This window comes from Pleurodeles waltl, chromosome 8 (genome assembly GCF_031143425.1).
Source record: "Pleurodeles waltl isolate 20211129_DDA chromosome 8, aPleWal1.hap1.20221129, whole genome shotgun sequence".
Classification (NCBI taxonomy): Eukaryota; Metazoa; Chordata; class Amphibia; order Caudata; family Salamandridae; genus Pleurodeles; species Pleurodeles waltl.
In genome coordinates this window covers 18,588,850-18,733,028 of record NC_090447.1, presented here as the reverse complement: position 1 = coordinate 18,733,028, position 144,179 = coordinate 18,588,850, and the positions used below count along the sequence as shown (strand labels likewise).

Sequence of the window (144,179 nt, the reverse complement as noted above, 5' to 3'; positions counted from 1 at the left end):
CTGTGGCCCTCTGAGGAGATGTCCCACCAGAAACCAGGTACTCTGTGCTTGAAAGACACTTTATAGCTTTTTAAAGACTTAAAGACACTTAATATCACTTTTCAGTGATATCTTTACAAATTCGTATTGCAACTTTGATCGTTTTGACCTGAAGATACCCAGATAAATATTATATATTTTTCTAAATACTGTGTGGTGTATTTTTGTGGTGTTATGCTATGGTGTGGTATGATTTATTGCACAAATGCTTTACACATTGCCTTCTAAGTTAAGCCTGACTGCTCATGCCAAGCTACCGGAGGGTGAGCACAGGCTGATTTTGGATTGTGTGTGACTTACCCTGACTAGAGTGAGGGTTCTTGCTTGGACAGAGGGCAACCTAACTGCCAACCAAAAACCCCATTTCTAACAGTAACCCTCACTTGGTGAAGGTTAGGTGCAATGTTACTAAGTGTGAGGGCACCCTGGCACTAGCCAAGGTGCCCCCACATTGTTCAGGGCAATTTCCCCGGACTTTGTGAGTGCGGGGACACCATTACACGCGTGCAGTACATATAGGTCAATACCTATATGTAGCTTCACAATGGTAACTTCGAACATGGCCATGTAGCATGTCTAAGATCATGGAATTGTCCCCCCATGCCAAATCTGGTATTGGGGTGCCAATCCCATGCATCCCAGGGACTCCAGCATGGACACCGGGTACTGCAAAAATAGCTCTCTCGGGTTTTCTCTGCAGCTACCGCTGCTGCCAACCCTCAGACAGGTTTCTGCCCTCCTGGGGTCTGGGCAGCCCAATCCCAGGAAGGCAGAACTAAGGATTTCCTCTGTGAGAGGGTGTTACACCCTCTCCCTTTGGAAATAGGTGTTAAGGGCTGGGGAGAAGTAGCCTCCCGCAGCCTCTGGAAATGCTTTGAAGGGCACAGATGGTGCCCTCCTTGCATAAGCCAGTCTACACCAGTTCAGGGATCCCCCAGCCCCTGTTCTGGCACTAAACTGGACAATGGAAAGGCGAGTGACAACTCCCCTGCCCATCACCACCCCAGCAGTGGTGCCCAGAGCTCCTCCAGTGTGTCCCAGACATCTGCCATCTTGAATGCAGAGGTGTGAGGGCACAGTGGAGGCCTCTGAGTGGCCAGTGCCAGCAGGTGATGTCAGAGACCCCTCCTGATAGGTGCTTATCTGGTTAGGTGGCCAATCCTCCTCTGAGGGCTATTTAGGATCTTTCCTGTGGGTTTCTCTTCAGATAACAAATGCAAGATCTCACCAGAGTTCCTCTACATCTCTCTCTTCAACGTCTGCCAAGGATTGACCGATGACTGCTCCAGGACGCCTGCAAAACCGCACCAAAGTAGCAAGACGACTACCAGCAACATTGTAGCGCCTCATCCTGCCGGCTTTCTCATCTGTTTCCTGGTGGTGCATGCTCTGAGGGCTGTCTGCCTTCACCCTGCACTGGAAGCCAAGAAGAAATCTCCCGTGGGTCAACGGAATCTTCCTCCTGCTAACGCAGGCACCAAACTTCTGCATCACCGGTCCTCTGGGTCTCCTCTCATCTTGACGAGCCTGGTCCCTGGAACACAGGAGCTGGATCCACGTGACCCCAACAGTCCAGTGGTCCTTCTGTCTAAATTTGGTGGAGGTAAATCCTTGCCTCCCCACGCCAGACAGTAAACCTGTGTACTGCGTGATCTGCAGCTGCTAAGGCTTCTGTGCACTTTTGCAAGACTTCCTTCGTGCACAGCACAGCCCAGGTCCCCAGCACTCTGTCCTGCATTGCTCAACTCGCTGAGTTGACCTCTGGCTTCGTTGGACCCTTTTTTGTTGTGTTGAGACGACCGCCGTGCTCAGATTTCTTGAACGCCTGTTCAAGTGCTTCTGCAGGTACTGCCTGCTTCTGCATGGGCTCTCTCCCCAACCTGGTCACTTGCGTGACTCTTGGACTTGGTCCCCTTCCTTTGCAGGTCCTCAGGTCCAGGAATCCATCTTCAGTGCTTTGCAGTCAGTTGTTGTCTTTGCAGAATCTCCTATCTTGACTTTACTGTCATTCTGGGGTAGTAGGGTAGCTTTACTCCTACTTTTCAGGGTCTTGGAGTGGGATATCTTGGACACCCTTAGTGTTTTCTTACACTCCCAGCGACCCTCTACACACTACACTAGGCCTGGGGTCCATTCGTGGTTCGCATTCTACTTTTGGAGTATATGGTTTGTGTTGCCACTAGGCCTATTGTCTCCTATTGCATTCTATTATGTTCTACAGTGTTTGCACTACTTTTCTAACTGTTTACTTACCTGATTTTGGTTTGTGTGTATATTTTGTGTATATTACTTACCTCCTAAAGGAGTATATCCTCTGAGATACTTTTGGCATATTGTCACTAAAATAAAGTACCTTTATTTTTAATAACTGAGTATTGTGTTTCTTGTGATATAGTGCTAGATGATATAAGTGGTGTAGTAGGAGCTTTGAATGTCTCCTAGTTCAGCCTAAGCTGTTCTACTATAGCTACCTCTAGTAGCCTAAGCTAAGAGAACACTACTAATCTACTTGTTAGACTTTTCATCCTTGGCGTGGTCTCCCTTAACTTTTTGCCTCTGTTCCCCAGGTTGTTGATGTGTGCTGGACTCTGATTTTGCTGTTTTTGTTACTCAGGGCACTTTACCGCTGCTAACCAGTGCTAAAGTGCAAGTGCTCCTTTACAAAATGTTTATGTAATTGGCTTATCCATGATTGCCATATTTGGTTTGCTAGTAAGTCCTTAGTAAAATGCGCTAGAGGTGCCATGGCCTGTAAATCAAATGCTACTAGTGGGCCTGCATCACTGGTTGTGCCACTCATGTGAGTAGCTCTGTAATCATGTCTCATACCTGCCACTGCAGTGTCTGTGTGTGCAGCCTTAACTGTAAATTCTACTTGGCAAGTGTACCCACTTGCCAGGCCTAAACCTTCCCTTTTCTTACATGTAAGGCACCCCTAAGGTAGGCCCTAGGTAGCCCCAAGGTCAGGGTGCAGTGTATGGTTAAGGTAGGACATATAGTAATGTGTTTTATCTGTCCTGACAGTGAAATATTGCTAAATTCGTTTTTCACTGTTGCAAGGCCTGTCCCTCTCATAGGTTAACATGGGGGCTACCTTTAAATCTGATTAAAGTGTAGATTCCCTTTGGGAGCGGATGGACATGTGGAGTTTGGGGTCTCTGAGCTCACAATTTAAAAATACATCTTTTAGTAAAGTTGAATTTAAGATTGTGTGTTTGAAAATGCCACTTTTAGAAAGTGAGCATACTCTTGCTTATACCATTTCTGTGACTCTGCCTGTTTGTGGATTCCCTGTCTGGGTCAGTTTGACAGTTGGGCTGGTTGCACCTCACACTAGACCGTGAAACCAAGGGAGCTGGGGTGTAGTCTGCATTTCCTGATGAGCCATCTGTGCTAGGAGGGAGGTGAGGAGTGGTCACTTACACCTGAAAGGGCTGTGCCTATCCTCACACAATGCAGTCTCCGACCACCTGGTGAGTGTCTGGGGCCAGGTCTGGTGAGCTCTTTCACATTCAAAAGAGACTTTACTTTGAAGTAGGCCTACTTCAAAGGGGAAATTGGGTATAAGAAGGGCATCCAAAACCACAGACTTGAGATCACTTCTGGACATCAAGAGGAACCTCTGCCTGGAGAAGAGCTGAAGAGCTAAGATGTGCTGTCCTGTCTGTGACTGTGCTTTGTGGAGCTATCCTGCAGTTGCTGCTTCTGCCAGAGTAAGAGGGCAAAGACTGGACTTTGTCCCTCATTACAACACTGGCGGTCGGTGGTAAAGCGGCGGTAAAACCGCCAACAGGCCGGCGGAAAAAAAATGTAATTATGTCCATGGCGGAAACCGCCAACATAGACAGCCACTTTAACACTCCGACCGCCACGGCGGTACAAACAAACAGCATGGCGATCACCGCCAATAGACAGGCGGAAGACAATATACCGCCCACACTATTATGACAGGGCAATTCGCCACCTTTTTCAGGGTGGATTCAACGCAAACAAAAACACGGCGGAAACAGGACTTGAAAGGGAAAACACTCACCTCTACACACCCCACGAGGAACCAGGACGCCATGGAGCCTGAACTCCAAATACTCCCTGCGATTGTCTTCCTGCTCCTCTACCAGGAGCACGACCGACGGCGGCGACGACCACGGTGAGTACTGCACCTACAACACAGGGGAGGGGGGAGGGAAAAGAGAGTGACACACACACGCTACATGCAACACCCCCACCCCCACCCACAACACCATACACACAAAAATACATGCTGCAACATTACATTTACACCCCGCAACCCCACCTTGAATAACGCAAGGACAAAAAGAAATAATTGAAACCTTTGTAATCAAGAAAAATCTATTAGCCAAAAATATATATACACTATAAACAAATATGTACACCAAGAATTCAAGTCCAGGTATTGCACCTACTATAGTCCGTGGACCACTGGGCTCAAAATGCATGGGCGAGGCCCACATTCGATACCCGATGGAAATGGAGAGAACACTGCAGGGGCATCAGATAGAAATAAAACAGGCACCTCAGGGGTGCACGTCAGCTGGATGAGTGCATGACGCCAGCTCCACGAGGGGGCTCCATGCCCATTGATGCATCCTGGGGAGTGGAAAGCCACAGTCTCTCAAGTCTCTCCAGTGGGTGGTTTGCCCACTGCTTTATCCTGGGGAGAGCAAAGCCACAGTCTCTCAAGTGTCTCCAGTGGGTGGCTTGCCCACTGCTTTATCCTGGGGAGTGCAAAGCCACAGTCTCTCAAGTCTCTCCAGTGGGTGGCTTGCCCACTGCTTTATCCTGGGGAGTGCAAAGCTACAGTCTTTCAAGTCTCTCCAGTGGGTGATTTGCCCACTGCTTTATCCTGGGGAATACAAATCCACAGTCTCTCAAGTCTCTCCAGTGGGTGGTTTGCCCACTGCTTTATCCTGGGGAGTGCAAATCCACAGTCTCTCAAGTGGATAACAGTGTCCACTGGTTCTGGAGGGGGCTTTGTGCCCAGAGTGCTTCATCCTGCCAAGGACAGAGATAGTGGATGTCTTTCTCCACTGGTTCTGGAGGGGGCTTTGTGTCCAGAGTGCTTCATCCTGCCAAGGACAGAGGTAGTGGATGTCTTTCTCCACTGGTTCTGGAGGGGGCTTTGTGCCCAGAGTGCTTCATCCTGCCAAGGACTGAGGTAGTGGATGTGACACTCCACTGATGGTGGGGCAACATGGAAGCAGCCCAGGCCCCTGGAACTGACCACCAGCCTCGTATGAATGACCACTGGGGATGGCAGCCATGTCTGCGGTGGTGCCACTGCTCAGGATGTCGCTAGCCGCTGGCGGTGCTGGCGGCGGGGTCAGTAGCGCAGGTGCTTGCGGCAGTCATTGTGGCAGCAGTGCTGGTGGCTGCCTCACTGACTGCGGTGCAGGTGGCTGGCTCACTGACTGCGGTGCTGGTGGCTGGCTCACTGACTGCGGTGCTGGCATCGGTGTCAGTAGCGGCGGTGCTGGTGGCGGGCTCACTGACCGCGGTGCTGGAGGGGGTGTCAGTAGCGGCGGTGCTGGTGGCGGGCTCACTGACCGCGGTGCTGGTGGCGGTGTCAGTAGCGGTGGTGTTGGTGGCGGGCTCACTGACTGCGGTGCTGTTAAAGGGCACAGTGTCTGCGGTGCTGGTGAAGGGCTCAGTTTCTGGGGTGCTGGTGGCAGTGTCAGTGGCGGCAGTGCATGTGGGGGTGCCTTTGGCAGTCTTGTCCGCCGTGCAGGTTGACGGTGACGTTGACTTGCCTTTCATTTTCAGGCCCTTCCCTACCTTGGATGGTGGCGCAGCTGTCTTGCCACTTCCAACAAGTGTCTTGCCTGAGCCCTTGGTTGCAGGTGTTTTGGCCTTCTCCCTCCGGGATATGGGCAACTCCTTCTGTTTTGGAGGTGCGGGAATGTCCTTGGCCTCGCTCCTTCGGACACTGGCAACCCTGTTGCTTGGCGCACTCTAAAATCCGGCTATTGCTGGCACCACTGTGCCCGGTGATGTGGTGGCTGAGATGCTGGGTTGGGACCTGGAAAGGCGGGCCCTAGGGGACGGCCGGGGTGGGGGAGGTGTAGGGAAGAGGTCAACATTTGATAGGAAAAGTTTTTTAGACACACTGGGACGGGTAGATGGAGGGGATTTGGGAGTGGAGGAAGAGGTAGTGGTTGTAGGAGGTGTTCGTTTGCTGACTTTGGGTGAAGGTGCATGGGCTGGAGGCTGTCGTGAGGTGGATGGCTGTTGGGTGGGTGTGTGACTGCGTTTGTGTACTTTGGGAGGAGGGCTCACAGACACACTGGGAGACGACACTGGGGATGTGTGTTTGGTAGTGGGGGTGGTGAGTGCATGTGAGCGATGTGTGGTGATGGGCATGCTGGCGATGGAGGTAGTGGCTGAAGATGTAGTGCATTCAGGTGTGAGTGGAGACGTGACAGGGAGGGAGGAGGGAGACGTGGAGGAGGGGGACACAGTGGAGGCAGTGGATGTTGGTATGTGTGCATGGGTGTGATGCTTGTGTGAGTGCCTGTGGGATGTGTGGTGCTTATGTTTGCCAGAGCCACCCTTGTGTGTTGATGTGTGTGCATGCTGGTCTGATGGTGTGCTTGGGATAGTCTGAGGTACTGGGGATTGGGTCTGGGTGGAGGATGTTGGAGGGGGGAGGCTGGACACAGGGACAATGGGTGCCATCAGTGCTGAGGCCAGAGCCTTAAATGCTCGCTGTTGGTCTGCCTGGCCAGAATGAATGCCCTCCAGGTATGCATTTGTCTGTTGCAACTGCCTCTATACACCCTGGATGGCATTCAGAATGGTAGACTGCCCAACAGTGAGGGATCTCAGGAGGTCAATAGCCTCCTCACTGAGGGCAGCAGGGCTGACTGGGGCAGGGCCTGAGGTGCCTGGGGCGAAGGAGATGCCCACCCTCCTGGGTGAGCAGCCACGGGACACACGCTGAGGGGCAGCTGGGAGGGCGGTGCTGGTAGGGGTGTGGCGGCTGTACCTGTAGATGTGGTGGGCACAGAGGGGCCGGCCACCACAAGGGAGCTCCCATCAGAGGAAGAGTTGGTGTCGCTGGTCTCAGCTCCTGTCCCCGCTGTGGAGCTCCCCTCGCCCTCCATCCCACTGGTGACTTCAGACTCTGTTGTCTCACCCTCCAGGGCCATGTGGGATGCAGCTCCCTCCTGTTCCGGTGGCACAGCTCCTTCGCCTGATGATGCTAATGCACACAAGAACAGGGAGACCACAAAAAGGGGGGGAGAAAGAAGAAAGACATGTTCAGCGCATGCAATACCGCTACCGTTGGCGGACACTACAGACACAGCAGCCCTCTGCACTACGCCATGCACTTAGAGTTCCCTAATTAATCACAGGGACATGGGGTACATGGCCTATGCCCGATTGCTGTACACATGGAAGTCACAGGAGCCTGACTAGATGTAGATGGCTCTAACCACTGATGGGGTTGGGGTGCCACTTAGCCTGCCTCACAAAGGGTCCTTGCCTACAAAGCTCGCCCTAGCCTAGGGGAACCCACTGCCCAGCTCCCCCATCCAGACACCTCCAATGCGCGCAGAGTCAGATGGATGTGACAGTACTCACCCCCTTGTGGCTGCTGTGATGCCCTCAAGCGCCCACCCAACTCCGGATACGCCACCGCCAGGATCCGGAACATCAGGGGTCATGGTGCGACGGCATCCCTCCCCAGCTGGGCCTCCGCCGTCTTCTTGCTCCAGCGGTGAATATCCTCCCATCTTTTCCGGCAGTGGGTGCTCCGTCTGTGGTGGGCCCCCAGGTTCCGGACATCCTTGGTGATGGCACGCCAAATATCCTTCTTCTGGTGGGCGCTGACCTAGAGGAATAGTACAGGGGAAAATGAAAAACTTTAACCGTCCGGACCGTCACAGTCATTGGCCCACGTTCCCAACCTTGCCCTCAAGCACATACACTCACCGTCCGATCATGCAGGCCTCATCCCCCCCATATCTTCCATCCACACCACTCCAAACAAGCATAGCCCACACAGCATGCTCACAGTGTACTCACCTGTTTGTCTGGAGGACCGTAGAGTTGCATGTACTGAGGGAGGACCCCATCCACTAGTTTATCCAACTCCTCCGATGTGAAGGCAGGGGCCCTTTCCCCAGACACATGAGCCATCGTCGCTTCCAGACTGAGGTCACAGCAGCACTTGTAGTGTAGGTCCTCTCCTGTCGAAGATCAGGTATCAAGTGAGTGAACAGATAGAAAATGGCGGTCACGTCCGCGGCGGTGCGTACCGTCACCACCGGCGTACATCGTCATTGACTCCTGGGACCCATAGGGCCCAATGTTAACCAATGCAGTATTGCGCAGCGGTCTTCGACCGCCTACCGCAACGGTGTACAACGCCAGCGCAGTTACCTCATATCCCCATCTCGCACATTACAGGTCAGGCAGCCGGCATTTCAGGGGGGCACATGGCATTACTTTTAAATGTGTCACACATATATAGGCCTTGCATATACACAGAGACACGCACATAGCGTTTTGTCAAATGTGTGCAATACAATTTTTTTTTACTACCTCAGTGTTGGCTGACTCTGTGCTCGCTGTTCTCATCCATAGGGCACGTCCGCTGGGGCAGGTGAGGAGATGGCGGCATCCTCCGGTGTACAGACCGCTGGTGGACCTGTTGACAATGGAAGAGAGACATGTAATAGTCACCTACAGACTTGATAGTGCCACAATCCAGGAACTGTGCGGCCAGTTGGAGCAAGACCTGACGTCAGATATCCACCATCCCACAGGAATCCCCCCTCTAGTGCAGGTCCTGTCAGTACTCCATTTCTGGCAAGTGGGTCTTTTCAAACAACAGTGGCCATTGCATCAGGGATGTCCCAGCCTATGTTCTCAAACGTGTTGTCCAGAGTGTTGTCTGCCCTGCTGAAACACACGCGCAGCTACATCGTGTTCCCTCAGGTGGAGCATTTGCCCACAGTGAAAGGTGACTTCTATGCCCTGGGACATATCCCCAACATTATAGGTGCCATTGATGGGACACATGTGGCCTTGGGGAGTGAACAGGTGTACAGAAACTGGAAGAGCTACCATTCAATGAATGTGCAGATGGTGTGTTTGGCCAACCAGTACATCTCCCATGTGAACGCGAAGTGTCCAGGCTCAGTGCATGACGCTTACATTCTGAGGAATAGCAGCATCCCTTATGTGATGGGGCAAGTCCAGAGGCACCGTGTGTGGCTAATAGGTGAGGAAAAGGACCCTATACTCTGTGAATAGTTGTCTGGGGCTGGGGCTGTCCCTACGGGTTACTGTGTGTCTATCAGTTGTCCCTCGACATTTGCAGGTGACTCTGGTTACCCCAACCTGTCATGGCTACTGACCCCAGTGAGAAATAACAGGACAAGGGCAGAGGAAAGCTACAATGAGGCACATGGGTGAACTAGGAGAGTGATAGAAAGGATCTTCGGACTCCTGAAGGCCAGGTTCCGGTGCCTCCATATGACAGGTGGTTCCCTATACTACTCACCAAAGAAGGTGTGCCAGATCATCGTGGCCTGCTGTATGCTGCACAACTTGGCTTTGCGACGACAGGTGCCTTTTCTCCAGGAGGATGGTCTAGAAGGTGGTCTTGTGGCAGCTGTGGAGCCTGTTGATAGTGAAGAAGAGGAGGCAGAAGAAGAGGACATAGACAACAGAAACAACGTGATCCAGCAATACTTCCAGTGAGACACAGGTAAAAAGACATCACTGCCTCCTACATCTGATAAAATTGTTAGACCTATCATCTGTCTGTCACTTTCATCCAGTGTCTGGACCCTGACTTGTCACTTTGCCTTTACATTTCACAGATGTGGGTCCCACTGTGTGACCTCTGCTATGTTACCTCATGGACTAGAGCTGTGTGACATAGGTATGTTGACAATACAATGAACATTGCTATTTTCCTCAGTTATTGCAAATACACATTTGTGAAAGCACAGACTGACTCCAGATTGTTTGGTGATTCAAGGGTGTTTATTTAAGTGCTAAACAGTGGAGGGGGTTGTAAAATGGTCAGGGGTGATTGATAGTATAGGAATGTCCAAGGCAGAGTCCAGTTATTTGTCTCACAGGTGCATTGTCCAAAGGGGCATAGGAAGTGGAGCTAGGGCAGATTAAGAATGGACAGGGTGACAGAGTGGGACAGAAGGATGACATTTAGGGTGGTCTAATTTCTTGGCAGGGGTCTTGGCATTGTTCTATGTCTGTGTCCTGGATCTCAGGGACCACTTGCGGGGTGGTTCTCCATCTGCAGGGGGTGGGGTGCTGGTTTCGTGGTCCTGTGGCGGTGCCTCCTCTTAACTAGCGCCGGTGGAGGTGGTGGGCAGGTTATCATCCAGGCTAGTGTCAGGGGCCCCTTGTGCCACAGTGTCCCTACCGGTGTTCACAAGGTCCTTCAGCACCCCTACAATGGTGCCCAGGGTGGTGTTGATGGATTTGAGTTCCTCCCTGAACCCCAAATACTGTTCCTCCTGGAGCCGCTGGGTCTCCTGAAACCTGGTCAGTACCGTTGCCATCGTCTCCTGAGAATGATGGTACGCTCCCATGATGTTGGAGAGGGCCTCGTGGAGAGTGGGTTCCCTGGGCCTGTCCTCCCCCTGTCGCACAGAAGACCTCCCAGTTCCCCAGTTTTCTGGGCCTCTGTCCCCTGAACCGTGTGCCCACTGCCACTGCCCCCAGGTCCCTGCTGTTCTTGGGGTGGTGGGTTTGCCTGGGTTCCCTGTAGTGGTGGACACACTGCTGCTTGATGTGTCCTGGGGACAGAGGTATGGGCCCGCTGGGTGGGTGCTGTGCTGGTGTTTCCTGAGGGGGGGAGGCTCTGTGGTGTCCTGTGACTGTGCCAGGGAACCGACTGTCCCGAGGTCCCAGATGGTCCGGGCTGGTCATCTAGATCCAGTTGGACATAGCTGCTGTCATCACTGTGGGCCTCTTCTGTTGGGGGGTGAACATGTCTGGAACCTCCTATCCGGTGACGTTGGGTAGGGGTCCTGCAGGGGTGTGAAGGCATGATTATTGCATCTGTGTGTGCCATGGTGTGCAATGGGTGGGTGACCCTGTACCCCAGTGCTTACATTCTTGTGTAGGACCTTGTGTGATAATTGTTGTGGGGTCTGTGTGGGTATCTGCAGTGGCCATGCTTTGGTGATGGGTGTCCATGCTTTGTTGTTGCATGCAGGGCTTGGTGTTGTGGTGTGTGGTTTGTGATAATGGGACATATGTGAGGAGTTGGAGTGATGGGGGTGGGGTGGGGGTATATGATAGCATGCATGTGGGGGGGATATGGTAGTTAAAGATTTGATTTACCAGAGTCCATTCCTCCTGCTACTCCTGCGACGCCCTCAGGATGCAGTATAGCCAAGACCTGCTCCTCCCATGTTGTTAGTTTTGGGGGAGGAGGTGGGGTCCGCCGCCAGTCCTCTGAACTGCAATGTGGTGTCTTGAGAACACAGAACGCACCTTTCCCCGTAGGTCGTGCCACTTCTTCCTGATGTCATCCCGTGTTCTTGGATGCTGTCTCACTGCGTTGACCCTGCCCACGATTCTGCGCCATAGCTCCATCTTCCTAGCTATGGAGGTGTGCTGCACCTTTGATCTGAATAGCTGTGGCTCTACCCGGATGATTTCCTCCACCATGACCCTGAGCTCCTCCTCAGAAAACCTGGGGTGTCTTTGCGGTGCCATGGGGTGGTATGGGTGATGTGTGAGGTGGTGTGTGTTGTGATGTGTGAGGGGATGTGTTTGTGTGTGTTGTGTGAGGTGCATGGATGTTGTGTGAGTGATGGTGTTGAGTGCCTGTGGATGCTAGTTTGTTGATGGTGGTGTCTCTCTCTGGCCTTCTGTCGCAATTCTGGTCATACGGGTTTGTGGGTGATGTGTGTGTGTGTTTTATATTATATTGAGTGTGTGGGAGTGGTGTGTGTATGTGTATCAGGTGTGTGTATTTCGATTTGTCCAATGTGGTTGTGTTTTGTAAATGTGTGTGTATTTTGAGCGCGGCGATGTGTACCGTCAATGGAATACCGCGGTAGAAAGACCGCCACTTGAATTTGTGGGTCGTGATAGTGTGGGAGTATTCCTGTTGGCGTGACAGTGGAGGTTTTGTTATCGCCAGTTTATCACTGACCTTTGGTGTGCCGGACTTGTGTGGGTGTCTAGATTTTGGTGGATTCCGAGCTGCGGGTCATAATAGCTGTAGCGGAATTCCGCGGCAGTGTGTTGGTGGTCTTTTGCACAGCGGTAAGCGGGATTTACTGCCAATGTTGCAATGAGGGCCTTTGTGTGCCTTCCATCTTGTGAAGAAATCTCAAAGGGCTTGATTTAGAGCATGGATACTCAAAGTACGGCCCGCAGTGCTCATGCGGCCCCTCTGACCTTTACATGCGGCCCCTTGGGCAACAGGAGCACTGGCAGCTGTTTGCTCAACTCTGCACTAACAATAAAAAATTTAAATATACACACAATCGTTTATTTCAAACTTAATTGGTGTTAAAGAAAGGAAGAAAGTAGGGACTCCTGCACTTAACTTTAGAAACGCCTTCATTTTTAAAGACATCTTGCAGCACAAGTGTAAAACTAAGACAGTCTCTTTAAAATTAAAAACGTGTATTTACTTAACATGCAGAACCTCTTTGCCTTAGTACAATTTATTTTATCAGTGCACTGAGATGTATTCCTTTAAAAGTGATAGTTTTCAAACATACATTTGGAAACATAAAATGTGAAACATTAATTATTTCCCTTATCCTGAGAACACAACCAATAGTAAATTGAAGAGTCCGGTCACTTTATCGGTGGCCTGGTTTCCCATCATACATTAACAACATTATAGTTTAGTAAATCAAACATAGAGGCAGGTTTTGTGCAGCGCACACCATGAAACATGTATTTCAAGGTCATCTTAAATGTGATAATGCAGAAAAAGGAGTGAAGTGAGACTAAACAATTGCCTAGGATCACACAATTTGGAAAAGTGGGTAAGCCGGGATTCATTCCAGGTTTTCTGGTTTTCCTTTGTTTATTTCAGCCACTAGATGTATATCATTTGCTTCTCCTACACCTACCTGGCCACCAATCCCCCCAGCCACCCCACTTGACCGCCACAGCCCTGGCATCAAAGAGGCCCCCCAGGTGCGTCACAGACCAAACTTTTTGGCCCCTGGGAAAATGTTTGCGAGTACCCATGATTTAGAGCTTGCCTCCTGTTGTTTGAAGTCTCAGGGACAGCAAAGACTTCTCCCTGCCAGCACCTGGAGTCTCTGCAGAGACTTCTGCTCTGACAAGTGGTGCCCTATCCAGTCCCTGGGCCCTTGAAAGGAAAGCTGGTGGACATTCAAGGAAATCGACTTCGGACGACTTCGGACTGACGCCGCTGCTGAATCTGGTGACGCCGCCTGCAACCGACTCCGTGATCTTTGCTGGAACGCGACAACCTTTGCAGGCCCGATGCCGCTGCAGCCCCGCTGAAGTCCGTGACTCCGTAGAAGTCGCTGCACCACGTCGTGACTGACACCGCTCGAAGTGCACAGATTCTACGTTTCGCACAGACGCAGCGATCCCCGACTTCGCGCATCAACTTGTTTTCACTCTTCACCAAAGGTACTGTACTTGGGGGTCTACGCGACTCCGTGTCCGGTGCCGCTGGTGTTGGCTTGTTGGGAACGACTCCGTCACAATGCTGTGTTAACCCCTAATCAAAGCATTTTGTGTTTCTAAGCGCTATTTTTGAGTTTAATCTTTAAAAATTCATAACTTGACTTGTGTATGTCGGATTTTGGTTGTTTTGGTCTTGTTTTGTTTAGATAAATATTTCCTATTTATCTAAACTGGTGTTGTGTAATTTTCTAGTGATTTCATTAAGTTACTGTGTGTGTTGGTACACATACTTTAAACCTAGCACTCTGAAGTTAAGCCTACTTCACTGCCAAGCTACCAAGGGGGTAAGCAGGGGTTAGCTGAGGGTGATTCTCTTTTACCCTGACTAGAGTGAGGGTCCTTGCTTGAACAGGGGGTAACCTGACTGTCAACCAAAGACCCCATTTCTAACACTACTAATAAGGGATAACTGGACCTGGCACAAGGTGTAAGTACCATCAGGTACCCACTATAAGCCAGGCCAGCCTCCTACACTCTGGCACATACCTTTGGGGTTTCCTAGTTCCTCCAGCTCCCTTCTACTGATTCCACTTCCTCGAGTGGGGACCCAGCATTCGCATTCCACTTTCTTAGTATATGATTTTGTCCCCTCAGCCCTTCATTATTTCCTATTGCATTTCACTGTTTTCTATTGCTTTTTATGCCTATTTCTGATTACTACTGTGCATACAATAGTGTGTTTACTTACCTCCCATTGTAGCATAGCCTAGCTAGTAATTTAGTGTTTGTGTCACTAAAATAAAGTACCTTTATTTTCGTAACACTGTGTAGTTCTTTCATGTGTGTTAGTGCTGTGTGACTACAGTGGTATTGCATGACCTTTGCATGTACCCTAGATAAGCCTTGGCTGCTCATCCACAGCTCCCTCTAGAGAACCTGGCTTCTAGACACTGCCTACACTTCACTAATAAGGGGTACCGAGACCTGGTATAAGGTGATAACACCATAGGTACTCACCTCACACCAGGCCAGCCTCCTACACCAATGTTTTTTTTCTGTAAATGAGGTCCTGAGTGATGATGGCTAACTCGACTGATCCCCAACGCCATGCTCTGTGTGAAATAGGTGAAGTTTTTCTTTGTAATAAAAAAAAAAGTTCTATGATGCAGCCATGTCTGGCCGCATATTGTAGTGCTTGTTTAAAATTTTCTGGTGGGATGGCAGAAGGCATCTCGGGCAGTTGGGGGAGGGCAGAATGCGCAATATGGAGGGTTTAGGTGCCCCCTTCCTTAATTAAAAAAAAAGATGATAAAACGCAGCGAGCGTTGGCTGCATCATAGCGCATAAATAAATCAGACATGCTGCTTTGCAACATGGCAAAAATATTGGCACAGGCCACAGCTGGCATAGGCACGACCTGTTGGCTTTGCCAGTGCTTGTTTTCTTCTGTCATGCGCACTACAGAGGTACTTTTTGTCGTTGTCACACGGTTTCACAAGCACTGGGTGGATGGATCGATGGGCTCAGCCTGCTTCACTTGAAAGGATGCCACGAGCGTGCACCGTGACGTCATAGGGTGTGACTAGGCCCCAATGTGGTCCGCCAGTGCGTGCTTTCTCACATCTGGGGGTGCCTTGTTTCTACAGAGAGGGCATTGGCTCAGTTTGGATGTTTCTTGTCCTGGAAACATAAACAGGAATGCTTACTTTGTGCCAGAAAAGCTCCCAGCAGAGTGAGCTGTGTTTATTGGGAAGACTAGTGGGGTACGGGTTAAAGGGCGGTGACATCATCTCGGGGGACCTCGCCCCTGAACCGGTGCCTTACAGAAGTGCAGCTTTCTGTTCATGACTCGTCTTAAGACAGGTTTTAGGGGCTTCTCTCGAGATAATCTGGTGGGGATCATTCCAAAGCGAGGACCGCTTAGGTGCCAGCGGTTGCAGCATCCCCTGGACAATGCACAGTCTCATTCTCCTTACTCATCAGTGCAACCTACATCCCTATCACCGTGGGAGTCCTCAAGCGAGCACTCTTCTCACTATACATAGCTGGCAGGCTTTCTGCTCGCACGCGCAGGACCTTTACTTGAATCCAGTGCTCTCATACGCAATATTTCCATGTTTTCAGTGTACTTATGTGTGGCTGTGAGAAAGTAGCCTCTTTCTAGCATGGTTACCCCCACTTTCAGCCTGTTTGTGAGTGTTTGTCAGTGTGTTTTTACTGTGTCACTGGGATCCTGCTAGCCAGGACCCCAGTGCTTATTATCTCTCTGGTTACAAATTTATACTTACATACCGGTAACCCAGTATTACACTCCAAATTGTCACACTGAACCCCTTATCAGTCCCTAGTATATGGTACCTATGTACCCAGGGCATTGGGGTTCCTGGAGATCCTTATGGAGTGCAGCATTTATTTTGCCACCCATAAAGAGTTCATGCAAATAATTCTTCAGGACTGCCATTGCAGCCTGAGTGAAATAGTGTAAGCACTATTTCACAGTCTTTTTCACTGCACCAGGTCACTTATAAGTCACTTATGTGTCTAACCTTCAGACCCTGAAGGCTAGGGGCATAGTACTAGTGTGTGAGGGCACCCTTGCACTAGCAGACGTGCCCCCATGTCATCCAGGCCTATTTTCCCCGACTTCGTGAGTGCGGGGATGCCTTTATAAGTGTGCATTATATATAGGTCAATACCTATACATATCTTCACAATGATAACTACGAATATAGCCATGTAAGGTGTCTAGCAACTGGGAATTGTACCCCAATATTGATTCCAGTATTAGTTTCACAATTTCATGCACTCTGGGAGCTCCACTGTAGACCCCCAGTACTGCCATACCAGCCTTCTGAGGTTTTCACTGCAGCCCCAGCTGCTGCCACCTCACAGACAGGCTTCTGCCCTCCTGGGGCATGAGCACCTCAATCCCAGGAAGGCAGAACAATGCATTTCCTTAAGGACAGGGATGCCATCCCCCTGCCTATGGAAATAGGTGTTGCAGGCATAGGAGGGGTATCCTCCCAGAGCCTCTGGAAATGATTTGAAGGGCCCAAATGGTGCCCTCCTTGCATAATCCAGTCCATACCAGTTCAGGGACCCCCTTTCCCTACTCTGGGGCAAAAAAGGACAAAGGAAACGGGAGTGACCACTCCCCTGTCCATCACCACCTCAGGGGTGGTGCCCAGAGTTCCTCCAGAGTGTACCTGGGTTTTGCCACCTTGGATTCCAAGGTGGTGTGGCACTCTGGGAGCATCTGAGTGGCCAGTGCCAACAGGTGATGTCAGAGACCCCTCCTGATAGGTCCATACCTGGTTATGTGACCTCCTAAAGCTCTGAGGGCTATTTAGGGTCTCTCCTGTGGGTGTTTCCTCGGATTTGGATTGCAAGACTCCAGCAGGATTCCTTTGCATCCTTTACTTCAACTTTAGCCCTCGGATCAACAGCAGAACTGCTCCAGGAACTCTACAACTAGCAACAAAGTAACCAAGAGGACTTCTGCAACTCCGTAACTCCAGCTCCTGCCAGCAACTGCAACAGTTTCCAGGTTGTGCATCTAGGGAGGACTGCCTGTCTTCAGCCTGCACCAGAAGAGTCAAAGGAATCTACTGTGGAGTGACAGAGTCACTTCCCTGCTTCAGCAGGCACCTTGCTGCAGCAATAACTGGTATTCTGAGTCCCCTCTCCTGATAACAAGCGTGGATCCTGGAACACAGGTGGTGGACTAAAGTGACCCTAACTGGCCAAAGGTCCAGCTATCCACATTTAGTGGAGGTAAGAGCTTGCCTCCCTGTACCAGACAGTATCCCTGTGCACTGCTTGTTTTGCAGCTCCTAGGGCTTCTGTGTGCTTTTCCAAGAATTCCTTTGTGCACAGCCTAGCCCAGGTCCCCAGCACTCTATCCTGTGACGCTCAGCTCCCTAAGTTGTTCTCCGGCGGTGTGGAATCCCTTTGTGTAGTGCTGCGACGACCGCCATTTGCAACTCTTTTGTCCCCATGTTGTGGGACTCCTGTGGGTGCTGCCCGGTCTTCTGAGGGCTCTCTGAAGTGCATTTTTTACTTACCTTAGCTGCCAGATAGGGTCATATTTCTGCGATTTGTTCTCCATTTTTCATTACACAAATAGTGAATGGTGTTATTCACTATTTGTGTGATAAAAACATTACCAGAGAACCAGGAAAGTGGAGCCCCAACCGACTTCACTGGGACAAGCTGCCCATGTATTACTGGTGCTGATTTTGCCACTTGTAAGGCCAAGGGTGGCAAAGGCAGTGCCAGGGGCCTCAAGAGGCAAGCTGGGGGGTCGCAGCTGCCACCCCTGGCGACCACTAAATTACATCTATGGCTGCATTATATATGTCATTATTAGCGTCTCCCTTAATGATGTTCGACTACATCCCATATTCTTTAAACTGCTGCTCCCACCTGGCAGAGGTGAAACTGTAAAGCAAATGGTTGAACCACACAGTTCTTCCGCCGCTATGTTAAGATGCAGGGATCTAACATATCTAGAGCCTCGAAGGTTAAGACACGTGCTGAGAGCACTAGATGGTTGTGCTGTAGACAGTCTAGTTCTCCCCGCTCTTTCACTCCCCTCACCCACATTATTCACTCACCTAAACACACTTTTCTTGGTTGTCCCTCCATTCATCTTTCTTGCATTTCTGTTAATCTCGACTTTCCCTCTTTCCCATGTATTCTCTGCCCTCTACTCTTCCTTCACCTGTCTCCTCTCTGTGCACTTTCCTCCTCCTCATCCAGTGCTTAATTTGTAAAAAAAAATAAGTGCCAGGGCCCTCACCAGGAGGCCACCGCAGCTTGCGCCACATATTGTCACTGTCACCGCTGCCAGTGCCTGTGCCTACACAGCTCCTAACCATCACACTGCTACATGTGTGACAGTTCATACTGTTCGAGGCCCCCAAAGCTACCAGAAAGCCTTGGGTGGCAGGTATTAGTTGTATTTTGAATTAGTAAACAACTGTTGTTCTGTTCATCATTAAATTATAAAAAACAGCACCACTATGTGGCAGCTGTGAAGTGCCAGTGTTGGCAATTAAGTGCTGGTGCGGAGCAACGAAAATCACCAGCTCAAATTAAGCACGTCCTCATCACATATCCTCCTGTCACTTGATTGTCCCGCTTTCTGCATCAGAGACGTTTTAAGGTATGGGCAAGGTGGGCTCTGGCCCAGGGCCCCAGATCTTCATGGGGTCTTCTGATAGATCAGGCTGTCTTCTCCACACAGCCCTGCCCTGATCACGGTGAATGATTCTTACAGATGGATTGTTTTAAATAGTATTTTCCTTCAATTTATATTTAATGCGAGTTGTGTGTGGGAGTCTGTTAAAGACATTTTGCAGAGAAATGTTTGTTTTTCAACACCATGCAACATCCATAAAAAGTTAGGCCCATATTTATGGACTTTTATAATCGCTTTAGCGCCATTTATTATGGCGCTAAAACGGCACTAACCTAACTCCATATTTATATTTTGATGCTAGACCCGTCTAGCGTCAAGTATTAGAGTTAGCCAAATGTTTAGGATGCGCGAACCCACCTTGCATCAATGAGATGGAAGGTTGGCGTTCCTGTTCTATACACAACGCTAACCCCCTAGCGCCATATTTACCTCCAGGCGCAGAAACAACGCGCCAGGAGGAGACGGACCTAAACAATAGCGCTAAGCCCGCTTAGCACCATTATTTAATGCCTGCGTCAGACCAGATGTTAGAGTGCAGGTAGGCCCATTTCCATAGGGAAGCACCATGGAATGGCCACAAAGATGCCCACCCCAACCCCCAGCAACACCACTACCCACTCTACAGGGACACTAAAGGAGGAGGGAGCCCATCTCAGATAAGTTGCAGGTAAGTGTTTGTGTATGTGTGTGGTGTGCCATTGGGAGCCCCTTACATGGGGCCCCCTGCCTGGCACTGGGTATTTTGGGCATGCCCAGGGGACATTGGTCCCCTGTGGTGGGCATAGGGGTGGTGGGCATGACTCCTGTCTCAACTTAGACAGGAAGAATTTTTTAACTTCTTGTGCGTTAGAAAATGATGCTAGGCTGATTAGGGGTAGAAATTTTGAAGCTAACCAGCATAACGTCATTTGTGACCCAATAGCGCCATTCCCCCAAACGCCACCCCCCACCGGCTAGCTTTTTTTTTTTTTATGCTAGCCATTCCTTAGCACCATCGTGCGTCATTACTTATATACGGTGCACCGATGGCCCTGTGGAATGGTGTTATCTCGTGCTAAAAAAAATGACGCACAACTGCATTAGCAGTTGTGCGCCATTTTTCATAATATGGGCCTTCATTTTAGATCAAAACAGGCTCTCACATATCAGAAATGGCAGTCGGTTGTGGAGCTTATTTGCATTAATATTAGTGAGCTGATGTTATGCTACAGTGTTGAAAACACACATCACTGTCCCTTAATATTAGTTGGGAGCACATTGAAATTTGGACCAGTGTTCCTGGGCACTGTAAGTGACCTGGCCAAAGAGGGCATGAGAAAGCTAAAGTTGGATCTTAAACCCAAAGCTGTTCCCAACAGGGGGCCCCAAAATACGTTTGGACCAGGGCCCCCAAATCCTTAAACTTAAAAAGCCCCTGTTCAGTTGGCTTCATGACTAAACTTTGCTACTCTCTGCTACCCCCGCCTTCCTTACTTTCCTTTCTCTATTACTTTACCTGTTGTTCCTCATTTATTCCTTGTTCTATCCTCTCCGCCATTTTGCATCCTTTTCCCTTCCTCACTTCCTGTTCTCTAGATCTGCAGTAGTAAAGGTGTTTGCTCACTATTATCAAGGGTGGACCCAGGACTTTGGTTCATGCACCACAGAAACAAACTGCCAAGCAGTGGCGTAACAAAACTTGCCCCGCTGCACAGTAAATCGAGCACCCCCCTCCGCACTCACTCAGGAGCTGTCAGGCAGAGTTCTGTGTTGGGCGAGCCCCTGGAGCTCAGGCCCACCCTCACCATAGGGACTGCGGGGCCCTTTTAACACCACTGCTTCCAAGGCACGGGGAATGAAAAAAAATCACAGGAAATCACTGATATTTGATTAAAAAACAGACAAAAATAAGTGAAACCTACCACAAACTAAAATTATTACTTTGAATCTCCTACTCCACAAGCCAAAAGGCAACAGTTCTCTGTACTTGAAGACACTTACAAACCTAGGACCAGATTTATCAAAGGGGACACATGGCGACACAAAACTAGAATGAGATTACCAGGCCCTGCGTGGCTTGGTAAATCTGGAGTAATGCAAGACAGCACAAGTCACTGCCTTGCATTACTCAGCCCCAGGGAGGTGTTCCATGGGTGGACCCTGGGTATTCCCATGCATCCACCCAGGTATTTTGGTGCATTCCTGGATTTACCATGAGTGATAGACCTGGGAATGCATCTAAATGCTGTGCTTTCCCAGGGGAGCCATAATGAGTAGAAATAGGTTTATTTCTCCTTGTTTCCTCCTTCTAATTGTGCTGAATTCAGCAGCATACATCAAAAGAGGAAAAAGCCTAAAAGGATTGTTTATGTGCAGTAAGGTGCCCTTTTCCTGCACAAAAACAATCCTGCCTGCAATGCAGGCAGCCATGCACAATGGTGTCACCCACTTTAGTTCTTTTTAGTGGCATGCTTCTTCATCAAGTCCTCATCCAGATACAAGAAGGTATCTGGGTGGGCCCAATCTTGAATGCTCAGGAGAGCTCTTAATGCTATTTTGAGGGATCTATATCTAAAACTGCCTAGAGGTGTCCCAAAATGTATCTCATTTACTGACTAGCCATCTGGCTTGATTACAAGCAAGGTGAAATGTTATTGGAGCAGGTTATATACTTTTAAATCTAAGGTCTACATGTTGTAGCCTAGATATGCCATGAATGATCAGTTGGCTTTCACCAGAACTGATTTTTGAAGATCACTATTTGTGATCTTATTTGGAATTTCTATGGTTTGTGCACCCTAGTCAGTGACAATCTTTCACTCATCCTAGCATGCCACACTTTTCCTTTAGCAATCCTCCTTAGGTACATCCTACAGTTTTAATTAATTCCTCCTGTCCTAAGGTAACTATAACACGCACCCTCGGCGTGCACTGCTAATTACCCCACAAATGACAGCACTCATGGCATTTCTGATAACATCATTGATAATGTCACGAACATCTGCAGTAATAAAATTGATCAGATAACTGTGCATGGTGGTGCATGAGTTATAGTTACCTTAGGACACAAATTATAGTTACTTGAGATAACTTTAACTATAACAATATCTATGGTTTGGTAAGGTTAAAATGTGAGCCTAACTATAACGTCCCCGCAACCTTTGTTTTTTTAAGTGAATGTTATATATTATATTATAAATTATTATTTATTTATTTTCACAGTCAAGCACTGATAACCACCCAAACTAGTGCCGCGCACAGCCTCTGGTCGTGTGCTGCAGGGGTTGGCCACAGGGACTGGCATGCAGCCAGCCCCTGCCGTCAACCCCCATAACCACATAACCGTGCACCATGCACAGCTGAACAGTCTGTCTCTCTTCATGTGCGAATAGGCATGAGAGGGTGTCTGTGGCTGTGAGAGTGTCTGTCTGAGTGTGTGAGGGTCTGAGTGGGTTTGTGAGTTGGTGCATGAGGGTCTGACTGGGTCTGTGAGTGGGTGCGTGAGTGTCCGAGTGGGTCTGTGAGTGGGTGCGTGAGGGTCTGAGTGGGTTTTTAAGTGGGTGCGTCAGTGTCTGAGTGGGTCTGTAAGTGCAGTGAGTGTCTGAGTGAATCTGTGAGTGGGTGCATGAGGGTCTGAGTGGGTCTGTGAGTGGGCGTGTAAGTGTCTGAGTGGGTCTATGATTGGGTGCATGAAGGTCTGAGTGGGTTTGAGTGGGTGCATGAGTGTCAGAGTAGGTCTGTGAGTGGGTGCGTGAGGGTCTGAGTGGGTCTGTGAGTGGGTTCATCAGTGTCTAAGTGGATTTGTGAGTGGGTGCATGAGGGTCTGATTGGGTCAGTGAGTGGGTGCGTCAATGTGGGTCTGTGAGTAGGTGAGTCAATTTCTGAGTGTGTCTCTGAGTGGGTGAGTGACAGTCTGAGTGGGGCTGTGAGAGGGTGTAGGAGTCTATGAGTGGGTCTGAGTGGGTGCATGAGTGTCTGAGTGGGTGTGTGAGTGAGCACATGAGTCTCTGAGTGCATGTATGAATGCATGAATTCGTGTATGAATGAGTCTGTGAATTTATTTTTGTTTATTCATGATTAATCTTCATTAATCGCATATATCCTGCATGGTGAAGGAAAGTAATTTTAAATCGATACCTGGACCCTCAAACACCGCTATATCACACTCTTAGGGTCAGGGTACCTCCAACGTGACCTCTTATGCTACTTTTCATTTTGTTTTTTATCCCCAGTGCGGTCAGTGGCGACACGCTTCATAGCTGGTGCAGGTGCCAGGAGGTAGACTGCTCTCCTCAAATCAATGACAATTCAAACAGTAATTCACACCACATGCCATGAACTTTTTAAATCCTTTTTCTTTATTGCGAACAGCAGATAGCAACTGCACCTACGCGTTTCAACCTGGCGTTCTTTCTCACGGTTGGCGAGTCCTTCCAGTATGTTTCCCTTATATACTAACATTCCACACTACCCATTATGAGGCATCCTCGAACCTGAAGTCATTGCTTTAAAAACACAGGGGCAGATTTAAGAAAAGTGGCACTGCACCCAATGCAGCACCACTTTTCCTGCGCTACCACTTACACACGCTATTGCTACCATGTGTGCACCATGTTTAAAATACGGCGAATCATGGCCCAGGGTAGGGAGCAATAACATCAGGATTTTTGAGGTTATTCATGTAGTCTACAGGAGTAGTGCCAACATTTTGGTGCTAACAGTGAATAGTACATAGGAACCCATTATAAATAATGGTGTGCCCCCATTTTAACGCCTGCTTTGAGCAGGCATAAAAAATGCTGAAAAGAATGCCATTTTCTTCACCCCCCTAACCGGGGAGTGCCCCCCTTGCATACATTATGCCTAGCGCAGGCATAATGTGGCACAAGGGGTTACAAAGAGGTGCAATGCATGCATTGCATCATTTTGTAAATCTGGAGTGGCGATTTATGCCTCATTGAGCTACATTAGTGCCAAAAAACAAATGACACTAATGTGGTGCAAGGAGGCGCTAGGGACTCTTAAATATGCCCCACAGTTTTATAAACAAAAATTAAAATAAAACTGAACAGGACATCTTAGTCGGATTCTAATAAGTTGTGTCAATACAGTCCATCAGAGTTATTCCCAAATCACTTGAAACAATATTTTGTATAATTTTATGTTTGACCTAATGCATTATCATGTTAGTTATGAGCACAATAATTATTGTTTTAGCTGTTAGGGTATAGTACCTTCTGGAGTTGATTACACTTACCCCCAGAATGAACACGATATGCACTGTTAACCACAATTCTGTCATTTGTGAACCCCTTTTGATTGATCAGATCAAGTATCATATCCTTATTAATTCTCAACACCTCACATTGGTTTAAAAAAGAGAGAGTGTTTCAAGATGTCCTTATTGCCAATAAATCAAAAGCTCAGAAATATTGTTCTTAGATGATAACTATCATTTCCCTAATGCGACAAAACAAAAGCTAAACCTTAAATTTACAGATGAATATAAAGCTCTTCATCATAGTTCAAACCAAAAGGAGTCTTAGTTCGCAGTTGAATAATGTATCTCAATTCAAGCTGCTGCAGTCTTTGTGTTCTGTTGACACCCCTCTTATGTTCTGGCACATGGTCAATACCATAGTATCTTAACCTTTCTAGTCACTAGTTTGATGTAGCAGCAAGGGCTTGGCCACTGCATAAGTCTGATCCTCATGTGTGATCGCTCTAATGTGTTCCAGCATTCTTTTCCTCAATATGCATGTGGTACTTACTATTTACCCTAAATCACAATGACATTCAATGATCTATATTGTGAATTTTGACTCAGGTGTAATCCTAGATTTCCACATTGTTTCTATTCGTGAACACATTCGCTGTTCGTCCACCTTTGCATGCTTTGCAGTCATTATATTTAACAAAGCCTTGTTGTTGCTGCATTAAGAAATTGCTTGCTGGTTTTTGGGAGAAGTGGCTCTTGGCCAAATTATCTTTTAGGGATGGAAGTTTTTGATATATGAGTAAAGGTTTGTCACCTACTCTGGGCCAATGTCAGGGTCCTTGGCTATCAAATTCCAATGCTTATGTAAGATCTTCTGTATTGCCTCACTTTCCTTACTGTAGGTTGTGACCATCCTCAAGGAAATCTCTGTTTTTTGCTGTTCTTGACTTTTGGAAATTAAAACTCATTTTGAGTCTTGGTTCCAATTCTCTCCATACTTTTATTAAAAATACTCTGTTTGCAGCCTCTGGCTTTACATCTTTGCATTGGATCTCTGTATTTAACTTGTACATCCGCATCATTGGAGCAATTCCTAGTTTTACGTATCAGTTCTCTGTATGGTATGCTGGTCACCAATGCTTTTGGATGAAAATATGGCCTTGCAGTACACTATTTGTAGCTTTTTTCCTTGCAGTAAAGAGTTGCCTCTATTTGACTATTTTTCACTTAAACTGTGAGGTCAAGAAAGTAGATTTGTTCATGACTCAAATAACATGTAATCTTCAATCCCAAATGATTTGAGTTGAGGATGAAACAATATGCCATGAACTTCTCTTTTGTGCCATGCCAAATAACAAAAACGTTGCCTATGTATCTTACCCATAACACTATTTTATTCAGGTAAGCATCATTGTCTTGGCTCCAAGCTACTTCCTTCTCCCAACAACCTTTTGCAAAATTTACATAATTTACTGACAGAGAAATCCCCATAGCTGTTCTGCCTAACTGATGATAAATCTCATTGTTGAAGAGGAAGATGTTATTTTTTAAGCAGAGCTCAATCATTGACTAAAGCATTATTGTGTGCTCCAGTTCTCCAAAGTTGCATTGTCTCAAAAATATTCTCAAGCTGTCAACCCCACTTCATGAGTTATTGATGTGTATAGTGAAACCACAACGATGGATGCCAATAACTACTCCTCACTCCAGTATTGGCCAGGATTCTTAGGAGATGACCGGAGTCTTTAATATAAGAGCTGAGTGTTTTGACAATTGGTGACAGATAGTAATAAACATAATCTAATATTTTCTCAAAAAGTGCATGCACCCTTTCACTATAGGTCACTGTACCAGGTCACTATAAGTCACCCCGATGGAAGGTCCTCCTAGCCCAGAGGGCAGGGTACAGGGACCTGTGTGTGAGGGCACCCCTGCATGAGCAGAGGTGCCCCTATGAACTCCAGATCTATTACACTGGACTTCGCAAGTGCTGGGAAGCCATTTTACCCCTGTACTGGACACAGGACCTGTGTCCAACTACATAATGGTAACTCCGAACCTGAGCATGTTTGGTTTCAAATATGTCGGAAACATAGCCCAATACTTTTGCCATTATTGGTTGTATGATTCCATGCACTCTGGGGGCTCCTTAGAGGATCCCCAGCATGGCTCCTACCAGTCTTCTGGGGTTTTCCAGACAGCCCATGCTGCTGCCACCACTCAGACAGGTTTCTGCACTCCTGCTGCTTCACCAGCTCAGGCAGAGGAAGGCAGAACAAAGGGATTCCTGTGGGAGAGGGAGGTAACCTTGGAAATAGGTGTTACATGGCTTGGGAGGAGTAGCCTCCCAACACCACCTGGTGAGCTTTGAAGGGCACATTTGGTGCCCTCCTTGCATAAACCGGTTTGCACCAGTCCACAGACCCCCAGTCCCTGCTCTGGCACAAAACTGGACAATGTAAAGGGGAGTGACCACTTCCCTGTCCATCACCACCCCAGGGGTGGTGTCCAGAGCTTCTCCAGGTGGCCACTTTATTCTGCTATTTTGAATCCAAGGTGGGCAGAGGCCCCAGGGGAGCATGTGAGTGGCCAGGTCAGGCAGGTGACCTCACAGTCCCCTCCTGATAGATGGTCACCCTGCAACGTGACCAATCACCCTTCCTTGGGTATTTAGGGTCTCCCTCTCCGGTGGGTCCTCAGATTCGACATGCAAGATTCCAGCAGGACTCTTCTGCACAATTTACTTAATCTTCTGGCCACCGGGACTGCAACTGGACCCTCCAGGAACCAACAATCTGCAACTCCAGAGATGGCTACGCTTTGCAACATTATTTCTCCGGCTCCTTCCAGCAACTGCAACATTTCCCTGGCTGTGTGTCCTCCGAGGGCAGTGAGTCTTCAGTGTGCACAAGAAGTAAGAAGGAATCTCCCTTGGAGTGAAGGAGTCACTCCCCTGCATCCGCAGGCACCAACTGCAATGAAGACTGGCTACATGAATCCTCTCTCCTCCACAACTGTAGGCATCCTGCCTCAAAGGTGATGGTCTGTAGTGGTCCCTTTGGTCCTCTCTACCAGCTGTCCAACTTGAGAGACAGTGAGCCCTTGCCTCGCCTTGCAGGACAGTACCCGTGTGCATCGCGACTCTTGTAGCTATCAAGGCTTGTTTGCTCCTCCTCCAAGGAATCTTAAGGCTCCATCCCCCAGCACTCCTTCCAGTCTCTGTCTGCTGTTCCAGTGACGTTGGACTTCTCTTCAGGTGTGCTGAGTAGGCCTCACTGCGACTCCTGTGCCTGCTGCCTGTGGGTTCCCGGTGGGGGCTGCCTCCTCTTCATGTGACTGTCTCAGCCGTTGAGAGTCACCTCGGACTCCCATCCTTAGGTCGAGTCCTCTGGACGTTATTGGTCCTCTTCAGCCTTGCAAAACCTTCATCTCTGACTCTTCCAAGGTTTGTTGGTGGTTTTCCAGCACCACTGACTGACTGCTTCAGGACCGCTGATGTGGGACATCACTTGCATCACTTCTAGAACTACTCTTCTGCACTTGTGCTGCACTGCTGACTTTCTTCATCCATTTTCGACCTGGTCCTGCATCCACAAAAGGGTGGTAGTGGCTACTGCCACAGCGGGGCACTCCACCTTAAACTACACCTGGTCCCCTTCTTTTGCAGGTCCTCTTCTGCCAGTATCCTCCTCTGGGTTCTTCCACTCTTAGTTGGGTCTTGCATAATCCTTTTCCAAAGTCCTCCTGTTGGTTTTTGGGGAAAACCAGGTACTTACCTCTTCTTTCTGGGTCTCTGCGGGCACCCTGGTACTTACCTTTTGGGGTTCCTAGTTCCTCCAGCTCCCCTTTACTGATTCCACTTCCTTGGGTGGGGGACATTCTTTCACATTCGACTTTTTTAGTATATGGTTTGGCCCTCCCCTAGAGCCCTCACTGTTTGCTATCGCTTTTACCATTACCTATAGCTTTCTATGCTATTTTCTGATTGCTAATGTGCATATATTAGCTTGTTTACTTGCCTCCAGTTGGGGTGTTGCCTGTGAAGCGTACCCAAACTGCTCATCCACATCTACGTCTAGGGAGCCCTGGCTTCCTAGACACTAGCTTAACTTCACTAATAGGGGATACCTGGACCTGGTATAAGGTGATAACACCACAGGTGCTCACCACACACCAGGCCAGCTTCCTACAATCAAAATGTAAGAGCTCACAATGCCAATTCTGGAGCTTTGAGTCCACAGACAAGATTATTTGATTAATTGGACTCTTCATCAGCTTCCTATGGTTATTTTCATCATTCATTTGCCTATAGGCTTCTTTCAAGTAGTCCTGCGTGTTAAGGATCACTATGTTCTCACCTTTGTCAGCCAGTTTGATGATTATTTTGTCATTATCTGCCAAATGTTTTAATGCCTGATGTTCGTCCCAAGTCAAGTTTTCTTTTTTTCCCTGATGTCTGTGTTTCTTGACTTTCTCTAAATCCTCAAGAACTGCAGAAACATCGATTTTATTAGGCGGTGATAATACCGGGCACATTTTAAATTTTTCTTTAAAATTGCTGAACTTGGGTACATTTGTCTCAATCCATAACTCTTCGAGAACTTCTGATTCTTCTAGATTTTCATCCTGTAAATCATGAGTCGGATCGAACAATGTTTTAATGTCTAAATTTTGGTGAAATCACAGGTCCATGTATTCAATTTGATTTCCATTCACATTTCTAGTACTTGGATCTCGTGGTTGTGTTGCATAAAATGTAGACAATTTCAATTTCCTTGCAAACTTATACACACCAATTTGAGTCTCAACATAGTTGAAATGAGATTTTGAGCAGAATGAGAGTCCTTTGTTGAGGGCTTTTTGTTCAGCTGATTTGAGGATATGATTGGACAGATTTACCACTAAGTTTTACTCCATAGTTTCTATTTTTTCTTTAGGCTCCTCAGAGGGTATTGTCTTTTTTCTTTTTGCTCTTCTCATTCTTCTCTTGTTCCTAGTACCTGCTCTCTTCCTTGACCCCGGCCTTGACCCTGGCCCCTTTATTTTCCTCTCATTAGTTTTTGATCCAGGATGAGTGGCTTCATTTCCTCTAAAAAAGTTACCCTAGTGGCAGACCTAAACATAGATGGCCATTCTCCTTCACTCAAATCTGCATCCAATTCACTAAGTGTATCCAAGGAGCTAGGTTGATAGCTACCTTTATTCAAATGTTGATACATCTTAAAATTGTCCAATCTTTTAGCAAAAGTAAATATCCTGCCTTGTTCATAATCTCTTTCATCTCACTGAAAAGTTCTCTTTTTCTGACCCTTTATCTCTTCCTCATATTTGTCTAGATGCCCTTCCATGTCCTTCCTCATAGCTATTTGTTCATTAGTATTTGGGTGAGCCTTTAATTTGTCTTCCATTTCCTTAATCATGTTATTTGCTTCCTCTAAATCCAATTTAGAGTGTTTATGAGTATCCACATCATATTTGATGAGCACTGCATTTTGTTATCATCCTATTCCCTCCCTGGGCCCCGGGGACTGCCACTTCCCCAGGGCTAAGTTTCTATTATATTCAAAGGGCCACGCCACTCCTGCTCATCTGGGACCACCTCCTTGGGCTGAAATAAAATAATGAATGGGGTCCCCCATGGACTCCTGGGCCCCAGGGAACACCACCTCCCGGGGCTAAATTAAACATAGGAGTGGGGTCGTGCAGTCCACTTGCGGAGCCATACATGGCCCTGGGGACCGCCAACCCCCAGGGCTGACTCCTGCTATGTCCCAGAGTGCCCACCCCCGGGGCATAGCTGTTTGCCCTGACTTGGTGCGAGCTTTGATAGCTCCCTCCAAGTCAGAGCAAACACTCCATTTCTAGTGGGTGAGAGCAGTCAAAGTGTTCTCGCCCACTGGAAACAGAGGTTTCATCTCCTTCCCTCCCTGGAGAGATGCAGGCAGGGAAAGAGATTAAACGATTGCTCTTGCACACAGTATGCAATTGCAATGCCCGCTCCGTCAGGAGGCAGAGAGCTGGCTGGGACTGCAGGGACCTTGAGGCTACCCATGGTCCCATTGCATACTGGGTGTGATAGGGGGCACCCAGGAGACATGGCCGTGCCCTGGAGGATGGGGTCCCCAGGGTCTCCCCCCTCCCTCTTGAATGAAGGCCTGGGGAATGGGATCCCCGAGGCCGAGATCAGCCCAGGGAGGGGGGCCATGCGACTCTCCCCTATTCTATTAAGTGTGTTTACTCTGTGATTCCATATTTAAAAAAATCTGAAATCCTCCATGGTGGTACATGCATAATTGATCCTTTGAAGCACAATCTGTATGTCACTGTGATGAGTGGGTTCTTTCTTCTCCTTTTCTGGTGAGAGCAGAGTCCCTGGTTCTCCCTTTAAATTGCTGTGCGTATGCAAATGTACAAATCACCTGAAAGCTCCACCTGCTTGTCCCTGCACTGTCCATCTTAGTAGTATGCAAAGGTTTTCCAACCATCTGCCAGGATGATGGAGAGCTTACCGAAGGCCCCCAATGCATTTGCCACCAATTTTGGCAGCACGTTCTTGATGCCGAGGCATATGAGGACATCTCCACAAAACAAAGAAGCAGTTATGTCATACTTGAAAGGACCCTGGTTTGATGGAGTTTAACATTGTTGTAGTCTTGTTTGCACCTCCATAGGAGGATTGATGTTATCACATATTTCTAGATAAAGACGCAGCAGGACAAATCATCCTGCAAAAACGCTCACAAGGTCACTGGTGACATTTCCTTGTGCTCCATTACGCAGCTGTAGTGTAGAATACGTACTGGACATTTACCCAAGGAGACAAAAAGAACTCCATTTGGGTAGATATTTTGTCCAAAACTGTTGACTACAGTTGGATAAAAGGCTAGGTGAGATTCCTTTGTGGCTAAATTACTCACATAGCAACGGACACACCCACACAGACACTCACACACCCACTCACAGATATACTCAGACACTCATGCACCCACTCACAGACCCACTCAAACATTCAAGCACCCACTCACAGACCACCTAAGAGATTCGTGCACCCACTCACAGAGCTCTTAGACACTGATAGCCCCACTCACAGACCTACTCAGACACTCAAGCACCCACTCACAGACCCACTCAGAGACTCAGGCACTCAGTCAAAGGCCCACTCAGAAACTCATTTACTCACTCACAGTACACTCAGAGACTCATGTACCGACTCACAGACCTACTCAGACACTCACACATCCACTCACAAGCCCATTTAGACACTCACACACCCACTCACAGACTCACTCAGAGACTCATACATCCACTCACAGACCCACTCAGAGACTCATGCACTCATTTACAGACTCACTCAGACACTCACTCATCCACTCACAGACCCACTCAGAGACTCACGCACTCACTTACAGACCTACTTTGACACTCATGCACCTACTCACACACCCACACAGACACTAATACATCCACTCACAGAGACACTCTCACACCCACTCTCAAACCCAGAGACACCCTCTCACACCTACGCTTGCACCGAAATACTCTCATACCCACTCTCACACCAACATAGACCCTCTCACATCCACTCTCACACCCAGACAGACACTCTCACACTTAGAGATACCCTCTCACACCTATTCTCACACCCAGAGAGACAGGCCATGTGGCCAACCCCCACCAAAGGCTGTGTGGAATGTGGGGCTGGGTGGTTATAGAGGTTGGCGGCAGGGCCATGGGTGGCAGTGGTTGGATTAACGTATAGTAATTAAAATTAGTTTACACTAAAAATCCAGAGAAATTCACTGAAAAAACACAAAGGTTACAGGGATGTTAGAGTCAGGAAACAGAATTAAAAGAAACAGACTTGCCACTCGAAAACCTGCTTCAAAAGTGTTAAAATGAGCATTCACTACAGAAAGAGCCACTCCTCACCTAGGCTGTAGGTAGGGCATGAAGCATGGTGCTATGTGATTAAAAGGTGAGACATGTCCTTCAGAGTTTCACTGAGTTAGATGGGCACTGGCTAACCCTCATGCCCAGTTATATATGAAGAGTTCCACCCATACTGCAACTCACATACCTACTTATAAGAGGCAGGGACATTATAGTTATGAAATAGAATAAATAAACATAGAAATTCACTTAAAAAAACAAAGGTTACAGGAACGATATAGTTAGGCTCACATTTTAAACATACAAAACCATAGAAATTCACCTGTTATAGAGTTATTTCCAGCAGCTGTAATTTGTGCCCTAAGGTAAATATAACTCGCACACTTGCCATAAACTGCTAATTACCCCAGATATTACAGCACTCATGGCATCTTTTATAACATAATTGATAATATCACTGTAACATTTGTTGTAAAATTATTTATAAAAGAATTGTGCATGACAACGGTGTGAGTTAAAGTTACCTTAGGACAAGAGTGCAGCTGAGGTCAGAGAAAAAGGCTCAGGTGTGGTAGAATGCTTGCAATGGGCTTGCAAACTCAACACTCCTGATAGAAAACATTATCTAGTGAGTGGCTTGCAAACAACAGGTAACCTAATCAAATGTGGAATCTTTACTACAAAATGACACACACACTTTAAATTTACACTTCCCAGCGTGAGTTTTTCCTCTAAAATCTACAACTTCCAGTACATGCTAATAGCACAGGGGCGATCACACCAGTAAGATATTTGCACTTGGTGCAATAATATCTTTAAAAGTAAATATCAAATGTACTACACACATGGCTTGAGCATCAAACTGCATGTCTGCTTTTGCATCCCATAAATAAGACTAGAAAAATACTTATTTTCTACAGAGAGTGGTACTGACCCACACCTTAAGTGTCCATAAGTAAAGTTGTTACGGATGTGTCTGAAGTTTACTATATTTAGACACTGTCATATCTGGACCCATCCTTACACAAACATACAATGACTGTGTGTGTGATAACAGGATGCTATTACAGAGCAATTAGTCAGTTTTGCATATTGATTTCCTTCAGAGGGGCCTTTGGAATTTAAGACATGCAGCCGCCCTCACAGGGAGCGGTGGCCCCAGGGTTACCAGCATAAGATCTATCTGAGCAATCAGTGATAGGCAGGACGTCATCCAAACCATAGAGGTGGGTGAGCCAGCAAATTAGCAAGGAGAGAGCTGAACCAGTGGGGTCAGTCTGGGCTTTAAGAGCTGATGCACGAGCCGAGTATTTGGGAAGTAAATCATGCAACAGATATTATGTATATACAGAACAAGCAAGTTTCACACTTCTAAAAGGTTTTCCTTCTAACATGGGTGCATTTCACTTTAGTGCATTAGTTGATATCGTTGAACTGAGATTCATTCGCTAGAAGTGGTAATTTCTTAAGATGAACTTAGAAACATTCATGGCACCGCCCTCCCTCACGATGATGCCAGTTATGAACCAAGTGACACGTCAGGTGCCATCTGACTCCTATAGGAAGCTCACCTACAAGAGAAGATCTTATACAGCGCGTGTCCTAGACTGATGTAGTTCAAGGCGCTGTTAAATCTCTCATGATGGGGAAGGGCGACAGTTGAACAACTTCATTGACGGGATCACACTGCTTGTTCAACTGAGGCAAGAAAAGAAAATGACTCACAGTCAGTGGCTGAGGCAACACAGAAAACTGCAGCTATCACTGTCCCCTGTTATCATAGCAGAAGAAGAAAAATAAGTAGTCACACAAAATGAGAGCGTGAACGAGTATGTGAGACGAGTCACTGCATACTCCCTAACAGGAAATCAATTCCTGATACCAAGATCCAATGCAATATTACTCAGCTCTCAAATCAAAGTGTTTCCAATATATATAGTGATAATCTGAAACAGCTATAAAACACATGATGAGTGGTATCCAACATTAATCCTTAAATAGAAAAGAAGCAACATTTTCCCAAATGTGACTCATAATCCATTCTTTATTTTTCAATCTTCTCATTGAAGTTTCAAATTCATCTTTAGCCAAAGACAACACATTTTATTCACTCTGGACTTCTTCAGGGCTGCATAAATATGCATAAGTGAACATTTAATATATTTATACAATTAAAAACAATATATACACAAATTAAAATCAGCAATATCTTAATACCGGTAAAGGAGACAAGGTTTTATCAAGCACTACCGCCTTTCCACATGTAAGTTTATAAACTATGATAGCTATTCCTTATAAATTGACATTCTTCTTGATGCAATTCATTGCTTACAATACAATCGGAATAACCGTCTGATATTAGCCTAATATTACTAAAACACAACCCTAACTCAAGGCAATCCTATTGTTGATTTCACATTTTAAGCGTTCATTATATCCACACTGAAATATTCATCATACATCACATATATTCATAGATATAAAATATTTCAAATCTTATACCTCACAAAATACAGGTTCAAAAATAGAGCACTGCCTATATATACATATAATATATATATATATATATATATATATATATATATATATATATATATATATATATATATGTATGTATATAGTCTCCCGGTATAATAACAAGACTGCTGGATTTGGGCAGCAACACCACCATACACATGGAACTAAGTTTGATCCTGAGCCATGCCACATAACAGCTGTCGGCCTAACCCTGCCGGCGAACTAGCAGCACCTCACCAGTACCCAACAATAAAGGTGATTGTGGCAGCCCTTCACATGACATCTAGATTACTCAGGTAAAACCGTGGTGGAACAGATCTTACCCCTTTCTCTCAGTCACAAATGTCCCACACATTCAAAGACAAGCAGAAGCAGGACTAGGTTCAATAGGTTTTATTGAATCAACTACATTCTATGTAAAAAGACATGTACTGCAATTATAAGGATGATAAAACACAATAAAAGCAAAGCAGTGACAAGGATAGTGAAACATAGCAAAAGTCCCATCATACTGTCACAATAATTGTTCTAGAATCCCTACCTGCACTATTAATATTCTAAACAAGAGCATGGCAGTGTAAGCTCTAATCTGCCCATCAGGTCCCCCAGAATGAACTTATCCCCTATACCTGTGTTTGTAGGCAAAGAAGAGGTCTATTGATCTACCGAGAGTCCTCCAACATGGAGGCAGAGAAGGTGTCAGGCCTCATCAGAAACTACAAGGACGATGAGCAGCATGGAATGGCAACTAGATGGAATTCCTCTCTATTGTATAAGGGGCAGTGAGGTATTTTAAAATGAGACATCTGGCATTCTGAGAAAACTGCCCTGACGTAACAACACATACATTTCTGTGTATAAGAGTTGGGGACATAATGAACGCTTTGTGCCGCCAATAACTTGTAAACTTATCATGTTCAGCCTTGAGTGAAGCGCAGAGCAAAAATGTCATGCAGAGAAATGAAACACAGAATTTTGCATGAAAGGACAACCGATAAAATATTAAAAAGATCTCCACTAAAATGAAGCTTTTGTTGAAATAATCAAATAAATAAAATGCCAGGTATCTAAATGAAAGGGTACAAGGTGTACGGCTAAAGCTAAAATACATCCCATTTCATTTTTAACCTTACCCTTTCAATATGTCTCTTTAAGTCCATCGTCTTGTATAGTGATAGGTTAGGTAGCATACTATCGATGTTTTGTTAGTACGCCACATTGTGACTATTATAAATGGTAAAGATGTTGACTGCCATCTACAACAAACATAATGAAGGAACTTTCTATAAATTATAATCTGATTGTCATACTACTGTCCACAACAAAAAAACAAAGAAGGGACTTTCTTAATGGAGAGACAGCCACCATATTTACACAAAAAGTGACAAATCAATAAACTCAAAGCACTTTACACTTAAGGACCTTACTGCCTTAGCAAATCTCTTTCAGTACCTTGGTTTACTGTACTTCACCAATATGTACAGTAAGTATATATTGGTAATCATAACATCATTGAATAAAAAGGTGAAGAAATAAAAAATAGAAAATAATAGAAAGAGGACTTATGATGGTGAAAAGGGGTGGCACCATGATTGTAAACTGATGAGATTTCTTTACCACGCGCACCTCATCATAAAGCAAAAGGCCTATCCTCTTATATATCTTGAATAATGTAAAATTCCACCCTATAGAATTTATATATCACACAATTTAGTTGGGAAATCTATTATATAAGGGACATATGTTATGTCATGCTATGTTATGTTTTGTTATTGCCACAAACATAAAAACGCCCTTCAGCTTCTCAGGAATCAAATTACTGTCCATGTGACCCAATCCAACCTTTCTCTCATAGCTTGGACATAACTAATCTCTTGATGTGGCTTCCCTCCGACATATAGCTTTAGGCTTACAGGATATGATTCCATTGGGCATTGTTAGACCATTAAGGATATGCTAATGTTTTCTCAGTGCATTGTAAATGTGGCTACTGTGCATATTGTACTTAGTTAAAAAGGCAACTTCACCACCACCTCCTCTATCCACCTTCCTTATACCTTGTGTCAAAGTTTGTTTCCTCCGTAATTTCAAGGCTCTATTTTCTGCTTGATCCAAGCATTTCTCATCATAGCCTCGATCCTGAAAATTTGATTCAATTTCAAAGATCCTTTTCCTGAAGGTTGTTTCCTCACTACAATTTGTTCATGCTCACTCCATTTCCCCATAAAGGACTAACTGGATTGTTGCCCTGGGATGTTAGCTGGAAGCATGTAGCACACTATTGCATGCAGTTTCCTTTTTTTAAACTATCCCAGAATGCAGCACGCTTCTGGCTAATAAATGCAGTCCTGACTGGCAGTGCTGCATGGTTGAGTGACTTAGCAGCTATACAGGACAGCAGCTTGCCTGTTGTGTTATGATTTGAGCCTGATTGGGGTGCGGGTGGGACATGGTGCAGGAGCCTGGGAGAGGAAACTTTGTAGCCGTATGAAGCTTACTATAAGGCTTATCTTCTCATCAATGTGGAAGAAAGAAATGCTGCCAGGGGCCTGGAGGGAGCATTGACAGGATAGGAGACCTGACAGGTTGCACCAAAGTTAACTGCTCTTTGCTGAGTTGCTTATGGGGCAATTTTTATGCTGGACAAACTCCAGCCAATTTTGAAGGTTAAGGTTCTGATATGTGCCTGTGGTGTAAGTAAAGTCAGCACCAACCTGCTGTGGTTTAACCAGGTGAGCTGCGGTACTATAACCCATACCACCTGAGCCATAGCCATGGGCGAGGGAGTGGGCGAGAGGGGTTTAGGGGGTATTCGTTTAACAGTGTACTATTTAGCTCCTGGAGAACTAAATCAGAAATACTGTCCTCTCAAATGTACAATATAAAATGCAAAAGCAATCCTGCGGCTAAATTGCACAATGTGTAACTAGGAAAACTGAGGTTCAAATCCCCGTTCCTAGCCTTGACTAAATGTCAGATTTTAGTCAAATTACAAATTAGTGACCAGCACTGGCAGTGTCACTATGCATGCCTGTCATGCCAGTGATGCTACTTCTAATGCACACATTACTAAAGCCTTGCGCTGGGTTTACGTCATTTTTGTAGTAATTTACTTTCCAGCACAAATCAAGACTTGCATTAGCATCCGAAAGTAACACAAAGTTGTGCTATGTGCAGCTTTCCATTACTTTGCATCAAGAGGTAATTGCATGGGTTTTGCATGGGAACACCATGGGATTTGTTGCAAATCACCAGCTATAGACAGTGGTAGACAAGGATTTCAGGCAAAATATGTCCCCTGGAGTCAGGTGTTACAAGGAGAAATTAAAACATTTCTCCCTGTTTTTCCAGCTTTGTATGTGTGCTGCATTGTACAGCACAAATACAAAGTGGATGAAGCTTTAAAGCATAGTTTTTTTCTGGCATGGATACCATCCAACACAAACATATGCTTCCAAGAACGTACACTCCTTTGCACAAGGGCACCAGGGTATGCGCATTAAAGCTGCTAAAACTGCACCAGTGTTTGGGGAAAGAAAACAATATGGCACATTTGATCTCTTTCTCTTTGATGCAGGGCAGTGCAGCAACTGTGATGCAGTGTTGCATCGCTATCTTACGTCAGACAATGGTAAATCTATGCATCACAATGTTTTATGTCTTCATCATAGTTTTACACGTTTCTTCTGTAAATTACATGCCGGATACATTGATTGTTCAGCTAATGCTTTAGCACTTAAGGAAAAACCAGACCCTTGGAGTCGCTCTTTCTTAGCTGTTCCTACTAATTTTCAGTCTTCCGTATGCTTACTTCTATTCCGGACTCCATCCAGCCTTACGTTCACACTGTATGCAAGATGGCAATACTGTATTACTTTTAGAATCATAAATATATGGTATGCAGAAATGAAACTGAGGAACATTTACTTGTACAATAACTTAGAAATTCAGCAGACTTATGTCAAGTAACTATAATTTACCCACTATGCACAGGTTTTCTTCATTAATTAGACTGTTGATGCTTCATTTATATTTTTAGTAACGTTATAGAAGTTGTCATGAGTGCTGTAATATCTGGGGTATTTAGCAGTGCAAGGCGAGGGAGCGAGTTATAGTTACCTTAGTTATATTTACTTGAAATGACTATAACTACAACTGCTGAATTTCTAAGGTTTTGTACGAGTAAATTCAGAACCAAACTATAACCTCCCTGTAACCTTTGCTTTTTTCAGTGAATTTCTATGTTTTGTTTAAATTCTATTGCCTAATAATAACGTCCCTTTAATCTTTGTTTTTTCTCTGAAATTCTATGTTTTTTTAATGAAAAGTAATTTTCATTACTATACGTTAATCCAACTACCATCTCACACAGCCTTTGGCCGTGCACAGCGGGGGTTGGCCACAGGGCCAGGCCCTGCAGTTAAACCTTATAACAACCCAACCATGCACAGCGGGGTTGGCCACAGGCCCTGTCTCTCTGGGTGTGAGAAAAGGTTTGAGAGTGTGTCTCTGAGTGTGACAGTGGGTATGACAGTGTCTGTCTGGGTGTTAGAGTGGGTGTGAGAAGGTCTATGTGGTTGTTAGAGTGGGTGGAAAGTGTCTGTCTGGTTGTGAGAGTAAGTGTGAGAGGGAGTCTCTGTGTGTGAGAGTGTCTCTGTGAGTGTCTGTGTGGATCTGTGAGTGGGTGTGTGAATGTCTGAGTAGATCAATGAATGGGTGCATGAGTATCTAAGTGCGTCTGTGGGTATGTGCATGAGTCTCTGAGTGGGTCTGTGAGTGGGTGCATGAGCGTCTGAGTGGGTCTGTGAGTGGCTGCGTGAGTCTCTAAGTGGGTCTGTGAGTGGGTGCGTGAGTCTCTGAGTGGGTCTGTGAGTGGGTCTGTGAATCTCTGGGTGGGTCTGTGAGTGGGTGTGTGAATGTCTGAGAGGGTCAGTAAGTGAGTGTGTGACTATCTGAATAGATCCGTGAGTGAAGATATGAGTCTCTAAGTGGATCTGTCATTGGGTCTGTGAGTATCTGAGTGTGCCTGTGAGTGGGTGCATGAATCTCTGCGTGGCTCTGAGAGTAGGTGCATGAGTGTCTGAGTGAGTGTCTGAGTGCATCTTTGAGTGGGTGTGTGAATGTCTGTGTGGGTATATCAGTATCTGTGTGAGTGACTTGGCACCAAGGAACTTCACCTGCCCTTTTATCCAACAAGAGTCCACAGCTATGCACAAAATATCTACCCAAGTGGAACTCTTTCGGCCTCCTTGGGTAAATGTCCAGCATGTATTCTACACTACAGCTGTGTAATGAAGCACAAGGAAATGTCACCAGTGACCTTGTTAGTGTCCCATAATGGGATGAAATAGAGAGAGAGAGAGAGAGAGAGAGAGAGAGAGAGAGATAGTCATTGTAATGGTCTCCCCATGCAATAACTAAAAAGTACAGTAGAGAGTCACCTGTGGCAAAATGGTTATGGTCACAGACCCTCACACTGAAAGTTGAGGTTTCTACTCCAGGTGTTAAGGTTCATAATGAAAGGTGATCTCACTCTTTTTCATTAACCAATACATTTCTTTTTCAATTTGTCCAGAAATATCTCATTCTAAGCTGATCATTCACCAAAGCCTAAAAAACTCTATCTCTATCTCTCTCCCTCTCACTCTCTTTCTCTCCCTTAATTTCTCTTTTTCAATCTCTTTCACCCACTCACACACCCACTCAGACCCGTACGCACTCACTACCAGACCCACTCAGACCCTAATGGACCCACTTACAGACCCACTCAGATACTCACACACCTACTCACAGATCCACTCAGACTCTCACGCACCTATTCAAAGACCCACTGAAACCTCACGCACCCACTCACAGACCCACACAGAAACAGATGCATCTACTAAGACACTGATGCACCTACTCTCACACCCAGACAGACACTCTCACAGCCACTCTCACCCCCAGATAAACCCTCTCAGACATATTCTCATACCCAGAGACACAGGCAGCGGCCAACTCCCGCTGTGCACGGCCAAAGGGCTGTCTGCAGCATGGAGTTGGGTCGATAGAGGGTAGGCTGCAGGGTCTGGCCAGGCCCCGTGGCCAACTGCTGCCTCATATGGCCAAAGGCCGTGCACAGCAGTGGTTGGATTAACAGTAAAGTAATGAAAATTACTTTGTGTTAAAAAAACATTGAAATTCACTGAGAAAAAAAAACAACGGTAACAGGAACGTAACAGTTAGGAAACAGAGTTAAAAAAACATAGAAATTAACTTTAAAACCCAAAGGTTACTGGGAGGTTATAGTTAGGTTCATATTTTAAACGTACCAAACCATAGAAATTCACCTGTCATAGTTAGAGTTATCTCAAGTAACTATAAATTGTGCCCTGAAGTAACTATAATTCACACTCTCGCCATGCACAGTTTTCTCCTCAGTAACTTTATTGCAGATATTACATTGATAGTATTAATGATGTTATCAAAGATGTCATGAGTGATGTAATATGTGGGTAATTAGCCTGGGCATCTGTGAGCAAAATAAGGTTAGGAGCTTCACAGATGGGGTCTACAGGTGAGGAGGAGGATTATCCATGGGTCGGTGCAGTGACGCAGGAGAGTGCTGACAGAGGGAACCAGCTGAGTTCAGAAGGACATAGAACTAACAAGTGCCACTGCAAAAGAGACCTATTGTCCATGTGCTATCACCTAAGCGGGAATCCCAACAATGTCTTGATAAGTCTATCCTGACTCTTTGCTAAAGGGGTGTCATGTTGGACTTGGCCCTCTCCAAACTGTCACTCACAAACTTTTTGCCATTGACACTTCCTGTTTTCTGAAGCTCACAGCTAACCAATGCTAAAGTGTTTGTGCTCTTCCCGTAAAGTATTGTCCAATCTGCTTACACCTGATTAGTTCATTTAACTTACTTGTAAGACCCCCATATATGGTACCACATGTACCTAGGGCTTCTCAATTAAATGCTAATTGTGGACAGCAGCATTCATTGTGCCACCCACTAACAGTAGTCTTATAAAATATGCTTTGAACCCGCATTGTGGCCTGTAGTGCAGGATTAAACTGACAGTCGGACCTAGCAAAGTAAACCCTTTGCCAGTCCTAAATCATACAGAAACCACACCTAAATTAGGCCCTAAACAGCTCATGGGAGAGGGTGCATTGTATGTAAAAAGCAGCCCATGTGTTGTTAAGTTTTACATCACCTGATAGTGAAAAACCCCTAAATTAATTGTTCAGTACTGTAAGGCCTACTTCTTCCATAGATCACATTACGCTTCCTTATTAAATCTAATAAGTGATAACTGTTAAGTGAGAACAGTTTGAAATATCATGTTTTTACTCAAATTGTAATTGAAAATCCTCTTTATTTGTAAAGTCAGATTTCAGATTACAACTTTGAAAATGCCACTTTTAGAAAGTTGGCATGTTCATGTCTCAACTTTTCTGAAGTCTTCTAGGAGTTTCCAGCGACCTGGGCCTGTTAGTTGCTCTCTCATCAGGAATGCATATTTGACCCAGAAAATAAACAACTTGATCCACTTACATTTCAACGGGGCTACCCCCAGCTCATTCACAAAGAACTTCATACCAGCTTATTGTCACCCAGACCCACTGGAGCTGGGCAGGGAGAGGGGGGACATTTCCTGAACCAGATATAGAAAGGCCTAGAAGTGTCTCCCACTTCAAAGGGTGGACTTTCAGACCAACTCCTCAGGACACTTCTGGGCCTGTGGACATTACAGAAGAAGGCCTGCCTTGTTCCCCAGAGGACTGTTTTGATGGTTGAGTCCTGCCTTGTTCATCAGAGGCCTGCCCTGCTGCTACCGGAAGACTGCTTTGCTGCTTGAAGCCTGCCATGCTCCCCAGAGAATTTCACTGATGCTTGAGTCCTGCCATGTTCTTCAGAGGCCTGCTCCCATAGGACTGATTGCTGCTTGAGACCTGTCTTCTTCCCCAGAGGACTGCCCTATTGTTTTAGGCCTGCTCTGCTCTTTAAGAAGGAAGAGTGGACCTGATTCCTTCCACTCCAGGCTAATCAGTGACTCCAAGGGTCAGTTGGCTGATGTTCTTTTCTGGCTACAGAGACAAACAAGCTCCAGATGCATCCTTGCAACTGCCCAGCTGAGCTGCTGCAACTGGCCCTTCATGGACCTGCAACAGGACCTGGCTGGACCTGCAACTGGACCTACCTGAGCCCTGCTGGGGTGACTTTCTGATACCAGAGAGGTGCCTCCTCAGATCCTGGACCCTTGACTGGCATCAGTTCAGCTCCTCCTGTGAAATCCTGAAGTTTTTAAATCTGCCCGCAAGACTTTGAGAACTTAACTTCTTCTGCAGGACTAACCTTGTCCCTGTATTTTGCCCGCATTCCATTGTGGTCAGCCTGAACTTGTGACTTTGTCTCCATCTTGTGCAACCAGATCCTCACAGTTAGTGATATCTGCTTTGTGGCACTATTTTTACTTACTTTTATTTAATTGATTTTCTCAGGTTCTACTGCTGGGATTTTTGCTGTTTTGGTCTTATTTTATTTATGAAAGTGTGGGATAGCTCTTGTGTTGTGTTTTCATTTTATCACTGTTTGTGTGCTGCATAAATACTTAACACAGTAAATCAGTGTTAAGCCTGACTGTTTTTGTGCCAAGCTACCAGATAATTAGGCACAGGTTCATTAAGCAACGTTTGTGGTTCACCCTGACAAGGGTTGTTGTTGTTGTAACCTGAGTGGGGTTTCCACCCCTCTAAATCAATAACCCGATTTATTACACAAGGTAAGAGAAATAGTGTGATAATTCTCTAGTAGAGTAATGTGAAAGTCAAAAGCAATGCTCTTTTCCCCGATGCACCATGTAATACACTTTGTATAATAATGAGAATAAATGCATCAGCTATTGTTGAACAATTTGAATGACCTAAGCAAATGAGCAAATGTATGAAATAGGGGGCTAATAAGTGAGATATGATGCAAAATATATGAGCCTCCGAAATGCATTTTGGCTGATTGTTGGCCTAAACAGACTGGCAGATGACTCCACAATTGTGGGCCTACCAAAAAGAAGACACACCACAAAGTGTGGCTTTTTAAAACAAGGGAACGCCATGAGTGTGAACACTTGTTGAGATGTATTGGATAATCATTATGTAAAGACTTAGGGGGCCAGAAGCATAATGGGTGTGATGGACCAAACGTATAGCCTCAAACTAGAACCATTGCATGACCTCATATAATTGAAGGTTGTGATGTGCATCAGGATATGATCATGTTTCCTTTCTATAAATCTACAGTAAGACTCACTGCCATATTCAGGAAATGCATTCGTTGGCATGGTTACCCCCTAACATTTTGCCTTTTGCTGATGCCAGTTATGATTGAAAGTGTGCTGGGACCCTGCTAACCAGGCCCCAACACCAGTGTCCTTTCCCTAAACTGCACTTTTGTTCCCACAATAGGCACAGCCCTGACACACAGATAAGTCCCTTGTAAATGGTACCACTGGTACCAAGGGCCCTGTGGCCAGGGAAGGTCTCTGAGGGCTGAATCGTGTATTATGCCACCCTGGGGACCCCTCACTCAGCACATGCACACTGCCTCACAGGTAGTGTGTGATGGTGGGGAGAAAATGACTATGTCAACATGGCACTCCCCTCAGGGTGCCATGCCCACCTCTCCCTGCCTATGGAATAGGTAAGTCACCCCTCTAGCAGGCCTTACAGCCCTAAGGCAGGGTGCACTATACCACAGGTGAGGGCATTTGGGAGTCTGTCAGTTATGAACTCCACAGTTCCATAATGGCTACACTGAAATCTGGGAAGTTTGGTATAAAAATTCTCAGCACAATAAATGCACACTGATGCCAGTGTGGGATTTATTGTAAAATATACCCAGAGGGCATCTTTGGGATGCTCCCTAAATATCAGTCCGACTCCTAGTGCTTGGCTGACCAGTTTCTGCCAGCCTGCCACAGCCAGATGAGTTTCTGGCCACTTGGGGTGAGTGCCTTTTTCACTCTGTGGTCAGGAACAAAGCCGTGGGTCCCTTGCTCACTGTGCCACTGGATTCAAGCTAGCCTGGCTGATGAAGGGTGAAACCCTGAAACTGGTCCCAGGATGCTTGTTTCCGGTCCAGAGAGGACCTGGCTTGGCAGTTCGGGCTGGACTGTTCCCATAAGGGAACAGGGTCAAGACTGATTTGCATATGGCTGGGTCCAAACTCGGGTGGCATGGTGAGCAAAAGAACTATGGATTACACCCAGATCTGTGACTGGGGGTGAGTGTTTGCATTGTTCAGCACTCCGTCCATCATCCTTTTGTGTTGTTAAAGTTGCATTAAATGGGAAGGGTATGCCCAGACGTGGGTCCCTTGCTCACTGTGCCACTGGTTTCAAGCTAGCCTGGCTGATGAAGGGTGAAACCCTGAAACCGGTCCCAGGATGCTTGTTTCCGGTCCAGGGAGGACCTGGCTTGGCAGTTCAGGCTAGACTGTTCCCATGAGGGAACAGGGTCAAGACTGATTTGCATATTGCTGGGTCCAAACTGGGGTGGCATGGTGAGAAAAAGAATGATGGATTAAACCCAGATCTGTGACTGGGGGTGAGTGTTTGGATTGTTCAGCACTCTGTCCATCATCCTTTTGTGTTGTTAAAGTTGCCCTAAATGGGAAGGGTATGCCCAGACGTGGGTCCCTTGCTCACTGTGCCACTGGATTCAAGCTAGCCTGGCTGATGAAGGGTGAAACCCTGAAACCGGTCCCAGGATGCTTGTTTTCGGTCCAGGGAGGACCTGGCTTGGCAGTTCGGGCTGGACTGTTCCCATGAGGGAACAAGGTCAAGATTGATTTGCCTGTGGCTGGGTTCAAACTGGGGTGGCATGGTGAGCAAAAGAACTTTGGATTAAACCCAGATCTGTGACTGGGGGTGAGTGTTTGCATTGTTCAGCACTCCATCCATCATCCTTATGTGATGTTAAAGTTGCCCTAAATGGGAAGGGTATGCCCAGACGTGGGCCCCTTGCTCACTGTGCCACTGGATTCAAGCTAGCCTGGCTGATGAAGGGTGAAACCCTGAAACCGGTCCCAGGATGCTTGTTTCCGGTCCAGGGAGGACCTGGCTTGGCAGTTCGGGCTGGACTGTTCCATGAGGGAACAAGGTCAAGACTGATTTGCATATGGCTGGGTCCAAACTGGGATGGCATGGTGAGCAAAAGAACGATGGATTAAACCCAGATCTGTGACTGGGGGTGAGTGTTTGCATTGTTCAGCCCTCCACCCATCATCCTTTTGTGTTGTTAAAGTTGCCCTAAATGGGAAGGGTATGCCCAGACGTGGGTCCCTTGCTCACTGTGCCACTGGATTCAAGCTAGCCTGGCTGATGAAGGGTGAAACCCTGAAACCGGTCTCAGGATGCTTGTTTCCAGTCCAGGGAGGACCTGGCTTGGCAGTTCGGGCTGGACTGTTCCCATGAGGGAACAAGGTCAAGACTGATTTGCATATGGCTGGGTCCAAACTGGGATGGCATGGTGAGCAAAAGAACGATGGATTAAACCCAGATCTATGACTTGGGGTGAGTGTTTGCATTGTTCAGCACTCCGTCCATCATTCTTTTGTGTTGTTTAAGTGCTTTACTCACCTGAGGAACTAACCAATACTTACCTCCCCGAGGAACTGTTGATTTTTGCACAAATAGCTACTTGCCATTTTAACCAAAACTGTGTGTACTTCTGTTTTAAATCAAAGTTCTATACTTACCGATGTGAAGTACCTTGCATTTTACATACTTACCTCAAATTTGAATCTTGTGGTTCTAAAAATACATTAAGAAAATATATTTTTCTATATAAAAACCTATTGGCCTGGAGTAAGTCTTTGAGTGTGTGTTTCTCATTTATTGCCTTTGTGTGGATAACAAATGCTTAACACTTCCCTCTGATAAGCCTACTGCTCGATCAGACTACCACAAAATAGAGCATTAGTATTATCTATTTTTACCTCTATCAACCTCTAAGGGGAACCCTTGGACTCTGTGCACACTATCTCTCACTTTGAGATAGTATATATAGGGCCAACTTCCTACATTGGTGGCAGCGGTGGGATCTAAGACTTTGTATTTGCTGGACTACTCAGCCAATAGCTGATCACACAACTAATTCCAAAAATTGTCATTAGAAAATTGATTTTTGAAATTTGACTATTTTTCTAATTTTTTAAAAGTCCTGCTAGGGCCTTGTGTAAGCCCCTGTTCGCATTTCTTTTAGAGTTTACAAGTTTGTAAATGTTTGCATTTAAGTTCTAGAAGTAGTTTTTAGATTCTTAAAAAGTAATCCCAACTTTTAGAGTGATAATGTCTAGCACAGATGGGATGGCAGTGGAACTCAACCTCACCCCTTACCTGCATCTAGGGGTATCAGAGTTAAGGTCTCTCTGTAAGCTAAAAAAGATACAACCCTACCAAAGTAAAGGTCCAGGAGCTTTTGGTAGAATTCACAAGGGACCACCCCTCTGAGGATACTCCTTCAGATGGGGAAGTTAGTGACCAGGAGGAAGAACACCCCCCTTCTGTCCTAACTAGGGAGAACAGGGTTCCCAAAACCCTGACTCCACAAATAAAAGTCAGAGAACCTGATTCTTCCACAGGGGAGACCAGCAACTCTGGAAGCATTGAGGACATCCTCAATGAAGAGGACCTCCTGTTAGCCAGGATGACCAAAAGATTGGCTTTGGAGAAGCAGCTGCTAGATATAGAAAGGGAAAGACAAGAGATGGGTTTAACTCCCATCAGTGGTGGCAGCAGCATAAATAGGGTCAGAGAGAATACTGACATCCTAAAGATCCCCAAAGAGATTGTAACTAAATATGAAGATGGTGATGACATCACCAAATGTTTCACAGCTTTTGAGAGGGCTTGTGCCACCAGATAAGTAAACAGATCTCCCTGGGGTGCTCTCCTTTGGGAAATGTTCACTGGGAAGTGTAGGGATAGACTCCTCACACTCTCTGGTAAAGATGCAGAATCTTATGACCTCATGAAGGCTACCCTGATTGAGGACTTTGGATTCTCAACTGAGGAGTACAGGATTAGGTTCAGGTGGACTGAAAAATCCTCGAGCCAGACCTGGGTTGATTTTGTTGACTTCTCAGTCAAAACACTAGATGGTTGGATAACTGGCAGTGGTGTAAGTGATTATGATGGGCCATATAACTTGCTTATGAAAGAACATCTGTTGAGCAATTGCTTCAATGATAAACTGCATCAGCATCTGGTAGACCTAGGTCCAATTTCTCCACAAGAGTTTGGAAAGAAGGCAGAGCATTGGGTCAAGACTAGGGAGACCAAGACTTCCACAGGGGGTGACCAAAAGAAAAGGGTCACAAAGCCTCCCCCGGGGAAGAGTGGTGAGACATCCAAGGGCAAAGGTAAAGAGTCTTCTATAGGGCCCCAAACACCTACTCAGGATTGTGGGCCCAGAGCCTCTTCACAGTCCACAAATGGGTATAAGGGTAAAAACTCCAGTAGAATGTCTGCTAGGGAATGATCTGTAGTCCTCAGCATGGGCTGAGGTAGAGCTCAAGACCCATGCAGCCATGCTAGGTATCCTTGAACTGGTGTGTGTCAAGACAAGGGCACAGAGCAGGGCTCAGCGTGAAAAGGAAGTGTTGGAGTCTGGAATAATGGCCCAACCTTCCAAGAGAAAAGGAAAGAAGACTGGGGAACCAGCTTCAACACAGCAAAAGAAGCAGAACCTCTCTTCCGAGGAAGATGTTCTATCCCCTGAGGGAACTGAGTCCATGGAGCTGGAGCCTTACCAGGTTGAGCTCTTGGGCCCAGGGGGACCCTCAAGGGAACAACTGTGTAAGGGGCAAAAAGCAGCAAGCAGCTAAACAAGAAAAAGGAATTGTCAGTGGAACCCACAGGGTCTATTGGAAGATGGACTCCTTTACACTGAGGCAAGAGATCCCAAACCTGGTGCCACTAGGAGAGTGGTAGTGCCTCAGGAGCTTAGGGAGTTCATTCTGACCTTAGCCCATGACATTCCCCTTGCTGGGTATTTGGAACAAACCAAGACTTGGGAGAGATTAGTCAACCATTTCTATTGGCCCAATATGTCCCAGAAGGTGAAGGAGTTTTACACCTCCTGTGTCACCTGTCAAGCCAGTGGTAAGACAGATAGCCATCCAGAGCCCCCCCCCCCCAATTCCCCTCCAGTAGTGGGGGTCCCCTTTGAAAGAGTGGAAGTGGACATAGTGGGTCCACTTTAGCCTCCCACAGCATCAGGGAGCCAGTATATCCTGGTAGTAGTGGATCATGCTACCAGGTACCCTGAAGCGATTCCCCTTAGGTCCATTACTGCTCCTGAAGTAGCTAAAGCACTCATTGGTATTTCTACCAGAGTGGGATTTCCTAAGGAGGTGGTTTCTGACACAGGTACCAACTTTATGTCAGCGTACCTGAAACACATGTGGAATGAGTGTGGGGTGACTTATAAATTCATCACACCATACCATCCACAAACCAGTGGTCTTGTGGAGAGATTTAACAAGACATTGAAGGGCATGATCATGGGGCTCCCTGAAAAACTCAAAAGGAGATGGGATCTCCTCTTGCCATGCCTGCTTTTCACGTACAGAGAGGTGCCACAGAAGGGAGTAGGGTTTTCCCCCTTTGAGCTTCTGTTTCGCCATCCTGTTAGGGGACCACTGATATTTGTAAAAGAAGGCTGGGAGAGACCTCTCCATGAGCCTAAACAAGATGTGGTGGACTATGTACTAGGCCTGCGTTCAAGGATGGCAGAGTACATGGAAAAAGCAAGCAAAAACCTTGAGGCCAGCCAATAACTCCAGAGGTTGTGGTACGACCAAAAGGCTGCTATGGTTGAGTTTCAGCCAGGGCAGAAAGTCTGGGTTCTAGAGCCTATGGCTCCCAGGGCACTTCAGGACAAATGGAGTGGCCCTTACCCAGTACTAGAGAAAAAGAGTCTGGTGGACTTGGGCACTGGCAGGACCCCCAAGAGGTTGATCCATGATAACCGCCTTAAACTCTATCATGACAGGGCAGATGTAAACATGTTAATGGTTACAGATGAGGACCAGGAAGCAGAGACTGAACCTCTCTCTGATCTCCTCTCAACTGATCCAAAGGATGGCTCAGTGGATGGAGTTGTCTATTCAGACACCCTCTCTAGCCAATAGCAAGCTGACTGCAAGAAGGTCCTCCAGCAGTTTGCCGAGCTCTTTTCCTTGACCCCTGGTCAGACCCACCTATGTGGACACAGGAGACAGTCTACCTGTCAAGAATAAGATATTCAGACAGTCTGACCAAGTCAAAGAAAGCATCAAAGTGGAAGTCGACAAGATGCTGGAATTGGGAGTGATAGAGAACTCTGACAGTCCCTGGGCTAGGGACAGTCCCTTGGACTCTGTGCACACTATCTCTCACTTTGAGATGCTATATACAGAGCCAGCTTCCTACAAGAGGCGTTCCTTAATCATCCTTTCTGGGAACCCTAGACAAGAGATATCCTCACAGTGTAATCTGGACTGCTTGCTGGCTTCAATTATTGGGTCCCAAAACTGCTGATGAGGAGCGGGTGGATCTGATTTGGCAGCAGAATCAGTAGGATACCACAGCAGTTATCTGAAGCATCAGCAACAAATCCTTAGGTTGATGGAGTCAGCCCCATCAGAAGGTGAGCAGAGTCCATCTGTAGAGGACAAAAAGCTCTTGCCTTCAGGTGATCCTTTTAAAATAGTACCACCTCAGTCTTACTGGCACCTAGCTTGCTAGACTTCATCATTAGCCGTGGAGCAGGACCAGAGAGTCAACCTCTGACCAGTTACTTTTGCCAGAAAGACAAGGGTCAGTGATGTTGTGTGGGGGGCGGTCATTCAAGTGGGGTGGGAGGCAGGTGCAACCCAATCAATCAATCAATCAGTCAATCAAATTTCTTAAGCGTGCTACTCACCCATTAGGGTCTCATGGCACTGGGGGTGGGGAGGGGTGTTACTGCTTGAAGAGCCAGGTTTTGAGGTGGTATCTGCAGCATTGAGGAGGATGCTTGATTTTCTTCCTTACTTACTTCAGAGAGATTCATGGAGTGCTTTTGTGTTCTTTGGGCAATACCAAATGCAATGTATCTAACTCACCCCTAATACCTTGATCTTAGCTTCATATCTGCTCATGCAGGGGGTGTTTTCTTACACCTAGAGGTATATGTGGGTCAGGCATCAGTAGATGCTGCTGAGGTTATCTCTTCTGCCAGCCAGAACTGGATCTGGGAGTCACCGGCAAATACTTAAAAGTTCCACTAGCATGGCTGGAGCAGCTGCACTGCAGGGGGCCACAAAGATGTCTAGGGCAGGCAAGAAAGGGGTGAAGAGGTCATAAACCCTATCCCCCTCAAGGACCGGTGGACTTTCCACTATATTTAGAGATTCCTCTTCCTGAAGGAAGACTCTGTACCAGGGGCAGGGAATATCGGTGACAATAGTTCCCCCTCAATAGTCATCACTGTGTCTTAGCCGTCCTGTGGCGGGCCTGTGACATTAACCCAGTGTTCCCCCACCTCTAAATAAAGTGGGGCACTGCAAGTTTGGCTGGGTGGCAAAAAGGATTCCTTTCACTTTTCTAAACCGCAAAGAAGTCCCATAATTGAAATAATCTGAGTTGTGCTTGTCTTTTTCCTATGAGGGTTGAATGGAAGTCTTTGCTTTGTCAAGTTTAGGTTACCTGCTAAGCCTGGGTAATTCTATTCAGCTGAAATCCAAACTATCTAAATTCTACCTCTTGTGGGGTTCTTCAAACCTATCAAAGTTTAAGGAGGTGAACAAAGGAGTTTGCACAGGTGTATTCAATGGGCTATGAGACACGTCAGCCACTCCAACATATCAGTAGTCCTGGGGATGTGTCCAGACAGAGAGTAAGGGGATGGTGGTTATTTTAGGTCTGATGATAAGACAAGACTTTTTACTTTTACAAAATATATATATATATATATTATGTTTACTTGCTGGGGCTTTCATCCAGCCCTCTTCATCCACCTGTCTGTTGTTGTGTCTGCCATATTTTTCCTCCACCCTCTACAGCTTAGGGCATAGGGCACTCGGTAAAACCTCTTCAGCCATTGGCTAATTTCAGTTTGAGTATTCTGCCCTTTCACAAGGAGCACATATACACAAAATGTAGTTTACATCAGTGCCAGCGGCTACTATGGTAATGTGTGCTTTTTGAGAACAAAAAGATTTTTGCTTTTGAGCATTTTTTTAATTGGCAAGGCCCGGTAACTCCCCCAGCAATCAAGTTTACAAAAGCCATACCAAAACGAAGCAAGCAGTGGTGGCAGCGTATTGTGGTTAAAAACATAAATACTGGGACCAGACGTGTTTTTCGGAGTCACTGGAGTAGAAGCGGACTGGCCCAATTGTGAAAGTTCTGCTTTTATACACTTACCAGGTCCATAACAATAACATCCCAAGTGCATCTTAAGCTTGATGATGTGTGTAGCCTGGTGGCACATGCATGCTGCTTGTGAGTGAGCAGAGGGGCTGGAAACCAGAGGAATCCATTCTGCATACTCCTGGTCTGATCTAGTACAAAACAGAGGTGGAGGACTGTTCTTTCAGATAGTGGAAGTGTATTTCTTACATTACTGCAGCTGGGGGAGGAAACCCAGACACTGAAGTGAGGGAAGTCGAGTCACGGCTCCTTTAGATATTTTATGAAACCTTTTGATTAGCACTGACATTCTGATTAGTCTTCTTGGGAACTACTATTTGGTGGATGGCAGGGTGAGGAGTGGGACTGCAGACTCTGTTGGGAAAGGAGAGGAAATATGTTGGTGACGCCTGCCTTTTTGTCATTTCGTAATTTATTTTCAGCAGGGCTGATGTGCAGAAAGTCTACTCTTCTGTGTGCCTCTTTTTCGGGTTCTCCGTACTGGAGACGTCCATGTTGTGAGGAGCATCACTCTGTACAAAGGCTGTAGTGAGAAGAAACTTCTGGAATTTTCCCCCACAGATGGTCAGGCTAGGTGCACAGGTGAATGGATGGATAGGTGAAAGGGTAAATGGATGGCTGAGAGAAAGGATGAATGGATGAGTGAGTGAAAGGGTAAATGGATGGATAGATGAGTGATGGATGGGTGGAAGGGTGACTGAGTGTAAGGATGGATGGAGCGAATGGGTGGATGGATTAAGTGACAGAGTGGATGATGAGCAAAAGGATTAATGGATGTGTAACGGCTGGATGGAAGAGTGAAGGGTGGATGGAGGGATGTAAGAGTAAAAAGGTGAATAGATAATAGATAAATAGGTTTGATGGACAGGTTTGAGATGGATGGATAGGTTTGGATATGGATGGACAGACAGTTGGAATGATGAAAGATTGAATGATGGATTGATGGATGAAAGAATGAATGGAATACAGAATGTAAAGGTGAAAGTGGATATCAGAGGGTGGATGGGTGGATGAATGGATAAATGCATGGATGGAAGAGACAAGAGTGCTCTTCTGGTAAGGGTAGCAATAACATTTTTTACTTGCCCGGTGCCATAAGAGCTTTGGTTGAAAGTGAGGGTATTTTAATTTTCTGGCTACTCCCTGGCTCTGCAGAGTATTCACAGGGGTGCTGTGCAACCAAGGCTAATGTCTGCCAGCCTCCCATATGTGAAGGAGCATACCCTGAAGCCTGAATCTCTTGCTAGAGGAGCTGTGTGCCTGCCTTGAAGAGCCTAGAAGCTGGTCTGGCTACTGAGAGTGGGAAGGAGCCTGTCTGGCCCTGCAGAAGGAGTGTTCAGGAAAAGACAAAGTCCAGCACATCCACGGTGGTTATGGGATGCCCAGGAAGAAGCAGACTCCCTGAGACGGATTCTGGAAAGCCCGGGTGCCTGTACCTCTCCTCCAGAATCTCCGGGCCTGATTCACAAAGGTAAACTTAGAGCAAAGTCTAAGTGTAGACCACAAGTCTAAGTTTAGACCCAAAGTCTAACTTTACTCATAGTAAACACTCGCATAATTGCAGTCCAACAGGGCCTTCAGCAATCATGCAATCACAGTATTGCAGTTCCTGTCAGGAACCAGATGATGGGCTTGATTCACAAAGGTAAACTCAGACCAAAAGTACTTTGGGCTTCATTTACAAGGCCCTAGCAGCACACTGAGCCACCAGAGCATCCTTTTTTTTATGCTCTGGTGGTGCAGTGTGCCAGCCCATATTTACAAGGGCATGCAAAGCCACCTCTTGTGGCTTTTCATGGACCTGTAAATATTGACCCCTTTCACGCATAACACTGCGTGAAAGGGGCATTGCATGGGTGTTGTTTTGGGTGTTCCCACACAACACCCATGGAACCCGAAGGAATCTGACACATTCCCAGATTTGCAAGTCTGGAATGTGTCAGATTGCTACGCCACCTCAGGAGTGGCGTAAGAGGGACACAACGGGGGGAAATATAGTGATCTCTCCCTGTTTTTTCCTCTTTCTATGTGTGCTGCATTTTGTTTGCAGAGTCACAGTATGACGTTCCTGGGACATCTGCGGCAAACAATCTCAACTCACATGATTGAGGTCCAGTAGACATTGCCTGCCCTGTAGTCCCAGAAAGGGTTTCTGATGCAGAGTCTTGCTTCTCTCAGTGGGAGGGACAGCCCTGCTCTGAGTGAAAGAGATAGGCCCTTGCTCCATTGAGTCCAGAGTAAGAGAGCTCTTCTGGAACAGGAGAGCCATAGAACCTCTCTGTAATTTCACATTCCTAGAAAAATGTTCAAACAACATGGCCATTAAAGTTTCAGATGAAACACTAACCTTTTCTAACTGCTCTATTTATTTGTAAATTAGATTTTCCATTTGGTATACCCAGCTAGGTGTTACATTGGCAACAATACATCAAACTGTTTGGAATAACCACAGGGGAGGATAACCGTGTCACAGGCTGAAAGGGAATGTAGCTCAAAAAAGGTACAACTCATGACCATGCAAGTCAATCAATTAATTCTTTATTTTATATGTTAAGATCCATTAAGCACCCATAGAACATCTACATCATCTTGTGTGCCCCAGTTCCCTGTGCATGTCATCTGGTATCTGGAATGGTGACAGAGAATGATAATGTGATTGAATGATGCTGCGTGTCTGCAAGGTAGAAGCTTGGGGAGGGGGACTGCTGGAGGGAGGATGAAGCTCTGATAGGAGGTATAGATATGAAGCTGCGCCTAAGGACCAAACATGTACTAAAGAAGGTACGTCCCTCTAGCTCAGGGTCTTACGTCTCCTCTGTAAAGGACCTCCCTCTAAACCTGGCAATATGAATTTAGCAATATTACACATTCATAAACAATACATCAGCTATGAAATGACAACCTAGGATACAAATAATTCTTAAACTCTAAATGCATTGTTAGCCACACAGTAAATATAAATTCAACTATAGCCAAAACGCCAGAACAAAATAGAAATCCAATGGCACACTTCGTGTACGATATGTACTGTACAACCCATATCAATATATGAGAAGTCCTACAAGGAAGAACAGCTTTATATATGCACCAGATATATACTACACGCAGTCTAGACCACGTCACGGGAATAACACCTGTATGTATGGATATACCTATTATACACTATGTGCTGCTTAGTACGCTTCGTGATGTGAGCAACACAAGAGGGAAGTGCAGATATATATATGTCTGTACCCACCATAAATTACATGTCACCTAGTAAACGTCACAGCATGATCAACATTAGGAGGCAAGAACAGCTCTATGGATATATGTTCTCACTATACACTATTTGTTGCCTCTGCCGCTGGGGGGAATTATGACAGCCTGTTGGGTCATGTACTTGAAGAGACTTGGAATGTCTCTTGGTGCCTTTTTCCCGAAAGAGAATGTTAATGAGATTATCACAGAAGATTGGATACTGGACTGTCACTCTTCTTTCCAGTTTGGGGGGGAGGGGTGGCTTGTGGTGTTAAAGAGTGATTATAGATTTTGAATTCTAATTCTTAGGGCATGAACAATAGTTATTCTTCTAGGTTGCTCTGTGTCTCCCACAGAGTCTTGTACAAGCAACACAGGTTTTCAGTGGAGAGGAATATTAACCTTGTGTTAGTTGTAAACCTTGGAGGCTTGTTCTAGATCTGTTGAGATATCTTTTGGCCCATGAAGCAAACTAGTGCACACAAAGGAATTACATTGAGCTAGCACTGTGCATACGAAGACTGCATCTATCATATGGTGGCCTCCACACTTTGAAGACCTGGTTACAAACATAGTAGATATTTACTTGGACACTCCTGTCTCAAGCACCCATGATAAAGATCGTATTTCACAAAACAGATATAACAGTACACATCCACACGATCAGAATTGATGCAATCAAGCTGATTATGATTCATACTTTGGAGAAGATGTGAGAAAAACATGTTCACATGTTGCATATTGTGAGGATGGCCCAGGTTTCCATAATCGCCGACCTCACACAAAGTTCTTCATTGGGTTCTCCTTCCACTCAGGCAGTGAAGACAGTTTTTTGGTGGTACTATCTTCGATCGGCCAGCCCCACATCTTAAAGAACGGCACCAAATTTGTCTTTACTTGTTTCGAGAACAATTCTGCCCAGAGGTTCATCTTGTAGGTGTTTTCGTTTACGATGTTAGTGATTTTCTGGTAGTCAGAGAAGAGCTGGATGAAGGGTTCCCAGCCAAAGCATTCTTGCAGCTGGAAGAGAAGAGAAATGCAGTGTGTGAATCTGAATGCCCTAACTCTTCACTCAGTGCTGTGTGTATCTGAGGTAGTTCTAGAACTTAAACCTAGATGAAAAGCAGCAGAAAGCTATGTAGAGTTGGGTGATGCAAAGGCAAATTGTCAATTTAACATGTGTAAAGGGGTGAAAAGAAACAGAGAGTATCTGCATGAAACATAGAGGATAAGAGGGAACGTCCAGATAGGAAGGTATTTGGTGACGTGGCCCAACAGCTGTAAGTTTACAGCAGATTATGCTGTCAAGCCTCTTCAGCCTCACCTAGAGTGATACATTGTTCTTGCCATAGCACTCGGATCTTGGACTAATGAATAACTTGAGCTGGCATATGTACATTATAAACTCGTGAATGATGGCTCACATAACAATGCCCCATTGGGCAAGAACCTTTCCAGAACACCGTGAATATCTTTCCTTCTGGGGCCATATTATGTATTGGCACACTGTTCATGATTGCACCAAGGTGTACCTTTAAACAGAAGCACCTGGCACAATCCCCTCTTGACCTACTGCTGGCACTACAGTGCTATCAGTATTACAGAAGGAACCACATAAGCGGCCCCCTCTATAATACTAAAGTTCCCTGGAAGTGCACGAAGCGGATACACACACCAGTTACGCTCACAGGGCACATTGTGTGATATTTCCACTGGTGTCCTAAAGAACTTTCCAGCTCTTTCTGTACTCCTTGACATACGCAAAGATTGCATGTAGTAGTACACCAATTTTAAGAGTATGGAAGGGGACTCAGTTAGATCTGGCAGTGGTTAAAACAATATCTGCCCCTTCTGCTGATTTCAAAATACTAAGTCAACTGTAGGAACCACTGGTCACAAAATATTGGCTGCCAATTGCAACCCGTATTTTTGAGAAAAGTGTACAAATAGGTCAGGTTACCTAATTTAGAATCATAGTGGGTCGCAGTCCAACCTACCTCATCAATATTCATGAGCGATGTCATTGGTGGCCATCAAAGGGATCTGACTGCGATTCATGAGACTAAGTCAGAAGGTAAAACCTCTGACCGGAACAAACCTGGCCCCTCCATCCAACCCACACTCCATCAAGGTTAACCTTAGCTTTCACCCTTGCTCCGGTCAAGCACAACCAGATGACCACGGTTGGCACTAAATGCTTTATGGAGCTATTTTTATCTTCAAAACGTTTTAACTCTGGTTCTACTGACTGGATATTTGTCATCTTGATTTAATTTTATATATTAAATGTTCTCCTTTTTTTTTTTAATTGGTTTGCGATTTTTCTTGTGTTGTGTTTTGACTTTGCTACTGTTTTGGTACTACATAAATACTTTACACTTTGCCTCCAAGTTAAGCCTATCTGCTCTGTGCCACAGCTGCCTGGGGGTCGAGCTCAGGTATCTTTAAGATTTTAGTGGTTCACCTTGACAAGGATTGTGAATATTTTTTGAGGTGGGTTCCTACCCTTCTCAACTAATAATCCAATATAATATAGTCTGGCTTTGTGTAGTCTGTTGGAAATCCAGGACCAGTAGTGTAACACATTAAAACAGGTGATTTTGAGACTCTCCTCCCTCAATGCTCTGTTGGGTGTCTCTTATAGCAGTGCCCAGTCCTACAATTCTCTTCCACATGCTCCACCATCAACTGTACCTTTCAATAAAGTCTGAAGTCACAAGCGGATGGTCAAGGGTACATGGGGAAAGAGCATACTTTATAAATCCAACACCACCCTCCTGTCTTTGTCCCACTCATTCAAGGATGTCAATATAGGGGGCTTCTGGAAGTGGGAGAGGACCAGCAGCAATTCTGCTTCTGATGCAGAGCAATATTTCTTTGTGCCTCCATTTCTGAACCACAAACAACCCAAATTCACCATGAAAAGCACTAAAGCGCTTTGGTGTATCTACACCCACCAGAATCACAACTATATTTATCCAATCAGATGACAACACAGCACAATATAGAGAAGTACCACCTATACTTATATCAGAATTATTCCAGAGTGATTCACCAACATCTACATTTTTGCATGTCTTTAATTTCCTGTGAGCTACTGCCCATGACTCCCTCATGACCCTGAGTGTTCAAGGTAAGTTGAAATAACTATTTGAAGCTTGTGTATATCGTGTGACATAGCATGACAAGTCTTCAACATATTTCTGTTCAATTCTACCCCACATCAGAGAATTACGATAAACAAGGGTACTGGAGTAATTTTGCTAGCTGATGTAATAGATGGAATACACACAAGTCAGATCAGATCAGAGGTGTCTTGATGGGATGGCAGAATGCAACTTGGGGATTTTGAGTCTGGGCCTCATGTCCTGTACAAACACTCTTATTCCCTTGTTCATGCTCAACAGACAGATATGTTTTGCTGCCTCTACAAGTTTAATTACTTGGACTCAACCCACTAGGAATAATTACAGTGAAGGCAACTTGGCATAGTCATTCTCGGTCTGGGTTATAAGAGGTTTCATGTTGTCTGTCACCATTCCATCTATGCCCTTATTCACTGGGAGTATTTTAGCTTCATGATAAGCAACAAAAGTCCTAGCCTTCTACTGTCACTTTCATTGTACCTCTGGATAGGAGTAGGAAATCATTATTTTCCCAATTTATTTCATATCCAGAAAATAAGGAAAATTTGGGAATCAGGGAAAGTAGTGATGACCCAGATTTTCCCGGGGCAAGCAAAATATCATCTGTTTAAGGTAAATGTTTAGAACATCCTGCTGTTGTATTGACTCTTTGCTCCCTGCATGTAACTATTATGTCTAATGGCTGTCACCATAGGTTTGAGTGCTAGGAAGAATGAGGAAGAGGTGAGTGGGTATCTTTCCCTCATCCAATGGTATTAGAGAATGAGTTTGGATGCTATCCCCCCGTTCTGCTTGAATATCTGGTAGTGAAATGGTGCTTTTTGGGACTTGTTGATTCTATAAAATTCTCCAGGAAGTCTTTGCCTAGGTTCAGGCCTTCTGACATTGGTCCAGGTGGTCTGTTGCTGTCAAAAGAATCCAATCTCATTCAGAAGCATGCAGGATCTGCTCTTAATGACCTCTGTTTGGTTGCTGTGGATGCTGTCTCTTTAACGATAGAACCCATAATGGTCTTGATAGATGTAGGTTCCTTCAGTAACATTTCAAATGTAATCTCAGGGTTGCTACCAGAGGTGGCATCTGTAGTAAGCATGGGTGTCATACTGGCGACTGCATCCTCAAATAGGAGATGACAGGACTTATTTGGTTTGGACATGAGGCAAGGACTCCATAACCGCATAAAGTGATAGTCTATTCTGAAAATGATAAATATGCAGCAGAATGCCTGTAATCAATCAAAGGGTGCATCTGTGCCACGCAAGTCAACACTATACAGTCAATGAACAGGAAGGGACCAGAAGCACAGTCGCAGTTCTCAATTACTAATTTCTTAGTGACACACATCTAGGAAGGACCGTAGATGAATAGTTTTCCTCCGTCTCTCTTGTATGAGCATGAGCTATCTATCATGCCATGCTATATTGTAGGATTTCTTGCATTTGTCATGAAAAGAACCCTTCTATAATCTTACTAAGAAAGGGAGTGGGGATTAAAGACAGGTCTGTAAATTGCTGGATCCATTGGGTTCGCTTATATTTTTTTCAGTAACAGAGTCATCTTCAGGTCAAGCACGGAAAAGTGAACCTTTACTCTGTTGGCTGTACAATACCTGGTTAAGATGTTTGTGGCTCCTAGTAGGACAGCAGCTCTACTAGGTTGTTCTGGGCTTAAAATTGCAAAATATAGTAAAGATAGGATCTGAGAAGAATCTACCCAAGTAAAAGATGGTAATTTCATATTATCTGATATCACTACTCAGACCTTAAGAATATTATTCATAAAGAAGGGCATCAAATTTTCACAATACTGATCTGAGACAATTGGGTCATTCTATACTATCTCTTCTCATAAAATGTTGAATAAGTTCTTTGTTTAGTTCATTCCCTGAGTGATCTGTTCAATTTCTGAGGGGAAGAACTGTGTCTGTGTGTTTAGGATCGAAGATCATATTTGGCACAGGTCAAGGATTAAAGTAGCCTTTTTTAGATGATGAACTATGGTTGAGGTGGCAGTGTGAGGAATGTTATGAATGTATAAGTTCACCAAGAAGAAGACTTGATGATATATAACTATGTTAATTCTGCACTTTACAGGCATGCCAACAGACTACTGTCACCATACTATGCCTCCTATTTCTCCCCAAAGCTCACCTGCAGATACGTCTCCAGAGCCGTGAAGACAGTCCAGTCCTCCAGCTTGGCACCATTCTTGATGTACTTCTTGATGGCTTCCTTTCGGATTTCTGGGTGAAGGGACTCGTGAGCTTTGCTCCTTGGGACCCCCAACACCTTTTCACTCATGTAGACAGACCAGAGATTGCAAGTGGCCTCTGAAGCATTAGGTGTGATATTCCAGCCCCAGCGTTGCTGATTGTGCCCAAACTCATGGAGGGGACCCCATGTTCCAAAACTTTTAATGTGCTCCAGGTCTATGAGGTCTTTTACTGATTGCACATGGCACATAACAGGATATCCAGCGTGAAACCAGCCTGCAATGAGAAGACAGGGGAATCAAAGGCCATACAAACACTGTGCATGAACAACAGCTTCTTTTTAGCTTGTACAATAGTCTGAGACTGCTGTGTTTTTTCGAAGAGTCTGCAGAGAGACCAGATTTTGCTGTCAGAAGTGAGAGATGATACCTGAAGTCCCACCTTCCCATCACTTTCTCCTGCTTTAACAGTATAAGGCATGTTTGGGCTTATTGGGCTCAGTGTGATCTCTTTGATACAGTAGCTGTAGCTGAACACAAACATGATGGTGGAGGGTGCACACATTGTAACAAATGTGACTAACCTAATGACTGACCACCCTCAAAGTAAACACTGTAAAATCACACAGACTGTAGGGCTGCATTGAGGTTTGGCAGACAGACTTGTAACAAAGCAGGTAAATAATGTGGAATAAACAGTGGAATCAGGCAGAAGGGTTTTTTCACCTGACCAGCAGGAGGAGGGGGCTGTCAATGTGCAATATTTCTACCTGGGTAATCCATAACAGTCATAGTTGTAATGCCTTTGGCACCAAGGTAATATTATTAATATTTCACTCTAATGACACATGATTTATCATTGATATATAATCTTTAAATATATTTTGGAAAATCAAACATCAGCTAAAGAGTTCTGAGAATGCACATGTTTTCATCTCCAATGCACTGCTTTTAATTTTAGTATACTTATATGAATTCAACCAACCAAAGGTTTTAGCAGGCCAGTCTGCACATAAGAGAGCTACTTATAGGCTGCTCGAGACCTACCAGTAGCCCATGAGCTAGTCATTGGAAAAGCCTGGTCTACACCATGTCAACAACAGAGCAACAGGTGGTCATACTGAGAACTGGCTGCACCGCAGTCTTGGGTGAGCCTGAGGAAGAACCTATTCTACAGAGACCGGTCATGCATATACAGTTCAGCTCAAAGAAGTTTCTTTTGGGTCATAGAGGCTAAAGCAAACAATCACAGATTGAAGATTGTACATGCAAACAGCATTTGGAAAGAAGGTTAGAGAAATGGTCCTTGGTCAGATGTTTGCACAAACAGCGCAGCACAAAAAAGAAACCCAGGACACCAGATAACTCAGGACAATACGGCCTCAGAGGAAAATAAATTACTTTTCATTCCTTGCTATAATTCAAAGGGGGCTTTTGACATTCTAAATAGAGGCACCATATGTTAATAAATGCGATTTTGCCCCTGGCTCACATTTCAACGACAGAATTGATGACTGTGGAGTTCACTCCACATCCAAACAATAAAGATAAAGAGGCAAAGCTGACATCCTGGGCCACGTCCGCCATTATTGACCAAATTCTAGCACATCAAAATAAGTTTAGCGTATGGGACATCGTCCTGCAAAAATTAGAACCATCCAGATATCCTAACCTTCTGGTACCACAACAAAAGAAGGGCGGCTCAATCTTAAATCTTAAAAGGGGCTGTGGGAGTAGAAACCTCCCTAAGCAGTTGGGACCACATTACAATTGTAAAGCACCAAAGCACGTTCCATCCTGGCATGCACCAACAGATCTTCATTGGTACTCCCTCAACAGTCAAACAGGCTGGAAGGCAAAATTTAAATGACAACAATTACAAATGGTCCTGACGAAAACCCAGAATATATCCATATTTGCTCCTGGAAAACTCACGGTTTAAAAAATCTCGTTACCGACAGGGCGGCTCTGACTTTCCTTCAGCAGTTTGAAATCATCATGTTGCAGGAAACATGGTGCATGGAGCCGATACAAATTTCGGGTTATTCTGGGATAGACGTCTCTGCAAAACAACCTCAAAAACATGGATAACCCAAGGGGGGCCTCACAACGTATTGCTCCACAAAAATCAACTGGGTGATCAAACAGATCGACCTGGGAATTGACTGGCTGCTACCAATAAAACTGGAACATCAGGTGCCATTAGGCAACAACAGAACTTTACTATTAATCAACGTATTCGTACACCCTAACAAATTCCAAAACAGTGGAAACATTGAAACATTGACCAGTATTCTAAAAATGCTGCAGAAACAAAATAAGGACGCAATACTCATTTTGTCTGGCGATTTCAACCTTGATTTGAGAAAAGGTAGCACAAAACACCCTAACAGAACATGCACATATATAAAGCTTGAAATCCTGGGTTTGCGCTGCCTGTCGCCTCTCCTTGAGGACACCTCATCCGCACAAGTAACCTTTTCAAGTGGCACAAAAAAATCTAACATCGACTTTACATTAATAAACTAAACTGCACTGCCACTGGTTTCAGCATATAGGATCCAACAATGCACAGAGAGCGATCACTTTCCACAACTTATTAAGATCCGGAATGAATGAAATCGGCTCCCATTGCCAATATCATAATTTCAGCCCCAGTGACTTATGATACAAAAACACTGAAATGGAAGGGGCCGGGCCTCGACAAAGTAATCGAAGAAGTGTACCACAGTGCAAGAACAACTAAAGAGCTCAAAGAATCACTAAGAACGCAGGAACTAGAAGACCACACCCAAGGAGAACGAGTGGTCGCTTGGACGAACTTGTGATTCTTTAATAAATACATTTTCCATCAAAAAAGTCTCCCAATTTCGGTCATAGAGTCAAAAAACTAAGTCAAGAGTCGCAAAGATGAAAAGCCATGGTTCAACAGGACATTGAGCAATCTGAAAAATCAAGTCTATAGAGAATCAAAAAAAGTCCTAAAGGACGTACACTGGGGGAGGAAATCTGATGACACAAGGCTTTCTGAATTAAGAGCCAAATATAAGAAAAACTGCTGGATGGCAAAACAGAGTTATCACGATGATCTGTGGACCAAGCTGCTCATGTCCAACAAACAGAAAAATAACAAAAAGTTCTGGGAACTAATAAATGGACTAACTAAGCGACAAAATTGACACACAAATGCAGGTATCGCTGCAGCCATATGGGAAGCCTACGTACAGACAATGTTCTCACCCCCACAGTACCACGTGAAGGAGGTGGCCTCACCGATAGCCAATGACTTAAGCAAGATTAATTTTGGCTTCAGAGTGACAACGCAAACAGACTTAACTCTAAACGGAAATGAAGGAAAGGATGCACTAATGACCATTGACATATAAATGCTGACAAGCCTTATCAAGAAACTAAAAATGGAAGGGGCAGCTGGTCAGAACGTTATTTCCAAATGTCATGTTTAGAGGAGACCCTTCATTCTGGGCGTTATATTTGGTGCTGCTTTTTAACGAGCTCTGAGGCACTACGGGTATCACAGATGCATGGAAAGGCAGTATTATTCACCCTATATACAAAGCAGGTAACCCCACAAATCCCTCAAACTACAGGCTAATAGCATTGATAGACGTGGAAGCAAAACTCTACGCATCCTGCCTACTGCAACAACTAGCAGAATGGATTCATGACAGACAGTTAATTCCACAATGCCAGACAGGTTTCAGAGCTGGAATGGGTGCTTCCACCAACCTGGCAACCCTCGCCCTGCTGGGAAACAAAGCCAGGCTTAAGAAAAAAGGCTACTTGCATGCTTTATTGATCTAAAGGCAGCTTTTGATTGCATACCAAGAACCCTCCTATGGGAGAAACTGAAAGGGTGGGGCTTACCATGCAGCCTTCTTAGCGCAATGATGGACCTGTACACAGGTACTTGGGTGCAAGTAAAAATTGAAGAGGGCAGCCACCTCACCAACAGAATATTAACAGCAAAAGGACTTAAACAAGGATGTGTATTGGCTCCCACGCTGTTCAACTTATATCTTGCAGACCTAGTCGAGGCTCTAACTCCCGTAAATAGCCACCCGCCAGTATTGGCCAAGAAAGGAATTGCATGGCTACAGTACGCAGACAACATAGTTCTACTCAGCCAAACACCTCTTGGGCTACTGCATAGCATAGATGCATTTTATACATACATAACAATGCAAGGCCTAGAATTGAATTTGAGCAAAACTAAGGTTTTCCGCCTAGTTGACAGGCAGTTTAAATCGGCTTCATGGTTCATAAACGGAGCCCGGGTGGAGGTTGCACCCACATATAAGTACTTGGGATTCACTATGGACCGCCTCTTGACTTTCAAGCCGCAGCTTGCTGTCGCTCAAGAAAAAGCCCTCTCATTGACCTATGGTTTTAAAGTTCTAAAACAAAAACTGAGCTGCCCTTCATACACTCACGAAGGCCTACAAAACAGTTTTTCGGATCCCACGACCAGCATCTCCAGCTCAGGTTCATTTAGAATTGGGTCTGAAAAACTATGAATTTCAGAGTAGATGTGCCTTCATTAAACTATGCTGGAGGTTGCGTGCAGCTGAGACTGGTACACTAAACAACCTATGTTGGATGGAAATTGAGGAGCAACAGCGACACAATGATAAAAGCACCTGGGGTCATAACTTAAATAACTGCGTTAAAGCACTAGGTTTGCTAGAAGCCTGGGACCAGAACCCGGACAAAAAGGAGTTTTTTCGGAAGGCAAACTCTGTCACTAAGAAGAAATCTTTAAAGTCTGATAAACAAAAACTGGCAAGCAGACAGCACGCCTGGACTACAATAACATCATACAAAACTTTACAGGCACAGGAATACCTAGCAGCAACCTTCAACCAGTCGCTGAAACATCGGTTCATGCTTTTCCACTTTGGGTTGATGGAAACGAAGGACATGGTCCCTTCATGGAGACAGCAGGATCTGACACATTCCTGTCGACTGTGTGGGTACAGACAAGAGTCATTAGAACACATTTTTTGTGTGTGCCCGGCTTTGCTAGGCCTTAGGACATTATGGCCCTCATTCTGACCTTGGCGGTCGGCGGAGAGGCGGCGGTCGGACCGCGAACAGGCCGGCGGTATTAAAAATGGCATTCTGACCCTGGCGGGAACCGCCAACACAGCCCGCCAACTTAACACTCCGACCGCCACAGCGGTACAAACAAACAGCGCGGCGGTTCCCGCCAACAGCCCGGCGGCAGACAAAGTACCGCCCACCCTATTACGACCCACCAATCTGCCACCTTTTCCGGGGCGGGAGCACCGCCGATAAGAACACGGCGGAAACAGACTACGAACGGGAAAACGCTCACCTCTACGCACTCCACGCGAGATTCCGGCAGTATGGAGCCAGAGTTACAGGTCATCCCCGCACTCCTATTCCTCCTCATATACCAGGAGCACGCCCTCGCCTCACCGGACTACATCCTCCTCGGCGACCTGAACTTCCATCTGGAACAAAACAACGACCCCAACACCACCACCCTGCTCGACAACCTCGCCAACCTCGGCCTCAAACAACTGGTGAACACTGCCACCCACATCGCCGGACACACACTCGACCCTATCTTCTCCGCCAGCAAACACGTCTTCTTCAGCCACGCCTCCGCCCTTCATTGGACCGACCACAGCTGCGTCCACTTCACATTCCGACGCGAGACCCGCCACCTCCGCACTCAACCCATCCCTCGCCGACAGTGGAACAAGATCCCTGAAGAGCAACTCTTCGCCGCACTCGCCACCAACCAACCCACCCTCACCACCGACCCCAACGTCGCAGCCCTCAACCTCACAAACTGGATCTCCAACTGCGCAGACAACCTTGTTCCCCTCAAACGCTCGCAGCGACAGAACAACACCAAGAAACCCCTCTGGTTCTCTGACACCCTCAAAGAATCAAAGAAAACTTGTCGCGCACTTGAGAAAGCCTGGCGCAAGGACCGCACCGCTGACAACATGACCGCCCTCAAGAACGCTACCCGCAAACACCACCACCTGATCCGCACTGCCAAAAGGAATTTTTTCACCGACAGACTGGACAAAAACAGCCACAACAGCAGAGAACTCTTCAGCATCGTCAAGGAGTTCTCCAACCCCAGCGCCAACGCCAACGCCGTCACGCCCTCACAGGATCTATGCGAATCCCTCGCCACTTTCTTCCATCGCAAGATCAGCGACCTCCACGACAGCTTCGGACACCAGACCCAACCTAACACCACCGAACCCACATCCCCGACCATCACCCTCAACAACTGGACCCACATCAGCACGGAAGAAACCAAATCCATCATGAACTCTATCCACTCCGGCGCCCCTTCGGACCCCTGCCCGCACTTCATCTTTAACAAAGCCGACAACATCATCGCCCCGCACCTCCAGACCGTCATCAACTCTTCTTTTTCTTCTGCTACCTTCCCCGAATGCTGGAAACACGCCGAAGTCAACGCCCTACTAAAGAAACCTACGGCTGACCCGAGCGACCTGAAAAACTTCCGCCCCATCTCCCTTCTGCCTTTCCCAGCCAAAGTATTAGAGAAGACCGTCAACAAACAGCTGACCACCTTCCTGGAAGACAACAACCTGCTCGACCCCTCACAGACCGGATTCCGAACCAACCACAGCACTGAAACCGCCCTCATCTCAGTCACAGACGACATCAGAACCCTGATGGACAACGGTGAAACAGTCGCCCTCATTCTTCTTGACCTCTCGGCTGCCTTTGACACCGTCTGTCACCGTACCCTAATCACCCGCCTCCGCTCCACCGGGATCCAAGACCAGGCCCTGGACTGGATCGCCTCCTTCCTCGTAAACCGCTCCCAAAGAGTCTACCTCCCTCCGTTTCGCTCAGAACCCACTGAGATCATCTGCGGCGTACCTCAAGGCTCATCACTCAGCCCGACACTCTTCAATGTCTACATGAGCCCCCTCGCTAACATCGTACGCAAGCACGACATCATCATCACCTCCTACGCCGACGACACCCAACTTATACTCTCCCTCACCAAGGACCCCGCCAGCGCCAAGACCAACCTACAAGAGGGTATGAAGGACGTCGCAGATTGGATGAGGCTCAGCCGCCTAAAGCTGAACTCTGAAAAAACTGAAGTCCTCATCCTCGGCAACACCCCGTCCGCCTGGGACGACTCCTGGTGGCCCACGGCCCTCGGCACCGCACCGACCCCCGCAGACCACGCCCGCAACCTCGGCTTCATCTTGGACCCCCTTCTCACCATGACCAAGCAAGTCAACGCCGTGTCCTCCGCCTGCTTCCTCACCCTCTGCATGCTCCGCAAGATCTTCCGCTGGATCCCCGCCGACACCAGAAAAACCGTGACCCACGCCCTCGTCACGAGCCGCCTGGACTACGGCAACACCCTCTACGCTGGGACCACCGCCAAACTCCAAAATCGCCTGCAACGCATTCAAAACGCCTCAGCCCGCCTCATCCTCGACGTACCCCGCAACAGCCACATCTCCGCACACCTGAGACACCTGCATTGGCTCCCAGTCAGCAAAAGGATCACCTTCCGACTTCTCACCCACGCACACAAAGCCCTCCACGACAAGGGACCGGAATACCTCAACAGACGGCTCAACTTCTACGTCCCCACCCGCCCCCTCCGATCCTCTGGCCTCGCACTCGCCGCCGTCCCTCGCATCCGACGCTCTACGGCGGGTGGGAGATCTTTCTCCTTCCTGGCGGCCAAGACCTGGAACTCCCTCCCCACCAGCCTCAGGACCACCCAGGACCACTCCGCTTTCCGGAGACTCCTAAAGACCTGGCTGTTCGAGCAGCGATAACCACCCCCTTTGTCCCTAGCGCCTTGAGACCCGCACGGGTGAGTAGCGCGCTTTATAAATGCTAATGATTTGATTTGATTTGATTTAGTCGTCGGCCTGTGGCCCTTTCCTCCCTTTGGAGCTGTGGCAGGTGACTGTCTCTGGGTGGTGTCCGGGGGGGATGTAGAAGGCGGGCTCCTGCGGCGCCCCTTCCGCCTTCTGCTCCTCTTCCCAGGGGGTGGGCTGGCTGTCCCCTTGCTGCTGGGCGAAGATCCAGACATGCGGGCTGGCGGGCTCCAATACCCCTGCACCCTTGTCAAGGGGGCTGCAGGGCTGGTGGTGGCTGAGGTGCTCTTCTTACCCCGACGAGAAGGAGGGGGGGGCTCAGGGTCAGGAAAGAAGTTAGTAGTGGCGAGGAAGAGCTTCTTGGGACAATGGAGAGTGGTAGGTACAGTGGGAATGGGAGTGGAGGGAGAGGATGTGGTTGTAGGTGAGTCACGTTTGCTGTCTTTGGGTGCAGGTGCAGGAGGGATAGGCTGTCGTGAGGTGGATGGCTGTTGGGTGGGTGGGTGGCTGCGTTTGTGTGGTGTGGAAGAGGGGGTGACAGACACAGTGGGAGAGGACACAGGGGACGTGTAAATGGCAGTGGGGATGGTGACTGCACGTGTGCGGACTGGAGTGGAGGGTGTGCTGGTGATGGAAACACTGGCTGATGGTGAGGTGAATGGAGGTGTGAGTGTAGACGTCACAGGGAGGGAGGAGGGAGACGAGGAGGTGGGGGTCACAGAGGTGGTAGTGACTGTTGGCATGTCTGCATCGGAATGTTGCGTGTGTGAATGTCTGGGTGATCTGTGGTGCTTATGTTTGGATGAGCTTCTCTTGGGTGTTGAGGTGTGTGCAGGCTGGTCTGATGGTGTGGGTGGGACAGGCAGAGGAACAGGAGACTGGGAGGAGGGAGTTAGTAGAGGCAGGCAGGAGACAGGGACAATGGCTGCCGTCAGTGCTGAGGCCAGAGCCTGGAACGATCGCTGATGGGCAGCCTGACCCGAATGAATGCCCTCCAGGTACGCATTGCTGCGATGAACCTCCCTCTCCACCCCCTGGATGGCATTCAAAAGGGTAGTCTGCCCAACAATGAGCGTTCGGAGGAGGTCAATGACCTCCTCACTGAGGGCAGCGGGGGTAACAGGGGCAGGGCCTGAGGTGCCTGGGGCAAAGGAGATGCCCGGCTTCCTGGCAGAGCGGGCACGGGGCGAACGTGGAGGGGCTGCTGGGAGGGCGGAGATGGTGCGCTGGGTGGCGGCTGTACCTGTAATGGCGGGGGGCACGGATGGTGCCACCCCCGCAAGGGAGCCCCCTTCCGAGGACGTGTCCGTGTCGCTGCAGGCTCCAGTCGTCCCCGTCGTGGAGCTCCCCTCGCCCTCCGTCTCACTGGTCCAGTCTGACTCTGTGGCATGGCCCTCCTGGGCCATGTGAGATGCAGCTCCCTCCTGCCCCGATGCCACTTCTCCTCCGCCTGATGATGCTGATGCACACAAGCACAGAAAGACAAACAAAAAGGGTGGGGGAGAGAGAAATAAAGGGATATTGAGTACATGGATCTCCGGTACAGTTAGCGGACATGACAGACACAGATGCCCCCTGCACTAAGTTGCGCACTTGGGGTCCGCTACGCATTCCGTGGAACATGCCCTACACGCCTAGAGTTGTCAACTGCACCCATGGATGACACGGCCCAGGGATGGCTGTACTGACACACTACTGAGGGTGGTGGCTGGGGACACAGGGGCTTACGGGGGTGCCCAGCCTACAGATATCGCCCTGGCCTAGGGGGACCCACAGCCCTCCTCCCCCACCCAGACACCTCCACTGCACCACAACAGAGTAGATGATGCTTGTACTCACCCCCTTGTGTCTGCTGTGCTGCCCTCACGCGCCCATCCAAATCAGGGTAGGCCACCACCAGGATCCGGAACATCAGGGGGCTCAGTTGACGGCAGGCACCCCGCCTACGTTGGGAGGCCATCCCCAGCAGAGACTCGGCGGTCTTCTTGGTCCCGCGGCGGATGTCCTCCCACCTCTTGCGGCAGTGGGTGCCCCGTCGATGGTGGACCCCCAGGCCCCGGACTTCCTTGGCGATGGCACGCCAAATCCCGATCTTCTCATGGGCGCGGACCTATGTGACACGTACAGGGAGGGAGAAATACCACGTTCAAGTTACTCAGCATTTTCCTTTCCAGTGGCCCAACGCCCCCCATCCCCGCCAGGCCCCCCGCCAGGCCCCCCGCCATGCCCAACATGCCCCCCATCCCCGCCAGGCCCCCCGCCAGGCCCCCCGCCATGCCCAACATGCACCCCATCCCCGCCAGGCCCCCCGCCAGGCCCCCCGCCATGCCCAACATGCACCCCATCCCTGCCAGGCCCCCCGCCATGCCCAACATGCACCCCATCCCCGCCAGGCCCCCCGCCAGCCCCAACATGCACCCCATCCCCGCCAGGCCCCCCGCCAGGCCCCCCGCCATGCCCAACATGCCCCCCATCCCCACCAGGCCCCCCGCCAGGCCCCCCGCCAGCCCCAACATGCCCCCCATCCCCGCCAGGCCCCCCGCCAGGCCCCCCGCCATGCCCAACATGCACCCCATCCCCGCCAGGCCCCCCGCCAGCCCCAACATGCACCCCATCCCTGCCAGGCCCCCCGCCAGGCCCCCCGCCATGCCCAACATGCCCCCCATCCCCGCCAGGCCCCCCGCCAGGCCCCCCGCCAGCCCCAACATGCCCCCCATCCCCGCCAGGCCCCCCGCCATGCCCAACATGCACCCCATCCCCGCCAGGCCCCCCGCCAGCCCCAACATGCCCCCCATCCCCGCCAGGCCCCCAAGCCAGCCAGTGGCCCCAAATCCAGATAGAATTAAACTCACTTGTTGGTCTGGAGGACCGTAGAGTAGCGCATACTGGGGGAGGACCCCATCCACAAGTTTCTCCAACTCCTCTCCAGTGAAGGCAGGGGCCCTTTCCCCAGTCGCAGCAGCCATTGTCCCTTCCAGACCGAGGTCACAGCAACACTTGCAGTATAGGTCCTCTCCTGTGAAAGTTCAAGTCGCAAGTGGATAAGTAGATAGAAAATGGCGGTCACGTCCGCGGCGGTGCGTACCGCGGCGGTGCGTCCCGCCACCGCCGGCGCCCTTCGCCATTGGCTCCTGAAACCCATAGGCTTCAATGTTAACCAATGCGGCTTCGCGCCGCGGTCTTGGCCCGCCGCCCGCCGCGGTGTGCCACGCCAGCGCATTGACCTCACATCCCATTGTCACACTTCACAGGTCAGGCAGCCGCCATTTCCAGGGCCCACATGGCTCAATTTCAACTGCGTCACACAGGCCTAGGCCTTGCATAGCCACTCATACACGCCATTCACTGCATAGAGAATCGTATACTGTGCTAGCTGTGAGTACGTACCTGTGGGTTGCCTGACTGTGTGCTCCATGTTGTCCTTCCTAGGCACCGTCCGCTGGGTTGGGCGAGGAGACGGATGAATCCTCCCGTGTACCGACCGCTGGTGGACCTGTCGACAATGGAAGAACGCCACATTATCCTGACCTACCGTCTTAACCGTGCCACTATCCATGAACTGTGTGCCCGGCTGGAGCCCGACCTGATGTCCCCCATCCGCCAACCCACAGGGATTCCCCCTCTGGTGCAGGTCATGTCAGTACTCCATTTCTTGGCAAGTGGGTCATTTCAGACAACCGTGGGAATTGCTTCTGGGATGTCTCAGCCCATGTTTTCAAAGGTGTTATCCAGAGTGTTGTCTGCCCTGATGAAATCCGTGAGGAACTACATCATTTTCCCTGAGGTGGGCGAACTGGCTACAGTGAAGGGTGATTTCTACGCCCTTGGACATATTCCCAACGTAATTGGTGCCATTGATGGGACCCATGTGGCTTTGGTTCCCCCAAGAGACAGGGAGCAGGTGTACAGGAACAGAAAAAGTTACCATTCAATGAACATCCAGGTGGTGTGTTTGGCTGACCAGTACATCTCGCATGTAAATGCCAAATTCCTAGGGTCAGTGCATGACGCCTACATCCTCAGGAATAGCAGCATCCCTTACGTGATGGAACAGCTACAGAGACACCGTGTATGGCTAGTGGGGGACTCTGGGTACCCCAACCTGTCGTGGCTACTGACCCCAGTAAGGAATCCCCGGACCAGGGCAGAGGAACGGTACAATGAGGCCCATGGGCGTACTAGGAGGGTGATCGAACGCACCTTTGGCCTCCTAAAGGCCAGGTTTCGCTGCCTGCATATGACCGGTGGATCCCTAATGTACTCACCTAAGAAGGTGTGTCACATCATCGTGGCCTGCTGCATGCTTCACAACCTGGCTTTGCGCCGCCAGGTGCCTTTCCTGCAGGAGGATGGTCGAGACGGTGGTGTTGTGGCAGCGGTGGAACCTGAGGAGAGTGACGAGGAGGAAGACGACGGGGCTGAAACAGACAACAGGGACAGAATCATTGAACAGTACTTCCAATAGGACACAGGTAACATTTCAAAGATAATTTAGTAAAAGTTAACTACTCTGCAGCATCTCTGCTGCCTGTCTATTTGCCCCAGTGTATGATGACTGAGTTTTGGCTTTTCCCTCCCTATTTCAGATCTGGGGTCCCCACTACGAGTCCTGTGCTTCGTTTCCCCATGGACTACAGCTTTGTGGCAGCTGTTTGTTGACTTCACCATGTACAAGGACATATTTGCACTGTCATGTCAATTACAATCTATTGAAATCACAGCCAGACTCCTGATATTTTGGTGCAAAATAGGTGTTTATTGAAGTGCTCAAAATGGGATGGGTGGTTTCAAGTGGGTGGGGGCTATGGTGAAGGAATGTCCATGGCAGAGTCCAGAGTAACAGTCACACAGGTGCATTGTCCAGAGGCCTGTGGAGAGATGGAGCATGGGCAGTTCGAGGATGGACAGGGTGACAATGTGGGACAGTGGGATGACATCAGGTGGTATCCATTGCTGGCGGGGGTCTTGACATCCTACTCTGTCTTGCGAGATCTCAGGGCCCTCTTGCGGGGTGGTTCTTCTCCTGCAGGAGGTGGGGGTCTGGTGGGCTGCTGCTGTGCGGGGGCCTCCTGTCCACTAGCGCCGGCGGAGGTGGATGGCTGTTCTTGGTCCCGGCTAGTGGCAGGGGCCCTTGGGTGTTGTTCAGTGTCCGCCCTGCTGTTTACGAGGTCCTGCAGCAGCCCTACCATGGTAACCAGGGTGGTGTTGATGGCTCTGATGTCCTCCCTGTACCCCCGATAGTGTTCCTCCTGCAGCACCTGGATCTCCTGGAACCGGGCCAGTACCGTCGCCATCGTCTCCTGGGAGCGGTTGTATGCTCCCATGATGGTGGTGAGGACCTCGTGGAGAGTGGGTTCCCTGGGCCTCTCCTCCCCCCCCTGTCGCACAGCTGCCCGCCGAGTTGCCCTGTTTCCCTGGGCCTCTGCCCCCTGGCCGGTGTGCCCACTACCACTGCCCCCAGGTCCCTGTTGTTGTTGGGGTGGTGGGTTATCCTGGGTGCCCTGTAGTGGTAGACACACCGCAGATTGACGCGCCCTGGAGACAGAGGCATGGGCCCGCTGGGTGGGAGCTGTGCTGGTGTTCCCAGAGGGGTTAGGGTCTATAGTGGCCTGTGCCTGTGTGAGGGGAACCGACTGTCCAGAGGTCCCCGATGGTCCGGGCTGGTCATCGGTGTCCAGATCGACAGAGCTGCTGTCATCGCTGACGGCCTCTTGGGTGGGGGGTGTGGATAATTCTGGCCCCTCCGCCGCGGTGTGTTGACGGTCGGGTCCTGCAGGGGAATAGAGGTATGGTTATAGTTTCAATGTGTGGCATATGGGTGTATCTGTGGGTTCCCGTGTCCCCAAGTGCTGGCATTCGTGTGTGGGGGCTTTGGTGAGGGTGGCTTGTGGGGGGGATGTGTATATGCATTGGGCATGCTTTGGTGATGGGTGTCCATGCTTAGTGGACGCATGCAGGCCTAGGTTTTGGGATGTGTGGGTTGTGATGGTGAGACATTGGCGGGGAATAGGTGTGCTGGGGGTGGGGGTGAGGATGGTGGTGGGGGTGAGGATGGTGGTGGGGGTGAGGGTGGGGGTGAGGATGGGGGTGGGGGTGAGGGTGGGGTTCGAGGATGGGGGTGAGGGTTGGGGTCTGATTTGGCATGCAGGTGGGGGGGAAGCAGTATTGAAGCTTCAACTTACCAGTATCCATTCCTCCGCCGACTCCTGCGAGGCCGTCAGGATGCAGGATGTTCAAGACTTCCTCCTCTCATGATGTGAATTGTGGGGGTTGAGGTGGGGGTCCTCCGCCAGTCTTCTGCACGGCGATGTTGTGCCTGGATACCATGGAACGCACCTTCCCCCGTAGGTCGTTCCATCGCTTCCTGATGTCTTCCCGATTTCTGGGGTGCTGTCCCACTGCGTTCACCCTGTCGACAATCCTCTGCCATAGCTCCGTCCTCCGGGCAATGCTGGTGTATTGGACCTGTGTGCCGAACAGCTGGGGCTCTACACGAACGATTTCCTCCACCATAACCCTGAGTTCTTCGTCTGTGAAGCGGGGTTGTCTTTGGGGTGCCATGGGGTGGTGTGTATGATGTGTGGGGTGGAGTATGTGTATTTAAGTGAGTTGAGTGTGGTGGTGTGTGTTGTTTTGTGTGTGGATAGTGTGTGGGTGATGGTGTTGAGTGGCTGTGGCTGTTATGTTTTGGATGCTGGTGTCTCGCTCTTGCCTTCTTTACGATTTTGTAAGCGTAGGGGTTTGTGGGTGATGTGGGTGGGTGTTTTATATTGTATTGTGTGTGTGGGAGTGGTGTGTGTATGTGTATCAGGTGTGTGGGATTCAAATCGTCCAATGTGGGTGAGTTTTGTTCGTTGGTGTGTATTCTGACCGCGCCGGTGTGTCCCGCCAATGGAATACCGCGTTTGAATGACCGCCGCGTGGATTCGTGGGTCGTAATGGGATGGGCGTATTTCTGTTGGCGTGGCGGTGGAGGTTTGGTCACCTCCACCTTTCCGCCGACCGCTGGTCTGGCGGTCTGTTGTGGCGGTCGGATTTTCGGAGGTTTGCCTTCTGCGGGTCAGAATGACCGTGGCGGGTTTCCGCGACCGCGGCGGGATTATGGAGGATTTCTGACCGGCGGTAGGCGCCTTTTACCGCCGAGGTCAGAATGACCACCTATATCTGAAAAACATTTTCAAGACCCTGAACATACGCTCATGCAGACCGGCCATTATAAGCTGGCTTAGCGGACTTTCAATCCCGTTTTCTTTTTGAATGACTAAATTCATGGTACAGACTCAGAAAGAATTAGTGAATAAAGTTGAAGACAAGTGTGCAAGGGCCGTAATTTTATGATTAGTAAAGCTCTGAAAGTTTAGTTCCAGCCAGGAAACAGCCCTAGGTACTACTTAGGATTCTCACTCAGCTTCACTCATCTACCATTATAGTGTTCGTAAGGGAGCAAGAAAGTCCTACAGTTAAGCTCAAAACCAAGGTTGGAATTAGTGGAGAACATTTTAGCTATGCACAACTCTTTACCATGATATGTTTTAGTTTCAAATAAGATAAGCTTTTATGTTTTTATTATGGGTCTCTATTAATATAATGAGTAGGAAAAGTGTTTATATTGTTATGCATTTTGGAATTGCGATGGTTTCAATTAACCGAGTCAATAAACTTAAACTTGAACTTGAAAACTTGATACTACATTTACAAATCCAAGAGTACTTCAGTCTCATTTACAACCCTCAGAAAATGTGTGTAATACCCTATCTCTATGTTTCCTGCAAACAGCCTCATCATATGAACTTCATATGAGACAGAAAACACTACACAAATCTTTCCTCCCTTATAGGTACTTCTCTGCTAGATAATACGATGACTCCTGAGTAGATCGAGGTCTTCCCCAAAGAACTTTGCTTGGCTGACCCAGTGAAGGCAGCTGCTCCAGCAATAACCAATGCTCATTAAATGTTGTTTAACAGCTCTTTTGATAGCAGTGATATTGGTTGAGTCCGAGAGCAGTCAATATAACACAACTCCTTAAAGAAGCCTAATCTGGAAGAAAAAGACTTGAGCAACTTTCTCCACACCTTCTTACTACCCTGTTCAGAAGAAATCCTTAAGAAAGCAGTTTAAGCCAGGCAACAATGTTCTAATGAGGAAAATGGATTGTTTGAGCCACCTAGCAGTTCTCAGTCTACTACAGGTCCCACATTTTTCATTCTATCCATACTGGATGATTTGACAACAGGAGGAGTACAGTGGGTTTGGAGACTTGATTTTACTCAGTCTTTGGTCAGCCTTTGACACTGTCGATCATCGCTACATGATGAAAAGACTATATAACACCTACTGACTTAAAATGTGGTAGTCCTATGGGACAATGCTCTTTGCACTCCTGTTAAACTTTAACTTGCAGTCTTTGGCATGTCTTCTATCCAAAACACCTCCGTCAGACTCCTCCTGGACATTCCCAGCCACAAGCATATCTCCAATCACCTAAGAGACGTCCACTGGCTCTCTATCGAGAAGAGAGTTAACTTCAAGTTCCTTGTCCACACCTACAAGGCCCTCCATGACCTAGGACCCACCTACCTCAACCACCGCATCACCTTCTACTCCCCCAACAGACCGCTCCGTTCAACAAAACACTAGCCACCGTCTCCACATACGGAAGACCTCAGCTGGCGGGAGATCCTTAGCCTACTGCGCCGCAAGAAGGACCTTAAAACAAGGCTCTTTGTCTGAAGCTCAGAGGACAAACCACCTTAGCGCCCTGAGACCCCAGTCGGGTGAGGAGTAAACCCCAATTTGATTTGATTCTATGTAAACTGATAGCACATTTCTATATGTACACAGATGATATAAATCTCATGCTCAGATTGGCTAACATTGCTAAATCCCTATCAATATATTTTCAATCACAAACATAACCACTTATTTAGTGTCCGTGAGAAGCTGGAAGTTGGCCAGTTTTCAAAAACTCAACCCTTCAAAAATTAAGATTCTATTGATTGACATCACCACTCCTCTGTGAAGTTTCATCAACTGGCTGCATTCACAGGAGCTTCCCCTGCCCTTGTGGGAACAGTGTACAACTACGGCATATGCTCTGACCATAAACTATGCTTATATCCACAAGTTGCTGTGGTTTCCAACCCTTACTTTCACCATCTTGGAGTCCTCTGTCACATTGTTATGTTATGTGCATTTGGAAAGCGCACTATCACCGTAAGGGTATCCTGGCACGGAGCAGATGTGTGTGTGTCTAGCCTGGCCTATGTGTTTGTAGGTATGAACTTTTCTGTTCACTCTTGTTCTGACCCATTTGTCTGCCTTCTTTCCCAATTCTTGGGGAGAGGTCAGATCTGAGTCCACTAGATATTGGTGTAACAAATCAGACACACAGTTATTCAGAATATGCTCTATAAGGATTAGATTGTACAGGCTTTCATAGTCAGAAACTTTACTGCCATGTAACCACCCCTCCAAGGCCTTCACTGAATAGTCAACAAAGTCTACCCAATCTTGTGAGGACTCTTTTCTGGTTTCTCTGAACTTAATCCTGTATTGCTCAGTGGTTAAGCCAAATCCATCCAAGAGTGCATCCTTCAAAACTGCAAAATTATTGGCATCACTTTCTCTCACAGTAAGGAGCCTATACCTACCCTTTCCATTGAAAGATAGCCATAGGATAGCAGCCCACTGCCTTTGAGGGACCTCCTGTACCATACAGGCCCTCTCAAGTGCAGCAAACCACTTGTTAATGTCGTCCTCCTCCTTGTAAGGGGGAACTATCTTATGCAGATTCCTAGAATCATGCTCTCTCACAGGATTGCTATCAGGAATACTACTGCTGCTACTCTCTCCTTCTCTAAGTCTAGGGATTCCCTGTCTAGAGCCATCTGTTGCTGTTTAAGCTTCAGCCTGGTCTCTTCCACTCTGAACTTGTTGAGTTCCCTTTCTAACATTTTGTCATCAGGGTGGGTGGGTTGGGAATGTTTTGACACAGAAGAAATATTGAAATGTACAGAGGGAGACCTGTCCCTAACAGCTGGCACTCTAACAACCTGGCCTTCAGGAACAAAAACATCCCTACTATGATGGGAGTTTCTATTACTGCCAGCATTGCTATGAGGTCTGCTAGGGGGCAGGTTTGGAAGAGAACCCTGTAGACCTCCCTCAAGGGTCTCCCCTGGGTCAGAGTGTGAGCTATCTACTAACCTTTCTGATGAAGTACCACCCTGGGCCTTATCATTCTCAATGTGCATGTTAGATAGAAATTCTCTAGAAGGGTTCTTTCCTACCACTAAACCTCTATCAGTGCAGAGACTCCTTAGGCTCTTAAAGTTAAGATTGTCATATGTTGTATTGACCATTTTAGGAGAAGTTCCTATATCAGACATGATAGAAGAAGGTTTAGGGACAGATAGAAGAGAGAAAAAGTTTCAGGACATTTTAAAGAACAGGAAAAAAAACATTTTGAAACTTTTTGAAACTTTTAGAAAGTTTAGAAGTACTTTTCAGCACTTAGCAGATGGTGTAAGAGAAGAAAAGCAAAACTTTTCGGTTAGGTGTACATACACTGAACTTGTTTTGTATATTATTCTCTTATGAAAAGTACACAATGAAAAAGTGGTAAGTAGTTGCAAGTACTTATCCCACCGCTGCACAACCAATGTAGGAGGCTGGCCTGGCTTGTAGTGGGTACCAAGGGGTACTTACACTCTGTACCAGGTCCACTTATCCCTTATTAGTGTAGAAGAGGTGTTTCTAGCAGCTTAGGCTGATAGAAGGTAGCTATAGCAGAGCAGCTTGGGCTGAACTAGGAGACATGCAAAGCTCCTACTATACCACTGGTGTCATATGTACAATTTCATAAGAAAACACAATACACAGATATACTAAAAATAAAGGTACTTTATTTTTATGACAATATGCCAAAAGTATCTCAGTGAGTACCCTCAGTATGAGGATGCCAAATATACACAAGATATATGCACACAATACCAAAAATATGCACTAATAGCAAAAGGAAGTAATGCAAGGAATGTAAAGTTACAGTAGATTACAATAGGAGCACATAGGTATACGGCCAACACAAACCATATACTCCTAAGGTGGAATGCAAACCACAAATGGACCCCAAACCTATCTGAGCTTGTAGAGGGTCGCTGGGACTGTAAGAAAACAGTGAGGGTTAGAAAAATAGCCCACCCCAAGAGAGCACAGAAGTCGTGATAGGGGAATTCTGCAAGGAAGACCAACACCAGCAAAGCAACAACAGTGGATTTCTGGACCTGAGTACCTGTAAGACAAGGGGACCAAGTCCAAGAGTCGCGACAGTGTCGAGAGTGGGCAGATGCCCAGGAAATGCCAGCTGAGGATGCAAGGAAGCTGCCACTGGTTGGAAGAAGCTTGGTGTTCTGCAAGAACGAAGAGGACTAGGAACTTCCCCTTTGGAGGATGGATGTCCCAGGTCGTGAAGAAGCTTGCAGAGGTGTTCCCACGCAGAAAGACCGCAAACAAGCCTTGTTAGCTGCGAGGGTCGCGGTTAGGGTTCTTGGATGCTGCTGTGGGCCAAGAGGGACCAGGATGTCGCCCCTTGAATGAGGAGACAGAGGGGGCGTCCAGCAAGTCAGGGAGCCCTCACAGAAGCAGGCAGCACCCACATGTAGGAGGCTGGACTGGCTTGTAGTGAGTACCAAGGGGTACTTGCACCTTGCACCAGGCCCAGTTATCCCTTATTAGTGTATAGGGTGTCTAGCAGCTTAGGCTGATAGATAATGGTAGCTTAGCAGAGCAGCTTAGGCTGAACTAGGAGACGTGTGAAGCTACTACAGTACCACTTAGTGTCATATGCACAATATCATAAGAAAACACAATACACAGTTATACTAAAAATAAAGGTACTTTATTTTTATGACAATATGCCAAAGTATCTTAGAGTGTACCCTCAGTGAGAGGATAGGAAATATACACAAGATATATATACACAATAGCAAAAATATGCAGTATAGTCTTAGAAAACAGTGCAAACAATGTATAGTTACAATAGGATGCAATGGGGAAACATAGGGATAGGGGCAACACAAACCATATACTCCAAAAGTGGAATGCGAACCACGAATGGACCCCAAACCTATGTGACCTTGTAGAGGGTCGCTGGGACTATTAGAAAATAGTGAGAGTTAGAAAAATAACCCTCCCCAAGACCCTGAAAAGTGAGTGAAAAGTGCACTAAAGTTCCCCTAAGGACAAAGAAGTCGTGTTAGAGGAATAATGCAGGAAAGACACAAACCAGCAATGCAACAACTGTGGATTTCCAATCTAGGGTACCTGTGGAACAAGGGGACCAAGTCCAAAAGTCACAAGCAAGTCGGAGATGGGCAGATGCCCAGGAAATGCCAGCTGCGGGTGCAAAGAAGCTTCTACTGGACAGAAGAAGCTGAGGTTTCTGCAGGAACGAAAAGGGCTAGAGACTTCCCCTTTGGTGGACGGATCCCTCTCGCCGTGGAGAGTCGTACAAAAGTGTTTTCCCACCGAAAGGTTGCCAACAAGGCTTGCTAGGCGCAAATCGTGTGTTTGGCGTTTTTGGACGTTGCTGGGGACCAGGAAGGACCAGGAGGTCGCAAATTGGACCTGAAGAGAGAGGGGACGTCAAGCAAGACAAAGAGCCCTCACTGAAGCAGGTAGCACCCGGAGAAGTGCCAGAAACAGGCACTACGAGGATGCGTGAAACAGTGCTCGCCGAAGTTGCACAAAGGAGTCCCACGTCGCCGGAGACCAACTTAGAAAGTCGTGCAATGCAGGTTACAGTGCCGTGGACCCAGGCTTGGCTGTGCACAAAGGATTTCCACCGGAAGTGCACAGGGGCCGGAGTAGCTGCAAAGTCGCGGTTCCCAGCAATGCAGCCCAGCGAGGTGAGGCAAGGACTTACCTCCACCAAACTTGGACTGAAGAGTCACTGGACTATGGGGGTCACTTGGACAGAGTCTCTGGATTCGAGGGACCTCGCTCGTCGTGCTGAGAGGAGACCCAAGGGACCGGTAATGCAGCTTTTTGGTGCCTGCGGTTGCAGGGGGAAGATTCCGTCGACCCACGGGAGATTTCTTCGGAGCTTCTGGTGCAGAGAGGAGGCAGGCTACCCCCACAGCATGCACAAGCAGGAAAACAGTCGAGAAGGCGGCAGGATCAGCGTTACAGAGTTGCAGTAGTCGTCTTTGCTACTATGTTGCAGGTTTGCAGGCTTCCAGCGCGGTCAGCGGTCGTTTCCTTATCAGAAGGTGAAGAGGGAGATGCAGAGGAACTCGGATGAGCTCTTGCATTCGTTATCTAAAGTTTCCCCAGAGACAGAGACCCTAAATAGCCAGAAAAGAGGGTTTGGCTACCTAGGAGAGAGGATAGGCTACTAACACCTGAAGGAGCCTATCAGCAGGAGTCTCCGACGTCACCTGGTGGCACTGGCCACTCAGAGCAGTCCAGTGTGCCAGCAGCACCTCTGTTTCCAAGATGGCAGAGGTCTGGAGCACACTGGAGGAGCTCTGGACACCTCCCAGGGGAGGTGCAGGTCAGGGGAGTGGTCACTCCCCTTTCCTTTGTCCAGTTTCGCGCCAGAGCAGGGGCTAAGGGGTCCCTGAACCGGTGTAGACTGGCTTATGCAGAATTGGGCACATCTGTGCCCAAGAAAGCATTTCCAGAGGCTGGGGGAGGCTACTCCTCCCCTGCCTTCACACCATTTTCCAAAGGGAGAGGGTGTCACACCCTCTCTCAGAGGAAGTTCTTTGTTCTGCCATCCTGGGCCAGGCCTGGCTGGACCCCAGGAGGGCAGATGCCTGTCTGAGGGGTTGGCAGCAGCAGCAGCTGCAGTGAAACCCCAGGAAGGGCAGTTTGGCAGTACCAGGGTCTGTGCTACAGACCACTGGGACCATGGGATTGTGCCAACTATGCCAGGATGGCATAGAGGGGGCAATTCCATGATCATAGACATGTTACATGGCCATATTCGGAGTTACCATTGTGAAGCTACATATAGGTAGTGACCTATATGTAGTGCACGCGTGTAATGGTGTCCCCGCACTCACAAAGTTCAGGGAATTGGCTCTGAACAATGTGGGGGCACCTTGGCTAGTGCCAGGGTGCCCTCACACTAAGTAACTTTGCACCTAACCTTTACCAGGTAAAGGTTAGACATATAGGTGACTTATAAGTTACTTAAGTGCAGTGTAAAATGGCTGTGAAATAACGTGGACGTTATTTCACTCAGGCTGCAGTGGCAGGCCTGTGTAAGAATTGTCAGAGCTCCCTATGGGTGGCAAAAGAAATGCTGCAGCCCATAGGGATCTCCTGGAACCCCAATACCCTGGGTACCTAAGTACCATATACTAGGGAATTATAAGGGTGTTCCAGTAAGCCAATGTAAATTGGTAAAAATGGTCACTAGCCTGTTAGTGACAATTTGGAAAGAAATGAGAGAGCATAACCACTGAGGTTCTGATTAGCAGAGCCTCAGTGAGACAGTTAGTCACTACACAGGTAACACATTCAGGCACACTTATGAGCACTGGGGCCCTGGGTTACCAGGGTCCCAGTGACACATACAACTAAAACAACATATATACAGTGAAAAATGGGGGTAACATGCCAGGCAAGATGGTACTTTCCTACACCACAGAAGTACCGGAAAAGGCACTTGGAAGAGGAGTGAACTGGAGTCCACCCGAAGTCAGAAAAGGGAGTCCCACAAGGTCGGAGGACAACTCAGATGGTTGTGCACTGCAGGTTAGAGTGTCGGGGACCCAGGCTTGGCTGTGCACGAAGGAAATCCTGGAAGAGTGCACAGGAGCCGGAGCAGCTGCAAATCATGCGGTACCCAGCAATGCAGTCTAGCGTGGGGAGGCAAGGACTTACCTCCACCAAACTTGGACTGAAGAGTCACTAGACTGTGGGAGTCACTTGGACAGAGTTGCTGAGTTCCAGGGACCACGCTCGTCGTGCTGTGAGGGGACCCAGAGGACCGGTGATGCAGTCTTTTGTTGCCTGCGGTTGCAGGGGGAAGATTCCGTCGACCCACAGGAGATTTCTTCAGAGCTCCTGGTGCAAGAAGGAGGCAGGCTACCCCCAGAGTATGCACCACCAGGAAACAGGCGAGAAAGCCGGCAGGATGAAGCGATACAAGGTTGCAATAGTCGTCTTTGCTACTTTGTTGCAGTTTTGCAGGCGTCCTGAGCAGTCAGCGGTCGATCCTTTGGCAGAAGGTGAAGAGAGAAATGCAGAGGAACTCTGGTGTGCTCTTGCATTCGGTATCTGAAGAATTCCCCGAAGCAGAGTTCCTAAATAGCCAGAAAAGGAGGTTTGGCTACCTAGGAAGGAGGATAGGCTAGTAAGAAAGGTAAGAGCCTATCAGAAGGAGTTTCTGACGTCACCTGCTGGCCCTGGCCACTCAGAGCAGTCCAGTGTGCCTACACACCTCTGAATCCAAGATGGCAGAGGTCTGGGGAATGCTGGAGGAGCTTTGTCCAGTTTCGCGCCAGAGCAGGGCTGGGGGATCCCTGAACCGGTGTAGACTGGCTTATGCAGAGATGGGCACCATCTGTGCCCATCAAAGCATTTCCAGAGGCTGGGGGAGGCTACTCCTCCCCAGCCCTGACACCTATTTCTAAAGGGAGAGGGTGTAACACCCTCTCTCTGAGGAAGGCCTTTGTTCTGCCTTGCTGGGCCAGGCCTGGCTGGACCCCAGGAGGGCAGAAACCTATCTGAGGGGTTGGCAGCAGCAGCAGCTGCAGTGAAACCCTGGGAAAGGCAGTTTGGCAGTACCCGGGTTCTGTGCTAGAGACCCGGGGGATCATGGAATTGTCCCCCCCAATGCCAGAATGGCATTGGGGTGACAATTCCATGATCCTAGACATATTACATGGCCATGTTCGGAGTTACCATTGTGACGCTGTACATAGGTAGAGACCTATGTACAGTTCATGCGTTTAATTGTGTCCCCGCACTCACAAAGTCCGGGTAATTTGCCCTGAACGATGTGGGGGCATCTTGGCTAGTGCCAGGGTGCCCACACACTAAGTAACTTTGCACCCAACCTTCACCAGGTGAAGGTTAGACATATAGGTGACTTATAAGTTACTTAAGTGCAGTGGTAAATGGCTGTGAAATAACGTGGACGTTATTTCACTCAGGCTGCACTGGCAGGCCTGTGTAAGAATTGTCAAATCTCCCTATGGGTGGCAAAAGAAATGCTGCAGCCCATAGGGATCTCCTGGAACCCCAATACCCTGAGTACCTCAGTACCATATACTAAGGAATTATAAGGGTGTTCCAGTATGACAATGTGAATTGGTGAAATTGGTCACTAGCCTGTTAGTGACAATTTGGAAAGCAGAGAGAGCATAACCACTGAGGTTCTGGTTAGCAGAGCCTCAGTGAGACAGTTAGTCATCACACAGGGAACACATACAGGGCACACTTATGAGCACTGGGGCCCTGGCTGGCAGCGTCCCAGTGACACATACACTAAAACAACATATATACAGTGAAATATGGTGGTAACATGCCAGGCAACATGGTACTTTCCTACAGTGTTCCGCTCAGGGAGACGGTGGTTGTGATGCGTATCTTGAATGTAAAGTGTTCCATGTAGCTGATGAGGGTTTCCGTGGTCATTCAGTAGGTCCAATATCTCTGTCGTATGTCTTGTGATCAGGAGTGTGAGTGTGGTGTGTTTGGTCTGGGAGACCCTGGGCCAGAGGCTGGTTTATGCGAGTGTGAGCGAATGAGGTGCTGGGTGTCATTGGTGTGAAAGTAGTGGGTGTAGGGTGTGGGAGAGTGCATGAGAACATGCAGGAGGTGCATATGAATGCTCCTTTTGTGTTTTATAGTGCAGTTTGGAAGCAGTACCATGAGCAGCGGCCAGGGTTAGAAACAAGGAGGAGCATATAAGGGTAGAGGTAGGTATGGGGAGAACTATGGTTCCTGGTACTGGGTATGGTCCAGGCACAGATGGCCCTTTGGCACAGCAACAACACTGCCACACTGCAGCCACCATTAAAAAGGTCCTGGGAGGATGGAGAAGTGCAGGTTACCATGGGTGGGAAACCAGTGATGTCACTTCTTGTGTACATGGATGATGGGATATCCAGTGATGTCACTTTGTGTGCAGATGAGCAATGGGAAATCCTCTTGTTTGGCTTCTTCTTTTAAAGACTGTTTTGGTGAAAAACAATGTGGTCACCTCCTTTGCAGATTAATGATGAGAAATCTAGTGATGTCACTTCCTGTGCAAATGGGCATTGGGATATGAAGTCATCTTGCTTGGATTCTTCTTTAAAAGATCATTTTGGCAGGAGACCAGTGATGTCAGTTCTTGTGCAGTTGGATGATGAGAAACCCAGTGATGTCACTTTCTGTGTAGATGAGCAATGGAAAAAGAAAAGAAAATCTCCCATTCTGCCATTTATTGACACCCACTTCTCTCCACACTGTCAAAGCTCTACTGTAGTCTAGAATTGGCTACGAGAACAGTATGTTACTGGGGTGGTTCAACAATCTCTTGATTCTTGTCAGCTGATCCAGAATGCAGCAGCAAGGTCACTGTCAGAGCTCAGGAAACAGGACCATATAGAGACACCTTTACATCCATTATCTTTGGCACTAATGCATGAGCAATTCAAGACATCACCAGATAAGTACAATGTGCAATGCTTCAAACTCCTTTGGACCATAAAACTTGATCAGTATAGGTAGAGTGAGAGCGCCTCATGGAAGTTCAGAGAGAGTGCACTTTGAAGCAGTATGGTGACTAGTATTTAATTGCATGTGAAGCTAGAAGTGCTAGGTGTGCATGAGGTGACACACATCAGAAACATGCAAAACGTCTTCCACAATATTGATATTAAAACAATACACACAATGCTGTGACCACCACCATGTATCACTGCTGCACCCTTATTGAAATCACTGATAGCCTTCCCAAGGAAGTGCTGCTTTGGCAAGATTGAGATCCAAGACTTAGGGCCAGATGTAGGTAGAAAAGGGATTGCGACTCGCAATTTGCGAGTCGCAATCCCATATGCAGAATGGTGTCCCTGACACCATCTGCAAATTGCCAGGGGATAGCAAAGACCCACTTCATTAATATTAATATTAATATTAATGAAGTGGGTCGCAATTTGTGACCCCCTTGCGATTCCCTGCTCTCACAGGGATGGTGGCCTGCTGGAGACAGCAGATCACCATGTCTGTGACTGCTTTTTCAATAAAGCAGTTTTTTTTTTGGTATTGCAGCCCATTTTCCTTAAAGGAAAACGAGTTGCAATACACTCGGGAAAATGAAACCATCTGGTTTCATTTTTTCAGAGCCATTCACAAAGGGGGAGGTGTCCCATGGGGACCCCTTCCCTTTTGCGAATGAGTTAGCACCCACTTCACATGGATACTAACTGCAAATTGCTTTGCGACTGTGTTCGCGGTCACAAAGCAATTCTGCATCGCGGTGCGAATCGCAAATAGGAAGGGGAACACCTCTTCCTATTTGTGAGTCGCATTCCCATTTTGTGACTCGGCACCGACTCGCAAAGTGGGAATGTGCATCGCAATGCGCGTTTTGAATGGTGCAAACTGCAAATTTTGCAGTTTGCGCCATACAAAACGTTACCTACATCTGGCCCTAAGTTCCCATTATGATAGAATGGGAAGCATGACACTGGCCTTTTCACACGTCAAGAAGATGTGCCAATCTGATGCTCACATGAACAAAGTTTCAAACTATGGCCCTCATTATGACCCTGGCGGTCTTTTGACGGTCAACAGGCTGGTGGTGCAGACTGACACAGGCGGTTGGAGCTGCTGGGCCGGAGATGAGCATCTCTGACCCGGCGGTCCACAGAAGACTGCCGGCGGTATTAGGAGCCGTCTTCCCGCCATGGTTTCCACAGCAGTAGCACCACCACGAAAACCATGGTGGAAAGGCTACCGGTGACAGGGAATTTCTTCCCTGTTACCGGTAGACAACTCCCACCCCCAGCAAGCACTAGACGCCCTCCCCATCCAGCCACAGTGCCCCACCCACCACCCCCCTCTAGCCACAGCACCCCCAACCTCCCTCCAGACCCAGCGCTCTCCACCTCCCACCCCACCCTTCCTTCATACATGGACACAGACACCCACACGCACCACTCACACACCCATTCACCTACACTTACATAAACACATTCACCTCTGCACTCATACACGCCTTCAACCAACCATACTCACACCCATCCAAACATGCATACTCACATGCAGACAAACATGCATTCACCACAACACTCACAGTCGCATACACACATTCATACACACACGCAGACACCACACACTCACACACGCACACACAACACCCCCCACCCTACTGACCCCCTCCCCTGTCAGATGTTCTCCTTACCTGGTCTGGAGAGAAAGTCACCCGGCAGGGAACGGGAAGGGGCACTTTCAGAGCCACCACCGCCCCGCCAGCAGGACACCACCAGGCCAAATGATTGCCCATAATACATTTGGTGGAGTTCTACTGTCAGGGTGGGGCCGGTGGGGGAACTGCCAGAGCACCTCCGCCCACCAACACGACTTCTGCCAGAAAGTGTGGCGGAAATCTAGCAGTACTCGTGAATGGTGGGCGGAAGACTGGCAGCACTGGCAGTCTTCTGGCACCCGCGGATTTGGTGTTCTTGCTAAAAAGGACCATAATCATAATGAGGGACTATATGTCTGATTGCATTACAGCTTAGACTCTTGAATGATCTCATGAAACCTAAATAATGAACATCAGTGATACATCTGCCCCATAAACTCCTAGGGTTATCAATCGTCAGCATAAGGAGAATTTAACCGAAGCTCTGTGTAGCACAGACATAGATATCATTCACTAAATGTCCACCAGAAGTAGAGGAAGCTGTTTTTTTTAGGACGGCTTCTCAAGGCCTTTGGACTGATTATGTCCTGTGGGCAATATCCCAGCACCTCAAAGTTTTGACGTCCATTTGTGGCTCAACCTAACTGATAGTGGAATACTTATTACATTTTTAAAGATGTTACAGAGAGTGGTAGGTGCAGAGGGTGCTGAGAACCAGGGGCCATGGGGCTAGATGTAAGGCTTTGCACAAAATACAAGAGACCGGAAAAATAAGGATGGTAACTCAGTTTGTGAAACTTAAAGAGTAGATGTGTATATGAAACTAAGAGACTTGTGTGCTGTATGAAGGAGAAGATCTGTATGAATACTTAATCCAAGCTACAAGGCCAAATACTAATTTTTATTTCCCTAAAGATAGTTATCATGAGAATTGTAGATATTACTGTATTCTTTAGTTTCAAGGACTGTTCATTTTCCAAATGAATTTAGTCTTGCAAACCTCCAAAACTAGTGATTCCTCATACTCTGATGAGGAGAAATTAATGCCTGATCTTGTGACCTGGAATGAATACCTGATATCCAGAGCTGGATTGAATACCTGCTTTCGTGAGCAGAGATTAGATCTTAATTTTTAGTTCAGTTCACTTTTCAACTTAAATCACATGAATCTGTAATACTGCCTTTCTAATCATTATTTACCAAATCAACTTTGAATCAGAGAATGTTCGGGGTCTGCAGGAAAAACAAAGAATGTGCTCAATCAAATAGTCAATGTGCACTGTGAGTGAACACTAAACTGGCCATCTGTCAGTAAGTGTCAGGCTGCAATACTTGCCATTCGATATTTGTACATCAGCAACAATTCTCTCTGGTCTTGAGAAGTGGAAAGAGATGGAAGCCAGTTCTGCAACCGCTATCATCATTTCGTCCCACTTGGACATCAGGGCACCGGGGTTCTCCACAAGGCGGGCGTTCTCTGCAGGGACGGTGAGGATGATGTTCTCCGTGGCAAACTCTGCCAAAGGGGCAGAGTAGTTCCGGACTGTGTTACGCCATGCAGACTCAGTGGTTTCACCTGCAGCAGAATCAAAGATAATGGCACTTGTAAACCTGGATTAAACATAAACACCAGGCACTCTACACAAGGTGATCTCCCCTCCCACTTTTACTCCTGAGTGGGATGACAGGCTTGTGGGAAGCATTTTCAATAAAAACAGAACAATCACATGTCCAAAGAAGAAAAGAAGTTATGCAAAGGAAAACAACTGAGAAATACTTCAATTTGCTCACATTGATTCCTTTGCATGTAGGGCATCACTTTTTTCCATACATTTCTGGAAACTTATAAAGTAACCATGTACCATTAATTAATTATTGAATAATAGACTGGAAACAAAAACTATATCTTTTCTTCCATACCCCTCAGGTTTAAAAGCACAGTCTACCCACCATGTTTATAGAAAGGTGCACGCACAGCCCCTCGTATGGTAATTTGCACAGGCCCAAGCTGGCATCCGGTAGGCACCAGGATATAGATGAGGCCGCCCCACAGGTTAGAGATGGTCATCTCCTCACTCTTAACCTTGAAGATCTTGATTACTACTGGTGGGCGAAAGAGCTCCTCCTTATTGCTTAGGTCATCTGAATGACATCCAATCTGCACCTGGAGGCAAGGAGGTGGAATCAGCGTGTGGGAATGGGGCATGGTTACAAATTACATCAATCAACAAAAGTGGGCAACAGCGGACCACATGGAGCATGGTCGCATGGATTGTCTCTAAAAGGAAATGCTGCCATTGCTGAAGAATATCATGTGGATATAATTTCATCAGTTAACATGAGTGGGGCTCCAGCAGACCACACATATACTACCGAGAGCATGAAAGAGCAAGTTTGGAGAGATAAGTCTGGTATATTGTGGGAATGAGGTGTTCTTCCCTTGCGTATGAATGGGAGTACAGCAAGCCACACACATATTATAGAAGTGTGGAAGCACATCTTTGGTGAGGATGTTAAATTATTGTTTAGGAATGAAGTGTACTTCCCCTGTACATGAATTGCCATGAGCAGAGTTAAAGCATACTGCATGCATGCTATAATAGCTTGGAAGAAGACATTTAGCAAGGAGGATGTTTTATTGTATGGAAATGGGGTATGTGTCCCTTGTGTATGAACTGACATGCGTAGGGGTACAGCGGACCACACACTTACTTTAGCAAGGAGGCTGAGATATTTTATGGGAATGGAGTGTGCTTCCAATGTGAAATAATGGTGACCACACATAGCGGGGAGGCACATCTTTGGTGAGGAGGTTCAGTCATTGTGTGGCAGTAGAACGTGCATCCATTGTGTATGAACTGACATGATTGTGGATACAGAAGACAACACATACCATAGAAGTGTTGAAGTGTGTCTTTGGAGAAGAAGGTCCATTATTTTGTGGAAATGGGACGTACTTCCCTCATGTATGAACTAAAATAAGTTGAGGTACAGCAGACCACAGACATACTGTTAGCTCCATGTAAGTGTATTTTGGGTGAGGAGGCTTTGTTATTTTGTGGGAAGGGAGCATGCTTCCTGTGTGAATGAATTGACATGAATGGGGATGCAGCAGACCACATACATATTATACTAGAGTGGAAGCAAATCTTTAGCAAGAATGTTCAGTTAATGTTAATTTTTGCACATGAGTAGACTTTAATGGGGTGCACGAAGCAGGGCACAAAGTATGGTAACTCTGATGGGCTTTATGCAGCTAAATAAATCTTGGGCTCTCATCTCAATGCAATATGTTCACAGCAGTGATGTGAGCTAGCCACAAAATTCCTCATTGTTCATAATTTTTTTAACCCCATTAATGACAAAATATATTCTTGTTAGACATAACAGAACAGATAAAAATGTGAAGACATTTCATTCCATTATAATAGGTGTCTTACCTGCAGGTCTGCTCCGATGGCAGCTGGTGGAAATACAATTGATGCATTCTGCAGAGGGTAGAGGTAAAGGCCTGTGCTTCTCCAAGCTGTGAATCCTGCAAGAATTGAGACAACATTGCTATAAAAATGTGTAATACTGCACACTGAATGAGGATTATAGATTCAGGATTAGTGGATCAAGGCAAACTGATATTCATGCCAAGGTTCAGTATTTTAGAGTGAGCAACGCTGTGTTTGCATTGCTGATAGGGATGTGAGCACCATATGCAAATTGGATTGTTACTGGGTGTGATAAATGCTCTTTGCTGTCAATCACAGAGCCATAGCTTGTGAAGTAGTAAGATATAGGAGACAGGAGTGGGAGTAGTGGACTATGAGTAATGCACAGGAGATGTAGCCAGAGTGATAAATCTTGCAAAAGATCTTGGTTTGTATTTGAATACATACTGGTGCATAGGTGCATGCATACATGTGTGGACTGTTGTGCTGTATCCATGCCTGGTATAATGCAGACTGTGGTGCAATGGTGGTCATTTCTGGGATTTTGTGGGGACTCTATGGTGCAATGGTCAACCCTCCTACTTTGAGGTTGGCCTTGGCATAATGGTGGTCAATTTTGGCATGTTGTGGCTATACTATCTGAACTCCCTGTTATGTTGTATCCTCTCTCTTATTTTCTTGTGCTAACATCTGCGGTTTGGTTTGCAGGGGACTCTTGCAATAAGTCTTCTACAATGTGGTCTACGTTTTTGGATGTAGCTCACTACCAGGCTATATGTGGATCAACAGTCAACCCAAAATACTCTGCCGCACCAACTAAGTAGCACATGACACCTTCTCTGATAACAGCAACCTGCTGCAAAATTCCTGGGACCAGAGAGCCCTTCAATCCTTAGCTACGGAACCTATGCAGATTTGATATCAAAACCCCAGATCATCAGAATCAAAAAAGTAACATGAACAAAGATCACTTTCCTCTGCTGTTGGAGGAAGTATCTGCCTCATGAGGAAGATAGTGGAAAATCTCCACAATCCGTCATACATGGTTCAGGTTAGTACACTAAAATAGCACACAACTTTAAGACTTATTCACATCTCATGAACAGTGGAAAAATAGTTCAAGGCAGTAAACATCAAGATGACAATATTGCAGGAAATCTTCCCAACAATGGATAAAGGTCAATAGAGTAATAATATGCATATTTTCACATCTCAGTGAATCCAAGGCAGCAACAGCAGGTTAAAATTGGCCTAAGCTCTTGCTGTGGTGCCACAAGGAGGGACGATGCATCAACAAGATTTCAGTAGCTGTTGGGGAGCTGCAAGGACTGCTGCAGACCCACAGAATGACTTTATTAGAAAGGCATCCTAAGGCTCCTGGGGCCTTCCAAGCATGGCCGTAGGAGAGGATTGTCATTATTCAATAGCTTGCTGAACCTGTGCTTTGTACATGAGCTCGGAATGAGGGATTACCTTGTGGTTGGTCTTAAATGACAGTATTTGTCACATCACATACATGGTGGAGTGGCGATTTATAGTTAGTTTTGTCTGGTTAGCAAGCTAAAAAGAGTATGTAACGAAGTCCGCTGCTAATAATATTTGAAGGCAGTGGATAAACCGTAAATGAAAGTTATAACTATAACTTTAGAACATTTTAAGTTTGTGCATTTTAAATGGGCTTTGTATAGGGAAAATATGTTTTCCTAACTATAAATAAGTTTTAACTTATGCTTTTTTCATGGGAGTTCAGTGTTTATTAAAAATGTGTTTCAAGTCATAGAGTCCATTGTTTCAAGTGGAGAGTTGTTATGAGGAGTGTTGTATAGTACAGCGGAAGAGAGTGTTGCAAAGTCTACTTCGATAGAATGGAGTATGGTAGAGTGGCATAGAGTGGAGTAGAGTATCGTAGAGTGTAGTAAAGTCTTACATAGTGTAGTGGTATTGTCTCTCATATAGTGGAGTCAAGGACTGTAGAGTATAGAGTTGTATAGTGGAATGGCGTGTGGAGCAGTATAGTAGAGTGTCTTAGACTGTCAGAGTGAGTACAGTGTTTTAGTGTATGGTGAAATAGAGTGTTACAGAGTGGAGTATCAAGTGGAGTGTTGTAGAGTACAGTGGTGGAGAGTCTTGTAGAGTGGAGTACCATGTCATATAATAGAGGCGTATCATAAAGAAGTTGAGTGATGTGTCATCAAGTATCAAAAAGTGTAGTACAGTGGCATAGACTGGATTGGCATAGAGCTGAGTAGAGTGACACAGAATGGCATAGAGTGTGGTATAGTGTTGTAGAGTGTTGGACAGTGGAGTGGCATAGAGCAGAGTACAGTGTAGTGGCGTACAGTGGGATACCGCATAGTAGAGTGTAGTAGAGTAGAGTGGTGTACACCAGAGTGAAGTAGTGCAGAGTGGAGTAAAGTGTCATAGAATGGAGTGGCATGTCAGACTATAGTGCCAGGCAGTAGAGCGGAGGAGCTTAGCACCCAGTTGAGTAAAGTGTCATAAATTGGAGTACCTTGTTGTACAATACAGTGTAGTGGGCTGAAGTACAGTACTCAAAAATTATGTAGACTATAGTAGAGTAGTGTGGCATACAGGATAGTTGATTTTGTAGAATGGAGTGGTATACAGTATAGTGCTGTAGTGTGTGCTAGTGTGGATTGGCTTGAACTGTTACAGAGAACAGTGACAGAGTGGCATAGAGTGGAGTGGCGCATAATGGAGTAGAATGGAATACTGTGTCATAGAATTGTGGATTAAAGCAGGATGCAGTGACATACAAAGATGCACTTAAAGTGTTGTATAGCAGACTAGATTATTGTAGAGTGGAGTAGAGTGTTGTACAGTGGCATACAGTGGTACAGTGGAGTTGTACAGAGTTGTACAGCGGAGTGAAGAGGGAGAGACAGGAGTAAAGTGTCAAAGAGTTGCATACAATCAAGCAGAGTATTTTAGAGTGGAGTTGCCTAGAGTACAACAGTGGAGCTGTGTAGAGTGAATTGTTGTATAGTACCGCAGAGCGAGGTAAAGTCTTGTATGGTGGAGTAGAGTTGAGATGAGTAGTGTAACCTACTGTGGAGTAATGTACAATAGAGTGTATTGGTGTCTTGTAGAGTGGCATGGAGTGGAGTGTACTGGCATAGCATAGGTAGTAAACTGGTATACATTGGCGTGGGGTTTCGTACAACAGAGTGGAGTGCTGTTTTATCGAAAAGTAGTCTATAGTGGAATAGAGGCAATACTTTGGTGTAAATGGACACAGTGTGGAGTATAGAGTTGGACAGTGGAGTATATGGGGATAAGGTAGAGTAGAATGTTGTATAGTTCCATGAAGTGTGGTAGACTCATATGGATTGGGGCTATATGTAATGAAGGAGAGTGTCATACAATGGAGCGGCATAGAGTGGAGTGATGTACACTATAGTGGCGCAGAGTGGATTACAGTAGAGTAGAGTAGCATACAGTGACATAGCATACACTGGAATACTGTACAGTGGAAAATAGAAGGGTGAAGTGGCATTGAGTGGAACACCATTGAGCCGAGTGATGTGGCGTAAGGGTACAGTAGATTATTGTAGTGTGGGGTGGCATACATCAAAATGGCATAGCACAGAGTAGACAAAACTGTTATAAATTGGACTGGCATCTCTGACAGTAGAGTGGAAAGCTCTGCCGCTGGCCCGCACAGTGTTGGAACCTTTCACTGAGTGGAGTAGAGTGTTGTACAAAAGAGTGCACAACATACAGTGGAGTGCAAATTTGGACAGTGGAGTGTCCAGGGATAGAGTGGAGTAGAACCTACTAGAGTGGCATGGAATGTAATACAGCTTTGTAGAGTGGAGGTATGTAGACATGAGGAGAGTTCACTGGAGTGGCATAGGATGGAGTCCTGTACAGCGGAGTGGCATGAAGTGAAATAGCATAGAGTGGAGAAGTATAGGCAGGAGTGTTGTAGAGTGTAATAGGGCATGGTGTAGTAGCATATAGTGGACTGGTATAATGTTTAATAGTGTGTAGTGCAGGAGAGCACAGTGGAGTGGCATATAGTGAAGTGGTGTAGACTGGAGTAGTACATTGTGGAGTGGGGTAGAATGTAATAGCATACAGTGGCGCAGCGTTCAGGGGTGTGCGGTAGAGTGGAATACCATACAATGGAGGGGATGTTACATACAGTGTGTAATAGTGTAGAGTGGATTAGTGGCCAGTGGAATATCAGAGTGGAGTACAGTGGAGTGGCATAGAGTAGATTAGTGGAGAGTGGAGTAGCAGAGAGTGGAATAGCATAGAGTGGAGTGACATACAGTGGTGTGGTATAGACTAGAATGATGTACAGTGGAGCGGAGTAGAGTGGAATAGTATACAGTGGAGTGGCATAAAGTGGAGTGGTGTCCAATGAACTAGCATAGAATGGAGTGGTGTAAAGTGGAGTTGTGTACACTGGAGTGGCACAGAGTGGGGGAGCATGTAATGGAGCACTGTAGAGTGTAGTGATGTACAGTACAGTGGAATAGACTGGAACATCATATAATGGAGTAGTGAATAGTGCAATGGCATACAGTGAAGTGGTGTATACTGTGTTGGTGTCCAATTGAAAAGTTTAAAATAGAGTGGGGAAAAGTGGAGTGGCATACACTGGAGTGGTGTAGAGTGGAGTAGCATACAGTAGCGTGCCATACAATGGAATAGCATGGAGGTGAGTAGTATGCAGTGGAATGGTGTAGAGTGGAATAGCATATACTGGAGTAGCATATGGTGGAGTGGCATACAGTGGAGTGTTGTACATTGAAGAGGCATAGAGCGGAGTTGCATCCAGTGTAATAGCAGAGAGTGGACTGGCATTGAGCAGAGTGTTGTAGAGTGGAGAGGCACAGAGTATAATAGTGTATAGTGGAGTAACACACAGTGAAGTGACATATAATGGAGTGGTTTAGACTGAAGTGGCCTACTGTGGCGTGGGGTACAGTGTAATAGCGTACAGTGGGGTGGCATACATTGGGGTGGCGTCTGGTTGAATAGCGTAGAATGAAGTGGCTTACAGTGGAGTGTCATGCATTGCAGAGGAGTAAAGTGAAGTGGCAAACAGTGGAATACAGTACATTGGAGTGGCGTACAGCAAAGTGGAGTAGAGTGGAATAATGTATAGTGGAGAGGCATCCAGTGGAGTGGCGTAAGGTAAAGTGTGGAGGTGATAACAGTATAAGAGCTTAGAGTGAAATGGCATACAGTGGCGGTGCATACTCTGTAATAGAGTAGAGTGGAGTGGCGTAGAATGGAAAAACAGATAGTGGAGTGGCTACAGTAGCATGGCATTTGGATGTATGTGAAATCTGGCAGCAATATAGATTAAGATGTGCATAGTCATGCAAAACAGTGAATTGTGCTGCCTTGTGTTTCTCTAGATTTACCAATCAACTCAAGGCCACGCAAGGTGGCCTTGCACTGCTTTGTAAATTTGAATTAAGTATTCGGTTGCTCATGTGACACCATAGGTGAGGGAGGGGGACTGAAATCCAATAATACAGCTAGGGCTTAGTTATATTTTGGGGTATGGTATATTGTGATAACTTTGCTGTATACTGTGGTGCATGGCAATGACAAGCCAGTACATAATTGGGTAATGGCTATTTTTAGAGAATAAAAATGCAGCCATATTGTTTTTACTACACTTTGACTGTGTGCAATACTAGGCCCTTAGATATCTTAGATATACGTAAGTAGATATACTTATGTAGTAGAAACCTACCTACTATCACTTTATTCAAGTGGTATTAGGTAGAGAAGTTAATTTTTTTAATATATATTTTTAAATAAGTTTATTACCATGTGCAAGAGTTTCACAAAAGTTTGTGAAATTCCATGAAATCACTAAGTTTAAATACCTTATAACTTAAAAACGACTTACCCTACTTAACTGCAGTACCCAAAATGCATAATCTTTGCACCATTTGCGTAGTTCATGTAAATCCATTCAGCCGATTTTGTGCTACGTCAAATACAATAGTAATTGTTGAGAAAATGCATTTTGAGACCCCACTTTTTATCTTTGCACCCCCTTAAGGATTCACCACAAAAATGGATATCATCTCAAAATGTAGAAAATGCTATAGATCTGGAAAGTCTGTGGTGATTCGTCAAACGGGTGAAAAGTTGTTAGAGAGCTAATAGTCGAGGAATTTCTATCTTTGGCAATACTGACTATAACTGCACAGTGGCAATCAGATTTACTGTGATTTATTTATTTTGTTGTTTTATTTGTTAAGTGTTGTTTTTACTGATTTACAAAATATTGTGACCATAAGTGTGTCTTTTAGTTGACCATGTTGTTATTCTGTAAATTTACATTTGAAGTCCAATTTATTTTTTGGACTTCCTTTCTACTTTTAGTAGGATTGTTCCACATATGAACCCCAAAGTGAAGGAAAGCCAATAAATGTTGTTATATCAATTAAGATTATTATCTTTTTTCCTAATGGCCAATCTTCATGCCCTCCATATAGTAGCTCACTGCTAGCTCCCTTTTTAATTTTGCTGCCCAGGAGCACATAAGGAAGATGTTTTTTTATTTGGCTTGTTGGGCACCGTTTTATTTATTTTGTGAGCCAGGCACCATGCAAAGAAAATATATGTAGATTAAGAGGTATTTTATTCAGTATTCATTTGCTTATAGGTTTCCATTTGTATGTGACCATAAATGGGTCTTTCGGTTGCTCATGCAGTACTTCTGAAACTTTACATAGGCAGTCCAGTTTATTTTGGGGGCTTCCTTGCTAATTTTAGTAGGATTGTGCTACATATGAACGCCAAGATGAATGAAAGGCAGTCATTGTTATTGTTATCTAAATTGAGATTATGATGCTTTCCTAGTAGAAAATTATCATGTTGTACAAATAGTAGCTAGTGTGGCTCACCGCTTGGTAATTTTTTCTTTTGGCTGCGTAGGAGTGCAATTGAAAGATGGTTTTAATTCGGCTTGTTGGGCCAATTTTATTTTGTGAGCCAGACAGAATGTAAAGTAAAGGTAAAGATTAAAATGTATTCTATTCACTACATTTGTTTATAGGTTTCCATTAGCATGTTATAATAAATGGGTCTTTCAGTTGTTCATGTAGTAAATCTGAAAATGTACATATGCAGTCTAGTTTATTTTTTTGGACTGCCTTGCTACTTTTAGTTGTACTGACCTACAAGGTATCAGTTTTTGGCCCTTATAACTTCATAACCACTTCATAACATCACTTGCAATAGCTAAAAGAATGTTCTACCATTATGTACATTGCTGTTAAATTTCATTACAATCTGTTCAGCTGTTTTGCTCTATGTGTAATACAAAAGTCTATGTAAAATGCATTGGATTTCAAGCGTATTTTGGGACCCATTCCTCTTTTTACTTTGCATGCCTTTGACTAAATGCCTCCCCTTTTTCTATTGTATTTGGGCCCCAGGTGTGGTCTTAGGCCTTATTAAGGTTCTGGGAGGGGGGCTCCACACCCTCCTCCCCTGTTTACTTGTTTGGCTCCAGGGCCAATTAATGATCAGGGAGGAGGCTGCATGCCCCCCTCACCTTAATATATAAGTTCTGGCCCCAAGAAATGGGGTCTCTGGAGCCTCAAGACAAAACCCTAAGCTGCTCATCCCAAACGCTGTATGTGGTTTGTGGTTGGCAGGGTGCTATGGCTTTGGCCACAGGCCCTGGTGGCAGACCAACCCCTGTGGCCAACCCTCCTCTGTGCCTGGTCAGAGCCTGTTTGCAGCATGGGGTTGGCTGACTGCAGGGAGTGGGAAGCAGGGGCTGGTTGCATTGCAGGTCCTGCGGCTAACCCCACACAATGCATGACAAAAGGTCATGCATAGCGTGTGGATACCTGCCTCCAGGTGGGTTGGCCACAGGCCATGCCCTTTTGTCAACACCTTGCTGTACATGGCTGAAGGCCGTCGTGTGCAGCATGAGGCTGGCTGCTTGTGGGGTGTTTGCTATAGGGCCTGGCCAAAGGCTGTGCTCGGCATGGGGTTGGTTTTACGTACATAATAAAATATTATTTTATGTTGAAAAAAATATAGAAATTCACTGAAAAAAGGTATAAAGTACACTGTAGTTAGGTGTGATAAAAGGACTGCTTTTTTGTTTGAAAAAACCCTAGATATTCACTGAAAAAAAAAAAATGTTAAAGTACATTATAGTTGTGTGTGTATATCAGTGAAACATGAACATTTTGAACTAAAAAAAAAAAAAATTCACCAGTTATAGTTAGTAGAGCTAACAATAACTAGTGCCACCGTCATGCACAGCTTATGACTGCCGATATTGCATCACTCGTGACATTTTCTATGACATTCATTTATGACATCACCAACGAAATCTCAAATCTATCATTTTTTCCCAAAAATCACTAATATTTTTTATTAAATGTATATTTCAACAATCTACAAAATGCATTGTTTAATAATATTGATTAATATGAAAGTGTTATATTTATATTTTTTTGTAACCCTTGTCTGTCACTCTTTAACATTTGTTGGCCCAGAAAATGAAATCATAAAGGTAACCTGAAGAAAGCCTTGCACGCCAGTTAAAGAGCATTGAGGTCCAGCTAGGAATGCTTTAAAAATATGATAAGTTCTCCTGGGGTAATGGATTTAATGGCCCAAGAGACTTAGGGCATATTTAAGAGCACTAATGTGGTGTTAGTAGGTAAAAAATGCTGCACCTTATTTACAACTTGGCGCAATGCATGCATTGCGCCACTTTGTAACGCTTTGCACTACATTATGCCTGCATCAGGCATGTATGTAAAGGGGGACAAAAAAATGGTGCAAGGAAATCTAAGATCTCCTTGCTCCATTTTTCTTGGCACATTTAATGCCTGCTCAGAGCAGGCGCTAAAAGGAAGCTCCCATTGCTTACAATGGGCCTCTGGATGTGAACACACGCAAAGTAGTACATTGGAGGCTTCGAGAGGAGCCCCAGTGCCCCCACAGCCCCAGCCAGCTCCCCAGCCAGCAACTTATTTGGTTCTGGCAGGATCTAGAACTTTGGGCCTCATTATGAGTTAGGCAGTCAACCGACCGCCAAACTCCTGGTGGTACAAACACTGGATTATTATCCTGGTGGTCACACCACCAGAAGACCGCCGCCACCACCAGGGGGTGACGGTCAAAGTCATGGTTAGCCACGGCGGTGCCGAGTTCGGCACTGCTTTGCTGATCACTGCTTCACTTTCCACCAGACTTTTCATGGTGGGGTCCCTGCCATGAAAAGGCAGGTAGAAAGGCAGTGCTGGGTCCCCCCAGGCCCAGGCTGTTCCAACAGTGCTCATTCAGAGGGTGTTTGTGTGCAAAAGCATTGACCTCGGCTCCCTAAGGGAGCCAAGGCCAATGCCGCTGTACTGTTTACACCAGGCTGCCTGCTGAAGCGTTGTATTACAATGTTTCTGCCGGTGAGCCTATTGGAAACATCTTCATACGACAACCCCGCTGCATTGGATTTGCTGCAGAGATCGTAATCAGGCCCCTGGCAGGAGCAGCTATTTTTAACTGCTCCCATTGGGTGGAAGGAAAGGGGAGTTCTCAGTCCAGGAGAGAGCAGTCCGAGTTTGCCCACACTCTCCTGGACAAGGAACCACGGTGTCCCGGGGTTATGGACACTGGGTCACTGTCTTGTATTTAACTGTCGGTTAGGGTCCCTGGGACAGATACCAGCACTGGGAGGGAGTGTGCATCCTACCTCCCCTTTTTGTAATTATTTGGCCCTGGTGGATGGGATCCCCTAGGCCCAATAGAGGTGGGGCGCAGGCCCCTATTCATTTGTAATTACATTTGAGCCTCTTCTCAATGTATGCCAGAAGGTACTGGAATTCTTCTTCAGATAACTGGAAACAAGTGTATCCTGTAGGAGTTTTGACTTATGGTACGTAATTGTGGAATGTTGATTTAAGATAACTTCAAAAAAAATTCTTATCTCTTATCTGAAGATGAATTCTAGTAATAACTTGCTTAAATTGGGAAAATGCTTTTTTGGGTGAATTACATACAAGGCCTGCAACATGAGCACTAATACTGAGTCATATGTCTTACCCACAGATAGAAAGAAATATGCTACACTTGTGCCTCAAGTTATTGTGCGTGGGCAGCACTATCTTCCCTGTATGTAAAGAATTCTGTAACACATTTGAGCCGGTATTAAAAAGAGCTGATGTGAATTATGTAATAACTAGACATTACAAAAGCGTGCATGATCAGAATCATGACGTCTTGCGATTTTTTAGCATTGACAGGGTTGAATTATAGGATGGAGGTGAGAATCATGAAGAACTTCTGAGGTTGTTAGAAAGCAGATACATCTTGGATCTCAATTCTCACCATGACACAATATTGATGAGTAATATGCAGTTTATCTGTAGATACACTAATTAAATAACTTCACCGTCTAATATCCTTTTCACATTTTATTAATGAGAAATGCATATTAATTTCACTGTCTAGTTTCCAGAGGACCTACATCATTCTTGCAATATCATGTTAGAATTAAAAATTATCATGGTTATCATCTTTGTTTCCAATGCTAAATAATATGTTTGCACCCAGATCTTTGTTTGAAAGAAACAAGGGAAATCCAAGGATATACAAGGAACCTGGGGTCTAAGTATATTATAAGGAACAGGGGTCTCTTATCATAAAAGATGCAAAGTAATTTATGCATAGACATACAATGACGTCTATGTGTAAAATACCGCGGCCCACGACTGATGAATGTGCACCTCGCCTCTGAGAGACAGACAGCTTAACAAATAACATGGTTCATGCCTGATTCTAGACTCGGATTCATGGGACGGGCACACATTGCTTCACTGGACCTTTCACTGGTGACACTGATAATTCTTGCACATGTGTTATCGGTTAAGCAGTCTAGGCCATAGGTACGGGCTTGCCCTTGTTACGAGTCCTCATCTTTATTCAACATAGGACATACTGCATTGGTCACTCTGGTTTGTGTTCTGTGTCTCACAGAAGCGAGGTGCACTTTCACCACTCGTGTGCCACTGTATTTTCCCTTTTCCTTGAATGTTGACAATAGATTCTTGAACCAGTGACTTGTACCTTCACGGATATTACTCAGGATCCCTTGTTGAGCCCTGATGACGATCCCATTCACATTGCTCTATAGGATCGTATCGTCGACAATGTTGTATACTAACTCATTTAATGATTTACAATGTTTTTTTGTATGAGTATGTGTACTGATTGGATTTGACACATTATTTTATTAGACTGTTTAGGTTTCTCATGCCTGAGGACAGCTAATGCACTATGTTATATTTAATATTCATTACTCACTATTTGTACTTAAAATATTAATAACATATGTTTTTGCTTTTTCTCTTTACTGTATGTGCTGAAAGTTCCTCAAGTCATCTTAGTTTCCCATTTTAAGACTTTTCTCCCAAAAATTATTTTTCAAAAGATTTCTTATTAAATAAACATCTTTTTACATCAATGATATGCATAGACTTCATTGTATGTCTATGTGTAAACTATATTGCATCTTTTATGATAAGGAACCCCTGTTCCTTATAATATGCACCCAGACCTTTAGTACTCTAAAATAGGTAAGGTGTAGCCACTTGGGTGAAAGATAATGTTCGTAAGCAACTAGCAGAGATTAGAATGCATGTGTTTGTCCTGTGATTATGATGATATTCCCACTGGGATAACAATGATGCCAATATGAATTGTTCAATGAGTTAATGTGACGTCATACATGGGGACACAATGGCTGTGTTGGTTTGTTTAAAATTCATAATTGGAAACATAGCTGTTACTATGAACAAGATACAATTTGGTTGTGTTGATTAACATTGACTGGTATTATGATCCACTCTGTTTTCTAACAGTTTGTGTTGAGTAGAGGGACACCAATTCCTGTGGCGAAATTCCACCAACCCTGACCCCATGGATCGAAGAGTAGCCCCAGGAAGACCACCCCCTCCTTATTGGATCACCATCCTGCAGCACCTTCAGAATCCTGTGTCCCTAGCATCAGGATCAATACATTGAAGTCTAAGGCAGTTTGTCCACAGAGCTTGGAACTGGATTACAGACTGTTTTGACTGCAAGATAACAATCCTTCCAAGCCTTATTGGTCCCTATGACTCACTCCCTGCTAGTCTAGATTGCCCAAAGTGGGCCAGAATACACAACCACAACTTTATTTTATAAACGTTTAGTAAAATGTTCCTAGTAACTACTAATTGTGGTAGTTGTCAATGCTTGTTTGCAATTTGAGTGAAAAGCTGCGGTTTACGATTTGCTTAATAATTTAATCTCAGGTGGATAATACTCCTTTTGGTGTCTAAACAGTCATATGAAAATAAGATATAGGACCTGGTTTAGAGTTTGTCGGATGAGTTGCTCTGCCACAATTGTGCCGGATGTCTCGTCCGTCGCCGTATTACGATTTCCATAGGATATAATCAAATTATAATACAGTGGATAGGATATCCGTCATGTTTGGGGTGGAGTGACCCCGTCCACCAAACTCTAAATTAGGCCCATAGTTTTATAAATTGGTGTCTAATTACTTTTATTTCCATGTTTCCTTCTCATTGAATAGTTTTGGTACTTCTAAATGCTTTGCACTTTTTCCTTTGTTAAAGCATGACTCCTCAAAGCCACAGCTACCTAGGTTTGAGCTAAGGTTTTATAAATGTGCCTGACTGGACCAAAGATAGATTTATGAGTTTATTAAACAGTGAGGTCTCACAATCACACCATATAATAAACCACTTTTCTCACATATTTTATTATATTCCCTACATTCAAAAAGTATGGATATTATACATATAGCAAGTTTTATGTGTTTCCACTAAAACACTTAGTCCCTCATTACGACACTGGCGGTCGGTGGTAATTTGAGGAAAGGTACTGCCAACAGGCTAGCGGTACCTTTTCCCAAATTATGACATTAGCGGTTTGGCTCAGGCCAAACCGCCAAGGTACCACTCCGTCCGCCAAGGTGGTAACAGACACTGGGCTGGAGACTTCGGTCTCCAGCCAGGCGGCCATCACAATCCCACCCTCGGGATTATGACCTCGCCTACCACCATGGTTTTCATGGCAATCGTACTGCCACGAAAACCGTGGCGGTAGGCACTATCAGTGCCAGGGAATTCCTTCCCTGGCACTGATAGGGGTCTCCCCGCCCCCCTCCCCAGAGTCCTCTACCACCCTCCCCCTCCCTCTCCTGCCCCTGCACATTTACACACAGCCATGCGCACACATACACACTCATACACACACATCCCCACGTCCACCCACGCATGCACACATACATATCCACACACCGCAACACACACCAACATACATTGTCGCACACACGCATTCACAACACATAACATACACGTACACTCACATTCAGTCATTCACGCACTCATTCAACGGGACTCACACCCTCATGCACGCATACAAAAACAGACACACTCTCCACACACACACACACAATACCCCCCACACACACACAACACCCCCCCTCCCTCTCCGGTCAGAGAACCTGACTTACCTGCTTGCAGGGGGTCCTCCGGCAGGCGACGGGACGCGGCGCTGCTGCAAACAGCAGCATCCACAAGCAAAACACTGCCAGGTTGTATCATTGCTCATGATACAGTAGGCGGTGTTTTGCTGGCGTGGCGCTGCTGCTCACAGCAGCACCACCTTACCGCCGTCTGCCACAATGACCGTCAATGGTATTCCACCTACGGTCAGAATGCGGGTGGCCGGCTGATAACAACGGCGATGGTATGTCAATACCGCCAATGTTGTAATGTGGGCTTTAGGCCCATAACAATACTTTTTTTGCGCTGCATGTGTGACATTTTATTTAACACAAATGTGGCACAAACATAACTCCATATTTATATTTTGACGTTATACACGTCAAAAAATTGGAGTTTGCACCATTTTTTGGATGTGTGAACCGACCTTGTTTCAATGAGATGCAAGGTAGGCGTTCCCATCTAAAAAATGGTGCTATCCCCATAGCCCCATATTTATCCACCTGTGATAAAATGACACACGGGTGGGAGGAGTTTGCAAATAATGGTGCAAAGCTTGTTTTCCACTATCTAAAAAAACTTTACATAAGGCAGATGGAATTTGATGCAAAGGAAAGACACACCACCAATTAATGGGAGTTTATCCAATCTGCCAAGTTCTAAATAAAGTTCCATGCCCATTATGTCAGTGGAATTGTCTATTTTCCTATACATTTTAAATCCTCAACAACCATCTTGTTGCACAACAATAATCAGTCAGTTATATGACAATGATACAACCAATTTGCCTGCACCTTCAAGGCTGCGCTGGCCGTACCAGGCATCGGGCGTTTCCCCAAAAGGCTTGGAAGGTGGGGTGGGGGGCGCTTTTATTACTGGGGGGCTGGTTTTGAAACAGTGCAGCAGTTTTAAAAGCACTGCAGAGTTCTTTGTATATCCAACAACTTTCAGGCAAGAACAAAGTGCCAAGATAAATCTGGTGATTAATGTACCTGCTGGAGCGAGACTGAAGTTTTGTCTTGGGGCAGTTTAGACTCATCTAATGGTAGCACAGAGGGTTATTATGCCTGCAGCAAAGAACATGTACTATGCAGATCACAGAACAGTATTTTATCTACGTAGCTCAGTGGATTACTCCTTTTGAGACATATATCCCTTTGCTTGTGTACAGTTTATAAGTTCCAATCCTGATTTAGCACAGTGAGCTATGAGCTGCCATCAAAGAGCTGCATGCAAACTACATCATACAGCTTAGAAAGTTAGGCTTTTTCCCAGTCTTTCATTGTACTAATGTTTCTAAGAAGGGTTTGTTTGGGCAGAAAAACATTTTTACTAGTAAAGTCAACCCTAGCCACTGTGTTACATTCTGACAACTGAGTGTATGCTTCCCCATACCAAGCACTCTTAAAAATGCCTCCAGTATGGATGACATGTGAATCCTATACCTTGCAGTCCCCTTTGCAGTATTCAACATTTTCTATGCCCTGATTTCTAAATGTATGATCCAATGTCTGTGTATCTGTGTGTGAAGTAAGGTGCTCCGACACCCAACACTAGTAGGAGAGGAGCTATGAAACAAATTAAATACAAGAGAGAGAGAGGGGCTATAGAGAGATGAGGGACATTGTTAGAGGATGATGGTGAGGGAATCCCTGAAGTGCCCCAATAAAGATTGCCTTATTCTGGTACACTGAATGGTCATCATTTACTATGCTTTAAAAACAAATTCAATTGAATATATAATGAAAATGTGTTCAAGAATGCACCATTTGTGACATTTTTCCCCCAATTTTCTTGGAGGAGGGGGGGAGAACCATTCCAAGCAGCCAGGGTTTCTCACCGCGCTCGCTATGCACCTTATGGGGTCTGGCCTGACAAAATTTGCAAGGGCAGCTTTGCCGTACCAGTCAGGACCTGCATACCTTCATTCTTGGCATCGATGGTCAGGATAACATCAGACAAATCAGTGTATCGATCATGAAGAGATGTCGCCAACTGGATCAGAACAGACTCATTCGAGTTGTTTTGAATAGGCTTGTCTTTACTCACTGTTGGGACCTTAGTGTGATGGAGCAGATTTTTCAACATTTGGTGAATAGAGGAGACTGCCGAAGAACCTCCTGGTGACAGTTTCACAAATTCAGTACAGTCTTGCCCCAGTTTTTGGAGCCAAGGTGATGGAGATGGCACTGTATCCTTCCCACTGTTATCTTGCAGGAACCTGGAAAGAGCTCTACGAAAGTGGTACACCTGTGTCACATCTTCAGGCTTCATAGGTTTGTAAGTACCAGCCTTGAGGAACTTGCCCAGGATAGAGATTCCAAATGTATTCAGTATTTTATTGCCGGGATATTCTGCTGCAGCATATTGGCCTGGATGCTGATGGGCCCACCACCAGGCCTTGCCTCCGATTAGCAAGCCCCCTCCTTCAGCCACAAACTTGTGGATTTTCCGCACCTCACTATCACTGTAAGACTGGCAGCAGTAGACGCTAAGACTTGGTATCAGGTCAGAAATTCCACTTGGCACTTTGTTCTCATTGAGAAGATCATTGAGCCCCTTCAAGCTGCTTTCAATGCCAATCTTCCCCTGCCTCCCTGCATCCAGCCAGGAGATGGCATTGAGTAAAAATGTTTTAAGGTAAGGTGTGTTTAGTTGTCTCTCATGTGTTGCAACAACAACTCGCCCTTTCCCATAGTATGCAGCAGCCAGAAATGACTGATGAGAATCATCAAGTGCAACAGGGAAGGCCAGTAACCCATGGACCAGGAGCTGGGAGGGCACTGCTTCATTTTCAATGTGCAGGTCCGTAACTCCAGCTAGAAGGCTTCTTAAATCTTGGATGAAGTCAATTCCATGTCTACAAAACAAGACAATCACTTGAGAGTGTGCAGTAAGGGAAAACAACATGACAATCACTTGAGAGCGTGCACTAAGGGAAAACGGCAAGCACTGAGAGAAAACAAAAAGACAATCACTTGGGATAGTGCACTAAGGGAAAACAGCAGGCACTAAGAGAAAACAAAAAGACAATCACTTGAGCGAGTGCACCAAGGGAAAACAGCATGACAATCATCTGAGAGTGTGCAGTAAGAGGATACAACAAGCACTAAGAGACAACAACAGGACAATCACTTGAGAGAGTGCATTTAGGGAAAGCAACATGACAATCATCTGAGAGCATGCAGTAAGGAATAACAACAAGCACTAAGAGAAATCAACAAAACAATCACTTGAGAAAGTGCACTGAGAGAAAACTAAATTACAGTCATCAAAGAGTGGGCACTAAGGGAAAACAACACTGATAGAAAGCAACATGACACTCACTTGAACAAGTACACTAATGGGAAAACAACATCACAATCATCTGGGAGCATGCAATAATGGAAAACAACAAGCACTGGGAAAAATCAACATGACAATCACTTGAGAGAGTGCACAAAGGGAAAACAACATTACAATCATCTGGGAGCATGCAATAAGGGAAAACAACAAGCACTGAGAAAAAACAACATGACAAACACCTGAGAGAGTGCACTAAGGAGAAAAAACATGCAGTCATTTGGGATCATTCACTAAGAGAAAACAATTACTAAGGGAAAGTAACAAGACAATCACTTGAGAGGGTACACTGGGGGAAAACAACACAACAATCATCGGAGAGCATGCATTAAGAGCAAACAACAAGCAGTGAGAGAAAACAACATGACAATCACTTGAGAGTGTACAATAAAGGAAAGCAACATGACAATCATCTGAGAGCGTGCATTTATAGAAAGCAACAAGACAATCATTTGAGAGCCTTCACTAAGGAAAAACAACAATACATTGCTCTGCCAGCACACAATAAAGTAAAACAACAAGACAATTGTAAAAAATAATTTGATTAGTTGAGGAGGGTGGAAGCCTCACTCGAACAGTAACCACAGTCCTTGTTAGGGTAAACCACAAAAGTCACTAAATTAACCTGTGCTTAACCCTCTGGTATCTTGCCAAAATACAGTCTGGCTAAACATAGAGGCAATGTGTAGCGTATTCATATAGCACTCAAATAGTAACATGGTGAAAGCATAACACACGAAAAATCTCAAAAGAACTTATAAAAATAGAGTATATTTTAATAAATAAAATAATACCAGAACAACAACAATCCAATCAGTCAAATTGGAGGATAGTAGGTGACCTCACCCTTTTGCTCCTTGACCTCATAGGTCCCTGTTCACTGGACCTTTAAGGCCCAGGGCTCCACAAGTTCCATAACTGACACTGTTTGGTCACGTTGGGACTCCATCAGAGTGGCCTACTGGTAATACCAGTGAATTGTTCCCGACTGGCTTCCTGGTTGTCAGTGTGCTTCACCTGAAACCTGAGTGACAACATGTAGCTCACTACATCCTGGGTTCAATGACACAATGTTGTGGCAAAGAATAACTTTGACAAAAATATTATCTCAAAAATATAAATTATCCAAATATTGGGCCTCGTTTCGAGTTTGGTGGATGGGAAAGCCCGTCCACCACACTCTCGACAGCGTAGGCACCGCTTCGTGGTGGCATCCCTGCCAGAGTTATTAGGAGTTTCCCACCTGCCGGCTTAGCGGGAAACATGCTACAGCATTGTCTCTGGCTCATAATCGAGCCGGTGGCAATGCTGTAGCGAGCAGGGTGCACCAGCATCATCGCATGGTTCACGGTCTGCTTAGTGCTTGGTGCTGGGCAAGGGGGCCCCCTGCACCTGTTATCTGCCAACCTTTTCATGGCAGTGTAACCGCCATGAAAAGGCTGGCAGAGAACAAGGTCGCAATCCGCAGGCAAGGGCTACATGCAGCACTGCCCTGGCAGATTACAGTATGATCTCCGCCACCGCCAGGCCGCTGGGATCATGTCTCCTGGTGGAGATTGTGGTTTTCTGGTGTAATATGGCAGCCTGTAGACTGCCACACTCGTAATGAGGCCCATTGTGTTTCCATACTTATAATCTAATTATAAAAAATATTCATAAAATATCATTGACATTAATAACATTTAAAAACTGATGAAAATATGTTCTTTAAATGTATATACATTTAGTAAATGTTAAATTTTTTAATAAGTAACATGATATAAAGTAAATACATTTCACTAGTTTATTACTACATAAAAATGTATATTTATATAAATACACACAATCATATAGATGTCTTTGTGATTTTATATAAATATATGTGTATATTTATATATCAATATATGTCTCTATATATAGTCTGACATAATAAAATATATATTTATTTTGCATTACAAATATTTACTTTTTAATATTTTTAGAAATAATTATTTGTATTTAGTCCTTTAAAAGCATATATATTAATACACACACATAATTTAAACACAAATAAAAAACACGATAAATATAAAAACAATTCAATTACAGAATATTTTATTATTTCACCAATATAGAAAATAGTAAAATATTACAACCCCAAATAAGACATTTACTTAAGATAATATAAACATTAATAAATATACACAAGCAATATCAAATATTCATTAAACTCAACCAATAATAAAATACATCCTATTTTACCAATATTAGGAAAAGGGTTAGACTTTGTAAAGACTAGATATACCATTGCCACTCCAGCCTAAGTAACACTAGGTAAAGTGTTGGACTTCAGAGGGTTCATATATACGATTTCCTTTCCTATCTAAACAACAATAGGGAAAATGTTAGACTTCTCAGGACTTAGATTTATTATTACCACTCCAGGAAAGAGTCAGGTTTCGGAGGGTTTAGATTTACGATCCCCACTCCACTCTACGCAACAGAAGGGAAAGTGTTTGACTGCAAAAGGATTACATATATGAATGCAAGTCTGTGCCCAAAAGTTGTTCTATGTTTATTTCTCATTCTGAACTGGGGGCCACACTTTCAACTAACTTTATTAAATTCCAGCCTATTTTATTGTTGCACAAGGTATGGACCTCTGATTTTACTAATTTAAATTGTGCATTCATTAATGACTGCTATAATTTGTCTGTCTTCCATCATATTCCTTGTTTAATTTGTTAAATATTTTAAAGAAGATTTGGGATATCCAGAATATTTTAACACTCCCAAAATAGTACAGCATATTAGTAGGAGTGTGTTAAAAAAACAAAGGGCCTCATTACGAGTCTGGTACTCACTCGACCGTCAGATTCATAGTGGCGGTCTAGACCTCCTCTGCTGTGGTGGTCCGACCACCACATTATGACCATGGCGGTCAGACCGCCAGGGTTCTACAGTCTGCACCAGGATCGGTGATCCCGATGGGTTGACGGTGGGTGCAGGTCGGAATCAGCCAGAGCTGCATGCTGCGCCACCCTGCTGATTACGACCTGGTTCTCTGCCAGCCTTTTCATGGTGGTTTTACTGTCATGAAAAGGTTGGCAGAGAGCAGGTGCAGGGGGCCACATGGGGACCCCTGCACTGCCCATACAGTTGGCATGGACAGTACATGGGTCCCGCTGCCCAGCACCCTCACAATCCTCAGTGTCTGCTGTGCAGACAGTGAGCATTGTGAGGGTGTGGGTGCCCCCTGCGGTGGCAGCATTGATGCCGGCTTGATTACAAGCCGGCGACAATGCTGCTGACACTTTCCTGCTGGGCAGAAATCTTGGTTTTCGCCCGTCAGCCCAGCGGGAATGTCGTAATGGGCCCGGAGGGAAGGTAGCTTGCATGACAGCGACCTCCCCTTAGGAAGTTCGGCGGACTGGTTATCCTGTTCACTGAACTCATAATGAGGCTAAATATCTATTTTTATTTGAAAATTGAAGGAAACTGTTAAGCCTAGTGTTATTAAGAACCAAATGTTTCTTTTCACTAATAGTTTAGAACCATAACTTAGTTTTGTTTAAAACTGCAAGCAAAGGTTCCTGTTAACTCCCTTCGGGATCAACATATTCCATTGACTTGTTAGTTTTTCTATTATTAATTGTTGGTCAAATGATCCAATCAACTGCCCCAGTGATAATGTTTCCAGACAAGGGACTCTCCATATTATCTTTTTCTATGACTTTTATGATGTTCCTCAGAGATGTTTCATTTTACCCATTCTCTATGAATATTGTCCCACCCTTTTGTTTTCACAATAACTGCTGTTATTTGCTGCAGGGTGTCTAGTTTTTTATGGGAAGAGATACACATCGGAAAATCAAGAGACGGCTAGCAACCAAACATCACTTTCTGTATACATTGAAAAAGAAAGAAAGGGAAAAAATGAAATTACATATAATATCAACTTCCCTAATGACCAATAAAATAACAAAATGATGACATCATGAGTTATTTAATTCCAATTAATAATTAAAATTAAAAATAAAATGTAAATAAATATCACTCCACAAACAAAATGTAACAAATACGTATCATTAAATTAATTATGTTTTTTAAAACAAGAAATATAAAAATATACATAATTATCAATTAATTACATATAAATAACAATATAAAAGTTGTATAAATATTTTCTTACCATCTTACTCACCTAAAACATAGTATTAAAAAAATAGATGTGTAATAAACATATCAACATAAATTATATGTTAATAGAAATAAAACAGTGCAAATACACAATAATTAAACAATTTGTTAATTTACATAATTAATAATCAAATATTATTTAATTAGCAAAAAGTTGTTACATTTAAAAAATACATTTAATTATATTTAATTTCCCACACTATTCCCATACAAACCCAGCAACCCAAAGATAAATATAACTTAAATAAATCACTACACACTATTTACATAATTAAAAATAAATAACATTAACAATTAAAAACTAATTAACAACAATTTTTAATTATGTACAAGTGAATGAACTTCCTACCCTGAACCCCTACAAAACCAATAATGTGCTAATGAAATATAACTTGCTTCTAATAATCATAAAACTAAGTTACAATTCTAAATTCAAAATATAATATAACAATTATAAAAAATGTCATCAATAATATTCACTGAAAAAAATGAATATTAAAAGCTAAAACATATCTATCTTGAATAATAACCCACTCCATTCCCCTACAAACCCAACAACCAGCTATGACACTATAAAATACTAATGACATTTAAAGAAATGATTAAAACACTTCAAATTACTAACTATATTTTATAAAATTAACAACAATAATACCAACAATACCAACACCAAAGAATTATTATGAAATATAAAATGATAATTGTTACAACCATGTTACTGAAACCTGTTCTAAAAACAACAATATTCTCGAAAACAATATTAGGCACTAATAAAAAAAAATATTCTTGACAATATTTTATGACATGATATTTTTCAAACACAAAATTTTTTCTAATATTTTTGCTCTTTTATACTCAATATTTTGCCCAATATTTTGCCCAAACAACACATCCTGAGGAGGCTTCTCGAGAGCTTACTCCTAGCCCTCCAATACAAGACTGAGAGGTCTCCACACAGAGTCATGGTGACCAAGCAGTTCACTCCACTTCCTTCAAAGGCACTTCCTTGTAAGAAACAAAGAAGGCATAGCTAGAGGGCAGCTGCTGCTCCTCTATTATGGTGGAGGAGTGTTGCCCTAATAAATAAAATGCTGCAGAGTTGAAAAATAAAATGGTAATAAAGGTAACTTATTACCATTTTATTTTTCACTACTCACAAGTGAAGAGTGGGCCATTGCTGCTGAGTGGCAGCATCAGGGAGAAGTGTTGGGCACTTAAGTTTATTGTGAGCATGTCGGCCAGCAAGACATGTGCACTTTAAACCTCTCTAACCCAAGCTGTCTTAGATAGCTGCGTTGCGAAGGCACACGCCCCCAGTGACTGAGGGAGCGTCAAGCTTGAATGCTCCAACCAATCCTGGTGCATCTTGCCTGCTGCTAAACATTATTGGCAGCATGATAACAATGTCTGGAGTGGGTACGGGTGTTGGCTCCAAAACCACATGCCCCCAACAGGACTAAGGAACACCGAAGAGAAGAGGACAGGAGGTGAGGCAACTGAAAAGTACCTATTTTATTTTGAATGTTATGACCCACTGACAGGCACAGTGAGAAACTCGCACTGCCTTCAGCCCTAACTCCAGAGCTCTCAGTCATGGTCCATTATAAACACTGTTTATAACGAACCATGATGGAGAGCTTTGCTGTTGACCCTAAAGGTATTCATAATGTCTCAGTGCCTGCCAGTGGGTCAAAACGACTGATTTATTTGCTCCACCACTGATGCCTATCACCAGCCACCAGTGAAAGAGGGTGTCCCACTTACACCTCTTTGGTTCCGGTAGGCCCGTTCATACCCATTAGGGTCTTGTTCAACCTTTAAACAAACCCATTTGTCTGGGTATGGAATGTGTGGAGAATTTGTATATAAACCCCACACTCATTCCACATGTGCTTTGTTGGACTTGGCCCTCTGTGGGGGGTCACCCCCAAACATTTTGCTTTTAGCCATGCTATTTCTGAATTCATTTTTTTAGGACTCTGTGCACTTTATCACTGCTAACCAATGCCAAAGTGCTTGGGCTCGCTTTCTAAAACATGGAACAGAGATCCCACCTCTTCTACTGTGAGAAAGTAGCCTCTTTCTAGCCTTGTTACCCCCACTTTTGGCCTGTTTGTGAGTGTATCTCAGGGTGTTTTCACTGTCTCACTGGGATCCTGCTAGCCAGGGCCCAGTGCTCATAGTGAAAACCCTATGTTTTCAGTATGTTTGTTATGTGTCACTGGGACCCTGCTAGTCAGGACCCCAGTGCTCATAAGGTTGTGGCCTATATGTATGTGTTCCCTGTGTGGTGCCTAACTGTCTCACTGAGGCTCTGCTAATCAGAACCTCAGTGGTTATGCTCTCTCATTTCTTTCCAAATTGTCACTAACAGGCTAGTGACCAATTTTACCAATTTACATTGGCTTACTGGAACACCCTTATAATCCCCTAGTATATGGTACTGAGGTACCCAGGGTATTGGGGTTCCAGGAGATCCCTATGGGCTGCAGCATTTCTTTTGCCACCCATAGGGAGCTCTGACAATTCTTACACAGGCCTGCCACTGCAGCCTGAGTGAAATAACGTCCACGTTATTTCACAGCCATTTTACACTGCACTTAGGTAACTTATAAGTCACCTATATGTCTAACCTTTACCTGGTAAAGGTTAGGTGCAAAGTTACTAAGTGTGAGGGCACCCTGGCACTAGCCAAGGTGCCCCCACATTGTTCAGGGCCAATTCCCTGAACTTTGTGAGTGCGGGGACACCATTACACGCGTGCACTACATATAGGTCACTACCTATATGTAGCTTCACAATGGTAACTCCGAATATGGCCATGTAACATGTCTAAGATCATGGAATTGCCCCCTCTATGCCATCCTGGCATTATTGGGACAATTCCATGATCCCAGTGGTCTGTAGCACAGACCCTGGTACTGCCAAACTGCCTTTCCTGGGGTTTCACTGCAGCTGCTGCTGCTGCCAACCCCTCAGACAGGTTTCTGCCCCCCTGGGGTCAAGCCAGGCTTGTCCCAGGATGGCAGAACAAAGGACTTCCTCTGAGAGAGGGTGTTACACCCTCTCCCTTTGGAAAATGGTGTGAAGGCAGGGGAGGAGTAGCCTCCCCCAGCCTCTGGAAATGCTTTCTTGGGCACAGATGTGCCCAATTCTGCATAAGCCAGTCTACACCGGTTCAGGGACCCCTTAGCCCCTGCTCTGGCGCGAAACTGGACAAAGAAAAGGGGAGGGACCACTCCCCTGACCTGCACCTCCCCTGGGAGGTGTCCAGAGCTCCTCCAGTGTGCTCCAGACCTCTGCCATCTTGGAAACAGAGGTGCTGCTGGCACACGGGACTGCTCTGAGTGGCCAGTGCCACCAGGTGACGTCAGAGACTCCTTCTGATAGGCTCCTTCAGGTGTTAGTAGCCTATCCTCTCTCCTAAGTAGCCAAACCCTCTTTTCTGGCTATTTAGGGTCTCTGTCTCTGGGGAAACTTTAGATAACGAATGCAAGAGCTCATCCGAGTTCCTCTGCATCTCTCTCTTCACCTTCCGATAAGGAAACGACTGCTGACCGCGCTGGAAGCCTGCAAACCTGCAACATAGTAGCAAAGACGACTACTGCAACTCTGTAACGCTGATCCTGCCGCCTTCTCGACTGTTTTCCTGCTTGTGCATGCTGTGGGGGTAGTCTGCCTCCTCTCTGCACCAGAAGCTCCGAAGAAATCTCCCGTGGGTCGACGGAATCTTCCCCCTGCAACCGCAGGCACCAAAAAGCTGCATTACCGGTCCCTTGGGTCTCCTCTCAGCACAACGAGCGAGGTCCCTTGAATCCAGCAACTCTGTCCAAGTGACTCCCACAGTCCAGTGACTCTTCAGTCCGAGTTTGGTGGAGGTAAGTCCTTGCCTCCCCACTCCAGACTGCATTGTTGGTAACCGCAACTTTTGCAACTTCTCCAGCCCCTGTGCACTTCCGGCGGAAATCCTTTCTGCACAGCCAAGCCGGGGTCCACGGCACTCTACCCTGCATAGCACGACTTTCTAAGTTTGTCTCCGGCGACGTGGGACTCCTTTGTGCAACTTCAGCAAGCACTGTTTCACGCATCCTTGTAGTGCCTGTTTCTGGCACTTCTCCGGGAGCTACCTGCTTCAAAGAGGGCTCTTTGTCTTGCTCGATGTTTCCTCTCTCTCCTGGTCCAATTTGCGACCTCCTGGTTCCTCCTGGGCCTCAGCAGTGTCAAAAAACGCAAACCGCACGATTTGCAGCTAGCAAGGCTTGTTGGCGTCCTTTCGGCGGGAAAACACTTCTGCAAGACTCTCCAAGACGAGTGGTATCCGTCCACTAAAAGGAAAGTCTCTAGCCCTTTTTGTTCCTGCAGAAACCACAGCTTCTTCTGTCCAGTTGAAGCTTCTTTGCACCCGCAGCTGGCATTTCCTGGGCATCTGCCCATCTCCGACTTGCTTGTGACTTTTGGACTTGGTCCCCTTGTTCCACAGGTACCCTAGATTGGAAATCCACAGTTGTTGCATTGTTGGTTTGTGTCTTTCCTGCATTATTCCTCTATTACGACTTCTTTGTCTTCTGGGGAACCTCAGTGCACTTTGCACTCACTTTTCAGGGTGTTGGGGAGGGCTATTTTTCTAACTCTCACTATTTTCTAATAGTCCCAGCGACCCTCTACAAGGTCACATAGGTTTGGGGTCCATTCGTGGTTCGCATTCCACTTTTGGAGTATATGGTTTGTGTTGCCCCTATCCCTATGTGTCTTCATTGCATCCTATTGTAACTATACATTGTTTGCACTGTTTTCTAAGACTATACTGCATATTTTTAGTACTGTGTACATATAACTTGTGTATATTTGCTATCCTCACTCTGAGGGTACACTCTGAGATACTTTGGCATATTGTCATAAAAATAAAGTACCTTTATTTTTAGTATAACTGTGTATTGTGTTTTCTTATGATATTGTGCAAGTGACACTTGTGGTACTGTAGTAGCTTCACACGTCTCCTAGTTCAGCCTAAGCTGCTCTGCTAAGCTACCATTATCTATCAGCCTAAGCTGCTAGACACCCTATACACTAATAAGGGATAACTGGGCCTGGTGCAAGGTGCAAGTACCCCTTGGTACTCACTACAAGCCAGTCCAGCCTCCTACGTTGGTTGTGCAGTGGTGGGATAAGTGTTTTGAGACTACTTACCACTCTTGTCATTGTACTTTTCATAAGAGAAAAATATACAAAACAAGTTCAGTTTGTGTACACATAGCTAAAAAGTTTTGCATTTCCTCTTTTCACTGTTTTCTAAGTGCTGAAAAGTACTTCTAAACTTTCAAAAAGTTCTTAAAAGTTTAAAAAGTTTTTTTCTGTCTTTCCAAAAAGTTCTGAAAACTTTTTTCTCTTTTTCTATCACTTTAACTCTCTCTAAAAATGTCTGGCACAGGCCAAAATGTTGATCTGTCCAAACTTGCATATGACAACCTTAGCTGGAAAAGAGCAAGGAGTCTCTGTGTAGAGAGAGGTTTGAGTGTAGGGAAGAATCCTTCCTTGGAATTGTTAGTTAACATGCTTAGAGAACAAGATAAGGCAATAAGTGCCTCATCTGTTGAAAAAGTACCTAATAGTTCCCAATCTGATTCAGGGACTCCCCCAGGAAAAGATTCAGGAAAGAAACTTCCTAGCCTGCCCATTACTAGACAGTCTAGCATAGTTGGTAATGATGATGAGCCACACCATACGAATAGTGTTGTCTCACATCATAGCAAAAGCATTTATTCTCACCATACTGGTAGTGATGTTTCTGTAAGCCAAGCTGTTAGGGTGGCTTCTGTAAGGGACAGGTCTCCTTCTGTTCATTCCCATCATACCTCTGTATCTAGAAATGTCCCTCCCACCAACCCTGATGACAGAATGTTAGAGAGGGAACTCAATAAGTTGAGGGTGGAACAAACCAGACTGAAGCTTAAAAAGCAACAGCTGGATTTGGATAGACAGTCTTTTGAACTAGAGAAGGAAAGACAGAAGTTGGGTTTTGAAACCCATGGTGGCAGCAGCAGTATTCCCCATAGTCATCCTGTAAAAGAGCATGATTCCAGGAATCTTCACAAGATAGTTCCCCCTTATAAGGAGGGGGATGACATTAACAAGTGGTTTGCTGCACTTGAGAGGGCCTGTGTTGTACAGGATGTCCCTCAAAGGCAGTGGGCTGCTATCCTATGGCTATCATTTAGTGGAAAAGGTAGGGATAGGCTCCTTACTGTAAAAGAAAGTGATGCCAATAATTTTACAGTTCTTAAGAATGCACTCCTGGATGGTTATGGCTTAACCACTGAACAATACAGGATAAAGTTCAGAGAGACCAAAAAGGAGTCTTCACAAGACTGGGTTGATTTCATTGACCATTCAGTGAAGGCCTTGGAGGGGTGGTTACATGGCAGTAAAGTTACTGATTATGACAGCCTGTATAACTTAATCGTGAGAGAGCATATTCTTAATAATTGTGTGTCTGATTTGTTGCACCAGTACTTGGTGGACTCTGATCTGACCTCTCCCCAAGAATTGGGAAAGAAGGCAGACAAATGGGTCAGAACAAGGGTGAACAGAAAAGTTCATACAGGTGGTGACAAGGAGAACAATAAGAAGAATGATGGTGAAAAATCTCAAGATAAGCATGGGGATAAGGGTAAAACCAAAGATCCCACTTCAAATCTTAAACACTCTTCAGGGGGTGGGGATAAAACAAATTCTTCCTCTTCTTCTCAACCTACACAATTTAAAAAGCCCCGGTGCTTTGTGTGTAAAAATAGAGGCCATAGGCCAGGGGATAAGTCCTGTCCAGGTAAACCCCCTGAGCCTACCACCACTAATACATCAAGCTCTAGTGCCCCTAGCAGTAGTGGTACTAGTGGTGGGACTGCTGGCAACAGTCAAGTTAAGGGTGTAGTTGGGTTCACTTATGGGTCCATAGTAGAAACTGGTGTAGTCACTCCCAAGACAGTTTCTGTCACACCTAGTGGCATTGGCCTTGCCACACTGGCTGCTTGTCCCCTTACAATGGATAAGTACAGGCAGACAGTTTCAATAAATGGTGTTGAGGCCTTGGCCTACAGGGACACAGGTGCCAGTATCACTTTGGTGACTGAAAACCTAGTGCACCCTGATCAACACATCATTGGACAACAGTATAAGATTATTGATGTCCATAACTCCACTAAGTTTCTTCCCTTAGCTATAATTCAGTTTAGTTGGGGTGGAGTTACTGGCCCTAAGCAGGTGGTGGTATCACCTAGCTTACCTGTAGACTGTCTCTTAGGTAATGACCTAGAGGCCTCAGGTTGGGCTGATGTAGAGTTTTATGCCCATGCAGCCATGCTGGGCATCCCTGAGGAATTGTTCCCTCTCATTTCTACTGAAATGAAAAAGCAAAGGAGAGAAGGCCTGAAAACTCAGGATCCCTCTCCATCAACAGGTAAAAAGGATATCACAGTATCCCCTAACCACCCTACCATTCAGGATACCATTCCTGTGGTGGGAGAAACCTCTCCTGGGGTGGCACCTGTTCCAAGGGAATCATCAGCTGGCAAAGCTGGACTCCCTGAGGTAGAAGTACCTCTCTGTGGGATAACTAACATTGGTGACAAAAAGAGCACCATTTTAGTTAACATGGAGCATCCCTCCAACCCTCCCAGAGAAACTTTAGTGCAGAAACCCTGCACTACCTCACAACACTTAGGACAGCATCCCTGCCCTATTGTAGAGCTCATAGGACAGCATCCCTGCCCTGCTCCAACTCAAGAGAAACAGCATCCCTGTTCTCTCTTCCAGCCATATGGACAACGTTTTTGCCCAGCTATGGCTTTACTGAGACAGCATCCCTGTCTGGCATTTCCATCATTACAAATAGGTTCAGTGGATAATTCCCACTGCTCTAAACTAAAACTTACTGATAGAAACTCTGAAAATACATCTTCACATTGTTACTTAGCTAAAAAACTTCAAACAGGGTGGTTTACATCCCCACAGGGAAGTAACCATACAGTGGATGGTAAAGGGAGTAACCAGTCTACTGCAGAGCTACTCTCTACTTATCACCACTTAGACAATAAAGTCTCAACTGGCCAAGGTTAGCCTTATTGTCCTTCGTTTGGGGGGGGGTTGTGTGAGAAAGTAGCCTCTTTCTAGCCTTGTTACCCCACCCTTTTGGCCTGTTTGTGAGTGTATGTCAGGGTGTTTTCACTGTTTCACTGGGATCCTGCTAGCCAGGGCCCAGTGCTCATAGTGAAAACCCTATGTTTTCAGTATGCTTGTTATGTGTCACTGGGACCCTGCTAGTCAGGACCCCAGTGCTCATAAGGTTGTGGCCTATATGTATGTGTTCCCTGTGTGGTGCCTAACTGTCTCACTGAGGCTCTGCTAATCAGAACCTCAGTGGTTATGCTCTCTCATTTCTTTCCAAATTGTCACTAACAGGCTAGTGACCAATTTTACCAATTTACATTGGCTTACTGGAACACCCTTATAATCCCCTAGTATATGGTACTGAGGTACCCAGGGTATTGGGGTTCCAGGAGATCCCTATGGGCTGCAGCATTTCTTTTGCCACCCATAGGGAGCTCTGACAATTCTTACACAGGCCTGCCACTGCAGCCTGAGTGAAATAACGTCCACGTTATTTCACAGCCATTTTACACTGCACTTAGGTAACTTATAAGTCACCTATATGTCTAACCTTTACCTGGTAAAGGTTAGGTGCAAAGTTACTAAGTGTGAGGGCACCCTGGCACTAGCCAAGGTGCCCCCACATTGTTCAGGGCCAATTCCCTGAACTTTGTGAGTGCGGGGACACCATTACACGCGTGCACTACATATAGGTCACTACCTATATGTAGCTTCACAATGGTAACTCCGTATATGGCCATGTAACATGTCTAAGATCATGGAATTGCCCCCTCTATGCCATCCTGGCATTATTGGGACAATTCCATGATCCCAGTGGTCTGTAGCACAGACCCTAGTACTGCCAAACTGCCTTTCCTGGGGTTTCACTGCAGCTGCTGCTGCTGCCAACCCCTCAGACAGGTTTCTGCCCCCCTGGGGTCAAGCCAGGCTTGTCCCAGGATGGCAGAACAAAGGACTTCCTCTGAGAGAGGGTGTTACACCCTCTCCCTTTGGAAAATGGTGTGAAGGCAGGGGAGGAGTAGCCTCCCCCAGCCTCTGGAAATGCTTTCTTGGGCACAGATGTGCCCAATTCTGCATAAGCCAGTCTACACCGGTTCAGGGATCCCTTAGCCCCTGCTCTGGCGCGAAACTGGACAAAGAAAAGGGGAGTGACCACTCCCCTCACCTGCACCTCCCCTGGGAGGTGTCCAGAGCTCCTCCAGTGTGCTCCAGACCTCTGCCATCTTGGAAACAGAGGTGCTGCTGGCACACGGGACTGCTCTGAGTGGCCAGTGCCACCAGGTGACGTCAGAGACTCCTTCTGATAGGCTCCTTCAGGTGTTAGTAGCCTATCCTCTCTCCTAGGTAGCCAAACCCTCTTATCTGGCTATTTAGGGTCTCTGTCTCTGGGGAAACTTTAGATAACGAATGCAAGAGCTCATCCGAGTTCCTCTGCATCTCTCTCTTCACCTTCTGATCAGGAAACGACTGCTGACCGCGCTGGAAGCCTGCAAACCTGCAACATAGTAGCAAAGACGACTACTGCAACTCTGTAACGCTGATCCTGCCGCCTTCTCGACTGTTTTCCTGCTTGTGCATGCTGTGGGGGTAGTCTGCCTCCTCTCTGCACCAGAAGCTCCGAAGAAATCTCCTGTGGGTCGACGGAATCTTCCCCCTGCAACCGCAGGCACCAAAAAGCTGCATTACCGGTCCCTTGGGTCTCCTCTCAGCACAACAAGCGAGGTCCCTTGAATCCAGCAACTCTGTCCAATTGACTCCCACAGTCCAGTGACTCTTCAGTCCGAGTTTGGTGGAGGTAAGTCCTTGCCTCCCCACTCCAGACTGCATTGTTGGTAACCGCGACTTTTGCAACTTCTCCGGCCCCTGTGCACTTCCGGCGGAAATCCTTTGTGCACAGCCAAGCCGGGGTCCACAGCACTCTAACCTGCATTGCACGACTTTCTAAGTTGGTCTCCGGCGATGTGGGACTCCTTTGTGCAACTTCGGCAAGCACTGTTTCACGCATCCTTGTAGTGCCTGCTTCTGGCACTTCTCTGGGTGCTACCTGCTTCAGAGAGGGCTCTTTGTCTTGCTCGACGTCCCCTCTCTCTCCTGGTCCAATTTGCGACCTCCTAGTCCCTCCTGGGCCTCAGCAGCATCCAAAAATGCCAACCGCACAATTTGCAGCTAGCAAGGCTTGTTGGCGTCCTTTTGGCGGGAAAACACTTCTGCATGACTTTCCAAGGCGAGCCGGATTTGTCCACCAAAGGGGAAGTCTCTAGCCTTTTTTGTTCCTGCAGAAACCGCAGCTTCTTCTGTCCAGTTGAAGCTTCTTTGCACCCGCAGCTGGCATTTCCTGGGCATCTGCCCATCTCCGACTTGCTTGTGACTTTTGGACTTGGTCCCTTTGTTCCACAGGTACCCTAGATTGGAAATCCACAGTTGTTGCATTGTTGGTTTGTGTCTTTCCTGCATTATTCCTCTATTACGACTTCTTTGTCTTCTGGGGAACCTCAGTGCACTTTGCACTCACTTTTCAGGGTCTTGGGGAGGGCTATTTTTCTAACTCTCACTATTTTCTAATAGTCCCAGCGACCCTCTACAAGGTCACATAGGTTTGGGGTCCATTCGTGGTTCGCATTCCACTTTTGGAGTATATGGTTTGTGTTGCCCCTATCCCTATGTGTCTCCATTGCATCCTATTGTAACTATACATTGTTTGCACTGTTTTCTAAGACTATACTGCATATTTTTAGTACTGTGTACATATAACTTGTCAATATTTGCTATCCTCACTCTGAGGGTACACTCTGAGATACTTTGGCATATTGTCATAAAAATAAAGTACCTTTATTTTTAGTATAACTGTGTATTGTGTTTTCTTATGATATTGTGCATATGACACTAAGTGGTACTGTAGTAGCTTCACACGTCTCCTAGTTCAGCCTAAGCTGCTCTGCTAAGCTACCATTATCTATCAGCCTAAGCTGCTAGACACCCTATACACTAATAAGGGATAACTGGGCCTGGTGCAAGGTGCAAGTACCCCTTGGTACTCACTACAAGCCAGTCCAGCCTCCTACATCTACGTTATGCCTGATGCCACCCTTTACCGACCAGAAAAAGCAGATAATTGTGACATTGCCTGCTCTTTACAAGGCAACACTTTCTGCCACTGGCTTCAGGTGGCACAGGACCTCACTTGTATAGTGCCAGACTGTTAGAAATTGAGTTTCTGTTTGCCTGGGGATGAACCTTAGTCAAACAGCAACCACAGGCCTAGCCAGGTTGTGTCAGGCAAGCCCTAAATTAACCTTTGTCACCCTCTGCTGGCTTAGCACAGAGCAGCCAGGTTTAACTTAAAGGCAGTGTGCAACATATTTGTGCAACACTGTAAACAGTAAAAACAGTGAACACACCACAAAAAATAAATCCAGAACTTGAGTTATGAAATTGTAACCCCTTCGCTGCCAGGCCTTTTTCCCCTCAGATGCCAGGCCTTTCTTCGGCTATTTGGAGCAGTTAGCGCTTAGGCCCTCATAACTTTTTCACATAAGCTACCCACGCCAAATTTGCGTCCTTTTTTTCCAACATCCTAGGGATTCTAGAGGTATCCAGAATTTGTGGTTTCCCCTGTAGGAGACCACGAAATTAGACAAAACACAGTGAAACTTTCATTTTCTTTAAAGAAATGGGGAAAAGGGGCTGCAGAGGAAGGCTTGTGTTTTTTTACCTGACAAAGGCATCAGCAAAGGGTTTCTGGTGCTACAATCACCAGTTTCACAGCTTTCAGGACCAGGCAGGAATGAATCATAAAACCACATTTTTCAATACAATTTTGGCATTTTACTGGGACATACTCCATGTTTACTATTTTTTGTGGTGCTTTTAGCCTCCTTGACAGAAATGGGAGTGAAACCAATTCTGGATCCCAGAAAGCTAAGCATTTCTGAAAAGCAAACAAAATGCTGAATTCAGCAAGGGGTCATTTGTGTAGATCCTACAAGGTTTTCCTACAGATAATAACAGCGAAAATAAAAACATATTGAAATTGAGGTGAACGAACAGCCTTTTCTCTCCACGTTTTACTCTGTAACTTTTTCCTGCGATGTCAAATTTTTGAAAGCAATATACCGCTATGCCAGTTGGACTCTTCTGGTTGCGGGGATATATAGGGCTTGTAGGTTCATCAAGGACCCTGGGTACCCAGAGCAAATAAATGAGCTGCACCTTGCAATGGGTTTTCATTCTATACCAGGCATACAGCAATTCAATTGGTGAAATATAAAGAGTGAAGAATAGGTATCAAGAAAACCTTCATATTTCCAAAATGGCCACAAGATAAGGTGTTGCGAAGCAGTGGTTATTTGCACATCTCTGAATTCTGGGGTCCCCATACTAGCATGTGAATTACAGGGCATTTCTCAAATAGACGTCTTTTTTACACACTGTCTTACATTTGGAAGGAAAAAATGTAGAGAAAGACAAGGGGCAACAAGACTTGTTCTGGTATTTTGTATTCCCCCAAGTCTCCCGATAAAAATGGTACCTCACTTGCGTGGGTAGGCCTAATGCCCGCGACAGGAAACGCAACATGGACACATCACATTTTTACATTGAAAACTGACGTGTTTTTGGGAAAAAGTGCATAGCTGTGGATTTTGCTCTCTAGCTCAGCCGGCCCTTAGGAAAACCTACCAAACCTCTGCATTTTTTAAAACTAGACACCCAGGGGAATCCAGGATGAGGTGAATTGTGGGGCTCTCACCAGGTTCTGTTACCCAGAGTCCTTTGCAAACCTCAAAACGTGGCCAAAAAACACTTTTTCCTCACATTTAGGTGACAGAAAGTTCTGGAATCTGAGTGGAGCCACAAATTTCCTTCCACCCAGCATTCCACAAAGTCTCCTGATAAAAATGGTACCTCACTTGTGTGGGTAGGCCTAGCGCCCGCAAAAGGATATACCCCCAAAATACAACATAGACACAACACATTTTCCCGAAGAAAACAGAGCTGTTTCTTGCAAAGTGCCTAGCTGTGGATTTTGGCCTCTAGCTCAGCCGGCACCTAGGGAAACCTACCAAACCTGTGCATTTTTGAAAACTAGACACCAAGGGAAATCCAGGATGGACTTATGGGCTCTCACCAGGTTCTGTTACCCAGACTCCTTTGTAAACCTCAAAATTTGGCCAAAAGAATACTTGTTCCACACATTTCGGTGACAGAAAGTTCTTGAATCTGAGAGGAGCCACACATTTCCTTCCACCCAGTGTTCCCACAAGTCTACTGATCAAAATGGTACCTCACTTGTGTGGGTAGGCCTAGTGCCCGCGAAAGAAAATACCCCAAAACACTATCTGTACATAGCAAAATTATCAAATACAAAACTACCTGTTTTTGCAGGGGGGCATCTTCGTTTTGGTCCTGGGCTTGCCAAGATGCAATGGAGTTTGGTGCAGGTTCCGACTGTGTCAAGGTGATATGGCATGTCTGATGAGGCTGTGATGTGGAGCGTCGGTGTCGTCACGAAGGCTGCCATTGCCAGAGATGCGGGGGCCTTGCAATGAAGAAAGCACTAGAGTGTTGGTTAAGAAAGTGATGTGCCAGTTCTGTTCCACAAAACAGCGGTGATGCATCAGTTCTGCCGACGCAGCTGATGGGTTGGTTTCACTGGAGCAAACACTTTAGGCCCACTTCCAAGGGTCCAGGACTGGTGTGGCATCACTTTGCAGGACAGACTCACCACTGGCAGAGTCCAGGTGTAGAAGCAGGTTAGTTGGAAGTCTTATGTCCCCAAGAGTTCAGATCAGGACCCCAGCCCTGCTAACCCTTGGAGTAACTCTGGGTTCAAGTGATACAGGTCCAGTCCTTCTCACCCAGGCAGGGGAGCAAGAATGGACACCAGCAAAGGAGAAGTCCATCAGAGTGGCAGTCCTTCAGCAGCACAGCAGTCCTTCTTCCTGGCAGAATAGTCACAGCTCCAGAAGTGTACTGAATTGGTGGTGTCAGAGGTCCAGTACTTACAACCAGTAGGGCCTTTGAAGTGAGGGAGACTTCAAAGATAGGTCTTTGAAGTGCACAGAGGTCCTGACCTTCCAACCCTGGCTCCAGACTCAAGGAATATGTAGCCCTTTGAGTGAGGACAGGACACAGCCTATTCAGATATAAGTAAAGTTTGGTCCAGCTCTTCCTTCCCTTCAAGACACACCTAAGCTCCCATTGTGTGTAGATATCTAGGGGCAATACACAAAGCCCAGCTGTCACACATCTCAGACAAATGATCAGAGACGGAAAGTAGACACCAAATGGCTAAAGTAGGAATATGACAAATTTCTAAAAGTGGCTTTTTCTGAATTGCAATTTAAAATCAACTTAACCATAAGTTGTGATTTTGAATTGTGATTCCAGAGACAACAAATTCAAAATGTTAATTTTTTCCAGACTGTGAATTACACTCATAAAATGGAATAAGGTGGTCCAAATGTTATCCAATGGGAGAGATAGGCCTTGGAGTAGTGAAAACGACTTTGGGGGATTTTCACTATCAGGACATGTTTAACTTAAAAGTACATGTCCTGCCTTTTAAATATATTGCAGTCTGCCCTCTGGGTTGTCCAGGGCCTACCTTAGGGATGACTTGTATATATAAAAAGGGAAGGTTTGGACCTGGCAAAAGGGTTATTTTGGCAGGTCGACATGGTCGTGTGAAACTGTACAAACAGGCTCTCCAAAGGCAGGTTTGAGACATGGTTAAAGGGCTTCTGAAGTGGGTGGCACAATCACTGCTGCATGCCCACAAGTAGCACTAAATTTACTCTGTGGCCTGGGCACATGTGGTGCATCATACTAGGAAAGTAGAAGCAAATTAAGTATTCCAGATGGGGACAATGTTACCATGTTTTGTGGAGAACGCACAAGCACTTTAGAACCTAAAACCATCAAAAGCGAGGTCAGAAAAGTGAAGGAGATAGGCAAACAGTTGGGGGAAAATTACTCTAAGGTTGTCAGGTCAAACATGCATTCCCCCAGCTGTAAGTGGGGAGAGCCACCTAACCCCTTGGTAGTTCTCTTCACTAAGGCAGAAGAACCTGGAGAGATCATTAGCATTGGCGTCATCTGACCCCAGGCGATGTTCCACCCTAAAGTCCATTCCATGTAGGGAGATGGACAACCTCAGCAGTTTGGGATTCCCACCCCTCACCTGCATGAGCCATCAGAGGGGTCTATAGTCAGTCTGAACCAGGAAGTGAGTGCCACACAGGTATGTTCTCAACTTCTTAAGTGCCCAGACCACAGCAAAAGCTTCCCTCTCAATCGCACTCCACCTCTGTTCCTGTGGAAGTAGCCTCCTACTAATGAAAGCTACTGCTCATCTAGACCCTCCTTATTCAGCTGTGCTAAGACCGCTCCTCTGCCATGTTGGCAAGGAAGCATCCGTTTACACAACAAATTGTTTAGAGAACTCAGGTGCCTTGAGTACGTGTTGTACACATGTCTTTCTTGAGGTTATCAAAGGCTGTCTGACACACCTATGCCCAGATCAACATTTTGGGCTTTTTCTTGGATGTCAGCTAAGTTTAGGGGACAACAATGGTGCCATAACCCTCGACAAATTCGGGGGCCATTGCGAGGGGCAATTCATTTACCCTGGTGAGACTGTCTGCCCCAGGGTTATTGTGCCTGCTTCCCTTCCTGAGACTGCTGCCCTGGTGGGACTACCTGTCCCAGGGTGCCCTGCTGCTTCCTCTACCTGCCACATCGATTCCACCTGTGTGAGGGAGGAGGTGTCTCATTGCGCTTATAGCGCTGACTCTTCCCCCGCAGTGCGGGATGCACGCGGGCCGTACCCGGGCAAAGCCCGGGCTAAGGGCGGGCCTGTCCATGTCTGTCGAAGCCAAGAGGAGGCTGGCCTGGGCCCCCTCTCTTTCATTTTTAATTCTAAACCCACTGCTGGTTGTCGTGGCCTTTGTTATTACAAATAAGGTACTTAGAGGCTTAAATGTGTCTGGGCAAGTAGTTCGACCGCCTAGTAAATCAACTGTGTAACATTGTTTGTGAGATCCTATTAGGTGGTGCTAATTATCTTTCTTGGGGACGATAACAGGGAACTACCAGTAAATAAGGAGTAGGTTCCCCCCTGAGAAACAGCACTAATAACAGGGGTTGAGTAGCTTGGGACCAAAGTTCATTAAAGTGACAGATTATGGGGAAAAGTAAAATGGCTGAACTTCCCCTGGGTAAGGAGAAAATCCCCAAGAAAATAAGAAATGCTGGGGAAAATTGTACCATTTCCGAGATTGATGACCTAATAGAAGAGGCTGAATCCTTGCTGTGTGCCAAGTCCAAATCATAGGAAGCACCCGATAAAAAGATCAAGTCCTTCTATACAAAAAAGATAGGGTCACCCATGGCAAAAGCCACAGATGGGAAGGGGGATGCTGTTCGGCAATCAATCCACCAAAGTCCCGATATTATAAGGAAAGAGATAAAGACAAATCTGCACAGGCCCCACACCAGCCCCCAAGTCAAAGCCAAAGTATTGAAGAGAAGGGTGCAGTACCAGGGTGCTACATAATCTGCTCCAACAGGTATACTGTCCTGGAGGAGGACGTGTCAAACAACGCCTGACAAAAATATTACAGATACTTACTCCCAATATGGCCCTGTAATACAATTGACTAAGGAGGGAACAGTATCATGACATCAAAACCAGGACAGCTGCCTGAAATGTAAAATGCGGGACAAAGTAAACCTACATGAGATCATTGGTAAATTAACGCAAGAGGTTAAGGAGTTAGGGTGTCTGGTAGAAACTCTGCTGGTCTATACCAAGGAAAGGGAGGGAAAGGGAATCAATAGATAGGCGCATACTGTATAAAAGGAAACTCACCAAGACCCGAGCATTTATTAGGTAGATGCTCAATTCCCCCACAACCCATTGCACAGTTCAATCAAAATTCCAAGCAGTGCAATGCTACTTATATATCACATGGGCATAGAGTAACGGACAATAATTGCAACAGCAGGCCAAATGATTGTATTGATCTCCAGGTATGAGCGTCCCATAAGGATATTCGTAAAACCTTTTGGGAGGGCCGTTTTAAATCTTGGCTGCTAGAGATAGAAGCAAGGTGTCCAGCTAAAGCACATATTATACCGCATGACAGGAGGACAACTAGCTCTGTAAACATGCGATATTCTGAGAGAAGTTTAAGGCAACCCAAGAACATATAGGGCCTCATTACGACCCTAGCGGCTGGCGGTAAGCTGGCGGTAACACCACCAACAGGCTGGCGGTGTTCTGCCAGCTATTATGACCGTGGTGCAATAGCAACAGCCATACCGCCGTCCCCTCTACTATACAGCCAGGCTTTTGCACCGCTACCCTGGGGATTATGAGTCCCCGACCACAAGCCTGGCCACGGTGGTAAACACTGCCATGGAAAGGCAGGCCAGCCATGGAAAGGCTGGCAAGCGGTAAGGGGGACTTGGGGTGTCCCTGGGGGCCCCTACGCTGCCCATGCCACAGCCACAGCCCCATCGCGTATTTACCTTCCCAAATTTCGGGCAGTGAAATGTGCGAAGGGTGCTACTGCACCCGCTGCACATCAGCATTGCTGCCGGCTCTATTACGAGCCGGCAGCAATGTTGATGTGACTTTTACTGTTACCGTCTGCTGGCCCAGCGGAAAAGTCCAAATAGGGAGCCAGAAATACCACCAGCACTGGCGGTATACTTGCACTGCAGCTTCAGCGGTCTTCTGTGAAGACCACCGAAGTTGTAATGAGGGCCGTAGTCTATTTAACAAATTTGCTGAAATTGCATCAATCAGGTGGGGAAGATGGGGTCTCCCTTAAAAATAAACTCACCCACTGGATCAGGCATAAGCGTCAATGTTAATCATTTATTCGTTCAGACATCGTGAAAGTAGAAAGGTTGTCAGGAGGTAATGGGAGCGACAACGCTTTTGCACTGACAGTGAGGGATGAGAGACTAATAGATGGTCTTTTTGCTATGGAGCTGACATCTGGTGCTTCCACTAAACCCATTATTAGATTTAGATCGCACAACCCTTCTTCTCCTGACCCCTTAGTTTTGAGGAACAGCCAAAGAGGGATGGGTCTGTCAGCATTGACCAGAAGAGATACTGACCTTGAGACAGTAAATTGACTGACTCTATTGGGCCCATCAATCCAGGGCCAGAATGCAGGTGCAACAATAAATGGAACCCTCGGTGAGAACAGCCAACAGAATTTGAGGCCAGGGAGGAAAGAGGAGCTAACACTTGGAAGCAATGATCTTGCAATATCCCAGGGACCCGCAACAAGCTCCACGTTTCCATCAATTTGATATCCTCTACAATTTGACCCTAATGACATCACAGAAACTGACATCTTATGAATTATGACCCTGAATCTCCTGGGATTAATGTCACATTATTTTAACCCTGAAGACATCATAACGAGTGACAATATTGACATTCCAAAACAGACAAATATCTGTTTTAGACACCAGGTATTATAGAGTGCTGACATGATCTTTTAAAGGGGTGGGGCATACTTGCCCTAAATTGTAGTGAATAAGGGAAGCAAATGACATAGCCCTCATCTAGTGGGATTCAAATCGGGGTTCTCCCACTAAGAACATTTTGAAAAAAAGGGTCAATTAGTGCATTTTGAAGCACAATTTTCACATAAATTTGATAGCGATCTATAAGTTCTGAAAGGGCACTCATGAAATATTCAAGTCTTTTTATGATATGCCAGGCCAATTCAACCTGACATATCACCAATAGCTGATCCAATATTTTGTTTCCAAAATGTGCTATGTTTGCCCTAACTCATCAAAAAATGCCCCCACTGAGCTAGGCTCAGTATTTTCTAATTGGTGCCCCTTATGCCAAGAATTACATTCAATATGCTCATGCCGAAGTTTGTTATTACTGCCTTGCATATACCATGAGTGATCCTTTTGTCAAATATTATCTTGTTTGTCGAGGCCAACATTTTGTCATGGTTCCCTCAAATGCCTTGCTCGTACTCCCATATGAAAATTAATACCTCAAATGTGCTACCAACATTTTGCTAAAGGTGCCCCCATGCCAAGAGTTTCCTCAGTTACGCCAGCACCATTCAATCACACTCACCTGCATTCATTCACTCTCACTCGCTTGCACTCACAAACAATCTCTCTTTTTTTTCTCGCTTGTTAGAAACAGGGTTTCCGGTTGGCTAGGGTATGCACCTAAAACAGGCAGAACCCATCCACTCTAGTCAGGACGAGGGAGTTACATACCAAAAATAAACCCTGCTCACCCCCTTGGTAGCTTGGCACGAGCAGTCAGGCTTATCCCAGAGGCAATGTGTAAAGTCTTTGCACAACACACTCAACACACATGATGCACTACCCACACCACAAAGGAAACACAACACCAAGTTATATAAAAATAAATTGTGTTTCACAAAACATCACTAGACCAAATACAACATGTTAGTAATACCCTGCTACACAAGCAGTTGTCACAACATTACTTGGGTACTATTACTCTGTGAAAGCCAACAGTAGTCATAATAAAACACATGGGTTACGGGTTGTCCTGCAACATAAGCAGTAGTCAGATTGTCGTTGTTACAAGAATACACATCCCAATAAGCATACTATAAGAATGCCTAGGTATCACTATGAATGCGCACAAGGTGAAACATTCTCTGATAGGCCCTTGTCAAAAATGCATGTCATGCAAAACATGTACTTGTAAATGCCCATAAAAGGAACATTAGAAAATACATGGAAAGTCATGAGAGCACATTGTTGGACAGGCATAGGTCAGAATGAGCATCTTATCAACAGGTAGAAGGAATGACCCTAAAGGCACGGCGCTTACGGCATACCAGGGCCACTAAGCCCAGATTCATCGGTGGAACACCAGAGCTCCTGTGCTCCTCGTACTGAAGGCACTGGTGGGCCCTCGGCAGGATGGGGCCTCCGTTGAGGCCTCTACCTGTCCTGCTATACACGGCCCCCAATGATCAAGGCCCCCGTGATTTCCAAACATCAGCCGGGGGAGAAACCACCACAAGCAAGCGCACACCTGCCTAACACAAGGGGAGACCTCTTGGGGTCTCTTCCAGCAGCAGGATTCCAACCGGCAGCCGCCCGCGTCCTCGCAGCACCACTGCGGTCTCCTGGGGTCCTCCGGCAGGTTGTGCGGTGAAAGCCTTCCTGGGCCTCCTACCTCTGCACTAGGATGGTGCAGCACAGTCCGCTCTCTGACCCCTCTGTGGTGGAGCCGGCTTCCATCTCCTCAACGGCCCACCCACGGCAGTCCCAGGCTCCTAGAATAGATGTCTGTTGGTGCCCCTGGGTTGCTCCACGAAGTGTTCCTGTGCCCCAGGGCACTTTTTTGGAAGCGCGTTTGTCCATGCCCACTTGCCGGCCTCAAATTCTCTCGCACGTCCGAGCGGGAGGGGGTAGGTGACCGCGCAACGGCACGGGGCACTTTCCTGTGCCTGCGGGGGACAAAGGTCGCACTGCCAAGTGCTCTTCACGTGCTGGGATGACTTAAGCAGAGCTCTCTCCCAGTGCTTCAGGGGGATAAGGCAAAAACACTCTTCCTGCACTCCTTCGATGCAGGGAATGGTGCAGGGGAACAGGGGCCTCAGCACCCAGCCCCTGGAGACAGAAAGGGGGAGCACAGGGCTGCAAGGCGCAACAACAGGCCAGAACAAGAGTTGCAGACAGTGGCAGATCCTCCTAATGATCCATCAGGTCACAGGTCAGCACAGCAGTCACAGTCCAAGGCGGTGCCTGGTGAGTCCTTCCAGCAGCATTCAGTGTCCTCTTCAGTAGTCCATTAATGTCCAATAATTGTGGGGGAAAGCCCCTGTACTATACTCAGTTTTGCAAAGCAATTTTATTGAGGGGGAGAAGAATTTCCAACAAGTTACAACTAGTTCCAGGAGTGTCCCCTCTCTCCTCCAGCACAGGCTCCAGAAATTAGTTGGGAGTAAACACGCCCTTTGTGTGAGGCCAGGGCACAGCCTTTACAAATGCAGGTGTGGCCCGCCTCCTCTTCTCCCAGCCCAGGAAGACCATTCAATATGTAGATGCAGCTCTGTGACACCTCCACCCTCCCTGTGTACAGGCTGTCTGAAAAGTATGCACAAAGCCCAGGTGTCATTCTGTTCAGACGTGGATTGGAATCAAGCTGCAAAACACCAGTCATAAGCACAGACAAAATGCTCACTTTCTAGAAGTGGCATTTCTATAATGGTAATAAAAAAACCTACACCAGTAAGCAGCATTTCTCACTACCATTACAACCATACCAAACATGCCTACGCTACCCCTCATAAGTCAAACAATACCCCCTTAGATTTAAGGCAGGGTAGCTAGGGCCTACCTTACGGGTGACTTATATTGTAGTAAAAGGGGAGTTCTGGGCCTGGCAAGTACAGTTAGATGCCAGGTCCCTGTAGCAGTACACTGCACATGCAGGCCCTGCGCTAGCAGGCCTGAGACAGGTTTGACAGGCTACTGATGTGGGTGGCGCAAGCAGTGCTGCAGGCCCACTATTAGCATTTAATTTACAGGCCCTGGATATAGAGATACCACTGTACAAGGGACTTTCAAGTAAGTTAAATGTGCCATTCAGGAATAAGCCAATCATACCAAGTTTAAAAGGGAAAGCACATGCACTTTAGTACTGATTAGCAGTGAAAAAGTGACCAGAGACATAACATCAGCAAAAAGGCTCAGAACAATTAAGAGGAGGAAGGCAAAAAGTCTGGGGCATCACCCTATAAAAAGTGCCAGGTCGAACATCGCTCATTCACATTCAGTCTTACTACAACTCACTCACACTCACAAGCACTTATTCATTCTCACTCTTACACTGACACACTAACACCCACTCATTCTTTCTCATTCACTCCTGCTCATTCTTTTTGACTCACTCATACTTACTCATTCCCTTGCGCTCATATTATTCTCTGTCCCACAATCTCACTCACTCTCATTCATTTTTTCACTCACTCTCACTTGCATTTACTCACACTCTTGTTCACACTTACTCAGGTTCTCTTTCACTTATACTCACTCCTATTCATTCCAGTTGTTTGCACTCATTCTCACTAAGTTTCAGCTGCTCATTTGCCCTTTACTCTCACTCACTCTCATTCTCACTCACACTCCAACATTCTTCATGTTCATTATTATTTATTCTCAATCATCCACTTTCATTTACTTGAAGTCATGCTTACTCTTGCCCATTCATTGTCACTCACTCTGCCCCACTCATAGTCAATTACTGATATCCAGTCACACTCATTCTCACTTGCTACCTGTCAGTGACTCTCAGTTATTTCACTACTACATGCTCACAGATTCACAAGCTCAAAAATATGACATTGTCACACTCACACAACCACACTCTGACTCAAAAGCACCCACACAATGTTCTTCACTTAACTCAGCTGCCCGGTCTTGTTCCAGATCCTGGGGCAACACCTTATTACATTTATAGTGAATAAAATATTATTATTCACTAACAGTGTAAATAAATTGTCTTTAGAGTAACTTGTCACCACATTCCTGGCTCTGATTTTACCACATCTGAAACCAGATGTCAGAAAGGGGAAAGCCAGAAGTCGTAGCTGTGACCTCTGGTGACCTCTGGTGACCCCCAAATGATATCCATGCACTGCCACTTCCCCACCTCTATCAGTCTCACTTCTACATTTGAACCTACTGTCACACCTCACACATACCAACATCATTTTAATCATTCACAAGTCAAGTGTCCCAAAACTCCTCCACCTATACAGAGTGCCAGTATTTTTAGGGGCGAGCGCCAAGCGCTCCGTCTCTCTTCTAATCTCCTTTTAGGGCAGTGGTCTCCAAACTTTTTAATGCCGCGCCCCCCCAGTTGAAAAATAAAAATCATTGGGCCCCCACTCAGAATTTTTCACAATTATTTTATAAAGATGGCAATGTTTAAATATGTCTAGACATATTTAAACATTGCAGTTAAGTACTGTTACCTTTTTAAAAATGCAATAACATGCTTCTGCTCAAAACAAACACCTGGTATCTGTACAATGCTTCTTTTGGCCAGAGTCTGGCTCCCCCCTGGGATCACTTGAGGCCCCCCTAAGTGCCCCCCCCCCAGTTTGAAGACCACTGCTTTAGGGGGATTTTAATCACGCCCATGTTACAACAGTCACTTTTATTGGTTTGTGGGCTTGCCTTTTAAAATCTGCTTGTTTTCATTTGTGAAAGGCATGCATACCTCATGCCTTTTCCGGTGGTTAGCCCTCCTCGGGAGCACCGGTAAACTACTGGAAACATAAAAGGTTTCATGTTTTCCGTATGGTTTCTGGACTATTTTTTCTCTGTTTTACACAGCGTGATCACGCTTTTTTTTTCTTCATTTAATGTGGCAAGAAAAGTCCAGTTAGGAGTTTACACCACTAACAGCTCTAACGTAATGCGAGACCCGTTGCCTTGCAAATGCTTGTTTTATTTTATACATTTGTACGAAGGGTTTTAGCATTTGCGAACCCTCCAAATCAATAAATCACAGTTTGAGAATTCAAAAACCTTTTTTCTTATGTAGATTTTCCAAATTGCTAAAATAGGTTTTGAAATAGATTCTGATTCAGTATTTGGAAGGGATGTGTTTTGGGTGTTCCTTTCACATACTGAGTTGGTACCCTAGGTATGTATGTAGGTTTTTCTGATTCAATATCAGCCACCACAAGTTAAGTTTGACCTTGTTTTCACTCACCTGACAAGCAATGGGCAAATCGGGACTTTTTTGGAGATTGAGAAAACTCCCCTATCTCCATGGTTGGATGTAAAATAGATGCCGGACACATTGATCACTCGGTTTCCAGGAAATTGAAAGCAGACATTTTTTGTGCTGTTTTTGTTGGCCCAAGGCCAGGCTTGACCTGCAATGAGAAGGCCACCTCCCTTCTTCACAAATGCAATAAGCTCTTTCTTCTGACTGGCATCATAGGCATCCATGCAATACACACCAAAGCATAGATGCATTTTATACATACATAACAATGCAAGGCCTAGAATTGAATTTGAGCAAAACTAAGGTTTTCCGCCTAGTTGACAGGCAGTTTAAATCGGCTTCATGGTTCATAAACGGAGCCCGGGTGGAGGTTGCACCCACATATAAGTACTTGGGATTCACTATGGACCGCCTCTTGACTTTCAAGCCGCAGCTTGCTGTCGCTCAAGAAAAAGCCCTCTCATTGACCTATGGTTTTAAAGTTCTAAAACAAAAACTGAGCTGCCCTTCATACACTCACGAAGGCCTACAAAACAGTTTTTCGGATCCCACGACCAGCATCTCCAGCTCAGGTTCATTTAGAATTGGGTCTGAAAAACTATGAATTTCAGAGTAGATGTGCCTTCATTAAACTATGCTGGAGGTTGCGTGCAGCTGAGACTGGTACACTAAACAACCTATGTTGGATGGAAATTGAGGAGCAACAGCGACACAATGATAAAAGCACCTGGGGTCATAACTTAAATAACTGCGTTAAAGCACTAGGTTTGCTAGAAGCCTGGGACCAGAACCCGGACAAAAAGGAGTTTTTTCGGAAGGCAAACTCTGTCACTAAGAAGAAATCTTTAAAGTCTGATAAACAAAAACTGGCAAGCAGACAGCACGCCTGGACTACAATAACATCATACAAAACTTTACAGGCACAGGAATACCTAGCAGCAACCTTCAACCAGTCGCTGAAACATCGGTTCATGCTTTTCCACTTTGGGTTGATGGAAACGAAGGACATGGTCCCTTCATGGAGACAGCAGGATCTGACACATTCCTGTCGACTGTGTGGGTACAGACAAGAGTCATTAGAACACATTTTTTGTGTGTGCCCGGCTTTGCTAGGCCTTAGGACATTATGGCCCTCATTCTGACCTTGGCGGTCGGCGGAGAGGCGGCGGTCGGACCGCGAACAGGCCGGCAGTATTAAAAATGGCATTCTGACCCTGGCGGGAACCGCCAACACAGCCCGCCAACTTAACACTCCGACCGCCACAGCGGTACAAACAAACAGCGCGGCGGTTCCCGCCAACAGCCCGGCGGCAGACAAAGTACCGCCCACCCTATTACGACCCACCAATCTGCCACCTTTTCCGGGGCGGGAGCACCGCCGATAAGAACACGGCGGAAACAGACTACGAACGGGAAAACGCTCACCTCTACGCACTCCACGCGAGATTCCGGCAGTATGGAGCCAGAGTTACAGGTCATCCCCGCACTCCTATTCCTCCTCATATACCAGGAGCACGCCCTCGCCTCACCGGACTACATCCTCCTCGGCGACCTGAACTTCCATCTGGAACAAAACAACGACCCCAACACCACCACCCTGCTCGACAACCTCGCCAACCTCGGCCTCAAACAACTGGTGAACACTGCCACCCACATCGCCGGACACACACTCGACCCTATCTTCTCCGCCAGCAAACACGTCTTCTTCAGCCACGCCTCCGCCCTTCATTGGACCGACCACAGCTGCGTCCACTTCACATTCCGACGCGAGACCCGCCACCTCCGCACTCAACCCATCCCTCGCCGACAGTGGAACAAGATCCCTGAAGAGCAACTCTTCGCCGCACTCGCCACCAACCAACCCACCCTCACCACCGACCCCAACGTCGCAGCCCTCAACCTCACAAACTGGATCTCCAACTGCGCAGACAACCTTGTTCCCCTCAAACGCTCGCAGAGACAGAACAACACCAAGAAACCCCTCTGGTTCTCTGACACCCTCAAAGAATCAAAGAAAACTTGTCGCGCACTTGAGAAAGCCTGGCGCAAGGACCGCACCGCTGACAACATGACCGCCCTCAAGAACGCTACCCGCAAACACCACCACCTGATCCGCACTGCCAAAAGGAATTTTTTCACCGACAGACTGGACAAAAACAGCCACAACAGCAGAGAACTCTTCAGCATCGTCAAGGAGTTCTCCAACCCCAGCGCCAACGCCAACGCCGTCACGCCCTCACAGGATCTATGCGAATCCCTCGCCACTTTCTTCCATCGCAAGATCAGCGACCTCCACGACAGCTTCGGACACCAGACCCAACCTAACACCACCGAACCCACATCCCCGACCATCACCCTCAACAACTGGACCCACATCAGCACGGAAGAAACCAAATCCATCATGAACTCTATCCACTCCGGCGCCCCTTCGGACCCCTGCCCGCACTTCATCTTTAACAAAGCCGACAACATCATCGCCCCGCACCTCCAGACCGTCATCAACTCTTCTTTTTCTTCTGCTACCTTCCCCGAATGCTGGAAACACGCCGAAGTCAACGCCCTACTAAAGAAACCTACGGCTGACCCGAGCGACCTGAAAAACTTCCGCCCCATCTCCCTTCTGCCTTTCCCAGCCAAAGTATTAGAGAAGACCGTCAACAAACAGCTGACCACCTTCCTGGAAGACAACAACCTGCTCGACCCCTCACAGACCGGATTCCGAACCAACCACAGCACTGAAACCGCCCTCATCTCAGTCACAGACGACATCAGAACCCTGATGGACAACGGTGAAACAGTCGCCCTCATTCTTCTTGACCTCTCGGCTGCCTTTGACACCGTCTGTCACCGTACCCTAATCACCCGCCTCCGCTCCACCGGGATCCAAGACCAGGCCCTGGACTGGATCGCCTCCTTCCTCGTAAACCGCTCCCAAAGAGTCTACCTCCCTCCGTTTCGCTCAGAACCCACTGAGATCATCTGCGGCGTACCTCAAGGCTCATCACTCAGCCCGACACTCTTCAATGTCTACATGAGCCCCCTCGCTAACATCGTACGCAAGCACGACATCATCATCACCTCCTACGCCGACGACACCCAACTTATACTCTCCCTCACCAAGGACCCCGCCAGCGCCAAGACCAACCTACAAGAGGGTATGAAGGACGTCGCAGATTGGATGAGGCTCAGCCGCCTAAAGCTGAACTCTGAAAAAACTGAAGTCCTCATCCTCGGCAACACCCCGTCCGCCTGGGACGACTCCTGGTGGCCCACGGCCCTCGGCACCGCACCGACCCCCGCAGACCACGCCCGCAACCTCGGCTTCATCTTGGACCCCCTTCTCACCATGACCAAGCAAGTCAACGCCGTGTCCTCCGCCTGCTTCCTCACCCTCTGCATGCTCCGCAAGATCTTCCGCTGGATCCCCGCCGACACCAGAAAAACCGTGACCCACGCCCTCGTCACGAGCCGCCTGGACTACGGCAACACCCTCTACGCTGGGACCACCGCCAAACTCCAAAATCGCCTGCAACGCATTCAAAACGCCTCAGCCCGCCTCATCCTCGACGTACCCCGCAACAGCCACATCTCCGCACACCTGAGACACCTGCATTGGCTCCCAGTCAGCAAAAGGATCACCTTCCGACTTCTCACCCACGCACACAAAGCCCTCCACGACAAGGGACCGGAATACCTCAACAGACGGCTCAACTTCTACGTCCCCACCCGCCCCCTCCGATCCTCTGGCCTCGCACTCGCCGCCGTCCCTCGCATCCGACGCTCTACGGCGGGTGGGAGATCTTTCTCCTTCCTGGCGGCCAAGACCTGGAACTCCCTCCCCACCAGCCTCAGGACCACCCAGGACCACTCCGCTTTCCGGAGACTCCTAAAGACCTGGCTGTTCGAGCAGCGATAACCACCCCCTTTGTCCCTAGCGCCTTGAGACCCGCACGGGTGAGTAGCGCGCTTTATAAATGCTAATGATTTGATTTGATTTGATTTAGTCGTCGGCCTGTGGCCCTTTCCTCCCTTTGGAGCTGTGGCAGGTGACTGTCTCTGGGTGGTGTCCGGGGGGGATGTAGAAGGCGGGCTCCTGCGGCGCCCCTTCCGCCTTCTGCTCCTCTTCCCAGGGGGTGGGCTGGCTGTCCCCTTGCTGCTGGGCGAAGATCCAGACATGCGGGCTGGCGGGCTCCAATACCCCTGCACCCTTGTCAAGGGGGCTGCAGGGCTGGTGGTGGCTGAGGTGCTCTTCTTACCCCGACGAGAAGGAGGGGGGGGCTCAGGGTCAGGAAAGAAGTTAGTAGTGGCGAGGAAGAGCTTCTTGGGACAATGGAGAGTGGTAGGTACAGTGGGAATGGGAGTGGAGGGAGAGGATGTGGTTGTAGGTGAGTCACGTTTGCTGTCTTTGGGTGCAGGTGCAGGAGGGATAGGCTGTCGTGAGGTGGATGGCTGTTGGGTGGGTGGGTGGCTGCGTTTGTGTGGTGTGGAAGAGGGGGTGACAGACACAGTGGGAGAGGACACAGGGGACGTGTAAATGGCAGTGGGGATGGTGACTGCACGTGTGCGGACTGGAGTGGAGGGTGTGCTGGTGATGGAAACACTGGCTGATGGTGAGGTGAATGGAGGTGTGAGTGTAGACGTCACAGGGAGGGAGGAGGGAGACGAGGAGGTGGGGGTCACAGAGGTGGTAGTGACTGTTGGCATGTCTGCATCGGAATGTTGCGTGTGTGAATGTCTGGGTGATCTGTGGTGCTTATGTTTGGATGAGCTTCTCTTGGGTGTTGAGGTGTGTGCAGGCTGGTCTGATGGTGTGGGTGGGACAGGCAGAGGAACAGGAGACTGGGAGGAGGGAGTTAGTAGAGGCAGGCAGGAGACAGGGACAATGGCTGCCGTCAGTGCTGAGGCCAGAGCCTGGAACGATCGCTGATGGGCAGCCTGACCCGAATGAATGCCCTCCAGGTACGCATTGCTGCGATGAACCTCCCTCTCCACCCCCTGGATGGCATTCAAAAGGGTAGTCTGCCCAACAATGAGCGTTCGGAGGAGGTCAATGACCTCCTCACTGAGGGCAGCGGGGGTAACAGGGGCAGGGCCTGAGGTGCCTGGGGCAAAGGAGATGCCCGGCTTCCTGGCAGAGCGGGCACGGGGCGAACGTGGAGGGGCTGCTGGGAGGGCGGAGATGGTGCGCTGGGTGGCGGCTGTACCTGTAATGGCGGGGGGCACGGATGGTGCCACCCCCGCAAGGGAGCCCCCTTCCGAGGACGTGTCCGTGTCGCTGCAGGCTCCAGTCGTCCCCGTCGTGGAGCTCCCCTCGCCCTCCGTCTCACTGGTCCAGTCTGACTCTGTGGCATGGCCCTCCTGGGCCATGTGAGATGCAGCTCCCTCCTGCCCCGATGCCACTTCTCCTCCGCCTGATGATGCTGATGCACACAAGCACAGAAAGACAAACAAAAAGGGTGGGGGAGAGAGAAATAAAGGGATATTGAGTACATGGATCTCCGGTACAGTTAGCGGACATGACAGACACAGATGCCCCCTGCACTAAGTTGCGCACTTGGGGTCCGCTACGCATTCCGTGGAACATGCCCTACACGCCTAGAGTTGTCAACTGCACCCATGGATGACACGGCCCAGGGATGGCTGTACTGACACACTACTGAGGGTGGTGGCTGGGGACACAGGGGCTTACGGGGGTGCCCAGCCTACAGATATCGCCCTGGCCTAGGGGGACCCACAGCCCTCCTCCCCCACCCAGACACCTCCACTGCACCACAACAGAGTAGATGATGCTTGTACTCACCCCCTTGTGTCTGCTGTGCTGCCCTCACGCGCCCATCCAAATCAGGGTAGGCCACCACCAGGATCCGGAACATCAGGGGGCTCAGTTGACGGCAGGCACCCCGCCTACGTTGGGAGGCCATCCCCAGCAGAGACTCGGCGGTCTTCTTGGTCCCGCGGCGGATGTCCTCCCACCTCTTGCGGCAGTGGGTGCCCCGTCGATGGTGGACCCCCAGGCCCCGGACTTCCTTGGCGATGGCACGCCAAATCCCGATCTTCTCATGGGCGCGGACCTATGTGACACGTACAGGGAGGGAGAAATACCACGTTCAAGTTACTCAGCATTTTCCTTTCCAGTGGCCCAACGCCCCCCATCCCCGCCAGGCCCCCCGCCAGGCCCCCCGCCATGCCCAACATGCCCCCCATCCCCGCCAGGCCCCCCGCCAGGCCCCCCGCCATGCCCAACATGCACCCCATCCCCGCCAGGCCCCCCGCCAGGCCCCCCGCCATGCCCAACATGCACCCCATCCCTGCCAGGCCCCCCGCCAGGCCCCCCGCCATGCCCAACATGCACCCCATCCCCGCCAGGCCCCCCGCCAGCCCCAACATGCACCCCATCCCCGCCAGGCCCCCCGCCAGGCCCCCCGCCATGCCCAACATGCCCCCCATCCCCGCCAGGCCCCCCGCCAGGCCCCCCGCCAGCCCCAACATGCCCCCCATCCCCGCCAGGCCCCCCGCCAGGCCCCCCGCCATGCCCAACATGCACCCCATCCCCGCCAGGCCCCCCGCCAGCCCCAACATGCACCCCATCCCTGCCAGGCCCCCCGCCAGGCCCCCCGCCATGCCCAACATGCCCCCCATCCCCGCCAGGCCCCCCGCCAGGCCCCCCGCCAGCCCCAACATGCCCCCCATCCCCGCCAGGCCCCCCGCCATGCCCAACATGCACCCCATCCCCGCCAGGCCCCCCGCCAGCCCCAACATGCCCCCCATCCCCGCCAGGCCCCCAAGCCAGCCAGTGGCCCCAAATCCAGATAGAATTAAACTCACTTGTTGGTCTGGAGGACCGTAGAGTAGCGCATACTGGGGGAGGACCCCATCCACAAGTTTCTCCAACTCCTCTCCAGTGAAGGCAGGGGCCCTTTCCCCAGTCGCAGCAGCCATTGTCCCTTCCAGACCGAGGTCACAGCAACACTTGCAGTATAGGTCCTCTCCTGTGAAAGTTCAAGTCGCAAGTGGATAAGTAGATAGAAAATGGCGGTCACGTCCGCGGCGGTGCGTACCGCGGCGGTGCGTCCCGCCACCGCCGGCGCCCTTCGCCATTGGCTCCTGAAACCCATAGGCTTCAATGTTAACCAATGCGGCTTCGCGCCGCGGTCTTGGCCCGCCGCCCGCCGCGGTGTGCCACGCCAGCGCATTGACCTCACATCCCATTGTCACACTTCACAGGTCAGGCAGCCGCCATTTCCAGGGCCCACATGGCTCAATTTCAACTGCGTCACACAGGCCTAGGCCTTGCATAGCCACTCATACACGCCATTCACTGCATAGAGAATCGTATACTGTGCTAGCTGTGAGTACGTACCTGTGGGTTGCCTGACTGTGTGCTCCATGTTGTCCTTCCTAGGCACCGTCCGCTGGGTTGGGCGAGGAGACGGATGAATCCTCCCGTGTACCGACCGCTGGTGGACCTGTCGACAATGGAAGAACGCCACATTATCCTGACCTACCGTCTTAACCGTGCCACTATCCATGAACTGTGTGCCCGGCTGGAGCCCGACCTGATGTCCCCCATCCGCCAACCCACAGGGATTCCCCCTCTGGTGCAGGTCATGTCAGTACTCCATTTCTTGGCAAGTGGGTCATTTCAGACAACCGTGGGAATTGCTTCTGGGATGTCTCAGCCCATGTTTTCAAAGGTGTTATCCAGAGTGTTGTCTGCCCTGATGAAATCCGTGAGGAACTACATCATTTTCCCTGAGGTGGGCGAACTGGCTACAGTGAAGGGTGATTTCTACGCCCTTGGACATATTCCCAACGTAATTGGTGCCATTGATGGGACCCATGTGGCTTTGGTTCCCCCAAGAGACAGGGAGCAGGTGTACAGGAACAGAAAAAGTTACCATTCAATGAACATCCAGGTGGTGTGTTTGGCTGACCAGTACATCTCGCATGTAAATGCCAAAT

The 144,179-nt window shown here is 46.7% G+C and overlaps 1 protein-coding gene across 1 annotated transcript; it reads right to left on the bottom strand.

Moving 5' to 3' along the window:
- Window positions 1-55,945: 55,945 nt before the first annotated feature.
- Window positions 55,946-136,468, bottom strand: LOC138249306 (TRPM8 channel-associated factor homolog). Its single transcript, XM_069203263.1, has 7 exons — window positions 136,200-136,468; window positions 106,693-107,630; window positions 91,230-91,324; window positions 89,740-89,953; window positions 89,126-89,365; window positions 60,465-60,802; window positions 55,946-56,188 (listed from the first exon to the last, which is right to left on the bottom strand). Exons 1-7 carry the CDS (start codon window positions 136,466-136,468, stop codon window positions 55,946-55,948), a joined length of 2,337 nt encoding a protein of 778 aa, XP_069059364.1.
- Between the last annotated feature and the right edge of the window lie 7,711 nt (window positions 136,469-144,179).

Coding starts and splice junctions, on each gene's coding strand:
- LOC138249306 (XM_069203263.1), bottom strand. CDS start 136,468: ATGCATCTATGCTTTGGTGTGTATTGCATGGATGCCTATGATGCCAGT. Junction 107,631..136,199: donor ATTTGCCCATTGCTTGTCAG/GTGAGTGAAAAC, acceptor CTTGTTTTGTAG/ACATGGAATTGACTTCATCC. Junction 56,189..60,464: donor CTCTGGAGACGTATCTGCAG/GTGAGCTTTGGG, acceptor CTTCTCTTCCAG/CTGCAAGAATGCTTTGGCTG.